Source organism: Lepisma saccharinum, chromosome 10 (genome assembly GCF_977018435.1).
Source record: "Lepisma saccharinum chromosome 10, izLepSacc3.1, whole genome shotgun sequence".
Taxonomy (NCBI): Eukaryota; Metazoa; Arthropoda; class Insecta; order Zygentoma; family Lepismatidae; genus Lepisma; species Lepisma saccharinum.
In genome coordinates this window covers 21,359,481-21,503,659 of record NC_139238.1, presented here as the reverse complement: position 1 = coordinate 21,503,659, position 144,179 = coordinate 21,359,481, and positions in this window count along the sequence as shown.

Below are 144,179 nucleotides of genomic sequence, written 5' to 3'. Positions count from 1 at the left end.
ATTTTCTCTCATCGTGGAATATATTTGACAGGGAAATCATGTATTCTTCAAGAGAAATATGTCACCAACGCACAATTGCCATTGTTTTCATTTGCTAAGCCCTACGACAACCGGATGCTGCGTACGTTTGATGACGTAAGCCCCTGTCAGTGTTTCAACCCCCCTTTTTTTACTATGCTTGCCTAACGTAACCAAACCTAACCTAACCTTATCGGAAATTTTTCGTGGGGCTATCCGTGAATGGTTCGTGGGGCTATCAGTCAGCTACCGTGCATAATGGTTCGTGGGGCTATCCGTGAATGGTTTGAGGGGCTATCGGTCAGCTACCCGTGCATAATGTATAATTTCCACCGGTGACGAACACGATAGTAGGGTATTCTTCGGTGAGGAAGGTTGAAACACTGCATACCCACAACGTGAGTCAAGATGTGCCCGCCATATTGTGTGTTCCGGAAGCGAAGAAAGGAATAATAAAAAAAAAGCACTCAGAATGTGAAAAATTGCGTTTGTTTTCGTGTAGAAAGCATAATGGCACCTTCAGCTATGTTCCGCAATACACAATTGATAAGTACGAACCATGCGAAACACAAAATATCCGATTTCAATGTGTCTCCGATCTATGAAACTGTTATCGATAAATGTATTACCAAAAATAGTATGGAACAAATGGTGACCATTCATGATTTCACATTCAATTATTTTGGAACTAAAGTTTTCGATCACTCCCCGAAAGCATTCCACGAGGAATAGCATTCATTTCATCTGTAATTATTTGCTTCAGCTCTCTCAAATTTTGTGGCATTGGGGTGTATACCTTACTCTTAAAAGTCAAATCGGGACTTCTAGGTGGCCAGTTAATGTCCCCTTTTCGACTGATGACCCTTTCTGGGAATAACTGATGAAACCATATGTTATTCTAACCATTGAAGCGAAATCTCTCATTGTTCTACAGAACTCTAATCGATGGGCAGGATCTTGTGGTTTTAATTATTGTGTAATAACAATTTTGTATGGGTGGAAACGCTTATCTTTGCGAATAATGCGATGAACTGTCGGCTTACGCAAATTTAAAGAGCTGCACGCAGTCTTACAATTGACGAGGACGGTCAACGTTTCTGTTCTATCTTGATGACCTTGAACGTCTCGGCCGTTTACTTGTCATAGGGCTTCCAGTGTTTTCAAACTTCCTCACCCAATATTTAATTACATTTGCGCTTGGGACGTCTCTCATTCCTGCCAGGTTATAATGATACCGGTACAAACGAAGCACAACAACATAACAATCATTATTTTTATAAAAAAGCACGTTGCTGCCCCGTAAAGCGCTCCATGGCAACTAAACATTAACAATGTTGCCAAGCGTTTGCGATCTATCTCATTTCTCCGTAATGTGCGAATTGCCCCAGAGCGCGGATTCAAAAACGAAAATATTTCTGAGACACCCTCTACAATGATTCGATAAGCCATACAGTTAGTTTTCCAAAACTTCCGCTGGATAGTTCGATTGTTTATTACATACGGACTCAACAATTTATTTATTAATTTTTATTTATTTTCATCTATAACAGACCTTTGGCTCCAATTACAATAGGCTTCCATAGATTACAAAAAATCCAAAAATTACAATTTCAACAACACAAAACAAAAAAAGGAGAAAGCAAAACTACACTAATAACACAGGCCTGCGAAATTGAAGTTGTTGAAAAATACAAGAGACGTGTTCGCTGAGTTTTATGTTATTGGGTGTGGTGGTTTCGAAAATGACCTCCATTTTTTTCCATCATGTCAGGATTTTTTGTACAATCGATATCAATATTTTTGCTAAAATCCTATGTGAAAAAGAATTTTCGCGAACAATTTTGCATGCACTATCTGGCAACAGTGGTTTTGATTCATTTAAATCTATGTAAAATCGATGCTTGGTGATGCAAATTGATTTATTAGCAATTGATTTTATTTTTTATAGGTTTAAATGGAAGAAAACCACTGTTGCCAGATCGCACGAGCCGCCTCTGGTCGAGAGAAAAACACAAAGTTCCCTTGCGTTTACACTTTTAACATCCCGTTATTGTGAAGTTTCTAGAAAAAAAGCACCAACGTATTATGTTCATTTGTGTTTATTAAGGTAACGTACATAAAATAGACGATTGACCACGAGGAGCAATATATGTGTACATGAACGTTTGACACAAATTGTAAACTGAACAAACAACAAAATCAAACACAAACAAAGTTTGTATTTACGTCCGTACCCTTTTGCCTTTGAAACTTCTTTTTGACGTTCTTCTTTTATGTGCAATCTCAGGCCTCTCTCGTGTTTACATCGAACAGTAGTCGGCCAGCATGTTCTTGTCCCATCGTCCTTGATATTTGCTCTCCATATCTTTAATATCTTGGTGGAACCTTTCACCCTGTTATTCGCTGACTGCTCCTAAATTTTCGGGGAAATAGTCCACATGTGAGTGAAGGAAATGTAGTTTGACACTCATGGAGCAACCCAACGCTTGAAATTTGTCCAGCATATTCATAACAATTGCTTTATAGTCAGGATCCTTGTAATTCCCCAGAAATTTACTGACCACATCTTTGAAGGCAACCCAAGCTTCTTTTTCCTTTGTTGTTATGCTAGTCTCAAAGTCTTTATCCTTCATGAGCTTGCAGATATCTGGACCAACAAAGATTCCATCTGTCAACTTGGCTGCGGATAAACCTGGAAACGTTTTGCACAGGTATTAGAAACAATCGCCATCTTTTGGAATAGCCTTGACAAATTGCTTCATTACACCTAATTTGATATGCAACGGGGGTAACAATACTTTTTTGGGTCAACTAAGCTGTTCCGAATCACATTCTTGGTGCCTGGTTCAAGATTTTGTCTTTTAGCCCATTCTTTCTTGACCCAATGTTGAGTCTTTGCACGGCTGTCCCACTCACAAATGAAACATGGGAACTTTGTATATCCACCTTGTTGACCAAGAAGCATGGATATACAACCTTAGTGACAATGAAGTTCGACCAGTCACAAATATAGGAGTGCGTTGTGAAAGAAGGAGAACACATGCATATGCTGAACATATTTTATTCAGCAGGCTACATGGAACAAAGGAAAACATAAATTTCCGCTGCAATGCAGCAATGTATGGTGTCCACACAAAATAAAACATTTTCGTCCATCTACACGTAAAATTGAAGTTCGATCACTGTTAGAGGGGATCCTGTTTACCATGGTGTGACGACGCCCCGTCGGCGAATAACTGTGGCAATGCGTCGGGGCATGCTGCGGACGAGTCGTTCAAGGTATTCCACATCGATGCGGTGCCATTCCTCCTGCAGGCAGGGGATAAGAGCAGCCACTGTCGTGGGTCCCCTCTGTTGCACACGTCGCTTAAGAACACGCCACACATTCTCAATGGGCGAGAGGTCGGGACTCGATGGTGGCCATGGCAGAGTTCGCACGTGATGGCGAGTCAACCATTCTCTTGTCAGCCGCGCTGTATGAGGCCTGGCATTGTCGTGTTGAAAGATGAGACGCCGCCTGTGGAACAGGTGCCTTCGCACTGTGGGAAGATGCCGCTCCAGTATGCGTGTATAGGCGTGTGCATTCACAATGCCCTCACAGACGTGTAGTGGGCCAACCCCAGATGCCGCCATGCATCCCCATACCATCACTGACACAGGTTTCTGTACCCGACGTGCATAACATTTTGCATCATTCTGTTCCTCCTTCCGACAAATGACTGTTTTCCGTATTTTCCCGTACACAACATTGAAAATGGATTCGTCCGTCCACAAAATCCTGTTCCACTGCCAAAATGTCCATCCCTGGTACATTCGTGCCCACCGTAGTAGATTGCCTTTGTTCAACATGGAAAGGAAGGGTTTACGTTTCGCCTTGTACACTCGGTAACCACATCGCTGTAGGTAACGGCGAATGGTTCTGGTTGACACTTCAATGTGAAAGCGTTCTCGAGTCCACAGTCGTAATTCGGCCACAGAAACATGATTGTTGGTCTGGATATGGCGCCTAAATATCCATAGGTCACGCACGCTCAGCAGGCGTTTTCGACCGGGGGCCTTACCTGTCTCTGTAGTACCCGTATTTTGGTGGTGTTTGATGATGCAGTGGACGGTTGACTTGGGTAAGTTCAGTTGGCGCCCGATTTCCCGTTCACTGAGTCCATCCCGTTGCAACTCCACCACTCTTCTCCTCATGGTGTTGTCAATAGGTTTGCCCCTGGCCATGGTGACGATGCACTGCGTTTCCTCGGTGCACAGCACGCGCTTATATACGGCGGACTCCCTTATCGTGTCCGTGACGTCATGCTTCCGTCGAATGCGCCACTATCTGTAATTTTCCGTATGGGTCTGGTGCCTGGTCGAAGTTCAATGTCACGCGTATAGTTCCCCGTTTTTGTTCTTTACGTAACCTTGGGTGCAACATGCTGGGATCACGATTCTTGCCTGCTCACACGCCTCCTCTTACACACATGCGTCACTTCTGCGGGTCACCCATTCCACCGCCTATGCCTCTGTGCATTTAATCACGTATTCCTTTCTGGTCGAACTTCATTGTCACCAAGGTTGTAACTTTCAAATCACCGCAAATGGTCCAACCGTGGTCGGCATATTTTATTTTGTTGAGGACGAGAGCCAGGTTTTCATAGCTTTCTTGTAAATCTACCGAGTGTGCAACTGGTACAGATGCATACTGGCTTCCGTGATGAAGAAGGACAGCTTTCAGGCTCCTTGTCGATGAATCTATAAACAGCCTCCATTGATCTTTATCGTAGGCGATATTAAATTTGCTCATCAATCCGGGAACATCAGAACAATAGACCAGGTTCTCCGCTTCCTCAAAGTACTGAACAAAGTCCTTTTCTCGATTCCTGTACCAATAAAACGTGGTTACTTTGGCCAATAAATGTTTTTCTTTCAATCTGGAGCCCAACGATTCAGCTGCCTCTTTCGAAAGGCCCAGATTTCTAGTCAGATCATTAAGTTCAACCTGATAGAAGGGCTGAGGTGAATCGCCTCCATAGGGCTTATATTCGGTATCGGAGCCTTGACCGTCTGGATGTTCCGAGTCTGAAGACTCTGAAGAGATGACTGGTAATTCAGTTGGAGGCAAAGGCACTGGCACATCAGGTCCATGAGGAACGGGGCATATGGCCGATAGAATGTTCTCAGGAAAAGAGATTAGCTTGTGATTTTTTCGGTTATACCCACGGACATGGCAGGCACAAAAGTAACAATCATCACAGTGGTTTCTCGACTCCCTCCATGTCATAGGAATTCCAAAGCGTAAAGCAGTTTTCTTTCCGTTGAGCCATAAGCGTAGATCATTGAGACACTGCACACACACTTTATGAGGAGCCCACGATTTGTCCTGGTCTCCGAGTTTCATTCCAAAATACGCAAGATAAAGTTTTCTTACATAGTTTGTAATGCTCCTCATGCGATGTTTAAGAACACTATATTCGCCGCATATGTAACAAAAGTCATCTGGCATATTTTCACAATGTCTCGAACTCGAAGCCATGGTTCACGAAACGCACAGAGGAAAGCACCAGTTACAATTGTTTTTGTGATGCAGTTTCCACTTGTCACTGTATCAGCGCACGCACGACACTACACATGAAAGACAAATTGAGACGAACTTACAAATTTCCACGTCTTTTATCTTACTACGAACACGGTAAGTACATGATCTGCTGGGTTAAAGAGCGATAAACTGAGTACCTCATGAGGACATCTGTTTTATATCGTTTCTGCTGCCTCCAGACAAGTCGCGAGAATTAAGTCTTACGAATAACACGTTCAGGATCAATCCAGATAAAGTTCGACACAACTGGAAGGTGACTGCCGATTACGCTGGCTTAGCAAGCGTTCCTGCGCAGTCGGCGAACCAAGATAATGATTTGCGCGATGCTATTGGTCGAAAGCGATTGCGACGGGGAGGGAGAGATGTCGACGGGGGGAGTCACAGAGGGGTATTGTTTCACCACCGTAGAATTTGAACTTTTTAAAATTTGAATTTAAAATTTTGGGTGCTTCAGCACTTAGGCTATTTTGCACCCTTCACATTATACGGGGGCCAGCCCCTTATCATTACAAATAACAACTCTAACGTTGCATAACTAAAATCTTAAAATATTCTGACTTCCGTTAAAAGCTGAGGCTGTAAACGGGCACTCAGCACACACAAGGACAAAAAACAGAACAACACACACAAAATTATACTGGCCATCGTGCCAGTCGCCAGAGCCTCGTTAGTCTGCAGTCCAGGGTGTACTACGTGGAAGTGAGGTTGACTTTTGGGCACCTACGTGGAAGGTACCCCTTACACATCCACCACGGTAGAATGATGGTCAGGCAGGGAGGAAAGATATTCCACGCCGAAACAACATATTTATAGTAAATGTTCATAGAAATCCACGTACAATTAAATTTTTCAAGAAAACGTGACGTGATAGACATTTTGCTTTATTTTTTTTTAACTCAGCACCACAAAATACATAAAGTTCACCTATCATTTCCCTTGTATTTCTTTCATCGCAGGCTTGTGAATTGCGTAAATAATACTAGCACAAATTTTATACAAAACATAAATCTAAAAATTGCATTTACAAAAGTACAACAAGATACATATCTATATGCAGACATTCATAACTATACACATTTATATACAAACACAAGGACATAATTATATTTACAACCATACCTATATACACAGAAACATAAATAATTCTTTATGAATGTGAATTGAAATCATTAAGGTCAGTGGCGAGTTAGAGGAAGAACAGTTTGGTTTCAGGAAAGGAAGAGGTACAAGGGATGCAATTGGTTTACTGAGGACCATTGGGGAAAGATATTTAGAGAAAGGAAAGGAGGTGTTTGTAGTATTTGTAGACCTGGAGAAAGCCTTTGATAGAGTGAATTGGGTTAAACTTTTAGAAATTCTGAAGAAATTTGGTGTAGATTGGAAAGAGAGAAGACTTCTAAGCAACTTATACATGAATCAACGAGTTAAAGTGAGAACAGGAGACGAAATGACAGAAGGCTGTGAAATTGGAAGAGGAGTACGACAAGGATGCTGCCTATCGCCTACTTTGTTTAATATCTATTTAGAAGATATAGTGAAAACTTGTTTCCAGGGCACAGGAGGTGTCAAATTGGGAGGAAGAAGAATAAACTGCATAAGATTTGCTGATGACATGGCATTATTCGCTGAGGATGAAATAACCATAAATAGTATGTTAGAAGAGTTAAACAGCAGCTGTGAGCAGTATGGAATGAAGATTAATGTAAAGAAGACAAAGGCAATGGTTATAGGACGGAAACCAAGGAATATTAATGTGAGAGCAAACAGTGAAAGAATCCAGCAAGTGGATAGCTTCAAGTACCTCGGATGCACTATAAGCAGTGACATGAGCTGCAACCAAGAAGTGAAAATGAGAATCGCAATAGCAAAAGAAGCTTTCAATAGAAGAAAAAATGTTTTTTGTGGACCCATGGACATAGGTCTAAGGAAGAGATTAGTGAAATGTTTTGTGTGGAGTGTAGCACTATATGGTGCAGAAACCTGGACGTTGAGAAGAAATGAAGAGAAACGACTCGAAGCTTTTGAAATGTGGACATGGCGAAAAATGGAGCGTGTAAAATGGACGGACAAGGTAAGAAACGAAGCCGTACTGAAAAGAGTTGGCGAAAAAAGATCTATGCTGGAGACCATCAAGAAGAGGAAAAGAAACTGGTTAGGACACTGTCTAAGAAGAAACTGCCTGCTAAGAGATGCCTTGGAGGGAATGGTTGAAGGAAGAAAAGTCCGTGGAAGAAAGAGATATCAGCTTATGGATGATATTAAATTAACTGGGTCGTATGCTATTACGAAGCGTAAGGCAGAGAACAGGGAAAGCTGGAGATTGCAGTGAAAAACCTGCCAATTAGGCAGAAAACAATGAATGAATGAAATTCAATGAAATGGTAATTGTTCCAAGACACTCCTATTGGATAGATCGATTGTTCATTTGATATTTGATACGTTCTCAACAATGAAACGTTAATTGTTCCAAGATAATCCTATTGGATATTTCCATAGTTGTCTCTTTGAGAAAGCTGAAGGAAGAAACATTTTAAGTTTCAATGGATATTAAATTGTTGATTCCTGTTGAGGGAGAATGGGTAAGCCATATCTGCTCCAAGAGACTTAACCTAATTCTAGATTTATCATCATATTTATGTTTAGAAATTCACACAGTATGATTTATTGACCCAAATCAACATAATACGCGTATAAGATGGAATTTGCTTGTTCTTTCCTTTTCAAATTATACTTTCCTACTTTTCGTAGAAAGAATCACGGATATCCAGTCGGTATGACGTCTGACTGCTGCACGAGAGACCTGGGTTCAATCTTCTGCGTGAGTTATTTCAAGTTTTAATCTTTCCTGCATAAAGCGGCTCTGAGTTTCACTCAGCCTCTAATAATATTACTGCAACCTTCCTTCTTTTCTTCACTTTTCGTTCATGAGGTAAATTAATAATTTGACGTTCTGATAACATATTCTATGCTACATTTTCCAAATTAGTTTTGCGCTTGAATATAATCACGCTTTCACAGTTCAAACTCTGTATATTTAATTGCAGTAACAATAACCAAACGCAAACAAACGGACAGAGCTTATGTGCTGCCATCTAAAATTAGTATTGTGGGACTTCTCTTCCTGGATATTGAAATATATTATGAAGAAGACAATATTTGACTCTTAGTTACATTTTTGTTTGAAGATCCTGCTGCTTTTCCTACTTCGTATTCTACAAGTCTCTTCCGTAACCTTGCACTCATTAATCTCTTTCATTATGAAACCATTATAATGTTGTTCTTCTTTAGTAGGTCCTTCATTGTTCCGTACAAGTCTCATTGTTTGAGTTCAAAAGCCCTTCCATAGCATTCCCTCTACTTTCTAAATTTCTTGTTTTCGTTGAAATTCATTGTCCTTGCTTCGTACATTCTGGTCTTTCCCCATTTTCATATTTATAATTTATATTGTTCATTAAGATAAGACAAACACAGTTGAAAACTTCTTAATTGATTTTCAGCAGCTCCTAAGATGCCTTTGCAAGGTTCTTTGTACTTGATACGGATAGAATGAAAAGAACTGAGAAGTAGAATTGGTAGACGGTGTCATTCAAGCATCGGTGGCGCCGCCACTAGGAGAGGTTGAAAGTGTATGCTGACTTCGAATCGTGGGCTATTTCACCATGTTCCTCGTTCACCTTTTGCGATTTTGAAGTGTTGTAACTCATTCTATCTTACTAATTCCCCACGAACAATCTTGTAGTTGTGATTGAAAATAACAGTGACACACGGCGGAAACTTCAAAAACTTTTCCACCATCCCCTGAAAAAAGTGGAAAGGGCAATGAGGTGTTCCGCTGTGATTGGAAGACAGAATTGTGTAAAACGTATAGAGAGATTTTTTTCTTACAAAACCGATATCACCCCATCCAGCAGGGATTTTGACTGATAGATTGAATTAGGTTATTTTACGTCACTTTTTTTTTCATTTTTGGCTAATTGTGACCGTGAGGATGAGTGATGTAAGATGCAATTGACGAACGGAGTCTCACAAAAAACGCCCATTCCCAGACTAAGATTCGAACCCAGGACACTTGGCATCGTAGGGTCCTGTGGTAACATGTCAGTGGATACATCCAAGAATACGGGACAAGTGACCTCCCTGGAAAGATTGTCACTTAACGCCGGGCATGTTAGTTAAATAAGGGACTGTCCTTTATAACGTTTTTCAAGCACTTTATGCAAAGATCTGCATATCACACGTGTTATGCCTTCGGCAAAACGCATACGCAACTTCGGATAAAGAAATAAAAAATTACTTACAGATTTTCTGATTTTAGGCCTCGGCCATCTTTTTTCTGGTGGTGTTGATGATACATTTTTCACCTCCTTCTTTATTGATATTTTTTCTTTCCAGAATCAAATACAGGCTGACATAATTTTTACAAAGTTTTATAATTACAAATTTGAATGTTTCTTTTGACAATATTGTCGGATTTTATCTTATTATTGAATAATTCGAAACAAAATAGATTTAAAAAAAATCGCTACCATGTTGAGTTATGGTTTGTTATGGTGAACAATAGATGGCTCTGGACTTGAGTATTTTTCTATCATTTTTCTTTATTGTTTCTGAATGTTTTACTGTGGAGAAATTTTGATCTTTTTTACAGAATTTAGAATTTTATTTTAAATGAGAAGATAACTACACGTAGGAAGATAACAAAGTCTAATTTCTAATTTCCGTAAAGAAAAATGTATGTAATTCCTTTATAAAAGTATAAGAAAGCTGATGTTTTCCTTGCCAAATGGCTCCCATGTCAAGATCATTTGCATGATATGCAATATGCTATTGAATTGGTAAGGAAAAATGCGAAAGGTCCTATCGAAGGAACGTGACAATTATAGAGAAAAACAACAGGTTCCAAGCAGTAAATTCATAGACCTTTACCCTTGTGCGAAATTAACATAATTTGATTGCTCAGTACGTAAAAGAAAGAAGGGAAATTACATCACAAGGACAGTACATGTTAAGGAGAGAATTTTCTATTGCTAGTTCTGAATCCACACGAGGTTCTATCCTGAAGTGGCACTTGTATATCGAATAAATTCTACTCAGCCTTGAGGGTTGCCAGTACAGAATAAATTTGATTGAGGAGCGAGACCAACGTCGCATGCATTCTTCGACGACGCGGCAACCCAATTATGGACTCCATGCTCCTATTCTTACCTCTTTCAGCCACTCGTCATTCGTGGCGCTCGTGTAGCGGAAATCGCTTTGCAGCCAGCCGCAGAAGGGGCCTCATCAGCATGCGGAAGCACGGGTAGGCTGGGCGGACAAAAGCGACCCACAATTTTCCACCGGAATTAGTTTTTTCCATCGACGGTGCTGCCATCGCGAGGAGGAAGAAAGAAATGGGAGGTAAATATCTGAAACCGCCGAGTTGAATGTCGTTCCGGAGCCAGAACGGAATTGGCTCTGAAAATGGGGGCGGGAGAGGCTATTGCCTTAAGTCTCAAAGGGCCCACGCGCTGGTATAAATAAATTCTATTTTAATTATAATTTTTCTACAGTTAAAAAGGACACATCCGCTTCTGAACGAGAAATTACCAACCTCTGTTTGATTGATTGATATGGAATTTTGTTGCAGTACTTTCAACAGCAAAACTAGCATTGGTGACAGTTTTCTTTGTGTAGGGAGAGTATTTCATTGACTGATTTGATTCGTTTTACTTCGCTTTCCTGCCACTTGGATAATCGGGAAGATGATGACGAGTGATGATGTGATAAAATTGATGAAGAGACACTTACAAACACAGGAACACAAGATTCCTGGGTTTCAGCGGGCTGTGCTAACCACTCCGCCTCGGAGGTCGGCGAAGCGAGTGATGATATACGAAGTCAGGGGTCCTAAATTCGACTCTTGGTTAAGTCTTGCGTTCGTCTTATTCATGGGTGGATTAAGAGGGAGGGCGGAGGCTCCAGAAATGTCTATTTCTACTGGTTATTTTACATTGCTTTTACAGCAAGAGTCAGAGAGAATTTTGGGAGGTCTTGGAAAATATTAATTTTTGGGAGTGCTTGTAGCTTTGCTAATTATATAGGGCAAAATTATGATTGTCGATTATTTGTTCATGCCACTGAATTGTCAGTACTTGAGTACATGTTTCCTGTGTGCACTGACAAAATTCTGAAGTTCCAGTGTTCGCTTGTCACTCCGATCTCAACGTTCCGTAAGGGAGATTTCACACCGAAGCTACAGGTGACGGGTCGCTTGAGGATTTCACCAATCTAACTCAAGGCTTGCAACACCTGTTATGCCGCTACGGTGTAAAACGTTGCTGTTAATTGGCTCGTTCCCAAGCGACATGTGTCGCCTGTTGCTTCGGTGTGAAATCCTGATAAGCAGTGCTGAATCCAGCCATATGAAACTTATAGTTAATACATGTAATGATGTTGTCATAGGCAACATACTAGTAACATTTTAAAATTTAAAAACAATATTTTTAAATATGCTCCTCACCTCTGATGCGTAGTAAAATTAAGTGAAATTTCGTTAAGACTGCAGAGGCAATTACCACCGTTCCACAACCGTTCTCAACTGAGTATATATAAAAAATTGACCATTGATGATAATGGAGTTGAATTTTAATTTTATTTTTTTTACTTCTCTCTACTTGGCTTTCCTAAGAATATTTCCTGTGAGAGTTGCTGTTAAGCTTAGATTTCTAACATCTCTTTTTTTTGCACATACTTTTACCTTCTGCACTCATATCCTCCTTAATAGTTCTTTATTTATTGTTTTTCTAAAACGATTAGCTTTTCAAAACTTGTAAAACCCTAGCAATATTCAGATATTTGTAGGCAGTGCCATCTGTAATTGTTCCAGATGCCCAAATAAAATGTGGTGTATTGAACACTTAGCATTATAATAGCCAAAAGAAAATTAACTTCCGTTCAAAAATCTCTAACTAATGAAATACCAGTTTATGATTACTTAACAAGGTGGTATTTATAGAGGGGAAGAGGGAATACCCCTCCTTTTGATTACTTGCATCCCCTTTTTTGGTTTCAAATTTTTATACCCCGTGGGATGGTGGGGTATGTGTGAAAAGTCCTCCTTAGAAATATTGGTGATTTAGATAATTTTATAGTCCTTTTCTTATGATAATACCACTTTAAGACTTGTACACTGTAAATATCTTTAATGTATCTTTATGTTGCTGTGAAGTGAACATTAAATCTCCGAACGGAATGATTGAACAATCACACACAATCTGGTATTTGAAATTGTACATATATTTTGAAAATTCACGCTAGATGGCTCTAAAGTGCAATGTACCCTAGCGAGACATGTTAGAATTATTGAAACGACTACAAAGAAAGATGTTAGTCCAAGTATGGGTTTCTGTCATCAGTAATGAAACAGTGCATTATTTAGTAAATTCATGCCTAAATTTGTTCAAGTATTGAAATTTCGGGGTTCTCCAAGTACAATATGTCATCTAATATGCATACAAAGAACAGGTTCACAAGAGAAAAATTCCTCGGTACCACAGGTTGGTACTTTAGTACAAAATAAACAGATTTAAGACTCTCAATTAGTTGGCAATGGAAGATATACAATATTGTATTCATAATACATATATTTCATTTATTGTTGTCTTAGAACATCTAGATTCTTTGATTACTAACTAAACTCCATTACTTTGAATAATATGCTATATAATTCTTCCTAATTCTTTGCGCCATTTTCAATGTAGTTCACACAAATCCCGGCGTGACATGGATGTTCTTTGTGAGTGACCCTTTATCAATTTCATCTTATCACTCATCACTCATGCATGCCATTGAGAAAGCGGTTCAGTTCGAGCGACACGCAATCGACAACGACACGGTTTGTTATTGAAGCGACACGTGTCTCTTCGGTCTGAAAGCTCTCTGTTACTTTATGAAGCTCTTCAAAGATATTTCAAATTATATTCCATTCTTTCTTTACAAATTGAATGCTTCTTAGTCTAGCCAGATTCACGATAAAAGTATCAATACATATACACACAACCGTACATTTAAATTTAGCTGTCTACTGTTGAAATTAATAAGCATTTCCGTCGAATAAAGATTTGAGAGGACAGTGGACTGGCAACACTGCAGTGGGTGAGAAATAGGAGGAGGAGGAGAAGGTGCATTGTTGGCTACAAGTTTTAATGAGCTGAGATCCTTGTTACGTCGGAAAATCTCCCTCCCTTCCACCTTTTCTAGGAGCAATTACGCCGGGCGACCCAATAACAAAGAAGGAAGGAGGGTTTCCTGCGTTTTAACACTGCAGACGGAGAAAAGGGAACAAACTTCACCGAGGTGTTGGGAGAAAACGTGAGAGAATGAACGACAAGCTGTGTGCGTGCGTGTAATGAAGGAGACCGAAGAAACGAGGAAGAGTGCCAGGAGGAACATGCATACACACACAAACACACAATTGTTTGCGAGATTTTAAAATCGGGGAACCTGGCACTTTTTTCCTCGGAGACCCTCTTCCCTTATGATATATGTAGTTTTCTGACACTCTGAGGATCCCATTAAATACGTTGGAATTTCGTATTCAGCTGGGTTTACACACTTCTCACAGATCATACACACTTTTTGCATTCGTGCTGCCACCTGGAAAGCTTTATGGGAACTAATTTACACGCTTTATGAAAATTTTCTACTATCTGGGGAACTTTCCAGATTTAACTCAAAATTATATGAGAACATGGTTACATAATTGTCTGTTCATTTTGAAAGATTTTTTTCTCCAGGGATCTAAAGGAAGTCCCCTCGTGTAAATGTGAGTATTCTAACGTAGTTTCTCGAAACAAGGAGAGCGAGAGCGAGAGAGAGAAAGAAAAATGTGGAAAGACTTCATGACAATGACACTCAAATGGCATTGCGTATTTTTTAAAAAATAATTCGAATTACGAAAAACAGGATTTAGACATAAAAAATATATTAATTTCAAAATAAACGAGACATCAGTCTCTCAACAGAGCTCAAAGCGATGGTTGTTGTTTGATTGATTGGTTTAATTTACTTCACACTTCTTCCAATTTTGGCTAATCGCGAAGACGAAATTCATGAAGGGACACTTAACGAGGAACAAACACGCCCAGGCCAGGATTCGAACCAATTGTCCCTGGCGTTGAAGCGCGCTGTGCTAACTACACCGCCACGAAAGCCGAATCAAAGCGATGAGCCAAACATACACATGTATGTGTCTCGTTTCCAGTCAAGAAAATTTGTTGATTTCTTATCTGTCCAACGTGTGGAAGGTTTAACACTTACACGAAATTCGACATAAATCTATTAAACTTGCGTAAAAACACATCTGCATTAAAGATACAAATAATGGCATAGTATTTAGTATTTTTTTAGAAAACGTCTAATATCAATGATATGTATATACCTGTGTGTGTGTGTGTGTGTGTGTCTGTGTGTGTGTGCGTGTGTGCGTGTGTGTGTGTGTGTGTGTGTGTGTGGGGGTGTGTGTGTGTGTGTGTGTGTGTGTCTATACAGGGTGTTTCAAAAATACGTTTACAAACTTTGAGGGTTGGTTCCTCAAAGCAAAACAAGAAAAAAAGTTCATATAAACATATGTCCAAAAATCCTTAGTTTCTCAGTTATTAATGAAAGTTTACGTTCAACGCATTTCAATGTACAATCCACCAACTTAAGTTTGTAACCAATAATAAAATTAATTTTGTTAGATAATCGAATGATGTTATCGATAGAAGTCTGCTGATGTACTCATTGTATCCTAGATGGCGATGTGTTGCCGAGGAGACTTGTTTACATTTGTATACATTCGTGGGTAATTTTGTGTTGCAGGTCAGGTGAACCATAGCAGGATATCCATATCGTGAGCAGGCAGATGTGATTTTTATGTACGGTCGCGCGAATGGTAATGGACGCGAGGCTGCGCGGTTGTATCAGATGGAGCTTCCAGACCGAAATCAGCCGAGTCATCCAACATTTGCTGCTGTTTTTCGTCGTGTTGCTGAGACAGGATTCGTAGCACCACAAGCTATGGATCGAAGAAGACCAAGAGTCGCTCGTACGACTGACCAGGAGGAACACATTTGACAGGTTGTTGCAGAAGATCCGGGCTTCAGCACACGACAAGTGACCCGAGTATGTGGTGCTTCTCCTACCACAGCATGGAGGATACTTCACGACCAGCGCTAAAACATTATAAAATTCATATTTATGAATAATCTGTTGTTTTGAAAAACACGCGGAATGGGAAAAATCGAAATTAAGAAAAACATCCAAATAATTGTTGAAAATGTGATCTCAACATTAGACCTCATGTCATAGCCCATATTTAGACCATCACTCTATTTTTCTTCTTCAATTTATTTTCGCTCTCTGTGGTACATATTTCACAAACAAATCATGGCATTATAAAAGCCCACATTTGTTTTATGTACCGCTAATATCATAAACTTTACAAAGCAGATGAGAATTCAGAAAACGTTGAGTTAAAACATACCTGCAAAAAGTTTTCGGAGGTCGCAATTCTATAACAGCGTCCAAGGCCGAAACTAACCACCACTTTCTCTTGCGAATTGGCGCCGCAAGCTTTGTCCTTGACAGATGACCAGTTCGCATAGCCTCTGCCAGGCTGCAGCACCCGGGAGCGCTGATAACTCCAAAACCCATATTTAAACCTTCGCCCATATTTAGACCCTTCTCCTCTACTAGCGCTGAAAACTGGATTTGATGTACTATGCGTTCCAGTTGGCTACATGATAACTGCACAAAGTTTGAAAATAAATGTGACTTGTGTTGGAAGGAGAATCTAAAACTTTAAACTAAAACAAGTTTGTTCTTATTGGCTACATGAGACCTGAAAATCAAATGATCATAAATGAAACTTGTGTTTAAGAAAAGAAATCTAAAACTTACAAATTAAAATAATTAAAATTTTACAGAAAATTGTGATCAGATATTTTATTTTGTCACAAAGGTATATTTTTGTGAAACAAATACCTTAAATATACTGTACTGATAACACTGGTCTACGTCCATTTTGCTGACTGGAGTCTGATGGTTGTTCTTTAGTAATTCGAGGGTGGTAAATCCAAAACCGAAATCCGTTTTTTTCTATCACGTCAGGTTTCGGAGGAAAATAGAAAATTATCTAATATTAGGGATGTATATTTAGAGCAATGAAACAACGTAGTCCGTAAAGAGGTCACAAGATGGCAGCACATGGAACATTATAGTGATTATTATTTAAATCAGTTATTCGAACATTGTTAACCTCAAAACAAAGGACAAATATTACTAACTTAGTAAGGAAAGCGTATAGTGCATATTTCGGGATTAAATTGGGTGACCAAGATAAATCCTGGGCACCTCATAAAGTATGCAGGACCTGTGTAGAAAAGAAGGAAAGAAATATGTTAGCGTCTGGAACAACCTTCATGTATCTGGACAGAGATAGGCATGTATTAAGATATTTTCAAAGGGACGAAGAATATGTGTATTGTACAGATGTGAAGGGACTAATTGAAGCTATGGGATGTACGTATAATGCAGAAGAATGGAGGCTTTTTATTGATAGCAAGAGGAGTTTGAAGTGTGTGTTGATACATAATGGCAATAAGTTAGCATCCATTCCTGTTGGCCACTCCGTACATTTGAAGGAAAGCTACGAAACAATGAAAGAACTGCTTCGAAAGAAAAAAAGTATGCAAATGACAGTTGGCTTGTGTGTGAAGATCTCAAGGTCATTTCAATGTTACTTGGTCAAGAAGCAGGTTTCACGAAATATCCATGCTTTTTGTATTTATGGGACAGTCGAGCAAGGAACGAACATCGGGTACGAAGACTGTGGCCTGCCAGGAAAAGCTTTGAAGTCGGGGCGAAAAACATCCAGAACAAGCCGCTTGTTGATCCTAAGGAAGTGTTACTTGCTCCACTGCACATTAAGTTGGAATTAATGAAGCAGTATGTAAAAGCTCTGGATAAGAATGGGGCTTGCTTTAAATACATTTGCTCAAAATGTCCTGCATTGACGCATGAGAAAGTAAAAGCAGGTATTTTGATGGTCCTCAGATAAGGATGCTAATGGAAGATGAAGAATTCTTACAAACAATTAACCACACAAAGTAAGATGTATGCTGTGCATTTTCTGATGTCAATACAAACTTTCTTGGAAACTTCAGGGCGCACAACTACGAGGTTCTAGTTGAAAATTTGTTGGTGACGTTTCAAAAGTTAGGAGTAAATATGAGTGTCAGGCTTCACTTCCTGCACAGCCGCTTAGATGTATTTCCGTCCAATCTTGGTGCCGTAAGTGAAGAACAGGGCGAACGCTTCCACCAAGACATAAAAGCCACGGAGCACCGATATCAGAGGAGATGGAATGAAAACATGATGGCCGACTATTGCTGGTGCTTGCAGCGTGACGTTCCTGAGGCCACGTACTCCAGAAAATCAAAGAAACGAATAATTTTGCCTAAGTAGGTATGCATGTTGAGCTATTCTGTGGTGTATGTTAAGTTTAGCATAAGTACAGGCATCAGGTGCTGACTGTATGTGCTCGTGAAAGAAATTGATCAATTTGCCGGAATTACCTAAACTTTTTGTTCATTAAGAACTCCCTATTGAGAAAATAGAAACGTATGTTTGTTAAACAACGTGACGTGATACTCTGATTGAACATCTGACTACGTCGCATTCTCTTTGCAAGTGCTGTTGGAATGTAGCCGGATATAATTTTCTGAAAATTTTGAAATGTGACTTGTCAAACAATGCAACTTAATACCTGTTATCAGCTCCGCCACCTTATGTATAGTCCTATAATTTCATTATGTGCAGATATCTATATGGAAAATTGTTGGAGTTTAGCCCAGTATTATAATATTGTGAAAATTTTCAAATGTGATTTGTGAAAAATTGTGACGTGATACACTTTTTCTGACTACATATTTGGAATCAGCGACCTCAAATTATATAGAATCAGTTATAATATGTAAGTCAGCAGAAAAAGAAATTTCATTATGTGCAGATATCTATATGAAAAATTGTTGGAGTTTAGCCCAGTATTATAATATTGTGAAAATTTTCAAATGTGATTTGTGAAAAATTGTGACGTGATACACATTTTCTGACTACATATTTGGAATCAGCGACCTCAAATTATATAGAATCAGTTAAAATATCTAAGTCAGCAGAAATCTTTTTTTCATATGTAGACCAGTGTAATATATTGTTTAATATTAATGTATTTTTCTATTCCTGCTCTCAGTTTTCTAAGGTCCATCTCCCGCGTATAGCATGGTCCATGTAATCTAGAGTGATATGCGTAAGTGATATGCGTAGATGGACCACTGGATATTTTTTCTTTATTTTTTTTTAAAAAAGATATGTGTCTGTTCCTTTCATATTTATAATATCACTTATCGTTAGCATGTGTCGTCAAAATATGATGATTATACGAGGGCTATGTTTTTTCAACCTCCGATAGGGCATGGAATCACAACCACAGTGAATAGCAAAATGGGCTTATTGACAAATGTTACGTACACGTATCATCTACTTTTCAAGTAATCACTAAGAAGATACAGACATTTGTCGTACCGATGCACCAGCTTTCCAATACCCTCTACATAAAAAGGTGCCGCCAGTCTGTTGAGCCAGCTCCTCATTGGTATGGAAGCGCCGTCCTCCCAACCACGTCTTCATCGCCGGAGAGAGATGGAAGTCACTCGGCGCCAGATCTGGGATGTAGGGAGGGTGAACAAACACTTTCCAGTGGAATCGTTGAAGAAGGACTTGGGTTTACGCAGCAACATGTTGTCGGGCATTGTCATGAAGCAAGACAATGTCTGAAGACAGCATGCCTCTCCGTTTGTGCTGGATGGCTCTGCGTAGTCTGCGCAATGTCTCACAGTATGCAGCCGCATTGATTTTGGTCGCCGGCTCCATAAAGTCAAACAGTAACACACCTCGCACTTGGCGGGAGAGTCGATTGTAGCAGACATCTTTACGCGCCCGTCGCTCAGCTTCAACTGAAGCGGTGGCGTTGACTGCAGTGTTGCCACAATATGAGGGCACAATTTCCCTTTCCAAGGGGAAAATTTCCCTTTTTGGACCAATTTTTCCCTTCACCTAATCAAATCATACAATAATAATAAGTATTATTAGTGGTAGTAGCAGTAGCTGTAATTATTATTATTATTATTGGTGGTGGAAGCAGTAGTAGTAGTATTTCCGTTTGTCCATGTGCTTGTGAATAAAAAAAATGTTAAATTTATCACATACATGTCACTTTCATCGCTTCCTGACCAGATGTCCCAGGTTTAGATCCTGGTCAGGAATCCATTTAATCGTTAATCTCCATCGTTACTATTATCCGAAGGTGCACAAAAGCGATGTACTTAACAGAAATATAAATAGATACAAGCTATATTCAAGGGAGGAGAAAAATCACCAGAAGAAATGAAAATGTGAATATGAAAGTGGAACTTAACATTAACTGTAATAATGTGGTCAGATGTCTTAAAATTTCACTGAAATTGTGGCATTTTTAATCGAAATTCCCTTTTCCCTTTCGGCTAAAATTTCGGTCCGAATTTCCCTGCAAAAGGGAAATTTCCCTTCATGTGGCAACACTGCTTGGCAGTGGTGGTGGTAGTGGAAGGGAGGACTCCAATCACGCTGCGTGACGTCCGGCTTCCTAGAGCTTCACGAGCCACCTGGCGGCGTCACCGGAGGTTGAAAAAGAAATAACCCTCGTAATTTCTCAGCAGTATTTCCGCAAATAACAAAATTATAGCGATTCTTAAAAGAGGGTGCGGTACATCTCTTTCGGACTTACCCCCCCCACACACACCCACACACCCACACACACGCGCACACACACACACACACACACACACACACACACACACACACACACACATATATATATATATATATATATATATATATATTGTGTGTGTGTGTGTGTGTGTGTGTGTGTGTGTGTGTCTATATATATATATATATATTGATAGAGTGAAAGAATAGGAGAGAGAGGGAGAGGAAAAATAGACGAGAGGGCGGAATTCTTGTTAGAAAGTTTTGGTTGTGCGCAAGGCAATTATCCAAGCCATGTTTCTGGAAGGATGCCTCTAGGTAATTGGCGAGAACCTTTCCTGGATGGAAACTTTTTCCCTTGCGAGTACTACGCAACATTTCTGAGAAGTATCTTTTTTTGAAGCTCTTCTCGAACGTATCGATCATTAGTGATATCGAGAGCTATCTTTTGCGCAGAAACTTACAAATTTAGCTATGAAGTTGACTGCCGGAGGGAAGAAAAAAAAACCTCCTGGATATTGGCTATTAAAATAACGCTAATTGCGACTTTCACCTTGAGATAGCATACCATTCAGCAGGAAACTTGCCCTCGCATTTATGGAGCACTGCATTGGTGATGAGGCCCTGAAGTGTCTGCTTCTACGTGTGTATGTAATCTTCAGGCTTATATGCTTACAGTACAGGGTGATTCTTATGGACCCGAACACCCATAAAAATGTGCTTGGTTTCCCACCTTGTGGAGCATCTCCTTGCTATGGTATGGGTGCATGGAAAGGGACGAACTGGAGAAACATCCAGAGAATTCAGATAAAACTTCATCGCTTCAATAAACCAGTTCAGCCTATTTATTGAAACATGAGAAGGTAGTGGCTTTGCAACTGGTTCTGTGTTAGATTCACAATGCTGACGGACCTCTATCGGAAAACAGACTAACTATCACCACACCACATATATGAAGAGGATAACATTCCTTTGAACCAGTAACGGCGATTAGGGGGCGGAGGGGCAGTTGCCCTCCCACTTTTCGCCTCTTTTGCCCCCGCACTATGCTAAACCTTAAGTAAACTGTCCTTGGCCCCTCAGTTTTGGTACCTTGCCTCCCCTAGAGTAGTGTCAAGCCAGGAACCGGTGTCCAATCACATCGCAGAACGTCTAATTGGCTGTTTGATCGCAAGTTCCTTCGTAGGTAAACGCGGCAACAGAGGGTCATTGCGAGAAAGGTGGGCGATACTGTGATTTCGCTGTACTAGGGACGTTCAATATATAAGTTTCCCTGTGCTATAAAATATTGTATAATGCAATGCCATTAAAAAGAAGCACATGGTTGACAAGCGCCATCCTTCGTCTACAAGGAACAACAATCGATTCGTTAACAGACGTGAAGGCGCATGCGCTCAAGAGCGAAAAGTAAATGCTTGTTCGGAAAATGCGGGCTCGCGTCATAAGGAGTTCAGAAGAATGGATGCTAAGGGCGTTCTGCTGATGGACTTTTTGGAGCGAGGAAGAACAATTAATGCTGACCGTTATTGTCAAACATTGGATAAACTGAAAAACGCAATTCGACATAAGCGAGTATGTCTCCAGTCAGCTGGTGTCATTCATCTTGACGATAACGCTCGCCCTCACTCAGCAGTGCAAACACAACACAAAATTGAAGAATTGGGGTGGGAACGGCTGCCCCACCCTCCATACAGGCCCGATTTAGCGCAGAGTGATTTCCATCTTTTTCCGGTGTTCAAGTCTGAATTGCAAGGTTACCGTTTCGAAACAGATGACGAAGTGAAGCGGAATGTGAGAATAGTGCTCATTAGCCAGAGCCCTGATTTTCTTGCAAATGGTATGGACAAATTGGTGCAACGGTGGGAAAAATGCCTGAATCTCTATGGGATTATGTGGAGAAGTGAGGAAGGATCCTCCTACACATGTATATATAGTTTTCTCTTGTATCTTAAAAATAAAATTTTTTACAGCATACGGAAACTTATATATTGAACGACCCACTGGAACCCAATGACCGCCACTGCTTTCAACCTACACCTTTTTACGCTTACGAATAATAAGTTCTCGGACTATAAATAGTATCCGATCATGTATTTTCGCCCACGGTGTATACAGAGTAAGTGAAAGAGAATGAAATAACTTTAAACAGTTGTTATGAAGTAACTTCTTACTATGATAAATTAAACAAGACATCAATATAAAAGAAAGAGTCCGGGAGTTATATTCCCACTTGGCGCGCTTATGCTGCTTTGCCGCTGCTCCGCCAGGATCGCTAGTGTGGCAAAATGGCGAGTGACTAGCAGAAGGCCTATTGCTTCTTGGAGTTAGCGAAGACTGATTCATCACAGTGGTTCAAAGATATTTCTGCAAGCTTTTCGGTAGCAACTCACAATCTCTGAACAACATCTACCGTTGGTACGTACAAACAATTCGAAGAGACTGGACCTGTGTGTAGTGAACTTCTTGCGAACGCTTTACTAATTCTGTTCACATAGACGCGGCCACCCATTACTCTTCCTTTTACAAACTTTAAATTACCTTATATATATTTCTTTACATATATCAGTGATGCCTCTGGGATGGTATTGTGATAACGTCGACCCTTGCAATAAAGGTGTTCCTTGGTCGATACCCTATGTAGGTACATTGCAAAGTGGTTCGGATCCCACTTTAAACTGTATGTTCAGTCTCGATTAGCTAATCTGTGCATAAAGTGGACTTTATGTTTGAATTTAAATTTTAAATAGGCTAATCGGGACTGAACCTACAACTTAAAGAAGGAATCTGAATCACTATGTGCCTACACCTGGTATCGAACCAGGGACCCTTTCATTACAAGGAGATGATGGTACCACCACGCCATCTGGGAGATCCTATTCTACATTTATGTACGTACGTTATTCGCATGTTTTGACTACTTAAAAATCTGAGACTTAATTATATTAATTTTAAAAAAATACTAATTGTAATTCTCATGTTAAAACACGGGAAGTTCTTTTTACTGTGTATCACGATGTATAAAGGACCTGTTTCCTCAAAGTTTAGATACAAAGACATACATATTAAGGTTCCCCATGCAGTCACAGGCAGAGGTGGGACAAGGCTCAAGTCGAGCAGAGCATATTAATTTGACGCCCACCGTGTATACCAGATTTCAGTTTACGACTATTCATGCTGATAGACCCTGAGAAGCTTCATTTCCTGTCCGCTAGAGGGGAGATGCACGGCATACGTATAAGCGTTTATTTGAATACTCACAGAATTACTGAGAGACACAGAACTTCAAAAATAAAATGCATATTTATTAGCTTCAAGCATGTGGGACGATTCGCTGAAAATGGCTTCCACAAAAGTAGATAAAACAGGGAATAATTAACAGTTCCGTAAATAGATTGTAGGATTCCTTACTTTTCAATGCAATTCTTGCTGTATACTCGCTGTATATGAAAAATATATTATTTTAGCCTTTGTTGTATAATTTCCTCTGAACTTTTTACAAGGAAAGGATTATATTGGGATCATACTGCTTTGAATGGCATTAACAGGAAGATTTATATACACTACTACTCAATATGCATAAAATATTAATCAGAAACTTACTTTTCTCCAACTATATGTAACATCATTTTTGTTATTCGATAAATATTCAATTATTCATCTATTTGACAATAATTTCATTGCTAGGTCACTTGTTTTTATGTAAATTATTCCGATCTTAACTTCAGGTAAGCTACGTAATGAATATGCGATGTTATATCTCTATTCTTATACAGTCTTTTTACCTATTCGTGTAATAATAATATAATATTGATTTATGTATTGTAATTAGTATTAATTTTATATAATATAATTAATTTAATTAAAGTATTATTATTATTATTATTATTACTATTAATATTATTCCTGAGACACTTGGTTCTGGACCCCTCCCCCCGAAACATATTTCTAGATACGTGCCTGGTGCCGAGATGTCCAAATGTCCATGGAAAAAGGCGCCAAGAGGATTGGCGAATTGGGAAAGAACAGGGAATGTCCCAACATTAAAGCGCCATTTTCTCGAAAAAGCGCTTTTGTGACATTCCTTCTTTTTCCCCTTACTTTTCAACTATAAAATTTTGTCCCCCCAAAAAAAATTCCCATGACGCAGGCGCGTCATGAATCCCCCCTATAGGCACCCCTGCGCATAATGCAGGAAATTAAAACTGTTCCTTCATTTGTTATAATATTCAATGCACTTAGTACAAGTTAACCGGATATTTAGATGCCTCGTTATATTAACTTCTTAGCGTCGTCGCCTTGTAATCTAGGGGTCCCGGGTTCGATACCCGGTGGAGGCACTTAGTGGTTCGGATCCCACTTTAAACTGAAGGCCCAGTTCCGATTAGCCTTATGGACTTAAAACACCAAATCAACCAACCAACATTAACTTCTATGTTACTCAATAATGCACATAAAAGGAAAAAGCCAAATGAAATCAGAGAAAGATGTAAATATGTTTTATGTGACCCAACAGGAAATTTTCCATAAAATGTGGTTTATGTAGTATGACAAATTTTAATTTGAAAGTACACATTTGTTTTGTTTGTGTATTATATTTTACCATCTTTTCACAAATGCAATATTTTTTTCTTAGGAAATGAGGGGATGCAGCCTCATTAAACTACAACTGAGCACGCCGTTGGTTTGAGGACACCATTAAGTGAGTACAAAATTTACTTCTACTTTCAGTTGTTTTTTGAAATATTAATTCTCTTAAAATGTTTGAGTACTGAACTGTTTTCATGAATGTAATGACTATAATGAATGCAATACCATTTTACTCCTTAAACTATTTCTAACAATAATGAATAGAAGAAAGTTGCCCAAATCGCACCAGTTTTCAAATAAATGGGCGCAGCTGAAAGACAAGTGACATGACGTAAGCTTTTGATGTAGCAGCTCGTAAAGGGAACTTTTACCTCTTTTCATATGTCTTTGGAAAATTTTATTCCAATTGGAAGTACCAGAAAAATATGAAATTCCAAACCCTTGCAAAGGGCGCGATTTAGGCAACTGGTCTCCTAGATAGCACAACAGTGTGCCCAAATTGCACCGCTATATAAAATATTGTCAAAGAACATGTTGCAAAGACTCAAAGACTGCAAAATGCAGTGGCAGGTTCTCCTTTGACAGTATGTTTATTTAGAGCCGCAATGTTTCCAAAAATATATCAATTTTGTTCGACGTCACGGCTGATATAATGAAAACAGGATCCATTTTCGGGTACCTTGGCCCTTGGCCTAAAACCCCAGCACAAAGGTTTCGGTGTGGTTACCATGGCAACGGGGCCCCCGGGCCACTCAAAAAGTGGCCTTTCGCGAGTGGATATTTTAAACGCGGCTGGGAATCTTTTCGAAAATGGCGGCTGTCGAAATGTGATCCTATACAAGTGCGAAAAGTCGAGTACGAACCGAATCGCTACAGGGTCCCAAAAAGTCCCAACAAAAACTTTTTTTTTACGTGGCCACCGGTGTCGAAAACATGGGTCGCTTTGGGAAAATGATGAACAGGTAAAAGTATTCTCGACATTAATTTTGAAGCTGGAAAAAATAAACACAACATCGGACTGTAGTTTATTTGCAGACATCACAAATGTAGAAATGCAATTCCTCGTTTGATTGATTGATTTGCTTTATTTTACTTAGCCTTTTGTGCCACTTTTCGCTAATTTGCGAAGATGGAAATGAGTGATGATGTGATGAAATTGATGAATGGACACTCGCAAACATCCATGCCCAGGCCGGGATTCGAACCCAGAACCCCTCGCGTCGTAGTTACTCGTTTGAGACGAATCGTGTACCCATTTCTTTCACTCGATGCATTGTACCATGTTTTTCTTCACGTAGGAAGTAATACCATGGTGTGTCTTTTTCAGCTTGGGTTTTATCTTTGTCGCAACAACATTTCAATTTCTTAGATATAATTGTAGGCGATTTTTATGTTCTGGAAGTTTACTTTTGGTAGGCTTGAGATCCTGAAATAGAGACGCAGATGCTGGTTGTTGTTTGAGTCCTCTCGTATGTGTCTTTGTGTGGCTCTAGGCCCGCGATGAGGTTGAAGGACCTGTCTCTCTACAAACGTGTTAGGTTTTAGCGAAATGCTAACTTCTTTTCTTCTGCATTCCCTCTAGTTTGTGCGTATAGGGACTGGATGCGAGCAGTACAGCTCTTTGAAGACCTCTCGCCCTCAATTGGTTTCGTTCTGTCCGGTCTTCACGTCGGCAAGGGCTTATTTCGGGTACTTTTCTAACCTTGAAGATTTTTCTGTCTCCATTCCAGACTTTGGGACTTTCACGGTGTGTTTTCAGGTGATTCTGGAGAAGGATAATTTCTCTAACAAGGGAGGTTATCGAAGTGTCCCCCTCCGATTTCCATGAAACTTGGCAGGTGTATAGAGGAGGCCAAAAAAAGAAATACGTATTTTTTTGTTTCGGCTAACAAACGGTTTTAGGGGGCAAACCCTCCCTCAAATGTCAAGATGAGGACAAATTGAAGTGCGGATCTGACCCCTGTGTCCCCCCACCCCGATTTCCATGAATCGTGGCAGGTGTATAGAGAGGCCCAAAGGAAGATAGACCTGTTTTTTTTTTTGTTTCGGCCAAAAAACTGTTTGAGGGGCCAAAACTCCCGTCTATTGATATGCCCATGCCTATCCGGGAACAACGGTGTCTATGAATTCGGCATCTCTCTACAATTGCACTGCGTTTGGTACCGACAATTCTACAGTTCTGTGCTGTGTGTGTTCCAATTATATTTGCGTGTTCTTCCTATGCCAGATTTACGTGGTTTCGGGGTCAGATCCCCACTTAAATTTCTCATCTTGACATTTGGGGGAGGGGGTCGCCCCCTAAAACAGTTTTTTTAGCCGAAACGAAAAACACGTATTTCTTCCTTTGAGCCCCTCTATACACCTGCCAAGTTTCATGGAAATCGGAGGGGGACACAGGGGTCAGATCCTCACTTCAATTTGTCCTCAACTTGACATTTGAGGCGGTTTTGCCCTCTAAAACAGTTTTTTTAGCCGAAACAAAAAAACACGTATTCCTATTTTTTTGGCCCCTCTATACACCTGCCAAGTTTCATGGAAATCGGAGGGGGACACTTAGATAACCTCCCTTGTAAGTGTGGTCATCGACAATCCTTTCATCTCGATTCTTCGGAATTCCATACTTTCTACAACATGCATTTAATCCGATTTTCCCCTCCTTGTATTCAATCAAAGTAGATGTCATGTTCTCAGAGTTCCATTCACCCTTTTCGCCTTTTATCCCATCTTTTCTTCTTCCATTGCACTTGACTCTAGAAAAAGAAGAGAAAACACAAATACAACTTGTGTGATTGGGCAAACGCGACGTGGTGCGATTTACGTGCACCTGCCATTGTGGAATAAACAATGTTCCCTGCCTTACTGCGTAAGCAAAGCACAATACGAATGTGGTTAAAATTAATCTGACAGAATTGACGCACGTGGCAAATAACTAAAGTTTAAAATAATATAACTCACTCGTCTCCTATGTCCTTATGAAAAGGTTAAAAGAATAGCATGAAGGACAGATGTTTTCTTCAAATGCCCATACAACGTCTTTCACTTCACCAACAAGTACGACAGACAGGCTGTGTTCTTGGGCATGTCTGAAGTTCCAAATACAGCCGCTAGATTATATCAATGTGCAGTAAATTTGTTTGTAGACCAGTGGTGCGAATTGGTAACCGTTATGATTTAGACAACTTTCTCCTAAATATTACTATATGTACTACATTAACTTCTGTCTGCACACCTTCCACTAATTGAATCAACAGTACCTGTGACAAAATATTATCTGGTGTACTACAGTTTACTCACAACATATACTTCTTATTTCTTTATCACGCAGCGAAGATATTGAATGTCATCAAATTACATTACCCTAGGATGACAAAAAATCACGGCCACAAGTTTTACTTATATAACAAATCAACAATTAGCGAAGACATTGCATGTGATGGCATTTGTTTTCAAAAATGAACATTTGTTTGTTTATATCCTCAGTGAAAGTTGTAACATTCTTTAAAATATAAGATCGCTACAAATTGTAACTACACTAAGTATAGCAGAAGGCCCATTAACATATTATCAGAGATCTTGTTGTGTCAATGATTAAAATATGTTTTGAAGTACTGCCAATAATGATATTTATTACATAAATGTTCATTATATTCTTGAACCTATTCTCATTAATTTTCATTACAATGCAATTACAAAGCATGGGCATTATCTAACAATGCACAACCAAGGTATAAGTATAATGAAAAAACATTTCAACTACTATTGTCTCTTTAAGCTAAGACTAATGTCAAAACCAACCAACCTAGTATGTGTGCACTCTGCAGCTGCTCAGGAAGGAAGAACTCCTTAACAGGAAGAGCCTTCTCTCCCCGAGGAGAGAACATCACGTGATCAAAAACAAAGGACAATCGAGTACACGATAGTACCAGATCCTTACTTTTTTATATTTGCTGTAACGAGCAGGTCACAAAGTTTGGTTTATAAGTATCCAAGAACTTATGAATCAACGTAATATATTGGTAATTGCTGGTGTCATAGTTTAGAAAAATGTCCTGGGTAGGACTCGAACTCCAACCTTCGTTAGCGAGGCCGTACATCAGGCGCTGAACTCATGTTAGCCAGGGTAGCTGGAGTTAGTCTCATCGATATCATCATTTAGTCTCATCTTCTCCATAGATGGAGCTGTATGCAAGCAATATCTAAAATAGGAAAACAGCCATGACAAATCTAGTTTCTAAATATTGTCTCTATTTCAGAAATGAATATTTATATTTACTTTATGTTGTCCTTCATCTTGTCCTTTGGATTGCTTTCTTCTTTCATTGTTCATTTTCCAGAACGCTACACACATGCAGTTTATTTAATGAGAAAAGAATATATAGCCTATTCGTGACATTTATATGTCCTAAATAATTAGTTGGAGATCGGTTTGTTCATTGAACTCTCCAGCCTAACTATTGCTTATTTTTGTGGGAGCAGGAAAAGGTTTATTATCCATTTGCCTTGACTCATCTCACACAACAGGTTAGTAGGTGCCCCGAGTTGATACTTTCCTGCAGATGAGGTCTTGCACGAAAAGGTTTATTATCCATAAGTCCTAATTCCTTAACAGTTGGTGTAACTCTTGAATTAGGTATTGAGTATTACGTATATACGATTTGCTTTTTGTGTAAACAATTTGTTTCTAGGAACAGAAACAGCAGCAGTTTTCGGAGAACATACATGGAACATACAAGCCTTTTTTAATTAAAATTGTTCACTTGTGCTAACGGATATGTTTTTTTCAGCTTTAGTTCGTAGAATTTTGTGTTTTCTCCAATAACCATTGAAAATGGCTATTTTCATCTCGCGTAAACCTCTGGTAAAATGTTTTAATGACGTTCCTACTACACGAAAATAAAAAAAAAAGTTTTCTCCGAATTACCATTGTTAATTGGCTAGTATGATGTGCAACCTCAACTAGAAAACAACTTCCACAGACAATGCACGTTCTTCTGAATTTAGAATTTACGAGGGCAGATCAAAAATAAGCTAACGACTATAATGTGTACACATGTACAAATATCGATACAATTTTACACCAGTACAGAGTAAGACCTTACTTGCTACTATGGCCAACAGAGATCGCCAGCTCTCTTGTCAATCATGTCACACCATAATCAAGACGGCTGTACTTGTGTATACACTGCATTTCTTCTTCTTCTTCTCTCTCCCCCCCTCAGTGTGAGAAAGAAAGGAACAAAGATTATATATAATGCGATACCAGCCGATATCATTGGTTTTTGACTCGCTAGAAGGGTGGCCAAAACCAATGTTTATTTATTTTCAAAGGTTCGATCACCTTTTCCAATTTACATTTGGCTTTGAAGAAAAATGAAAAATAAATATTTGTGCATTTGTTAATTGAACATGGACTCAAGTTCCGTGAACAGCATGTACGTGACAATGGGCCCGTTCCGAAAGTCGCACGAGTTTAACGCGTTAAACCAGTTATGGTAACTGGCTGTCCCATAAGTGTTTCCGTGCGTTTCGTGAGTTTCATTATGCTGTCCCAAAAGTCGCATTCCGTGCGTTTCGTGCAAGAACGATATTGACCAAGCGCACGGGCCAGGAGGCTGGTTCGTTCGGTGAGAATCGTTTGCTGCCTACAAACAACGCGCGTACTAATGGATTCAAACTCCACTAGTTCGGAAGATGTATTATAATTTTAACAGAGACCGATATGAAGCAACATGCACAAGATGAATATGCCTTGACCATAGGAGTTCCTTTGAAGTCTACCAGGCTTTGTCCCCACATATGCCATCTCGTGTAACAATAATCCCAATGAGGTCCCTGCAGCCAACGAGGCACCTGGTGTATTGTGTACATTTCTCTGTTTAGAGACCTCTCGCAGTCAATACAGTCATCGCCCTGTGAGTGGTGCCCGTGTCTCAGACATAGTACATAGCATATTCCTGGAAATTCAAAAACCTGGGCTATTCCCCCTTCTCCTTTCCAACTTTAGACTTTTGATGTCCCGACCTGCATGACTGGGTTTCAACAAGCGTGTTTCGGCACAGGGAACTTGGCAAGGGAATAATTTTATTTGAACGACAGTTGATGGCACTTACTTGCTGGAAAGTGTAGTGGTGGGTTTGGATTTATTTCCACGCCAAGAGATAGTACCAAGCATTTAATACTTTTTTAGAAATAATTTGACGAAAGTATACCGGGTGAGTCACCTAAAATTACCACCGGAAATATTTCGTGAACAACAATAACAATTGAAAAACTGCTTTCGCACATATAAAGATATGAGAGGGGCTCATGAAATGAGTGGACACAATTACGTTCAACTACGTAAGGAAATATGGTTTTCAACACAAACTTAGTATTTTTTAAATGGAGACCCCATTTTATTTTTAGCTCATTTGAAAGTACGGAGAAATTCATCAAGACTGGCGTTTGTTACATTGTAATACGTCAAACCGTTCTCAAGAATTGTAACGTGTAGTTGAGTGGGAAGGTTCATGCCTACTATGCCTTTCGGCGGAGCCGAGCGAAAATACCGTCGTGCATACAGCCTGCACGCTTGTGCTGCATTTTTTCTACACTTGCCATAGATAAGCATCATCTCGGCCTTTTCAGAGTTTGAAAATACTATTTTCTCAGCAACAGTTATGACGTGCGTACACTATCACAAACGTATGGTTAATCCGTGTACTTTGTTACTCCCTTCCTTCATTTGATAAAATTGATGAATCAATTAGAAAGAAAGGAAGAAAAATTTATAAGGTACAAAGTTTAAAAGTTGAAAATTTAAAGATTTGTCATGATCAAACGAGAATAGTTGATTGTTCCAATTTCCAGTGTACTAAAAATTATGACGTAAGTGAATGAACGCCAATTAAATATTAGAAAGATGTTAATGTACTAATCTTTATGTATGTAACTGATGGTGGAATGTATAAAATTTATACTTTTTAATATACTGTATTTGTTAACTCAGATAGATGTATCAGAACCTTTTAGATAATTGAGAACTAAAAGTGGTAAACGTTGTAAGTGCCAAAAGCGAAATTGCTGGGAAATCTCATCGTTCCGCACATCAGCCCCTCAACGTTCACACTAGTGACCTCTTTAAACGCCCCTTGAACTAATTTGAGGGCTACCAGCCACTTTTCACGTTTACCACATTATAAAGCATGGCACATTGCACAGTTTAACGTGGAAAACGGTGTTTGAATTATTTTGGCACTTACAGCGTTTACCAATTTTAGTCTTCAATTTGTCAAAGCTCACTTATGTACAAACTACACATTTTATTGTAACCCTCAGTTGTTCGAACTTAACAACTTTTCTAAGCACAACGCATAGTATGCAGAAGAGTAAAATATTTGTTACGATGCATGAATGGCGTCAAAAGGGAGATATGCATGTTACGACACACGACTCAACTTGTGAGAATGTTTGTTACAAGCGTCAACTTCACGTTACAGTTACTTGAGAACTATTTGACGTATTACAATGTAACAAACACCATTCTTAATGAATTTTTGCGTACTTTCAAATGAGATAAAAATAAAACGGGGTTTCCATTAAAAAAACTAAGTTTGTGTTGAAAATCGTACTTCCTTACGTAGTTGAACATATTGTGTCCACTAATTTCATGAGTCCTTCTCATACCTTTATATCTGCGAAAGCAGTTTTCCAATATTTATTGTTGTTTACGAAATATTTCCGGTGGTAATTTTAGGTGACTCAGCCGGTATATGTCAAAGAAAAGTCAAGTCGGAATATCACTATACTGAAATCAATCAGCTGATATATAAGTAAGAGACTGGCAAGTTATCACCCTCCCCTTACATTTCGTTTATTATTTATTATTCTCTTTGTTAAAGGACAAGAAAGAGACGAGGTAGGGTTTACATTACAGTTTTACTGTTAGTTTTTTAGACGTCGTGTCTGGGGCTGGTAAATCGCAAATTATTCTTGCGTGATTCCTTAGTTTAAAGAAGGTCGAAGAGGCATGATCTCATTTTCAACATTGGGGGGCACGAGCGCCTCGCTTTTAGCTTCTCATAATATTTTTTCTCATATTTGAAACATTTGATCGATTGTCACTGTCTGTAAAGTTGTGATGCATTGTTACAAGAGAGAGCATCGTTTGGTGGGTTAATTTATTCATCGCCCCTTGTCAAAAATACATATCTACAAAATGCAACAATACTAAACACACATACACATGCAATAACTAGCCTTTGTTATTTTAAATTCGAATTATACAAGTATCGGCATCGGCTTAAAGTGATATCGGCTCAGCCCTAATATATATATCTATATATATATATATATCTATATATATATCTATATATATCTATATATACATATCTATCTATCTATCTATCTATCTATATATATATATATATATATATATATATATATATATATATATATAGTGTCGCAAAACTCTTTGAACAACGCTTGGGTGCTGGTAGATATCATAAAAACAAGTAACTTTACCTTATAAAGTTTACCTCGAAAGCGCTTAGTTTCTGAGCTATTTCATCATATCGTCCTCATCTTCGCGATTAGCCAGACGTGGCAGAAAAGCGAATTAAAATAAACCAAATCAATCAATCAATTATGGAGATATTTTAGAAAGAGTAATCTTGAATTTCAGTCTGCCTATTATTTGTCTTGGTCAGTTTATAAATACTGTTGTTGATTTGGTGTTTTAAGTCCACTTTATGCACAGTAAGGCTAATCGGGACTGGACCTACAATTTAAAGTGGGATCCGAACCACTATGTACCTCCACCGGGTATCGAACCCGGGACCCCTTGATTGCAAGGCGACGACGCTACCACTGCGCCATCGAGGAGGCACTAGTTTATAAATACTGTCAATGCTTCTTACAACATCGCAAGTATCATTAATGTTTTGAATTTTGCTCAGGCAAGACTCCCAAGTTGTTCTTCTCAAGTCGTCTCTCTTAACGAGGAACGCAAATGGCAACCCTGACACGTGCCCCTGGTAGTTATGTCAGAGCAAGAGTTTGCTGTGTTGGGTTGCATACGTACAGGATAGATTTTAAGCGCTTATAGCTCGGGAACTAAGTGCTTTCGAGGTAAACTTTATAGGGGAAAGTTACTTGTTTTTATGATATCTACCACCATGTTTGATGGGATAGGAGTAGGGAATGAGGTCACCGTGAATGGTTAAATATTTCGACGCAGGTTGATAATTCACATTGGAATTGAAAATATTAAATTAAGGATTATAAGTTGGTTCACACGTAATTGCGTTCAAAATTGTAGCAAAAACGTTCAGGTGTTGTTTGTTTTTATTGCTAGGAGTCAATATCTGGACAGAACACTGACAGAAACTGACATAGCAGTAACGATACTCTACCAATGAACCATACAATACGAACTGCATTATGTTGTTGACCTCTTTCCGAACACAGTAGTGCCAACTCATGGGAAATTGGGCATTGTAATTCGGTGTTAAATGGTCATAGGAATTATTTGGCTTGTAAGTTATATCCAATCCATTGTAAATACATTTGGTGGTATTTCTCATAAGGACAGTCCTAGTGAAGAATGGATTTGGTATCATTTTTGTTCGTTGTGGCAGAACAGTAATTTTGCCGGCATTCAGAATGATATTTACACGCCAATTTTGTCAGCAGAAGACTACTAGTTGGGAAGTGTAAGGCATTTTATTAAAAAAATGACAATATCGAAATAGTCAATGCCGTGTTGTGACTTGTGTTAATACGTATTTAGTAAAATTGCCCATATCGCCCCAGGAGCCTGCTCAGGTTACCACTTGTCAGGCTAAAATGAGTTTTAGGCTTTGTTTTTTATTAAACAGGGTGGCTCAATAAGTCACTTAACACCCCCAGTACAAGGCCACTGCAGCGCGCAATATGGAAATGGTGATGACCAATCGTTATCAGGCCAAGGGGGAACCACATTGACGCCACCCACACGGTCGGCGGCCATCTTGATGTCCGCCATCTTGAATTCAACTTCAGAATTTTAAATGGGAAGGGGGTCGTGCGACATATCAAAATGGGCTAGAATTTCACGAGAAATGCAATGGTGAAGGTTTTTTAGACGTATCTTTAACCAGTAAAAAGTTATGACTGAATTCTTGTACCAATTTGCTCCTTTTCGAGGTGTTAGAAAAATGCCTTAAAATTTGTTTAGCGCATCGGTAATGCATCGAGATCAAAGTGACGTCTATGGAGAGAAGTTCGCATGCCATTGCACATTATTTTAATCGGATACATCCATGAAGAGCTGTGCATTATGAATGGTTGTCGCGAACAATTTACAGTGTGACGCTTCCATTGAATTAAAAGTCCTTCACAGTGACAAGGCTAATGTTTATGTTCATAAGGAAGTTTATAAACATAATATGTGACCCTTGTCATCTGATAACTAACTTTGGACAAAAACTGGTTCATAACGTTCCCATAAGTGTTCTGGTGTTCTTCCCTATTGAAAAAACTCTGTAAAAAGTACCTTCTTCCATAAGCAAGGATGAAAAAAAAACTGTTTATTTAACAAATCCAAGTAGCCCTAAGCATTTAAGGTTCCGTTGATGGAAAATTGACTAACCAATCGTGTTCCACACAGCACGCCACACCTTTAACTTACCAACACTAACCATTCAGCTTTGATCTGTCGAAAATGGGTTATCAGATAAAAATCATCGAATATTCTGTTTATGAACTTCCTTATGAACATAAACATTAGCCTTGTCACTGTGAAGGACTTTTAATTCAATGGAAGCGTCACACTGTAAATTGTTCGCGACAACCATTCATATTGCACAGCTCTTCTTGGATGTATCCGACTAAAATAATGTGCAATGGCATGCGAACGTCTCTCCATAGACGTCACTTTGATCTCGATGCATTACCGAAGCGCTAAACAAATTTTAAGGCATTTTTCTAACACCTCGAAAAGGAGCAAATTGGTACAAGAATTCAGTCATAACTTTTTACTGGTTAAAGATACGTCTAAAAAACCTTCACCATTGCATTTCTCGTGAAATTCTAGCCCATTTTGATATGTCGCACGACCCCCTTCCCATTTAAAATTCTGAAGTTGAATTCAAGATGGCGGACATCAAGATGGCCGCCGACCGTGTGGGTGGCGTCAATGTGGTTCCCCCTTGGCCTGATAACGATTGGTCATCACCATTTCCATATTGCGCGCTGCAGTGGCCTTGTACTGGGGGTGTTAAGTGACTTATTGAGCCACCCTGTATTACTCACTGATAAAGAGAGAGTTTAGCTTATGCTCACTTCCGTGTATCGTCCAAAGATCGTTCTTCATTTAGCTATATGTCAATCTTAGTGTTAATTGCGATTTTGCCTTAAGGTCAGCGGCGGCTCCTAACTTATCAAAGATGCGTGCTCCAGGTAAAGTCGGGACGCGCTAGCAACCGGCGTGGAACCACCCACTCTGGTAGCGACGCGCAGTTGCCGGATTGACCTACTTCAGGATTTTTGCGATTCCACAGAAACACGTGTAGGATTAAACATCTGGTTAAACAGTCAACAACGGACGGAACACTTCCATTGTTCTCATTCTCAGCAAAAACAACTGATTCTTTAATTAATACTTCTGTTCTTTCATTCATTTTTTATGTTTTTACATACAGGTAGATCGAAGCATTAATTACACATGTACCAAATGTATCATAAATGTTTAGGAAATCGAGCAATTGCTAAGCGTTTCGTTGTAATTTATTGAACTCTGTATTGCCAGAGCCTGTATTATCCTGTAGCTTCCCAAATTATCTCACTTCACACACCCACATGTGTCTCCCCGGTGGTAGGGTAAGCGTCGTCGCCTTGTAATCAAGCAGTGCTGGGTTCGATACCCTGTCGAGGCACATAGTGGTTCGGATCCCACTTCCAACTGTAGGTCCATTCCAGATTAGCCGTAGTGTGCATAAAGTGGACTTTAAAACACCAACTCAATCAATCAATTCACACACAATTGATTTGTTCTTGATAAATTCTTCTCTGTAATACAGTAACTCACTTCTGTGAAATTCTGTATAAAAGGTAAATTTTTGTAGGTTCCGCAAAATATAATTTTAAAAACGTGTTAACGAAACCAAGTTGTACGTAATTTGTTTATACGTTATTCGCCCTAATTTTCAAGAAATACATTTCATTTGTAATTTCTAAAGCTTCAACTATGTCACAGAAGTATAAATTCCATGTTGTTACAAAACAAAGGGCGAGTTTCGTATACAAAAACAATAGGCGGGCATAGCTGCGGTCGGTATTGAGTTGCGAAAAAGACAAGCGTCGCGGTGTGACAAAGAAGGCAAAGAGAGGCGGCATGAAATCAAAGGAGAACGATTTGCCACAGTTGTTCATAACACAAGACGCATTTTCTTTTGTAGGTAATTATTATACGATACAACACAAGTAAATATATGCCGGTAACTGATGCTTGCAATGTACCATAATAAAAACACAACAGCGGTTCTTTCAGTGAAGGTTTTCGGTTGCTGTGTAGAGCAGGAAGAGCAAATGTTTCATGCTTGCCAGAATGTAAAATTCATACGAGAAGTTAACGTTAACCTACAAGAAACTTCAGATTCAAACTTCTAGATTCGTTAAATTATAACTTCACGACGGAAATAACATATATTAGCATACTGATACGTACGTGCTTAATTTCGCGGGATGCTTATTTTTTTCCCGAGCTTGCCAACAGCTGATTAGCCTGTCCGTCTGTTTGTGCAAACGTGGCAACGTAGAAAACCCCCAGCCACATGGCAGCCAACGAGGAGACAGAATTTGGTCACGTTCTGCCGTTCTGCGTTCTGATTGCACGCCGCTTCTTATCGCGTCCCGACTGTAGATGTTGTTTCTTGCATTTACAATTACCCCCCCCCCCTTACACACACACACACACTCTTTGGAACCGCTAGCGTACGCATGGTTTTCTCCCGATGGGTCTGGAATTGTAAAGGTCTGTATCACATATCTGCTTTCTACGTACGGCCGGAATAAGCTATAAATTATTTTGCAATCACCAATTTAAACCTTCATTTTAAAAGCTATTCAAAGCCAAAAATGGAAATCAGAGATCATTTTAAGGGGTGTTTGTATTTAACCCTTTTTTGTTTCCGAGTTCTTTGCTGCTTTCATCTGAAACTCAAAATTTGGAGATGGGATGTAGCCCCCATCAATTTTCTAGCCCAAGCCTCGCGTACGCCACTGCTTGGAACAACACAGAGGACAACTGGTCCTTTACAATGACTGCTCCGTATGCCACGCGCATGACCATGAACCGCACGAAAAAAAAATCGTGTCTGATTCTGTAAAGCTATCCGCCAACTTTCTTCTTATACTGAGATGACAACACTTACCGTGCTGTGGATCTGTGTAGCACGCTAGCAGACAGATTTCGCGAGCTGATTGGCTCCGACCGTAGAACCGAGGGGCATTCGGCCAGATTCGACGCGCCGCGAGATGGTGAAAACATGCTATGAAGCCAATACGCTGGTCTAGTGAACGTCACTTCCGGCGCGTTGCCATAGCAACGGTATACCTGGCAATATACAACGCGCTGTCCGTACTTTCCCCATGCAGTTAGTATTGGAAACGGGCCGCAAGGGATACCTTTTGTTCTTAGTGACAGGGTTTTTCAACGAAAATGGTAATATGTATTGTAAAGATTAGATTCAGAAGAATACGTACATAAAATACAGGTTGCTTACAGGTGACAAGTTAAAGAAGAAATGGAAGAACAAAAGCAGGCACTTTCCATGAAAGTGACCGGCAACTTACGATTTCTTCGGTTTCCTTACACAGGCTTGTTGACGGGTAAATGAACGTAAGTCGATGGTTTTTTGCCTTTGGTCAGATAAGTCTTATTGCTATGCGTATGATTACAATCATTGTGCACATTAGGCATATTTCATGCCTTTGCACTAATGGGTATTCCAAAAACTACAATGCATTTTCTCGATGGGAAGAATACATATGTGTAGTACATAGTCATAGACGTTGAAAGAAATTCTTGTAGGGGTAGCCAAGCCATTGGCATATTTTAATAGTAGTAGTAGTAATATGGGGATTGTCTAAAGTGATTTCAGTCAGTATCCGAAACAGCAAACACAAATGAATAGGGACGAGTACTTCTACTACTAATATCAACAACAATAATAAATGCATATGAAGATAACAATGGTATATTATTATTATTATTGATTGGTTGATTTGGTGTTTTAAGTCCAGTTTATGCACAGGAAGGCTAATCGGTACTGGACCTACAGTTTAAATTGTAATCCGAACCACTATGTGCCTCCACCGTATTATAAGTATTATTATTGCATCCAAAGTAAATGTGTAAACTCAAGGTGTATCACGCCTGTTATTTCAGGAAATTAGATTCGCATTTACATCTTAAACGAATGTCACTTTCCAAAATATATTATGTTCTTGAATTTCCAGAAATTCTGAATAATCGTAAATAAGCGATTTCTAACCGAAAATATTTTACTCCCATTTATAGATTATGAGGAATTGAGATAAAAAAATCACGTTGAAACAATTACGTTATTTTATCACAGGAACACAACTGACAATGGCAAACTGACAGCAACACGAAAGAAATCCCTCCCCTAGAAGCTTATCTTCCAGCTTCTTGGAAATTCACCCCTTTTCGGAGTTATGCATATCGCTGTGTGCATTAAGGACTATTGAACGAAAGATTGAACATGTGATAAATGCAGTGGCGTAAATAACACCCCCGAAGTGGTTGGGGCGCACGAGCTTCGGGCGCAGTAAGAATGATAAACTAAGAAAGACCGATAGTTCACAAAAGGTTCACTTTCGGAGTTAAAATATATTTTCAACCGAACGTATTATATTTTATACCCCTAACTGCAAACAGAAAATGTTAATCACAAGTAGAAAGTGGATTACCAGATTAGAAAAACAAAACTTCATTAGCTGAATGGTTTACGACAGGCAAGAGAACACATTTTCACCCTACTTACAATTTTTACCAAACGGAAAAGAGAAGTTAAAAAAAAATCTTCCTCGACGAAATGATTTCCCCAGCTAAAATTCATCAAAAATTCCTTGAGAAGCACAATGTCAGGAGTGAGAGTGATCGAGCTCGAAAACTAGCAAACAAGAATTTGCTTCCATGAAAAAATGCAGAGGACTGCTAATGATCATTTGTCAATATCGTAATTTTTGTAATGACAGTCTGTTTTCATATATAATTATAATATATACTTTTTTACAGTTTCTCTGTTGTCTTAACCTTTCGTATCAGTTTTTACATTGATTCAAATTACATGTATGCATTTTCATGTTTTTATATACCTAATATATAACGAGTATGGGCGCACAACTGAAAGTAGCGCGGGGGGGGGGGGGGCGCAGAGCATGTTAGTTACGCTACTGGATAAATTCCTGGTGCCTGGAGCTTACTGACCGACCTGAAGGTGTTTTCAGCTTGGCAGCCCATTATCAATTACAACAAATAAATTGTTTTCATTCTAATATTTTTGCATAAAAGAACATGATAAAGAGATAAGTTGGAATAATAACAAGATAATGATGGACAGAGGAAACGGCACATGTTGTGTTCAACCCTTTTGTTCTCGTAATAAGCTCGCAACAAAGGAATAGAGCCTACATTGGTTATGTAAAATATTTAACCTGGTTCACGTAAATATAAAGAAAGGTAATAAACATCTTGCACATACACAAAGGTATTATTAAGAAAACCACTGCAAAAGTTTCGAAAAAGTGCTAGTCACAACACGTGCGACATCTAAGTATCGCTTTCCTTAACATCATATTCTTTCCTTCATGCTTGTTTACGCCCCTCCTTCGACGACACCTTCTTATCTTATACATCTGAAACTACGAAAGTGGTTCTCCTTACATGCTAACCCTCCCTTCTTCATTGTTTTCGGCTCATATTTCCAAAACCTCAGCAACGCTCTATGGCCAACGCCATGTTACCGACCTTAGCAACCAACGTAGCAACCAGTTGTTTAATGCCAATATGGCCGCACCCATGCGCGGGCCCAGCAGACGACTTGACCAGCGTATAGTACGGTATCCGTTGTAACTTAACAGCGTGCGGAAAATACATAGCGCGGTGCAAACTTTTGAGCCTCTTAATGTGAGAAGTTTCATTTCACTGCAGTGTTTTATTAAACTTATTCAATCTATAAAATGTGTCCCTTTCTTTCATTTCATTTTAGTAAATTGAGTAACGTGCTATAGCACGGTAGCACGTATTAAGCAGCCGCCACTGCTTAAGGTGGTCATATATCCCCGACTTTCCATAGTGATCCGACTTCTGCATGCAATGAACGCTATTTTAACTAATGCAAACATGTGTAAGAGACGCTATGCTACACCTACCCGGTTATAGCGTCACGGTAAACTTATGGGAGGTTGTCGATCATCCATTTTACAGTCCTGATCTGGTACCACCGCAAAGTTCCTGAAAATATCTGTTAACAATATGGACTCGGGTTTCCATAGTAAGTGTTTCACAAGGATTTGAGAAAATTCATTGATGCATTGGTGGAATATCTTATAAAATATGGAGAGATAATATTTGGTGAAGCCTTGTTGTAGATTCTACCGAAAATATCTGTCAACGAACGTACTCACCTATACTCTGTCGCGAGAATCTGTGGAGCAAGGCCACGCATAACGGCTGACGCGGGGAGAAAGCCAGTGGGGAAAGCCTGTTTGCGCGCTGCTGCAAACGGCTGGTAGCTGCAGCCGCGTTTTCCCCTCCATGCAGTCACTTCCCCTCTCATTGGCCGAGCCCTCTCTAGCCACTTCTTGCGCAGAGGGCTTGATTTCGTTCGTTTGCTCCTGAGATTCCCGAGACAAAGTATAATTTTAGTTAAGGAATCTATTATTCATCTACTGTAACATTGAAGTCCATGTAAGCAAATGCATATGTCTTGTGAGAAATCCAACAGGCTAATTCCTATATCTGCTTTTGCCCAGGAATTTTGCGCATAGTTATATAGTAGTGCGATAAAACCATACCCCTTAATTAAGCTACTATAATGAAGATGCGGATCCTTATTTTGTGAATCATTTTGACGAACTGAGTTAGGAATTAACTAATAGGAAAATAACTACAAGTCATGTGCTTCTGTTTACATGGCCTTCATTCTTACCGTAGACAAAGAATAGACACTCGTTAACTGTGGTAGCTTGTTATGCTAGATGAAGGCAAGAAGTGAAATCATGTGTCAAAGGACGTGTGCTGCTTTCAGCTGGACAGTAACCTACTTGGAGATCAGAGAGACATTTATTAGATCTAAGCGTCAAAGCTTCGTAAGTTAACTGCTCAGCTTGCGACACGTAAACTTCAAGAGTAGGCCTTCGGTAAATTCTTGTCATATTCAGGCCTTAATTTCAAACGGTTTTGCAGACTTTAGGAAGCTGGGTGAGGCGATTTACCGGAAATTAAGGGAAGACCCTTTGGTAATGAAAAATAAGGCGCTGGGTTGGTGCAAAGAAGAGGAAGATTGAAAAGGAATTGGGCGAAGAAGTGTAAAACGAGAAGAAAGAAGAAACTAGTTGGAAAGAGGCGGAGAGGAAGACACACAGAGAAATGGGCAGGGGAGGAGAAAAGATATCACGAATCATTACAGTGCAAGTTAAGGAAGAAAACATATTAATGTATTTATGCGCATGCGTGTAAATATTAAAAGAGGTAATGCTACATTTTAATATGCCCTGAAGGCAATATTCACAACCATGGCCATTTGTAGAGGTGATGTGGTCACTACCACGCTATGGCCGCCTTTACCTGGATAAACCCTAGAGCCGTTACATGCAGGGACACTGCTTGAACAATTCTCACTTGAAATCACCCATTCCAAGACTCGAACCTGGATCTCCCGCGTCACAGTTAGACATCCTAAGGAGTGACCCTTTCTGAAGACACCCAACTGTCAATCTCACTTCCAAGTACACACTGGACAAGGACGAATTTAGGGGGGGCAGGAGGTCCGGACCTCCCCCCCGAAAGACTTAGCAAGTGCTCAATTAAGTAATGAAAATATGTTTTTAATAGCATTTGTTGTGTAATCAATATTCATTTATTTCCTTTGAACTTGGAAGGCAAAAATTATTACATTGGGATCATACGACTTTGAAGGACACACCACTACCTATGATAATATGCATAAACTATAGTTTATTAATATTTATTTATTTATTTATTAATAGCTATTAATCAGGATTTTTACTTTTCTTCAACTGGATCTAACATCCTTTTTTGTTATTCAATAAATATTCAATTCTTTATCTATTTGCCATTAATATGCTCGCCAGAGCAGTTGTTTCAATACAAATTTGGTCGGTCGTACATAACTAAAGGGTGTTCCGTATAGGACGCCGAATTTGAATCGAGTGCTATTGTTTTGTTTCGAGGTTGGCAGACCTGTTCTTACCAATGTTGGTATCTGTTGTCATGCCAATTAATGTAGCCTCAATTGTTTTGACTCGTTTGTTGTGGTTACGATATGGGACAGTTTACGATTAAGCAACGTTTTCTCATTGTGAAGACATTTTACCAAAGTGGTGAAAGTGCAACGCAGACAGTCTGTGTTCTTATGGGGGGTTGTGAAATCACAGGTGTACGCCAACAAACCACGAACCCTTTTAAAACTGAAGGCGGAAATCATACCGGTGATTGGAGGCATCGGGACAGACATCTGCGAGAGGGTTATCAATAATTTTGTGGAGCGTATAAATGCATGCAGACTCAGCAGGGGTGGACATATGCCTGACATTGTCTTTCGTACGTAAATGGGAGATGTTACTGCTGACATATATGTTAAATATAACTATCTTCATGATATTTTCCCTATTTTTATTTAATTTTCTAATTCGGCATCCTATACGGAACACCCTATACAACTAACTACGTAATGAATACGTGCTGTTATATCTCTATTCTAATACCGTATTTTTACCTATTGGTGCAATCATATCAATACAATATTAATGAATTTACATACATTATCAATATTTTAGTTAGGGCGTCTGACTACCATGCGAGAGACACGCGTTTGATCCCGGGCGGAGAACTGTTATTCTTTCCACCTGTTCAAGCAGCCCCGGCGCCCACCCAGCGTCGTATAAAATGGGTACCTGGAGGAAACTTCTGGGAGGTAAAGGCGGCCAAGGGGCGTGGTGCTGATCACATCACCCCTATCTTTGGCCGAGATCAAGTAAGTGTGGTGTCCTGTACGACTTCATGGCGTGGCGCAATGCACAGGGGAGCACTTTATTTTAATTTTATTCATAACTTAATTTAATATACTTATAATTTAAGCATTATTATTATTATTATTATTATTATTATTGAGATTGTTGTTATTATTTCTAAGACATTCGATTGGACCCGTTACGAAATATATTTCTAGATACGTACCTGACCCTGGACTGCATTGTTTCAGACTAACGAGGCTCAGGCGACTGGACTCGAGGCCTCTGAGGCCTATGCTGTGTGCTGTCCATTTGCGTTTATCCCTTCATATATTTCATCTTATCACTATTCGTCTTCATCTTTGCAATTAGCCAAAAGTGGAAAAAACGTCAAGCAAAATAAATCATTCACTCATTCATTTTCAACTGCACCACATCAGCTCCTTAAGAATATAATAACGATATGGATTCTGAACACACGCACACAACTACTGAAAGTTTGATCTACAGTGTTCATTATAATACCAACAAATAAGTTTCACACAAGATTTGTTATCAGAAACAGAATGATAGGAATCAATGTCGTATCCAAGGGGGGAGTTGGTGGAGTCAACCCCATCTTGGCTCAGATATACTTTAAAAAATCCAAATGTAGGAAGAATGACGAAATATAGGACTGACAAGTAAAAATTATAAGATAACACTCTCCTTATGAAAATCCTAGCCTCAGATGAAAAGTAAGTCTGTCAAGTAACCAGTGTTGTAACGGGTTCAGTGAGTTACAGCAGAGATTTGACTTGACCCTGGATTTCTGAACAGTTGGATTACGTGCACAACCATTTGGTTGCTAAATGGAGCGTTCATTCTAAATTTGGTGTTCATGTTAATCACAGAGACACATAATGTAACTTCACACTGTATACGGGAACATCTTCCTCATCATTCAACACGTAACAAATCGGTCGTTGACTCCCGAATTTAGTATCGAACGAAGTTGATTGATGGTGTTGACAGGCCTAAAAAAATACTCGCATGCTACGTTGAACCCTTACAGATACATTTTTTCATCGTCAATTTCTCATAAAATATTGGCACATGATCTAGTAATTTTTCATTCAGAGTCGTACAACACTTCTTTACGCTTTGACATTGTAGGGCAGTTAGTACTGTGGAACTTCTAGACGCACGGCCATGAAAATTTGCGGCTGGGCAGAATTGCGCTGTTGCCACGTATGAGAAAAGGAAAGCGAGAGCGGGACAAAGGTCGCTGGTTCCCGCGCACTGTGTGACGTCAACCGGGCTGCGTTGCCTAGTTGCAGCGTCAGACCGACCTCTCTCCGGGGCATTTGTGTGTCATGCCTGACCTTTCGAGCAAATACTGTCAGTTTGTATCACATGGATTGCAAAGGCCAACTCCACAACGAGATCTTTAATTCTCTTAAACCCCGGAACACACGTGGCAACAGCGCGAACTTCTACCACCCGCCTAATTTCATAGCCCTGCGTTTAGTGCGCGTTGGACAGTTGGTTGTCAGTGATTGATTAAGTTTATTTTACTTCGCTGTTTGTGCTAATTTGCGAAGAAGGGGATGAGTGATGATATGATGAAATTAACACTCACAAACACCCAGGCCGGGATTCGAACCCAGGACCCCTAGCGTCGTAGCGCGATGTGCTAACCACTCCGCCACGGGGGCCGGCGGTTGTCAGTGAGTTTATTGACCTTACTATTTGTGATAGGGATTCGTTCAGCTTTGTCACCCAGTTTGCATAGTAGTGACTATTGATTGTAACACCTTTGTTATTTTATCATTATATCTTTCTTCCTTATTCTCGTCAACTCTCTATCTCGCTTTTTTATTTTTCGTCCTCCGTCTTTCGCTTCTTTATTATTCTCATCTCTCCACATTTTTGCTTCTTTGTTTCTCTTTTCCTTATTTTTTATTTCTTTTCTTTCCCTGTATCTCTCTCCTCTATTCGCCTAATATCTTTCTCTGTCCTCTATTCGCCTAATTTATTTCTCTCTCTCTCTCTTCTATATTTTCTCCGTCGCTGTTCTATATTCTCATCTCTCTCTTCTCATCACCTCTCTCTACATTTTTCGTCCTGTCTCTCTCTTGTCTAATACTTCTCATCTCTCAATTTTATTCCTGTCTCTCTCTTCTCTAATTCCCCTCATCTCTCTCTTCATTTCTCGTTCTGTCTCTTCATTTTTCGTCCTGTCTCTCTCTTCTCTAATTCTCCTCATTTCTCTCTTTCATTTTTCGTCCTGTCTCTCTCTTCTCTAATTCTCCTCATCTCACAATTTATCTTCTGTGTTTCTCTTTCTCAATCTTTCTTCCTGCAAACGATTCTTTCCTGTAATGACATCTAAATATGACGTCACATTAGCCAATTTAAGGACATAAGAATGCTGGGGAGCCTTTATGCCAGACGCCAGACACCAGATCTTCGTTAGCCTGCAAGCATCCAGGTCCAGTGTGTGGAAAACAGGGTGAATTTTGATTGCCTTTTCAGAAGACCAACCGATAAACTCTGTAACGAGATTATTCACCGTGTGTGTGTGTGTGTGTGTAGAGAGAGGGGGGAGAGTAGAGATAAGAAATAGGGCGAGAGTTATGGGATAGCTTATCACTACTTTTTTTCAATGGAGATGATTTGTTAAAGAGTGGGCTGCAGGCGAGCAATCGAAACTGACCAACGAATGAATCCGAACATGCACGAATATCTCGATCACCATATTTTATTGAAGTAGAAGAAATATGGTTTCATGGAGAATGGGTGCTGGATCAGAGAGACAGAAGCGAGGGAGACTATCTCGTCCACTCTTAAGAGCAATGGCACAAGAATATCGTCATGACAAACTGAAGATGCGTTATGAGGCAACGTTTTGAAAGAAAGACTAGAAAAAATGCAGGATGGAGAAGTAGAAAAAGATGATGGAGAATAAGAGAGAAAATGGAATCGTCGCTGAAGGACCTGAAGCTTTCAGCATCCCTTGGGAAATCATCAAACCGGGAGGAGGAAGGAACACAGGATAACCCCTTTTCTCAATTCTCCTGATGCCTTTCTGTTAGGAACATTCAACAATGGACCCCGTAACAAGAGTCCCAGGGAGAGCTAAAGGTGGGGGAGCGGAGGGGGGACGGATGGGAATTCAATCTCTCGCTTTCTATTTACATACTGTTGCACTCGCATTTACGTAAGCTGTTTCAAGTCTTAATATAAGGAAGGACGTTCCTTTCGAACGGAATGGAAGATATCTCCGTTGTTGGAGAAAGGTTAAGTATAAGATCGGGGGTTCAAGAAAGAATCGGCGGGGATATTTGTGAAAGGCAGACGATTCTAAAAATTATGGTTGGGAATATGTACGTAATTACTTTCTGTATTGGAGTTCTGATTTACAAGCTAGAAGGTTTATCTTGGTTAAAATCAGGCCCGCCGTCAGCCCCTCCCCCCTGGCACTGCCATCAGCCCCCCTTTACATTAAGGTAAACTATTTTGCATAATTTGTTTGCAGTGAAGAGTGAAAATGTAGACAACTCACAACTTTAAGGATAAATCCACAGAATATGAACAGTATCTATTACATTCGCTCATTTTCTTTATGAGCAGAAGTAGCTGCAAGTATTTAGAATATTCTCTAGACTTCAGAAAGTTCGTTCATTAGGGAGGTTCTTTATCTGTACCTTCACTATCACTGTTGCAATCTCCCGTTTAGACAGAAATCTGTGATTTTGATGTCATCATGCAAGTTCCCTCCGCATCTGCGTCAAAGGTCAACAACAGCTCCCAAGTTTTGGGAAGGAAGGGGAGTTTCATTGCTTCGGCCGGGGGTGGAATATACTGTAGGCACTGGGATTAAATATTGTGCGTTTTTTGTCTGTGATATACATATCTATCATCTAAAATAGTATGGGGTGTGTAAGGGATAATTTCAGTATCAGTCAATTAACACTTCAATAACGTTTTGAAAGATGTAGAAAATGTAGTATTTGTGTAGTATATGATATTTATAAATGAATGAGCGCCCCCCTACACATAATTTACTTCATTTAATATTTTTTTTAAAAATGGACTTGGTTTACAAAGACCCCTCTGATAATCCGTGAGCCCCCCTGGAGATCAATTCTAGCTACGGGCCTGGTTAAAATGCTGCAACGAGAGGTTTTCGCTCAAGCGCCCAATAGTTCCCGCGGATGGCGTTAGATAGCGTACGGTATTGAGAGTTCCTCTCTCGCCATGACGTCGCGAAAGAATTACGCTCCACCGGGCCAAACGAGCGACATATACTGGTATACAAGCCTGGTAATAAACAATAGCCTGCAATATCTGGGCCTCAAATATGGACCGTGAAACTGTGAAATTGAAACTTAAGTGAACCTACTCATCACCTGAATGTTAGAATATAGTTTAGTCTATCTTGCCAATACACAGGGTAATTGCCACTAGAGTATTCTAGTCAATAGCCTAGGGTCTGCAAGTCATGGGGGGCACACACAAATGAGATGCTGACTATTAAAATTCCTTAATACAAAGTATTGTGATAGCAAACTAAAACATGTCAATTCGTTTTACTTGCTCATTTCATGAAAGAAGGTAGAAAGGAAGATCTACCGTTTAAATACCTTCTCACGTCATAACCATATAACAGTGCTCGAATATAATCAATTGTTCCTCGAAGAAAGTAAAAATTTTGAATGCCAACAATTGAAAATCAAATGGAGGCATATTGACGGTTGAAATCAACATGATTATTTCTCAGTTCGCGGCCAGTTTGGCTACCGTAATATAGTGTCGGTTTCTTTTCCTTTGTTGCGTGTGCAGTATTATGGCGAGATGCACAGTAAAAGTGGCGCTTATAAATGAAAACGAAGTTCAATGAATAATTTTTAATTAGATATGTGTTTCTAATTCAGAGCAAGCAATTATTGGAAGTGTAGTAACATGATAACATAATAATAATTATAATAATGTTGCAAGAATCCATAAAAAGAAGCCCAAATTTTATTAAACCTCAATTGCTTACATGCCATTTTATCATTATTTCACATAAACCTCACCTAGGCTTATTGCTCGCTGAAGGATAAATTGTGGCTTATTCATTAACATAGTAATACAAATAATAGCCTAGCCGTTTCTGTGTCTATCAGTTGCCCAAAATTTTGTATTAAATTCAAATAACTATTTTGCAAGCTGTATGAAAATGTAATTGATATTACGAGGGTGGATCATTAAGTATCGCACAACAATTTTTTAAAAAAGAAGTTTAATAGGTAAGACAACATAAATTATACACATTGAAACCACATCTTTTAGCTACATTTCGACATAGGAGCCAAGTCTGTCAACACATTTTTCCCATCGTGGCATTAGTTTCAATATACCCTGTTCATAGAACTCCGTCAATTGGGAATACAACCATCTGCGCACAACCGATTGCACTTCTTCATCGGATTTGAAGCGTTGGCCACCTAGGAATTTCTTGATTGGGCCAAACAGACGGAGGTCTGAAATGTTGAACCGCCCTGACAAGGTTCTGAGATGGATCCGCCGGTCGTTGAGAATTTCCTGCTCAATTGCTGTAACATTCCGTTCCGTTGCAGCTGTTACTGGTCGCCCGGAAAGTGACGAGTCAACAAGGTTCACACGGCCTCCTTGAAAGAATGTGCACCACCTGGAGATGTTGCTACTGTCCAAACAGTCTTCCCAGAATTTCACTAGGGTTTTGTCCTTTCGCCCACAAAAGACGAATTACAGCTCTTTGCTTTTCACACGTTGACGACAATAACATGCGCGCCATCTTTGTTAAGTAGTTCACGCTTCTTCCGCAAGAGTTATACCTGACCGAACAAATGCCGTCTCTAGCGCGAACTTCAAACTATACATCTGTAAAATTTCAACGTCCCGGCCACAATAACATCGCGGAAAGAAATTGTTGTGCGATACTTTATGATCCACCCTCGTATTATGCATTTGTTGTGCCATCTATGATTTTAAAAATTAAACATGAAAGACCCAATTCATTGAATGTCAATGAATGACAAAATTAGGAAAGGGTTATCCTCGATTGTACAAAGCGCACGAACCATATTCACATCTCTCACACACAGAGTTGTTGAGTTTTCGTTGAAACACGTATACTGGTCCAGTGACAACCTCGCTCTGAAACATTTCTGGGTTTAAGTCCTGACTGAGGATGAGTATACCTTCATCACAACAAACAATGTATATCTGCAATAATTTATTTATTGATGTAAGCTATATCTGTCATTCATCTATGTTTCTTTCTCTATCTTTGTACCTTAATATTTGCTTTCATTTTCTCTCTCAGGTTGTCCTTTTTCTTTTCCTTTTATTCTCTTCCCTTTTCTCCCACTTTTATCTCTCTCTCTCTCTCTTCTTGTTCCAACTCTTTCTGAATTAGTCTGTCTTCTTCTTACTCTTTTTCTATTTCGCTTATTCTCTAGTTTTCTACATTTTTCTCCACTTTATACCTTTCGTAATTTTCCTTGTTTTCTATCCCTTTCTTCTCTCTCTTTCATTCTCTCGTTCTATCTATTTTTTCTCGCTCTCCTCTCCATCTTTTCTCTTCTTGTTTTGCTTTTCTGTTTATCGCTTTGTCTTTCATTCTCTTTGGTCTCTAGTTTTTTTGTGATCTTCTTTGTTCTGCTATTTATTTTTCTCCTTACGCCCTTTCTGTCTCTCTCTTTGTTGTTGAGGGTAAGAACACTCCTTACACCAAGCTTGAGCATCTTGCTTGTAGAGGGAGATTATTTCCATAATATCTTTGGCTGTTATGCATTTGAAGCTTCGGAACGAGTCACAACTCTCGAAGGAGCCAATCAACGAAGCGAGCCGCTGACGTCATCACAACCCAGAACCTATCGCTAAGCCCCCTGCTCAGGCTCTACACGCCCACTAGGCTTGCTAGACAGACTCGCGCAGTCCGCTGGAGATGTTCCGAAAGCAATTCGACTCTACTTCTAGGGGCCAGCGAGCGCTACCGTGCGTGCGGTCTTCCAGACTGCGCACTGCACGAACGCGATCGACGAAGCCTCCTGCTTCGCTTCCACTCCCTTCTGCTTGTCTTAAAAGCGCCCTGACGCAATTACAACGGATTTTCGTGAATTCTCCTTCATACAGTTCCGCTTAATTGTGAAATGGTTCTTTCCATTTTTTGTCCACGATGAGACATCCTTGTTCATTAGAAGATTGAAATATTTATTATTCCATGTCTGAGTTTATATTTTGAAGTCAACTTTATACACAGATAGCCTAGTCAGGACTGGCTTCACCGATTAAAGTGGAATCCAGCTGACCTTCGTGGCAAAGTGGTTAGCACAGTTCACTACAACGCCAGGGGTCTCCCCCTTCCACGTAGTATACCCTGAACTGTATTTTCCAGAGTACCGAGGCTTTGGGGCCTGGTCTCACAGCCATTGACTCTGTGGGGCTCGTCCCTTCATCTATCTTATCTCTTTACGATTCATTTTCAACTTTGCAATTAACCAAAAGTGGAACAAAAGAGAAATAAACTAAACTAAATAAATTAACGAAAGCCTAGGATCGCGGGTTCGAATTCATGACCACCCGAGCATGGATGTTCATCATATTTGCCCCTTCATCAATTTCATCATAATTATCATCACTCATGCTCATCGTCGCGATTAGCCAAAAGTGGAAGAAACGCGACGCTAAACAACATATGAAATCAGATCATTTAGTGGGATGCGAACCACTGTGTGCCTTCACCAGGTATCGAACCCGGGTCCCCTTGATTACACGGCCACGAAGTTACCACCGGGATGGTCGAATTACTATTCACTAACTAACTAACTAACTCTCCAGCCTTCTTAAACCCGAAGATTCATTGCTGCAGCAACACAGGCCTTCCATCTGTCCCTATCTTGAGCAAGATCTATATACTCTTTTCCATCCTTACCGATTTCTTTTAGGTCCATCTCAACGTTGTCCCTCCATCTTCGTCTGGCCTTCCTACAGGTCTCTTACCATCAGGTTTCCCAACAATAATCCTGTGAACTCCTCTTTCCTCTCCCATTCGTGCCACATGGCCTGCCCACCTAAGTTTTCTTGATTTAATTATTCTAATAATATCTGGACATGAATACAAATTATGTAGTTCTAAATTATGTAACCTTCTCCACTCACCTGTCTCCTCATCCCTTTTAGGTCCAAATATTTTCCTAAGGATCTTATTTTCAAATACTCTCAATATATGTTCCTCTTTCAATGAAAGGGACCAAGTTTCACACCCATATAATACTACAGGCAAAATTACTGTTTTGTATATATTTTAACTTTTAGTTTCTTAGATATTAAACGAGAAGACAAAAGTTTATGAAGAGAGAAGTAACATGCATTTCCTGAATTAAGCTTACTTTTTATTTCCTCATTAATATAATTTTCATTTGTTAATATTACTCCTAAGTATTTGAATTTGGAAACTGGTTCAAACGAGTTGTTATCAATAATTAGATTTTGATTATTACCTAACACTTGGTTTCGGCCTGTAAGCATATATTTAGTTTTCTCTTCGTAAACTTCCAAACCTATCTCTTTAGCAGTTTTGAAAAATATTTTAGCATTATACCTTAATTGTATTTATATCATCCCGTAAGTCTACATTTTCTGCATATGCCTACAACTGAGTCATTTAATTTTAGTCCTTCTTTAGTTTTTTTTCCTTCCTAACAGCATATTCTAAGGCAAAATGAAAGAGCAATGGAGATAATGGATCTCCTTGTTTTAACCCATCATGAATTGTAAATTTGTCAGACACATTAATACCAATTACTATTCAAGTACTACGATTCTGTATGTACTATGATCTCACACACCCCCTATACGCCTTCATGGCGTGGTGCTATGCACAGGGGAGCACTTTACCTTCACTTTACTATGATCTCACTCCTCAAGAATGGACCTTACCTTGAGATGTTCGCGACATCCAATAGATGGCGTTGATCTCTGTCACATACTCTCCCCCTTTCCCCAACGTCCCGCCGAATCCCTGAACGTTTCAATTGAGCCGTTCCCAGGACGTCTAGTCAGCTACCGAAATATCTTCCTGTGCTATTTTATTGATTTTCGTTCCTCTCAAATATTCCACCTGGGAGTAGCCTTTTCTACATATTTCCTGCTCTATTTTGCATTCCTTTGTCTCTTAAAAGCAACAGTTTTCCGTAAGAAAGGGAAGGGAAGTAATTCTGAGGCCCTTTTTTTCTATAGGAATCAATACCTCTCTTCAAATCTCTCCTCACGAGTCTCTTGTTTGCAACAAGGAAGTAGAATTGAAGCAAGTTGTTACAAATCTTGCGTTCCAATCTCGTGCATATATTTTCTACGGTATTGTTATACCGACTGGGAAAGCGTTCGCTTCCGATAGTTCACGAGACTGATGACAGATGTCAGTGTGATCGGCACGTATTCTACTTTTTGTATCACCTTGTTTTGTTTATTGCATTTATTACTTCAAACTTTCTATATTAAAGCGTGGTAAGTTACATGTTGGAAACAATTATATCTGTGGATTGATTTACAATCACAAGAGCGACATCTAGTAGAAATAAAAGTAAGTTTTACTTGACATAGGTGTAAACAACGCATTGTGCTGCTAGACGTGAAGTGTTGCGTTATGGACTAAGGATTTCATATTTTGTGTTAATCGAATAGAAAGAATATCCTGAAGAGGAGACAATTATAATGCTTTAGTGTAGTACATAATGTAAATTTAAACTTCCTGCAGTGAAGTTATTTGAAAGATTTGTTTTATACATTGAAAAAAGTTCAACAAGTGAAAAATACGGATTGGAATTTTTATTATGACTGCAGTTAAATTTTTTACATCTGCTATCCAGTTATTTTTCTCTGTATGTATTTGTTAAGTTTTCTCTCAAACTTGAAATCCTATTGTACAGTAAACCCTCGTTAACACAAACTCGCTTAAGACGAACACTCGGTTAACATGAACAAAATGTTGGTCCCGGCAGGGATGTATTTTATTTTATAGAAAGCTTTATCGATAACGCGAATTTCGATTATCACGAATTACGAACTGAGTTTTAGTCCGTTGCGTCATTAGACCCCATATAAAACGAACTTTCAAAGTTTTTCATAATATTTTTCTATTGTTCCTCTGTCGTTCATCTGCTAGGTATGTAAGAAATCGCTCAACAATCTCTAGGATCTTGTCAACAATCAACTTATACAGTATTGTAACCAACAGATTCAGATCAACAATGTGATCAAATGTGATTTTCTATAAACATAGCCAGTACAAGTATCATCAAGATTAAAACATGGGTGCAATTGCTCGACAATCGCAATCATCGCGTCAACAATGAGCTTATATGTATTTTACCAACAAATTCAGTTGTGTGTTCAGATGTGGTTTTCTATTCTTCAAAACGTAGCCAGTACCAAGGTACATAGAGATTAGGTAAAGCCATCCGAAGATTGCCGATCTTGGACGAACGCGTGACGTCATCGGAGAAGCAGTGAGCTCGGCTGAAGCATTTATATGGGAGATTCAGAGAGCGAAAGTATATTATTACTTTTAAGAGGGGGAAAATAATAATTGTCATCCTCCAAGATGGTATTGAGGCATCCTTTTAATGATTAGTAACATAATTGAAAACGCGCTACTTTTAAAAGTGGCAAAGTGCATGTGAAAAAATGTATTTTGAAAATCCATATTCCTGAAACTTTCTGACCGATGCCCTACAAAGAAAGTTCCGTGTTCTCCTTTAGAATTTCGTCATTTTACAAATCGTAATATAATTTTAACAAAGACGTTGCATGCTAAAGAAGAATTAAAGAGTTTTAAAAAATAATTGATTAATAAAGTTAGTTTTTTTTCTTCGCTTATCTGTCACATATGGCTAATCGCAAATATGAGGATGCGTGATGATATGATGAAATTGAAGAAAGGAAAGTAGACCCATGCCTGGGTGCCCTTGGCATCGTAAAGCGTTGTGCTAACCACTTCGCCACGGAGGTCAGCATTACAAGGAAATAAACAGAAAATGGCATCTATGTTTTAATATGCGAGGAGGTTATTGAAGTAACAAATAATTATTGCAAGACGTGATGAAAATTATTAATATATCTGAAATATCGAGAGTTGACCTTGCAGTCTCTAAATGTACTTTTAGAGTTACGCAAAACCTTTACTCAAAATTGGTAGTGTAAATTTGTAAGCTATGAAAATTTAAAACTTATTCCTGTTCGAAAAAATGAACTGCCAAGTTAAATTAATATTTCGTAGAAATACATATATATTTTTCTTTCATGAGGCCGAGAGAGTATTTGGAGGGGACGGTAACTTGGGAAGGCTATAGCCCCGGATCTCGATCTGCAAAGGGGCTTTCAGTGGGAAAACATTGCTATGAAATAGTCGAGATGAAGGGGAGAAATGATTTTTTTTAAATGGCTCAAGAATAAAAAGATATAAGTGAACATTTGACAAACTTACAACTGAAATCGTACGTGTGGGGGGGGGGGGGGCTACGTGAGGTAACACAGTGGAATATGATTCACAATACTAAAATTAAAAAAAAAATATTTGGGAACAATAGAAATCAAACAATATAAATCAAAATATGTTGTAGCTAGTGACGGCGCAATAGTAAAGATGGAGGGGTAAATTATATTTTCCCGGGGCAATCATGTTTATTATTCCGTTACATACGACACAAAAATGCATATTTTGACTAAAAGAACATTCATTCATTTATTTATTTTTGTCATTTTACTGGGGGCAGATAAGAGAGAGAGAGAGAAATTGTCGAACGAGATTAGGGGGGCGTTCCTGCCCCCCCCCCCCGTAGTGTGGTCACTGCCTATAGCTATGCTGGTAAAGAATGCACCAATTAATTCGTTATTAAATAAGACAGATACTTTTAAAACTTTTAATCAAATTATTTGTGAACTATGATTTAAATTTAGAGAGAGCACATACCTGTTTAATTTAATTTGGATGAGTTAACTTCTGAAGCGTGGCATTTCCGAGCCTTCTTCCGGTGTAACTGCACTGCCCTTTGAGCCCTAGCTGCTGCGTTCAGGTGGCGGAACGAGCAGAATACTAATTAAAACAAATATGTGACAAATATACTGTATATAAGAAAAACAACGTGTTGAAGCTATTGACGGCACCAAAGAGAAGACAGAAGAGAAACGTGGAGAGTGCAGTGATATTTTACGGGAAGCAGCAGGCACGTATCCAGGAATTGCTTTCGGGGAAGGCGGGGCTGAACACCATGTTTTAAAGGGGTATCACAATTGTATGTTTAAGGCCAGTTGTGGCAATTGGGTTACAAAATGTGGGGGGACAAGCATTAAGAGGCCATAGTGTGATAGTGTGGAGGCAAAAGAATCGGGAGCAACTATCTCCTAAATCGTCGCCACTGTTTAAGGCTGTCATTTTAATCAGAACGTGAAATCGGAATATTTTCTACCACTCAACTCCTCTTTTTCCATGCATTAACATTGTGTGCCGGAACCATCTCAGTATGTGTGCTTGTCCATTCTTCTCATCAGGCATCAAAACATCTATGTACCAGAAGTGTTTTTACAAAGGTGTTACACATGCACCGAATGCACAATCCACTCGACAACGTGAGATTCAAACGGTGTGATGGGAACTGGACGCAGACAGTTCACGAATATTTCTCTCTCATTCGAGCCTGAACACCACTAATGTGTCTTGTCCTCCCATGTTTGCAGCTCTTATAAAAGCCGAAACCCACCAAATTGTTCATATTCAGGTCAAAGTACTCGCAAGTGTTCAAAATTGTCTGTTGAGTGTCTGTCGAACCCACAAAAGTATTTTTTTATGCCATGAAATTCTCGGACTACATACACAAGATTTGGTCCTGCCACAACCAAATCATCAAATTGAAGCCGCGTATTAATATCCTCATTATATTCTAGAACGTTCCGCAGATAAAACGATTCGTAAATATTGCCAGTAGTTCGACTCATTCTCTATTTCAAGAACGTTCCCTCTCGCGCTTTCCAGAGATTAAAAAATTACAATGAATCCGAATCGCCCTACCTGTGGCGCTAAATTTGTTGTGCAGCTTCCAAATGCTGACAAATCTCTACATAGTGTTAAGTTCGCTACGACAACACCGAAAGCGTAAGAAAAGTTTACGTGCAATTTTATCAACAACAGGGTTATAGAACATTCTCCGTCTTGCCTTGATACGTATTTCACTCCTAACATTATCGTCACATTATTCAAGAAGAAGTCAAAAACCTAATTTTATCAGTGTAAACTGAAAAATTTCCTTGTGGGAGCGGGGGGGCTCGAGCCACCTGATCCCTACCTTGGGTACGCGCTATTAACAATAACAGGCTTATAGAACATTCTCCGTCTTGCCTAGATAATTATCTCTCTCAAAGTATCACCATATTATTCAAGAAGCCAAAAACCTAATTTTATCGAGCGTAAACTGAAAATTTTCTGAAGGGGGGCTTGAGCCCTCTGATTCCCACCTTGGATACGAGGTGTTACCAATAACAGGGTTATAGAATATTCTCCGTCTTGCCTCGAAAATTATTTATCTCCTTAAATTAACGTCACATTATTTTATTTGACACCACAAGAAACAAAAAATCTCATTTTATCTAGTGTAAACCGAAAACTTTCGGTGGGGGTGCTCGAGCCCCCTAAGCCCCCCTTGGATACGTGCCTGGGAAGCAGTCACGTTTATTACATCCTTACATTTACATACAATATAAAAAAGTTCTGCTTTTAGATCTCGGACAATGACTTTTTCACAAAAATGGCAATTCCGTATTTTTTATATCAATCAAGCTGTGATTTCTTCCGTTAGTTTTCTGATAATAGTTTTCAAACCTTTCCATAGCCTTTAGGCATGATTTCAGTTGACAAGAACAAAATAATCTTATTTCAAAACATACAGCAAAAATAAATCCAACGCGCTTAAGTTTAAACTCCCTTACATTGGAAGCCTGGAGAGAACAAAACAGAGGTTCCTTCGTAACACGATTTCTTGGAAACTATTTTACACATTTGAATCAACTTTGTGATAAATTGATTAGAAAGGATGAATCTTAACAGTAAAAGTTGTAACTTTTCCCCTGCTACTATATTTTAGAAGATATTCGTTGTCAAATATCTCAATATTTGCATAAGGAACCAGCCTTTTCCGTGCCGAGCGTTTCGATGATGACGTAATGCATCCACGGACAACTGCGCATACGATCTGCGCCGCCGAACGAGCACCCCCTGAGCCAGTACGAGTAACATCAAGTTGCAAGCAGTAAGATGGGAGCCTGGCCAAGAGGAAGCAGACAGGTATAGATCTGCAAACAAAACTGGAATCCTAGAGGAAGTAGACCGTGCTGCATTGAACAAAACGACAATTGCTGAGCAGTATGGAATTTCCAAATCTACATTATCTACAATACTTAAATACGTAATACGTATTGTAAATGGTTAATGGTTAATGTGTAGAAATAACTGTATTGCAACAATAAAATTTGAGTCCCCGGTTAGCACGAATATTTTTTCTAACACGAACTCTTAATTTTTCAGTCCCTTGGGATTCGTGTCAACGAGGGTTTACTGTATTTCATGGTTGCAGGTTGGCAGAGTGCTTATCACAGGGCACTACGTTGCCAGAGGTTGGGATTCGAAACCCGGCCTGGGTATGTGTCGCTTCATCAATTTCATCATATCATCACTCATCCTCAACTTCTTCATGAGCTAAAAGTGGCAGAAAAGCGAACTATAAGATACCAAATCAATTAGCCACGGCTGCAGATCTGCATGCAGTAAGTTAGGCAACGTTCACACAGACGTAAACACAATGATCAAGGAAAATATTAAGGCTTCTGAGTGTGTCTATCTTTAAAATGTAATCTTTGTAAGAATAATAATGAACTTGTTTGTGTAATGTATACGGTATTTTCACTATCGAGACAATTCCATACTTATATTCTTTCATGTATTATTAATCAACATCAAATCACAATAATAACTATTTAATGGGCAAAATTGTCTTCACTATCATAGCGATTTAATTTTCAGATTAATAATAAAGTGACATGCAAAATAATCAGATCTTGCAGCGAAATTCCAACTTTATACCATTGAAAGCAGACACCCGCCACAGCGGTTCTTATCAGAGTTAGAACCAGCAGAAAACGCAGCTCTATGCGCGAGTGCCAGACTAAAGTTGCTATAATGTAGTCGTGTGCAAGTGTAGTTTCGAGAAATCAGTTTTTTGTCTTTGCAAAGATGGCAGGACTTTGACCAATATCGGGTCATATAAATTGAAGGAATATTATATGGAGGAAGATCACCGATGGTCATTAAGGGGGTGAAGTTAAAATAAAAGTTTGAGTTTTTTGTTTCAAGCCTACTTTATACACAGATTGGCTAATCCGGACTGGATCTACAATTTAAAATTAGAAACCACTAGTGTTGGGCGATGAAAAAAAATCGTCCAGGCGATATCAACTAGATGATATATCGATACTTTAGCGGTATATATCGTGTTGGCGACATATCGTCACGATATTTTAGCGTTATATATCGTGTTGGCCATATATCGTCACTATATTTTAGCGATATGTATCGTGTTTACGATATATTGTCACGATATGTTATCGAAATATATCGTGTTGGCGATATATCATCACGATATTTTAGCGATTAATATCCTGTTGGCGACATATCGTCACGATATTTGTCGATATATGTCGTGTTGGCGATATATCGTCACGATATTTTATCGATATACAGGGTGACTGGTAATTAGATGTATTCCCTGAAAGGGGTTAAAGTAGAGACAATTTGCAATAAATTTGACCATATGATACCCCGTCCGAAAATTAGTAGTTTTCGAGATAATCGAGTTTCAATTGTTTCTTTAAAAAATGACAATTTTCCACATAAAAACATGAATTGAGAAAAAACTGCTCATTGTATGGAACTTATTTCAGCGTTTTCTGATAGCTAACGAATAAGTGGTTCGTTGAAAAAAAAAGTTTTTCCCAAATAACAATCACATGTAAGTAACGGGTGGGTCTAAACTTACAAGTGATGATAAAAAAATGCACTCTTAGTTTACTTGGCAACGTATTAATAACAAAAATGGTATGACACGAACCGTACAAATTACTTATATTACTTCCTTGGGTCATCTGCTATCCAACAAGGTACAAATGTTGCTAACATTCACATTTGTGTACAAGAAATAATACTTCATTCATCTTCATGTGAATGGAATCAATGAGCAATACAATTAAAGAACATTACACGTCTTGCTCAAAGTATTCACCTCCGTTACGAATGCAGGCACGCAGGTTTTTACGGACATTTGGTCTACTCGTGATGTGATGGTGTCCTTGATGTGTTGACCAGCTGTTAAGATCCTCTCCCTGAGCATGGAAAAATGGCGATGACCAACCGTTATCAGGCCAAGGGGGAACCACATTGACGTCACCCGCATGGTCGGCAGCCATCTTGATGTCCGCCATCTTGAATTCAACTTCAGAAATTTACAAGGGAAGGGAGCCGTGCGACATATCAAAATGGGCTAGAATTTCACCAGGAAAACAACTGTGACATTTGTTTTCACCTAACTTTAATTGTTGCAGAGTTAACAATACCACAAAGTTATGGCTCAATAAGTCACTTAACACCCCCAGTACAAGGCCACTGCGGCATGGAACGTGAAAATGGCGATGACCAATCGTTATCAGGCCAAGGGGGAACCACATTGACGTCACCGCATGGTCGGCAGCCATCTTGATGTCCGCCATCTTGAATTCAACTTCAGAAATTTAAATGGGAAGGGGGTCGTGCGACATATCAAAATGGGCTAGAATTTCACCAGGAAAACAGAGTGTAGGATTTTGTAATAGTTTCCATCCTACTCTATAGGCAACCAAATATACCTTAGTGAATGAAGTGAAGTCTAACATCCAGGCGGGAGTAAAATGTAGCAATTCCAACTAAGTGCAACAAGTTTGAGTTGCTGTTTTAAGTCCACTTTATGCACAGATAGGGTAATCGTGACTGAGCCTGCAGTTGATACAATAAAGTGGAATCCGAACCACTATGTGCCTCCACCGGGTATCGAACCCAGGCACAAGACGAGGACGTTATCACCATGCCATGAGATAGGCTCTCCGTGTATCATGTATCCGAAGAATTTGTCCTAGAGCCTGTTTTTTACCCACAAAGATAGAGAATATATTTATAACGAGAATAATATAAATTATAAATCAGATATTTAAAATTAGATAGAATGAAAACCACAAGTGATAATGACATATATTTTTATTTTGAAGAGCAAACAATGGCATTATGTTTTGAACAATATGTCGTTCACATGTCCTCCTCTGCTTCGGTGGGTGGAATGGATTCTGAATGTCCAATTTCCAGCACGTCTGTACACATATTGAGCTGTATACCTCAATGGTTCGTTCGATGTTCCGTTTCAGGTCACGAACTGTGCGTGGCTTAGTCTCATAGACCCTAGATTTGACATAACCCCATAGATTTAATCCGGGGGGTTAGGTCACATGATCTTGGTGGCCAGTTCCCATCACCCTTTCTGGACAGAACTCGTCCTGGGAACTTTTCCTGCAATAATTCCATTGTTTGGCGATCTGTGTGGAAAGTTACACCGTGCTGTTGGAAAAACACATTGTTGGTGTCAAGATTTGCCAGTTTAGGCCACAGAAACTGCACCACCATATTCCTGTATCGCTCCCCATTGACAGTCACGTGATTTCCATGTTGGTCCTCAAAGAAATAAGGCCCGATCACGCCATTGGCTCAAAAACCACACCACACAGTCACTTTCTCAGGATGAAGTGGTACGTCCAGAATCTCTTGCGGATTTTCATCTGCCCAAATCCTACAGTTTTGTTTGTTCTGTCGGTCGATTGTGTTGACCATAAATTCCTCTCAATGCACGAAATGTCTGTCGAACTGAACACGAATTTTTATAATACATTCGAATAATTTCCATGAGTTGTAGCATTGTGTATCTCTCCATGATAACTTGTCACAGACTACTGCACACAGATGTCACAGTTCAATCTCGTCATTCCAGTGCCACAACACTGTTTCTGACGTTCAAATTGGTAGACCCTTTACATACCTTTTGATTGATTTTGTTGAGATTTTTGGAAGATGTTAAAATGCTCCGAAGCAGGGGCACAAACTTAAGATAAATTTTTGTGGGGGGGCAAGATCAGCATAAACAATACTTTATGTATCTAAATATACATAAAATGTGTCCGTAAATTTGGGGGGGTATAAAGTGCCTTGCCCCCCCAAAGTCGGCGCCTGTGCTTTACAGTCCTTTTTCCTCTCTGTTAGTATCTTTAAGTACTGGCTCTATTGATGGATTGATTGATTTTACGTCGCTTTCTGTCACATTAGCTAATCGCAAAGGTAAGCTTTTATGGCGAACGAACACTCACAAATAACACCTATGCCGGGATACTAATGCGGGAACCTTGGCGTTGTAGAGCGCTGTGTTCACCACTCTGTCACTGAGATGGTCTATAGAGTGTCTCAACCTTAAAAGTCAGTATGGAAGTAAATGGAGTACTTCCCTCTCTCTCTAATACATGAGTTTTGCCAATAGCTCTGTCCTTCTCTATCACCGCTGCGTCGCCAGATGTTACAAAATTTACAAAATGTAAAGGTCATAAATTTCAAACAGTGAAATCATTATCCTGTAGAGTTCTTTATGCTCTATTTAATAACGGCATTATATAACCTGTCATAAATTCATGTGATCTTAAATTTCCATAATGATGCAATTTTATAAAACGCTTACTTTTCCTTTAGTAAATATTTCAAAAGCCATAAATATGAAACCGCTTGAACAACTTCACCAGTTTTTTTTTCTATGGGATCTATGGTGTTTGTAGATATGATATTCTTCGCCAGAGTGAATTAATTTGCTTACGAGGAGAGTTTTATATATATACATATATACATTTTGTATAAATCATCAGACCGTAACACGAAAACGTTGGTTAGCGAGAAACTTTTCGGTTTGTCGCGATACACGTGCAGACCAAGAAAAGTGTTGACAATTGTTTGAAGTTATTTTTAGAATGCATTGGTACTCCACAGCACCGTTATTTATTCCGCAATCGTAGTTTGTTTACGCGGGCTGTCTCACGTATCAAATTCATTGCGCGCCACCGAGGTTACAATTTAGTTGCAGGCATGTGCCCTGGTTCGTAGGAAGTGCAGTGTTCTTTATTTTCCGGAAAAAAATATATCTTAATGTTTTTTTTTATTTATTTAATTCTGTTTATGTAAAGGATAAAACATTCAACGAAAGAAGTAACAATAGTTTCGTGTATTACACATATAATGCAAATGTAAAATAGTAAATAGTTCCGTCGAAATATAAACAGTTACATGCAAATCTTGAGGTAAGTATATTTTTTTTTCTTTCAAAATGCATCAAATACATAGATTTTGAAGATTTCCTATACGATATTAAGGACGTAAATTTGTCACAATCATTAGCGATTAATAGCGACTCAATGCTCCTCCGTTTGTTGATCTGGCAACGCCGCACTCCGTTAACCCATACTGACTTTTAATGTTGAGACGCTCTATAGTACTAACTCTACCATGTTATTTTCCTAATGGATACTTATCCGAATCTGACAGAAAAGATAGTTTTCAATCAACTGAATTACACTCTCAACACAGACAGACACTCCACAACTGACCACTCTTATTATTCATCATATGGTCGATATTATATAACACGATCGTCTACATGAAGATAAGATCACAACACAAACCTTATCTTCATCAATTTCTTCCTCATTTATCACATTCCTTCTTTACGTGTGGGTTGATTTCCTACCCATCGGATTCAATTATTGGAGTTCTTTCCCCCTCTCTCCCCTCTGAACAGTTCCTGTTACGCTTTCATAAGCCAAAGGGCATTCGGTGTCAGAAACACGATTCGCCTGGCAAATAAAATCTGTTTGCGTGCAGGGGGAAGATGGAAATCGAAGAATAACTTCACGCATTCGTGACTGATAATGTTAGCGAGCACTTCATGTTAATGCTTGTCTACATTATCATTAGCTTGTTGTTCGCTGACTGACAGCCTAGTTGCACGATTCAGAGAGAATGGAATGCTAGGAAATCGACTAAATCTTGTATGTTTTGGGTCATGTTCCTGGTATTGCTGCAACAACGTATAACTAAGTACGCTTTCAGTCCGAAGCGACACGCGACACAGGGATTTCACACCGAAGCGACAGGCGACACGTGTCACTCGGGAACGAGCCAATCAACAGCAACGTTTCTCATCGTAGCGGCATGACACGTCACTCGAAGCCTGCGTTCGATTGGTGGAATCCTCAAGCGACACGTGTCTCTTCCAAAACCAACCTTCACAAATAAATGCAACTTTTCGAACTGAAGCGACAATTGGACGCGGTAATTTTCTCAATGCTGTATTGAGGAATAGTCCACGTCCGAGCTACACGTGAAGCTAGTCGGGTCGCTTCGGTTCGAATTCATGGTCCTAGTGGCAAAGTTTGGAACTAGCGGTGTTCGGGACTATTCGAATAAAAACTTGTGGACATTATGCACACAAATATACCTATATAGTGATAATACGTTCCCTGAAATAAAATCACAAACCAGGACGTTCTATTTTAATAACTCTGTACTTTCTGAAAACGAAAGTTTTGAGGATATTTTTAGCAAAATAACCCAACAGATTTATTGCTCTGAGCAATTTTTGTTAGCAGAGGCTAATAAATAAATGACCAGCCCATATATGTTTTGTCGCCTGCAGATATTAATCACACATTTATTATAAAAGTTATTGAAACGTAGAAATTTAAAAGTTACTTCAATTCTATCTACTAGAAGCGCATTAAAGTCGGGGCTTTTTCGTGGCGCAGATATTTCCGCAGTTGGTTTTGCAAGGAGTAACTACACGTGTTAACAGTTAATCAACACTTTATTAGTGTCCAACGCGACCGACCGCGACGCGATGTACACGACAACCTTATTGGAGAGCATTCTCCACAGACTACTCACTGCAGAGCAGATACAAATTGATAAGTCAATTTGACCATGTTGGGAAATTGCGTCTTTTATATAACGTTCAACAATTCTGCCATTTAAAAATCCGTTTCAGAACTTCACAAATTCTCTAAAGAGTTTCATGTTGTCAATTTTTCGCCAATCGAATATGTCAATCGCAGGCACAATTCATCGGTCGATGGGTATCGATTTTGGCTTGCTGGATGTGTCAATAAAAGTACTCTACTGAGTGAACCAACACATCAAGAACTCTCTGGAACTTGAGATTAAGTTTCATAATTCTGTCATTCTCATATATCATGTGTGAGTATGGAGGGAAGACGTGTATGTATGGGGCATGAAAGAAACTACGTTTTTTCAACACTACTGGGTGAATCAGAAATATAGCTACACGTTTGAAGTAAATGTAGTGTGTTACTGTGCATTTCAGAGGGAAATGGTGAATGGTGTATTGAACTTGAACTTTCATTTCATGTAAGTGTGACGCGCCTGAGCTTACGTCATTAGCCAAGATTGCGCTGAACATGAAGCAGCAAATTACAGTTGCATACCAGAATGATCGTGAGGGCAGTGTGCACAGAAGTGGACTTAAACTAAACAACAATTTGATGTAAGCAGTCGTATTCTCCACTTTCCCACAGTTAACGGCAAGAATGTTAGGTTAAAATCACGTCTCGCTAGTCTCATGATCATTCTGGTATGCAACCGTAACTTGCTTCTGCATGTTCAACGCCATCTTGGCTAATGACGTAAGCTCGGGCGCGTGACACTCATATGAAATGAACAATAAACTTTGAAGTTTAATATACCATTCACCATTTCCCTCCACATTGCACAGTAACACTCTACATTCACTTCAAAAGTGTAGATATATTTCTGAATCTCCCTGTATTATGCTTGCTTTTCCTTGTACAGTACATAGCACATTTACTGTAGTTAACCGCTAAAATGGGGATAAATAATGATGAAGTAAAATAAGTCTACTACAAACATTTAGAATAGTCTCTTCTGTGACCTTGCTGTTATTGAACTGTCCTTCATATACAAGGATTGCAGGTTCGAGTCCCTTGTCTGCATTTATCCTTAATCAATTCCATAGGCATCGAAACAATAACAAATGAAACATCATTATTTAAGCCTCTTTCGAGCACAGAATACGTAAAGCAATTAAATAGTCTCGCATTCGCCAAAAGAATCCGCACATTACCTTAAGTAGACTTTAAAAGCATTTATTAGCAACATATTCCTGTATGAAAATAATAATACAAGTTTTGGAGACATAGAAAAACAATGTATATAGGTGGGTTTCATGTGATGTCAGTTTGTGCTGTGAGACGACTCTTTTCAATACAAAATTAAACAACAAAACAACACAGAATCGCTTACCGTGACACACCTGTCACTCTAATTAAACCATTACCTGAATTATAAAACGGTCAGGATAAGTGCCTACAGTCGGAGCTACTAAGAATAAACCTAGGAGGATTTGTTTTCAAGCACCTGAAATGATGTGACACAGTACGACGGTGATTCAGAATATACGCATATATTAAAACACAGATAAATAAACAGTACATCATGCCCTCTTTCACTCTATCGTTCATTCATACACACATTCCATGGCATATTGGGACCATATTACAATTACAAATGTTAAATTAATTAATACTTTGACGATACTCATGTGATTTCTTGGCTACATTGCCTTTTACAATTTACTGTTTAGGGTTTTAAGTGTAATGCGATTAATTGTTCTTTGTACGAACCCTTTTATCGTTTCTGGAGTTACAAATATATTTCAATTAAGTATTGTTTGGCTGTTAACTTATACTTTGTTCTATAACGTTGATTTTGTTCGCCGGAATAAGAATGTCTAGTTACGCCATAGCACTGAGTTAAGTTATGTAATGATTTGATTTACGCAGATTCGCGGTAGATTGGTGTCATCTCTCTCACACACACATGGTTGTTCTTACCTTCGCTGCATTCCCTCTGACCTGGGTATGGTGAAAGTGGTCCTACAGTTTTAGAAGGTGTCCACACTCCGGTGTTGTACTTCGCGGTTATTCTGGTCGGCGAAAGTGGATCACTCGGCAGTTCCATCGGCATCACACGTTCACTTCGTTGGCACGTCCATGACGGTACTCGTACACTGTCGGCTTCATACGAAAACTAGCGCAGTTGTAGGTCAGTCCTTCGCTGTCACTCGTACGTAGAGATACATGGCTTAGGCGTTGAGACGAACATACGTAATGAGCCATTCGCGGTTTCACATGGACACACATGGATATTAAATGTTATTAACTTTGGTATTGACTGTTATGCACTTCGGTATTAACTTTGCTATTAATTGTTATTAACTTCTACTAACTTAGGGCGTTGTTACGGACGATTGACACAGGTGGACGTGTCTGGTGTTATTCTCACATAACCACAGGTATGTTTATAGATGCGTTGACGGCGAGGGGAAACGACCCCCTGGGTCTACTTTGCTCTACTCCATGGCTTTAAACAATCACTCGTTTTATAAGACAAGTTCAGACCACCGGGTCTGATCGCGATTCGGAGCTAGGTCGCGCGTAGCTCACACTCCGGTGTCGATTCTTGGCAAAACTGTCTTCTGGCTCTCCCAAAACATCTCTTTTATGCTAGATTTGAACGTGGTGATGCTCTAGCCTCTGTGATTAGGTGTCTATTTATTGTTTTTGGTGCTTTGACCGTTGTCCTCCTATCCTGGTCTGCGCTAATGCCGTTCTTTGACCTCTGCTAGCAGCCACTCGTGCAGAGATTAGGTTAACTCATTTCACTCATCCTCATTACGGAAATTGTTGGATTGGATTGATTTGGTGCTTTAAGTACACTGTATGCACGTTAAGGCTAATCGGGACTGGACCTACAATTTAAAGTTGGATCCGAACCACTTGTGCCTCCACCGGGTATCGAACCCGGGACCCCTTGATTACAAGGCGACGACGCTACCACTGCGCCATCGGGGAGGCCATTACGGAAATTGTGTTTGTCAACACCTGGATTGGTCGGCGAGGTGCTGTGGAGTGGCCACGTCGTTTCTCGGATCTCACTCGCCTAGTGTTCTACCTGTGGGGACATGTCAAGGCCATTCTGTATTCAGTGAAAATTCAGGATGTGGAACGTCTTAAGAAACGAACCATTGACGCATGAGCCAGCATTACCGCAGACACTTTAAGCAGGAATTTCCACGAATGGAAATCGAAGCTGGCTTTAACAGTATATCGGGGTGGTCATCACATTGAGCATATCATTTAATCGTGAGTGGTCTTGGGTTCATGACTAGCCGTGTTTGGGGTGACAACAACTTCGTCACGGTTGATACTAGAACACCAATAAGCGTACCATCAGTAGCGCAACCACGGGGAGGGGGGCATTGCCCTCCCAACTTGAAAAAATCAATTCTAGGGAGGGCAAGGGGGCAAATATTGACCGCAAAGAGCACCTGCAGGGGGGACACAGAGGGGCAATTTCGCCCTCCTCGATTCAAAATTTTATGCAAATAATAATACGTTTCGTGAAATTTTCTTGCTCGCTTCGCTAACATTTTCTCCATTTCTTACAGTCTCATCAATTTCAGAGCCGTAGCTAGGAAGCAGGAGTCGGACCTGTACACCGAACGATCTAAATGAAAAAAAAATGAAAAAAATAGAACGCCATAGCGCCCCGTCAAGTTATTTGCGCCCCATTAAATCAATATTGCTTTAGGTTAGCATAACTTCGATCTGAAAATTTTCTTGCTCGATTCGCTCGCAATGTCGTTCTTTTCTAGAATGCATTGTAAATTACTAGAGAGAAAAGTAAGACCAAATGTGTACTTCAGATTGTTGTTGCTAAGCAGTTTTGTTTGAAATGTGTGAAAAATCGTTTGGAGGAAAACGAACACACACATGTGAGAGACAATTTATATCATTTTTGCAGTTGGTTTGTTATGAGGTGGATGAATTGATTATGTAATGTATGTAAATAACATATATGTATTAATGAAACACTGAATACGTGCTCAATTTTGAGTTAACATGTTTCATATGTATTTTATTATTTTATGTCGCTGCATATGTGTAAAACATATGTTTTACATGAAAGTTACACATGTCATATGTACAAAATGAATTATATTCTTCATTTTTGTCTTTCAAAAATACAGTTTGTGTGTTTTTCCCATTATTAGCTAATGTGAAATTGAACGTGTTGAAAAAATACTAGAAAAATGCCAATAGAAATAAAAATATAATAAAAATAATAATATAAATAATGCCATTATTATTATTATTCCTATTATTATTATTATTATTATTATTATTATTATTATTATTATTGGCATGTTTATCCTCCTGGTACTTGCCCCCCCCCCAGACAAAAAATCGTGTTTGCACCTCTGCATACCATTGAACTCGTGAGAAAATGTCCTTGTCAATTTAGGTGTCACAAGCTAGGGTTTCATTTAAAATTGCGAAATTGAATTAAACGTGGTGGGTTTCAAGATGGCGGCCATCATCGTCATATGCCCTATAACATTTCCCCCCCACTATTACAAACCTACAGTATTAGTTGTGCAGAACAGTGTGTCGTTCAACTTGTATTCCGGTGTCTCAATAATTTTGGACCACACTATATATGTACGAGGTAAGTCAGTAAGTAGGTCACAAACGTATATTTTAAAAATACTAAGTGAGATACTTACTTGTAAACCGTTTTTATTTCGCAACGATATCTCCACCAACATTGATACACTTATCCCATCGATCGCTTTATCAGGCCCTCAAAACCTGCTGTATAAAAGTCTTTGGGCTGCTGTCCCAGCCACAGTCGCACCTCACGTTCAACATCTTCATCATCCGTGAAGTGTGCGCACTGTCCCAGCCACAGTGCGCACACTTTTCGGAAATTCAAACGATTGTGCTGTAGGCTAAACCATGAGAACGCCCTATTGCTGTCCATCGTCACTTGCCTGTCAGCTCGAATCATCTCCTCCAACCCGGAAACCATACCATCTCCAGCTACACTCCTCGAGCAAGGTCGCTGCCATCTTTAAACTGAGCTGCCCATGGGTGTGTAGGACGTTTAAACTGAACAACATTTAAAGAAAACTAGGAAATTTTAATGGGGCAATGTCCTAATGGGACAACTTATTGACTATGAACAGAAATTTTGCCAGATACATTCAGTTGCTACAAACGACACTAGAGGGCAGATGTTACTCTACTACTGATAATCTATCTTACAGATGCAGAGATTTCTCTATAGATTCGTAAAATGAGTAACATTAATTGAAATATATCGTTACTTATGTATTGAGACCAACATAAACTGTTAAATGACTAGGCGGACAGTGGAAGGACATTAAAGGAACAAGTTTTGCATAGAAATAATTCAAAATTGAAACGTGATTAGAGTGTGACATGATAAAGGTACAGTATGATTGTATATGTGTAAGGTCAATAGAATATTAAAAGTGCTGGAGATTCTTTTTAGTTCCTTGTACTATCCAGGCTATCCCTCATTCTCATTCAGCGCATTGGATCGCCAGGTGCATGGGCTTGTGTAGTTTTGAGGCTTCCCGGAGAATGTGATCATAGGATTAACTTATCATGATCACTAGGGCTCGGATAATTATGCATATTGCATATGGAAATGTATATTTAAGGATTTTTAACTAAAAATGCATATTTCATATGCAGGTGCATATTTGTATGAAAATAAGTTGATGTGCATATTTTTGTACCCACAACCAACGCCGAGCATATACTGTATTTATTTTTCTTCTCCTCGTTTCTCTTTTCTTTACCTTTTATCTGTCTTTCTTCTTTCAACAACTTCAAACAAGTTACAACTTCAAACAAGCATCAAAATTATGGAAGACGTTAAAGAGGCCCTCGCCCAGGTTGAAGATCCTGTGTATGTACAGAAATTGGATGCAGTATTGAAAAAGAACAGTGGGTATGCAACAATGGTGAAAGTTTGCAAAATTCTGCATACAAATGGACAACGTGTGGATGATATGGAACTTGATGTGTCTGACTTTGTTGCCCTAAAATACAGTCCACTTGTACCTTGCGAAGTGGAACGTGTGATTTGCTGAATATAAGACTATTCTACCTGAAAACAGAAGGAGTTTCAAATTCGAAAATTTGAGACATCATGTTGTTATCAAATGCAATCATGATCTTGGTCTTTAATGTATTGTGCTTCATTTAACGCAGAATCATATTAATTTTAAAAAATCTGTGTAAGGAATGAGCATTCAGAATAATGCATATTCATTGCCAATCATGCAATCTTTCATAGTTTGTAATATACAGCATTTATAAATTAAACTGGTTTTTAAAGTGTATATTTAAGTACATATTTTACACTTTTTAGTGCATATTTTGCGTTTTTAGTGCATACTTATCCGAGCCCTAAAGTAGTGCAATCAACCCGGTTCAAAGCCCGAAAATGGGGCTCGGTGGGGCTCGGTGGGGCTCGCCAAACCTCAAAAACTCACTTTCTCTCCACGTTCCGCGCCTCATTTATTGCGCTGACGATGTTTCACAGCGTAGAAAACAGCACCAAAACATCAAAAACTCACTTTGATTATTTGGAGCTCACCAAAACCTCAAAAACTTATTTTTATTAATTAAGGTTCACCAAACCTCAAAAACTCTCATTTTCTCTCTACGTTCAGCGCCTCATTTATTGCGCTGACACAACGTGATGAGTAAATAATGCAGTCTCTTATTCTTGAAGGATGAATGCACCTTATCGTAATTTTCCAAGCCCCGGTCAAATGTTTGTATATCGTGACCTTTGTAAACCTCTCTCTCGGGAACGATGTCCCACACACACACGCGCGCGCGTGCCTCTCATTACTTCCGTATTGTGATGAATCCGCAAACAGATTTTTTTTGCTAAGTCATGAATTTGAGGGTTCTATGACAACCTATATTAATTCTCGTAAGAGAACAGAAAACACAAAAAAAAACCAAAAAAAAAACAATACTGTGGTCACTACAACAAATAGTCTTCTTCAACCCCTATCTAACAAACCAAAAAAATCATCATCCTAACTAGAACCATGTAACTAACATTGTGATGACTCATATTAAGCACCCCTTAATTGTATTACTTATAAGGGTATACTATTGCACAACGTTTTTGCAACAAGTTATTACGTAACATTGTGATGACTCATATCTAATGCTCTTCGTTGTATTAACTATAAGGGAGTAAACTATTACACAACATGTTGCAACAAGTTATGACGTAATGTGATGAGTCATATCTAACGTGGCGTCTTATGATTGGTTAATTATTACAGGTGTTTTCAATACGGTCCGCGCTTTTATTATATAAGACGGCATACACTACAGATCAGTCAGTCTCGTGAGAGCAGCCGAAGAGTACGGACGTTCTGTTGCAGCACTCCTCGTTTTTGTAAAAAAAAATAGGTATTTAACTTTCTTTGAAGCTACATACCATCTATTATTTCAAGTTCAAAGGTGTTTCACGTGGTTTTTCATAGTAATTTCGACCAGATTGAATTTTGACGTGATCGTGCATTTTCTATTTCACCTCAAGAAATTCTATATAAATAATATACCTGAAAATTGTATTGCTATATACTTGACTTTTTGATTTCTGTGATTTTCGAAAAAGCAATGGCATCCACTACCAGTTTCAATCAAAATCAACGACTTTCTAAACGTTGCAACGTTGTGAGAAACGTTGCAACGTTTAGAAAGTCGTTGATCTTGTTTCTGTATTTTCCGTCGTTGGGTTTCCTCGTCATGTCGATCGTCGCGAATCCGAAATCGTCACTGTTCCAGCAAGAAGAGCAGCGTTCCTAAAATTGATTGATCAACAGGCCGTTGAGTTTAGATAACATGGAAGGTAGAAATTCATGATCTGCCGTGCGGTGTACAGTCTCCATTGTTTGCTTTCGGAAACCAAAGTGATTCATTGTCCTTGCTAGTTCTTTATTGTGTATGTGAGATAGTTAAAGTTTTTTTTATTTTAGTTATAGTTATTTAAGTTCATTTTTTTTTCAATTGCATTGCCCACAATTTTTACTAATTTCTAAACGATAGTGTCCCCAAGGCAACGTGTGGATTCCACAAGACAAAATACATCTTTTATCGTCATGCGGATCTAATGCTACTTTCCTAACTTTGTTTGTTGTAATCACGTGGTCTACACTTTGGATTCTTTGTTCTATACTTAGTATCGTCGATTGTGAGTAAAGGCAATCGATGTAATCGTGGAAGGTGAGTTTGTTCTCCACCGTATTCTTGCCCACACCTTTTGCTTTCTTCGTGACGCTACTCTCTGTTCTCATGGCATACATCTTTGAACGCAAACCCGCGAACTCGACAATAACATCACCGTTACATTCATCTTTCAGTTTACCTAGGACTTTTTTGTTACGAGATGGAATTCCAAATCTGTTGGGTTGAGGATACGCAGAAGTATCGAAATACTCAAGCATGGAAGGATTTTTTATGTCTTCGTATAGGTTAGGTGTTCGTATGCTGTAAATGAAGCTGTCGGTGTCCGTGTACAAAAGTGATATTTTATCATTGTAGAAGGGTTTCATCACGTCGTAATGAAATTCGAACATGTAAAGTTTCGACAAGTCGAGAACCGTTGCGCCAACGTAAATTGGTTTTCTGAATTTCATCAATTTTATATCTAGATTGAAAAGTGCCAAATTCTCGTTGTAAATTTTTCTCGACTTGAATCTAGGATCGACCACCCACTTCCGACATTTATTCTTATCGGAAATTAATTTCACGTCTACGTGCTTTCTAACATTCTCCATGGTCTTTCCGTACACCGCGTTGTTCATTAATTTAAAGAAGTCCTTGTCTAAATCGGAAGTGGCAGCTGTTCTATGTTGTGTGTTAGTTTCTATGTAAGGTCTTAACCACGTGGAATGTTTGAACTTTAGTATTCTTCTAACATTTACTATCTGAACACCCTTCCCAATCAAAAACCGGAGATTCTTGTAGTGGACGACGTATCTCTGTTTAGGGTCCAATGTTAACAAAAGCTTGTCTTGAACCGAGTCGGGTGGACATTTGATTTCGGGAGTAGGAGGCAAATCCGAAAACGTGTCGTGCAGGTGGTCGGAGAATTGGAGATCTACCTCTGCGAAGAAACCACACTCGCTATCGTCGAAATGAATAATGTCTATCGAAGTGGGATCTAACCATTCGAATCCTCCGTAAGGAAGTTTCTGAACCATGGCATGTCCGTAGAGATTATTAACGTCGGCGTAGAAGATGTAATTCGATGCTCGATTTGAATCGTAATCTTCTTTCATGTGTACGTTATTAGCTTTTGCATGTCTCTGTACGCATTGCACCATTCCACCTCGTATCCCTCTTTCGATGAAAAGTAACATGTCAACGTCCGATATCAGTTCCAGCTTGACCTTTGTCTGGAATAACATTGCCGACCACGCTAATCCCGGTAGGCTGTAGAAATACGCTGGATCTAATTTATAAATATTCGTTGCCGTTTTCCTGAACGCTTGAAAAACATCCGCGAGTATCGTCACGTCTAATTTTAAGTATGCGTCGTGGTAGTCTCCGAGTGTCCTACATTCAAATTTCTCCCACATGAGTTGCGCGTGTTGGTATTCTTCGTCCGTGATTCCTTTCTCTCTGAGTCTGCTGTAAAATTCTCTTGGAGGTGGAAGAGCGTCGTCGTTAAATTTAGAACCATCACTAACGTATTCGTAAGGATAAACCCCTTTACGTCTAACGAGTTCTATGTCTACGTTGGGAAAACTAGCTCTAGTTATTTTAAATTGATCGTCGGTGAGTTTGTTCGCTAAAGCATCCAGACTTGCAGAGAGAAATCTATACGAATCCAGGAAGCGCATCTCGATGGTATTTTTCGTTCCCGGAATCGACACTTGCTTGCTGAGACTAATGTAGCGTTCTTCATTCTCGGCCAAGACACCTATACGTTTCGGATCGTAGCCAAGATGTCTCACCAGGTGGTGAAAATCATATCCGCTTCCGTTGTGAAAGAATATGGGGATGAATTTAGGTTTCTGGATTTTAAGATTGCACGTGTTGCAAATTCCACCTATGTAGTTTCCGCTGAAATGATCGTGGTGGAATATTTTTTTGTTCTCATCAGTGAAACTTTGATCACATACCGGACACACCTCAGTGGAATTGTAATTTTGAAGTTCATTTTCAGTTAAAGGTGCCACCGGTTTTGATGTAAGCAGTACGCTACCAATTACCTCAACCTCCTCCACCATTTTTTCCAGGAAGTGTTCGATTACATTTGGCCCGCGGTATATATATGCTTCATTTATTTTATCACGTCGCACAACAACATAGCCGAAACTGTTTGGTTGATGAAGCTGGTACGGCGTTGTGGAGGAAATTTCAGGATCCGGTTCGCAGTACGAGAGTGGTTTGAGGAACGCCTCGAAATCTGCGACGATGATTGCGGGATGTTCTAACAATGCCTTGTGCATTTTGAATTCTTCGACTTCGTTCGTTTCGGGCATCAACATTCTAGCCGGTCTGTTGTCACCGCAATATATTTTATGTTCGACAAGTTTATCGATAGCAATTTGACGACTATGAAGATTTTGATGATCATGTCGGTCACGATCGTCGAACGTGGTTAGGCATCTCGGGCAAACTTCGATGTTGTTTCCATGCTTGGTAGTTTGACTTCTGACCAAACGTGATAGAGAATGAATAAGACAGTAATGGTGAACACTGTCGTTTGAAATTAGAAGAAGATTAATCACACGAGCATCGTCATCGTCGATATCGCTTATCCTGACGGGATGCACGAGATATTTATCTGACGTGAAGGAATATACATTAATAGCGATGCGTTTTCCGGCACGATTTTCGAACTTTGTTATATCCGACAATGTCACCGGGTATTCGATGCCAGACATTACACTTTCAAAGTCGGTCTCGTATTGCTTGTAATTAGAAACCCGTTCTGGATTATTTGACCAATGAATCGGGTGAAGTGCAGCCAACACACACCAGAGGAAACACTTGTTATCGCTGTTCTGTATATTTAACACAGCCCTCTTGTGTTGAATGTTCGGTGGAAGAGGAACGTAGCTGGAAGCGCGAAGAGGCGAGAATCGGTTCACGTAAACGGTTAACGTGTGAGGACTTCCACACAGAGACCATCCCGACCCTTTAGCCTCGAAATCGTCATGTTTCTTAACCAGCTCGTTGGTAACTTTATAATAGAAGTTGTCTAAATTTTCGACGTCAGCAAAATAAAGTGTCTGGTTTTTTGTACAATGATAAAAAATACTCGTTGTGCCATCGACTTTCTCGTATTCGGAAAACAGAACAACGTATACTTTTATAGAGTTGTTTTCAAGTTTATCTTTCAAAATATTTAGTACAGATGTTTTCGTTTCGTCCAAGAAACTTAGAATGTCACGGCCTGGTTCTGACTTAATTGAAAAATCCTGGAGTTGGTCGTTGAAAGCAGATCTAATTGGTTTGCGTTCATTGGATAATTTACTTAGTTTGGAAGTGGAAGCTTCCGTTTCTGAATTATCGATTTTCCTTTTCGATGCTTGTCCGGTCGATGGTTTGCAAATTTTGAGGTGTTTACTTAAATTTGTAATACTGATCATTTTTCCGCATCGAGCACAAGGCTTAGAAGGTAACGAACAATTAATTCTCGAACCTGTTTCGCTACATCTTGCCCTGTGTACCGATAAATTGTTCCTTGAGATTAGCTTTCCACAAGTAACACATCCAGTTTTATCATTTCTACGATTGAAACTGGTAGTGGATGCCATTGCTTTTTCGAAAATCACAGAAATCAAAAAGTCAAGTATATAGCAATACAATTTTCAGGTATATTATTTATATAGAATTTCTTGAGGTGAAATAGAAAATGCACGATCACGTCAAAATTCAATCTGGTCGAAATTACTATGAAAAACCACGTGAAACACCTTTGAACTTGAAATAATAGATGGTATGTAGCTTCAAAGAAAGTTAAATACCTATTTTTTTTTTACAAAAACGAGGAGTGCTGCAACAGAACGTCCGTACTCTTCGGCTGCTCTCACGAGACTGACTGATCTGTAGTGTATGCCGTCTTATATAATAAAAGCGCGGACCGTATTGAAAACACCTGTAATAATTAACCAATCATAAGACGCCACGTTAGATATGACTCATCACATTACGTCATAACTTGTTGCAACATGTTGTGTAATAGTTTACTCCCTTATAGTTAATACAACGAAGAGCATTAGATATGAGTCATCACAATGTTACGTAATAACTTGTTGCAAAAACGTTGTGCAATAGTATACCCTTATAAGTAATACAATTAAGGGGTGCTTAATATGAGTCATCACAATGTTAGTTACATGGTTCTAGTTAGGATGATGATTTTTTTGGTTTGTTAGATAGGGGTTGAAGAAGACTATTTGTTGTAGTGACCACAGTATTGTTTTTTTTTTGGTTTTTTTTTGTGTTTTCTGTTCTCTTACGAGAATTAATATAGGTTGTCATAGAACCCTCAAATTCATGACTTAGCAAAAAAAATCTGTTTGCGGATTCATCACAATACGGAAGTAATGAGAGGCACGCGCGCGCGTGTGTGTGTGGGACATCGTTCCCGAGAGAGAGGTTTACAAAGGTCACGATATACAAACATTTGACCGGGGCTTGGAAAATTACGATAAGGTGCATTCATCCTTCAAGAATAAGAGACTGCATTATTTACTCATCACGTTGTGTCAGCGCAATAAATGAGGCGCTGAACGTAGAGAGAAAATGAGAGTTTTTGAGGTTTGGTGAACCTTAATTAATAAAAATAAGTTTTTGAGGTTTTGGTGAGCTCCAAATAATCAAAGTGAGTTTTTGATGTTTTGGTGCTGTTTTCTACGCTGTGAAACATCGTCAGCGCAATAAATGAGGCGCGGAACGTGGAGAGAAAGTGAGTTTTTGAGGTTTGGCGAGCCCCACCGAGCCCCACCGAGCCCCATTTTCGGGCTTTGAACCGGGTTGATTGCACTACTCCCTAATGATCACCTTTAAATTAAGTGGTACGCAGATCTCTTTTGCTTGACTTAGATTACTAATAAAGGGTGTCCCGAAAAGAACGCCGAATTTAATAACTTGAACACATTTTTTTTTATTCATGAAACTGCACATATTTGTACATCATTACAAAGGGTACATGTTGTCAGTTTAGTATGAAAAACAATATCTGCCATATGTGCTCCACCACTTTCTCTGCATGTAATTACTCAGTCGATTAAATTACTGAGTGATGACCCTTACACAGACTTGCTACTCGATTTGGCCGATGACATGTACAATTTCCTCCTTGACTTCTGGTAGGGTTCGGGGAATGTTTTTATAAACCTCCGATTAAAAAAAAAAACAACCAAAGGAAGAAGTCGCAGGGTGTTAGGTCACATGACCTCGCTGGCCAGTTCTGGTCGCCGTTGACCGAGCAGCAAGGCAATCGTCTCGTGGTAGGTATGGCAGGTAGCGCCATCCTGCTGGAATCACAAGTGTTGAATAAATATCCACACCATTCAAATAAGGCCGTAACTATATATAACAGGGGTTTCCAACTGGCGGCCCCGTTTCCTTTTTCTGCGGCCCGCGAAGCCAGTTTGCAAAATACATTAATTTTATTTATTTTTATTAAAATACGTTCTTTTTTTACTGAAGGAACGGATGCTCTGTGAAGAAAGACAATATCACAGGTAGAATTGATTTTACAGTCAATAATGATAATCAGAAGAATCTAAAATGACGTCACTTTCTCTTCACACCATGCATTCCATCCCTTCGCTATGTGGAATGAACTTGCCTGCTTCCGCGACGGCTTCACTCTTTGTGTTCAGAAAAAAACTGCAGAGAGGCGCTATAGAGATCTGTTTTACTACGCACGAAGTACGAAGAGATTTCCAGTCTTCCAACTCGGATTGTACTGTGACTGATTGTTAAAGTTTGTGCAAATATCGAAATGAGCAATATCTCCAAAAAATGTAAGATTGAAAATTAAAATAGCTTCTCTCCAACTTGAATTGTGTGATTTGCAAGGCGATGTGTTCCTTCAAACTAGCTTAGAAAAGGGGCCAGAGTTTTTCAAATACCTTTCAGAGGAACGCTTTCCAAACCGTTGTAGTTCTGGGCAAAGAATAACATCGATGTTCGGCAGCACATTCGCGTGTGAAAGTGTTTTTTGTTCAATGAAGTTCATCAAGAACCGCTACAGAAGCCGCCTGGCAGATTCTTCACTGCTTCACCTTCTGAGACTTTCAAATACACAAATTGAAGTGGACATTCCAACTTTAATAAAAGAAGCAGATCGACCTCAATTTTCACATTGAACACTTACTATTAAGGATTCTTATTTGTATGGTGTGTCTTTAATTACTTTCAATTCATCAATAAGTATTGGGTTTTTGTGAAATAAATTGTAATTATACAATTTTGATTTGTAATGTCATTGTTTTATTGCCTAGCTTTAGAAATTTAGGTCATGCGAAAGTACTACATTTTCAGTTCAGTACTTACAATTTTTGTAATTTTTAATTCCCCCCCCCCCCAAAAAAAAAAATATGCCGCCCGCCTATCAACTGCTGGATATAATTTTGGCCCTCGGACCTTTTGAAGTTGGAAACCACTGATATATAAGAACAGTGCGGGCAGCCCAACAACAAGACAACGGCGCAATTCAAATCCAGCGTTCTTGTTGGGACACCCTTTACATCTGCCATAGTTTTTTTTTCCAGCAGAGAAGTTATTGAGTTATTAATTTATCCATATGTAACTAAAATCCATGGTGCAACAACCTGTAAAGGCCAGGGCTTGCCAGAGTGACCTTATCATTGGGTGAGGCGTGGTCAGCGCATCGAGTCCCATCGCCGCTGTTTTCTTGCTTTCGAGAGCGGAGCCTGCTACTTCTTTTCTCACGAAGCTGGGTTAACGCAGAATGTTTTTGGTTCCCACCAGGAATCGAACCCGGGACCGTTCGCACCAAAGGCGAGATAATAGCCATTTGGTTACGGAGGAGTTTAATTTCTGATTGATTTGCTTTATTTTACTTTGCCTATTGTACGAAGACGGGGATGAGTGATGACATGATGAAATTGATGAATGGTTACTTACAAACATCCATGTCCGGGCCAGGATTCGAATCCGGGACCCCTGGCATCGTAGCGTGTGCTAACCACTCCGCCACGGGGGCCGGAAGTTTGATTTATGAATATCACACACACTCGATAAGGGCGGTTGATGTCATACCCTCGTTTGATTCACGTTTTATTACACGGAAGAAGGCGGAATAGGGGAATATTGGTAAATTCTACTAAAAAGAGAAGAGCAATTTTAATCCGCAATTATGAAATTCGTGGGTACTCGTCTGCTTTGGCTTATTTCATAAGGTTTCTTACCGTTTTCTAACAAATGCTTCCGCATACTATATAATTTGAACAATATCATTAAACCAAATACACAGTCCAAATTTGAGACGGTGAGTGGTATCGTAATATTTGCAAAAAAATTACGATAAATAAGGATTGATGTGTGTCTTTTTATACAGTAAAACCTCGATAATCCGGACTAATGCGAGAGATAAGTTGACCGGTTTAACGAAATTCCGGATTACCTGAAATAACCTAAAAGAACAGTAGAAAGTGCATTAAAACTCCGTTTAAAGCAACAAAACACGTTGGTTATGCTGTATTTAAATGGCATAGGCCTACAGTGCAGTACAAAGTCTGCGGGAAACAGGATTTCATCAGTGGTTGACTGCCTTTTCTTTGGGAAGTTCTCTTGTTGACTTCTAGCCACTTTTAAAACCTTGCATTCTGCTTTTTTTTTTTGGCCTGTCCGGATTAAGCGAAGTCCGGCTTATCGGGGTCCGGATTAACGAAGTTTTACTGTATATGTACGCGACTGGTAACGTGTGTAGACTCGAGACCATTTCGTCGGTAAATTTTGACACCACAGATGACGATAAATGTACACAACCCTTAGAATTATTAGTGCATTTATTTATTTTCCAAGCAGATTGTGTCTCTTATCTGTTTGGAGTGTTTAAAGGGGGTTTTGCGCTAGTTATTGCGCCTATCGTGATGATGCTTAACATAATATAGCCTATTTTCTGTGTGTGAGCTACATAATTTAAATTGTTTTCTGCATGTGAGCTGAATTTTTCTATTTTTCTTGCATTCGAAACAATTTGCCGTGTGTTTTGGACAGTTTTCTAATCATCTGAAAAAGATCTGTAATTCCGGTGGCATTGTTTACGTTTCTGACAGTGAAAAAGTAATTATACTCAATTTATTTCTCGATATTTTTATACCAAGAATTTATTTTGAAAGGGCGTAATTCCTATTAGCTAAATAACATTGAAGAGCTCATGATTGGGATAAATTAATAACGTGAATGACAGCAGTTCTAGGTACAATTCAGTAGACTGGTGTGGCGCGCAACAAGAGATGCATTTAAATTTTAAAAATGTACAAGAATGTCCTCCTCATTGAATGAAGAAAATAGCATGCCACACTCAGACAAAAATTTCAAAAGTTTTTGAAGAAATCATATATCGAATGTTTGTCCGACAGATAGATATGTCTAGAGAAAATACCCTTGTTTCGTGTAAAAAAAAATATGTACTCTAACTGAAAATATGTAATATACAGGGTGTCCGAAAAGTCTTGATACAAGGTGGTGCAAAAGTCATCACTTGATTTTCTTAGCCTATAGCTTGGGTTTTAAATTAAACAAATTAGTGTTTTTGTGTTCAACTTTTATTGATACTTGTAAGTTTCATGTCCTCAATTTTTAAAAGATAACATCCAATAAATGACCAGCATTCGAATTGATGCAAATTTGGGCTATTTTTATTGCGTTTTCCATGGTTTTTGAAATCTGCTGGGAAATGTTTTCAATTTCATGCTGAATATTGTACTTTAGTTGCTTTAACGTCACTGGTTTATTCACATAAACCAATGACTACAAATATCCCCAAAGGAAAAAATCTGGAGCTTTAAATCGGGTGACCTGGCAGGCCATGGCAAATCACCAAGACTGGATATTACTCTGCACCGAAAAGTGTCACTCAAAATTGCCACAATTTTTCCACGTTCATGTGGGGTATGCTTATTCATTTTCGCACACAATAAATTTCGTGAGTATCTTCTATTTAACTGACCAAACACTACTAATATAAACAACAAGATGTCAAAATAAAGGTCAGTTCAAATAGGATGATGACCTTTGCGCCACCATTTATAAACATTCAGGCAATTAAGCAGGGTTCTCAAACGCCCAGCAATTTTAAATAAATTAAATTCCGGTCCAGGAGAGAAAATCAGCAAGCGTAAATGGGTTCTGGACCGTAAAGAACCTTTGTATCTGTAAAGTATTTCAATTCGGTCCTGGAAGCTTTTTTCCGAATCAATTTAAATAAGATTCAAGAACGGTATGGAAATGAAACAATACGCAACTTGGACCGTATATTGAGTCCGAGATCCGAGCTATTTCACTATGTCACGTGGTCCTAGGCTATGAATAGAAATACGTTTAGAAGAAATGAGATTGCCAACTCATAAGAAATCAGGTTTCCAACTCATAAGAAATCAGGTTTCTAACTCTTAAGAAATCAGGTTGCCAACTCATAATATATCAGGTTGCCAACTCATAGCAAATCAGGTTGCCAACTCATAAGAAATCAGGTTTCTAATTCATAGGAAATCAGGTTTCTAATTCATAGGAAATCAGTTTGCCAACTCATAAGAAATCAGGTTGCCAACTCATAGCAAATCAGTTTGCCAACTCATAAGAAATCAGTTTGCCAACTCATAAGAAATTAGGTTTCTAATTCATAGGAAATCAGGTTTCTAATTCATAGGAAATCAGTTTGCCAACTCATAAGAAATCAGGTTTCTAATTCATAGGATATCAGTTTGCCAACTCATAAGAAATCAGGTTTCTAATTCATAGGATATCAGTTTGCCAACTCATAAGAAATCAGGTTGCCAACTAATAGCAAATCAGGTTTCCAACTCATAAGAAATCAGTTTGCCAACTCATAAGAAATCAGGTTTCTAATTCATAGGAAATCAGGTTTCTAATTCATAGGAAATCAGTTTGCCAACTCATAAGAAATCAGGTTGCCAACTCATAGCAAATCAGTTTGCCAACTCATAAGAAATCAGTTTGCCAACTCATAAGAAATTAGGTTTCTAATTCATAGGAAATCAGGTTTCTAATTCATAGGAAATCAGTTTGCCAACTCATAAGAAATCAGGTTTCTAATTCATAGGATATCAGTTTGCCAACTCATAAGAAATCAGTTTGCCAACTCATAAGAAATCAGTTTGCCAACTCATAAGAAATTAGGTTTCTAATTCATAGGAAATCAGGTTTCTAATTCATAGGAAATCAGTTTGCCAACTCATAAGAAATCAGGTTTCTAATTCATAGGATATCAGTTTGCCAACTCATAAGAAATCAGGTTTCTAATTCATAGGATATCAGTTTGCCAACTCATAAGAAATCAGGTTTCTAATTCATAGGATATCAGTTTGCCAACTCATAAGAAATCAGGTTGCCAACTAATAGCAAATCAGGTTTCCAACTCATAAGAAATCAGTTTGCCAACTCATAAGAAATCAGGTTTCTAATTCATAGGAAATCAGGTTTCTAATTCATAGGAAATCAGTTTGCCAACTCATAAGAAATCAGGTTGCCAACTCATAGCAAGTCAGTTTGCCAACTCATAAGAAATCAGTTTGCCAACTCATAAGAAATTAGGTTTCTAATTCATAGGAAATCAGGTTTCTAATTCATAGGAAATCAGTTTGCCAACTCATAAGAAATCAGGTTTCTAATTCATAGGATATCAGTTTGCCAACTCATAAGAAATCAGGTTTTCAACACATAAGAAATCAGGTTTCCAACTCATAAGAAATCAGGTTGCCAACTCATAAGAAATCAGGTTTCGAACTCATAAGAAATCAGGTTGCCAACTCCACAAACACCACCATCATCTAAGTGATATGAATAATTTTATTAACATATTTCTGATCCATTTTTCTCCTGTATTTTATTCTCTAGACTTCCGGCTTCGCAGATAGCGTAGCTAGAGTAGAATGTACGCTCGTGGGAATTTTTATCTCTGGAAAAAGTGCTCTATATCATTCTTGCTGCCATGGCGACCAGGACTTTCTAGCTAAAAGCAACCTTCTCGTCATCTTACAGCTTCCCATTTTCTCCAGAAGGGAGCACATCGACCTTTCCCCCCCTTTGACCAAGGACCCGTCCACCTTTCAATTTTCCTCTCTTTCGTCCCCAAGATTCCCCGGAAAGCAGTGTTGCCGACCATGATGTAATTTTGCTAACTCTAGTAGCAATTGAAGCATGTTGGCACCATGTTGGACACTGAATATTATATGGCGTTTACTCTCTCTCAGTGTTGTTACTATTTTAGGTGTGACGTAACTTGGACGTCATCTTTAGAGGCAATTTCAAAGTGCCTGTGCGCTAGTCAGTGCAAGGATTCTTCTAAGAATGCTTTCTGACTAATAGGATAATAGTCACGATTCTAGGCACACTGACCAAGTGCCTCAAATGTAATATTAATGCAGCTTACTCTTAATTATAAAACATATTATTATCATTAATATTAATAGTAATAATAAATGGTATCGTTATTAATAGTAGGTCATCTAAGGGATAAAGCTCCGTTCACAATGCACTGTACCATGAAGGTACAATTTTTGGAGGTGATGTGATCAGCACCACGCTCCGGTCTCCTTTGCCTCCTTGGGTTACCCCAAGGTATCCATTTATTTGAGGCTGGGCGGACCCCAGAGTCGCTTTATGCAGGAACAAGATCGGAACTTTAGATTACCTGCCCAGGGAATCGAACCCGTGCCTCCTGCGTGGCAGTCAGGCACCATACCGACTTTTTATTTGAAGAAAAAATCAACCAATCAGTCATGGATACATTTCAGACATGACTGCTTTAGCGCAAAACTTTCAACAATAATATTACAAGAGTTTGCATGTAAAGAATTTCGCAAAGTGTAGGGTACACTATAAATTTCCTGTTTAATTTGGACTTTGAAATGTTCATGCAAGTTCATGTTTTTATACTTGCAGACAAACCATACATTGTGTCCTATGAGCCACTGTACACTGTGCAACCGGAATAAACAACCGCCGCTCCATTATTATTAAATAGGTATAATTATAATTATTGGGAACTCGCAGTGGTTCATTCGGTAAGGCGTGTGCCTGCCACGCGGAGGACCCGGGTTCGTTTCCCGGAGTGGATGAGTTCGGGCGGGAATTTATCAAGCAATGTGCTTGCATGAAGAGGCTCTGGATTTCACGCAGCCTCTAAAACCTGGTGGCAAACCTGGGAGGTAAAATCGGCAGGAGCGTGGTGCTGATCAGATCATCTCTACAAATGTCCGACATTGTGATCCGTACCTGCACACCCATCCTCCTAAGCCTTCGCTGCATGTTGCAATGCGCGTCTTTTGTCTTCACTACTACCAAATTGCTGCTACTAGTATTACTACAACAACCACAACTAGTACCATTAATTATTATTTTTTATTATAAAAGTAATTTTCTGGTTTTCGATCACAGCTTGATTTCACATCATGAATTTATATTGCGCTTTTTGTGTTCTGGAGGTTGGCAACCCTGCCTTAAAGTAGACCGAGCTTGAGAAGTCCAAGTGGACAGCCAATCAGTAAGAAGCTGTCCCATCGTCTTTTCCGTCTTCTTTTCTTCCTTCCTCCTTCTCGGGAACACTTCATTTCCAGAATTCCCCTGCGTGCGCGTTTTGTTTTCCTCTCTCTTCCCTCCCCCCCTCTCTCTCGTATTCAAACGCTGCCTCCACCCACCTGACATTTCTCAATATGATGAAATGGACGAAGGCACTTATATTCCATGTCCCCTCGTTCCCCTGTGGCGGATCGTTTATTACAAGGACCATTTCGACCGTTTTCCAATCTAAAGAATACACCAAGGGACTGCCTGGTTGTGAAGAGTCGATATTACTTCTGTCAAATAACTGTGCACATGCAAATATTGTTCTTATACTTATACGTTTTTCATTTCTATCATTAGCATAGGTGCAAAAGTCTTCGAAATTCTTTAGCGGGACACAGCAAATGCTCAATTTAGTAATGAATTATTATTACTTTCTTTATTTAACTCAGAATTACATTTGGTATTCTGCTATAATTCGGAACAGTCTACAAAAATTAGTCATTATTGCAATACATGGAATACAGTGCCCTCTTTTGGTTATTGTGCCACACAAACGTGGCCCGTGTAGCGAATGGAAGCATACCGCTTGCCGGCGGAATCCGATATACGTACGGTGCTATCTTCAATCGATTATAACTACTAATAAATGCACTTTTGTTAAAAAAATATTCTGATTAAAAGTTTCATACATTTTTCGTACATTCTGCAATAAAAATAAGGGAGTTCCGATATGAAAAAAAAAAAAATTGGTATCGGTTTCACTGACAGTAACGCCACCTATGCCCTAAAATAATGTTTATACTATTTTAGAATTAATAACAGAGGATCTATCAAAGACGATTTGATTTGACGTTTTTGTATTTGAAGCTGGAATGTCAGCTTTCAGTGCGTGTGAGCGCGTGCAGGCATTCTGTTGTTTTTAGTTCCGTCACAGCCCGCCAGGTGGTGGGGCATTAGTTGACAAATTTGCAGAGGTGAGCTATTCTTCTTTCAAGAAACATGAGAAGTGTTGAAAATCCACCCAGATCTCCCGAATTAACAGGTGTTAAAGCGATTGTTTGTTGTGTTAGGTTGCATACATACAGGATAGATTTTAAGCGCTTATACCGCAGAAACTAAGCGCTTTTGAGGTAAAGTTTATGAGGAAAAGTTACTTGTTTTTATGATATCTACGCAACTGTTGTTGAAGATAGTTTAGAACACGCTGTATAAATGTGTGTGTGTGTGTGTGTGAAAGTTGAACTTTGAATCGCTCAAAGTCCAAAGCCTTTCTGCGTCACTGGTAAAGAGTGATTGGTGTACACGTGTACTTATGAGGGAGGGAACTCGAGAGAGAAGAAATTGAGTTTTAATGTATTTATTATGAGCTGCAACTCACTCCGGTACTGAAGCATCTTTTAACGACATTTGAATTCAGAAGATTCCGCATGCCATTCTACGTTCTTATCCCACTTCTTGTTCTTCAGTCCCTGCCTCTTAAGCGTAATCTTCTCTGAAGCTGCATCTTCAGAGAGGAGATCCCGAAATTTCAATAACAAATGACGAAACGGGGGTGAGAATTAGGGGTGTGTGTTGACATTTGGAGCGTTAACACCAAGCGAGAAAGAGATTGGCTAACAGAGAAGGAGAAATTTCCACGACGTAAATGAAATTTCTGTGCTCCAAGATTAGTCCATCGTAGGGCGGGTCATAAATATGAAGTTGCCAGCACAAAGCTGCGTCCGTTCACCGAAATTCCGACGTCCCCTTTCCTCTGCATCTTTTTTGTGGTCCATAATTCTCTCCATAAACCGCACCATATCGAGTTTCCATCCTGTTCCACCGTCGTCCCCCTCGATGCTTTGTTGTTTTTCTAAAATCCACTTGCGCCTCGAGTCTCTGACGAATACGTTTTCCGCCTGGCCTGAATTGCTTCAACCTTGAGAAGCATTTCAACTCTCCGTGCCCTTTTGAACATATTTTTAAGGGGGGATTAGTGGTTTTGCCTGCCCCCATTTTTGTACTTCTGAAGCTCGTTTCGCAACGATCGAAAGGCAATTAACTTCAGTTGCGGGGGGCGTTTCTTCTCGCCGTGGGAAATGATACTCAATCAGTGTTCTACAAAAAAGAAGAAAGGAGCTCGATATTTCCTGGATGGGAAACCCGATACTTTTAATGACTAAAAGGAAAACCTATAATAATCTGACCACGAGGATTGTGACGGCTGTGAATTAAATTATCAAGAATTCTCCTCTTTTTTGTCACAAAATCAGAACGGGACAATGAAGACCTTATATTTTTCTCCCTTTTTTACAGACAGAACGGGACAGTAAAAGACTGAAAAATTATCTTCATTAATTTCTTACACAATCAGAACAGGAAAAGGAAAAATTGAAAACTTCTCTCCTTTTTTTTTTACAAAAGCAAAACGGGACAATAAAAACTGAAACATTATATGCCTTTGTTTTAGAAAATCAGAATCAGGATAAGAAAAAATGCAAACTTCTCTCCTTTTTTTACAAAATCAACACGAGACAATAAGAAACTGATAAATGTTCTTCCTTATTTTTTACACAATCAGAACAGGACAAGAAGAAACTTAAATTTATTTCTTTTAATCAGAACGGGTAAATGAAATGCTGAAAAATTATCTTCATTATTTTTCAAAATCAAGAACAGGAAAAGATAAACTGAGAACTTCTCTCCTTTTTGTTTACAAAATCAAAACCGGACAATAAAAAACCTGCCTTTATTTTTCAAAATCATGAACATGACGAGAGAAAACTGAAAACTTCTCACCATTTTCTTTTTTTACAAAATCAGAACGGGACAATGAAAAACTAATTTTTATCTTTATTATTAAATAAACCATATTACTTTATTGTTTGTTACGAAGCACAGGGAGTAGTATGAAAGTATATAATATAAGGACAAAAATTGTACAAATGAAGAGGTTATTTGATTAAACAGCCCGATTTGCCTACACTTAAAACTATGCCAAGATGCCCTTATTCCCCATTTCTTCAAGTGTGATATGCTCTCAATCCCAAGAATCTTGAATCCTAGTGTAGAAAAGAAGAACCCTCAATAGACAGATTTGCCCACACTTAAAACTATGTCAAGATGCCCATATGCCCCAATCGGCCATGTGTGTACATATTTAAATCTAAAGAATTTTGAATTCTAGTGTAGAAAAGAAGAACCCCCCATGTGTGTAAAAGCTACATCTCTCAGTTTGTTGTCCATAAACTTGTCAAAAATATGCCCCTCTTGATATTGTTTTGACTATACTTAAAACTAGGGCAAAAATGCTTATATTCTCATCCTCTACAACTTACAGATCAATACAATAGGACAAGGGCAGGCAAGCAAATTGGTTTCATGTTTTTTCTAATCTTTGATCAGTTTCATGTCCCGGCCAGCAATAAATTATGCACGCCTGGGAGATTTTATATGCTTGCATACATGAGATAATATCTACACTGTGCCCTTTCAGGGAAAATTCCCCATACATGCCATTATGTCATTGACTCCAAGGGAAATTCTTAGTAAAAAGAACATTGGCCTCTTGCATGTTGTCATATATGCCTGAATTGGATTCAGGTTTTGCCTTGTTCTGATAATATATACCCGAGTGAGACTTACAGAATATTCATTGCACAATTCAAAGTCCAACTTTGAATTGTATTTAGCTGATATAGAGCTCATAACTCCTGGGTTCTGATGCTCAATAGAATATGGACATAGTCCCATGGCTTATTGCCTTGTAAACAAGAGCTCTGGGTTTGAGTCCTGGTAAAATGTGAGGCCTCCCCTGATGGCAAAGTGTTAATATTGTTGCCTTGTAAACAAGAGCTCTGGGTTTGAGTCCTGGTAAAATGTGAGGCCTCCCCTGATTGCAAAGTGTTAATATTGTTGCCTTGTTAACAAGAGCTCTGGGTTTGAGTCCTGGTAAAATATGAGGCCTCCCCTGATTGCAAAGTGTTAATATTGTTGCCTTGTAAACAAGAGCTCTGGGTTTGAGTCCTGGTAAAATGTGTAAGATTGAAATACATGTGGCAAAATAATATCTCCACACGTGAGATTTTGAGAATATTCACTGCTAGTTGATATACAACTGATAGCTCCCAGATCTGAAACCTGGTAAAGTGTGTTATACAACAGCATAATAGAACAAAATTATTTTATATTGGGGATCACCAGAGCCTAGTTTCTGCTGTTGTCTGGGTATAAAAGCACCAGCTCAGCCACTAACTGCTGTTATAATTGTTTTGGCATATTGTCCATAGTTCTGTTTTTTGGACCAAGAAATTTTATATAAATAAACAATAAAAATGCCAAATCAAAAATATTGCAATCAATGCAATAAAAATATATCTAGTTCTAATTGGGCTAGGCACCGGTTTAATTGTGACCGTAAGAAATGCAGAAAGGCCACAAAAATGTGTCCAAGATGCCATAAAATATTAAGCAAGGCATATTACAAAAGGCATAAGTGTACTTGTTATGTACAGTCATCAATATTGCCCTCACAACCATCTACATCTGGTCTGAAAAGGAAGCATGAAGCACCTGTTAATGCTAGAGCAGCAAAGCAGCCACGCTATGCACCACCTATCCATAGCAGTTTTGCTGGCCAATTAAGGGATCACTGTTTTAAATCAGAGCCAAAATGTGACATTAAGAATTTTTTGAACAGTATAAATTCTAAATGCACAAAATGGCTCTTATAAGCTGTCCCTCAAATTGTTTACACAATATAAGAAGCCAAATGGCACAACATTTACACAGCCCCACATAACAGAAACTGTACCTGTATATTCAAATGCAAATTCAGACAAAATAATAAGCAGTTTGATAGAGCAATTGAATATTAAACACTCTGAATTTGCTGGAAAAGAGTCAGGATGGAGCCTATGCGGATCTCCACACAAGTTATATGTTAATATTTCTGAATTCAGCCCATTACAAGGATCTACATATCTGCCATTACCTGCCAATATTAAAAACAAAAGAGCCGTGGTTAACATAAAAAATAATGATGAGAAATGTTTTCTGTGGTGTATTTTAGCTGCTTTGTATCCAATTTTAGATCATCCTGAGAGAATAACTTATTATAAACAATATGAACACAATTTTGATGAAGCAATGGAGGGCTTAGAATATCCAATGTCAGTTCAGAATATTGATAAATTTGAAAAAAAGGCCAGGGATATCAATGGTAAACAATTATCTATTAATGTTTTTATTTGTTCTACTGGCCGTGGCAATTGCTTGATAGCACCTCTCAGAATCAGTACACTTGATGATGATTCTGCTGTTCCGATTGATCTGCTCCTAATTGAAGGGGATGATACATATCATTACACTCTGATACATAATCTTGAAGCTTTAGTCAGAAAACAATTAGACAAATCTAAGACAATATTCAAGTTGTGCAGAAGATGTTTGACTGTATTTGATGGTAAAAAATAATAAATGGGGTTTGTAAAGTGAATACAGAAATTGCTAAAAACAAGTTAATTGAGCATCTGAAATACTGTGGCAATCATAAACCTGTTCATATGCTTATGCCTAATCCAAGTGAAAATGCCAAATTCAAAAAATTTGAAGCCTTGTTGGAACACCCAGCATATATAGTCAGTGATTTTGAATCAAACCTCAAACCCCTTGCATTCTGCAGCCCAGATCCTGATGAATCTTCAAGTACATCATACCAGCTACATGAACCTTCTAGTTTTTATTATGTGATTGTACAGGATGGTGTTGTTAGTAAAGAATATTTATACATGGGAGCAGATGCCATCAAAGAATTTGCACATAGAATAGAAAATGAGTGCCATGACATAGCATCTAATGTCTTATTAAAATCAAAACCCATGTTGCCTTTAACAGAGGAACAGATTGAAGATTTCAACAATGCAGAAAAATGCCCGGTATGTGATTCTGAATTTTCAGATATAAATATCAAGGTGAAACACCATTCTCATACAGATGGTAAATTCAAAATGGCTCTGTGTAATAGCTGTAATATTAAGATCCAGAGACCAAAATTTGTCCCTATATTTTGCCATGGTGCATCCAATTATGATTTCCATCATCTGATCAGGTACGAGGGGTTTAACAAGCAGAATTTAAATATTTTAGCAGAAAATAATGAAAAATATATTGCTATTAGCAAAATAATTAAAGTTAATGGTGTTTCTATTCACTTAAGATTTATTGATTCCTACAGAATTCTGTCTGCTAGCCTGGCTACACTGGCCACTCAATTATCTGATGATCAATTCAAAATCACATGTGCTTTGTTTCCAAATCAGGACCTGAAATTAATTAGGCGGAAGGGTGTATATCCATATGACTATGTTACAGATTTTTCTAAATTTGATGAGTGTTCTCTGCCACCACAACAAGAGTTTTACAGCAAAATCAGAGCATCTGGAATCACTGATGATGATTATCACCATGCCCAGTTGATGTGGAACAATTTAAAATGCCAGACATTTGGTGATTATCACAAGGCTCATTTAAAACTTGATGTCACTCTCTTAGCTGATATACTGCAGGCATTCAGAAAATTTTCCATGAAAAATTATAAGCTGGATCCAATGTATTTCTACAGTGCTCCGGGCCTAGCATGGTCTGCAATGTTTTTAAACACTAAAATGCAATTGGATCTGATCCAGGATCAAGACATGTATCTGTTTATGGAACAATGTATAAGAGGGGGCATGGTGCAATGTTCTCAGAGATATGCCAGAGCAAATAACAAGTATATTCCCGATTATGATCCAGCACTGCCATCAAATTATATACTGTATGTAGATGCCAATAGCCTCTATGGTTATGCTATGATGGATAAATTGCCATATGCAGGGCTTGAGTGGGTTGAAGATTTCAATATTGAAGATCTTAAGGATTTTGATGACAGTAACTATGGCATGTTCTTAGAGGTTGATCTGACAATTCCTGATAATTTACACAACACATTTTCTGATCTGCCCCCAATTCCTGAGGTTGAGTGCTCACCTGGCTCTAAACAGAAGAAATTGATGATGACTCTAGAGCCAAAACAGGATTATGTCATATATTACAAAAACCTCCAGTTCCTGATGAAACATGGTGTTCAAGTGACCAAAATTGGCAAAGTTTTGAGGTTCAGGCACTCAAGATGGTTGAAATCATATATTGATACAAACACAGAGCTTCGAACATCTGCAATGAGTCAATTTGATAAAACTTTGTTTAAATTGATGGTCAATTCTGTGTTTGGCAAAACAATAGAAAACGTATTGATGTTAAAATAATTACTGACCCCAGCCGGAGCAAAAAATTGACTGCAAAGCCTAATTTCAACTACAGAAGAATTTATGATGAAAATATGGCACTTTTTAATATGAAAAAAACAAAGATTAAGTTTGATAAGCCTATTTATGTAGGGGCTGTAATATTGGAATTGGCCAAATTACACATGCTGGAGCTCTATTATAATGCGTTGAAGCCCTTTTATGGTGATTGTGTAAAACTGATGTACATGGACACAGATAGTTTTATTCTTGATATTCAAACAGAAGATGTTTATAAAGCTATGTCACAGCCTGCATTGCTTGAATATTTTGATACCAGTGAACATACAAAGATTCAACCCCACAACAAAAAGATGCCTGGCAAGTTAAAAGATGAGACACTTGGTGATGTTATTGTGGCATTTGCTGGGTTAAGGGCCAAGATGTAAAGCTTTGAAACATGTAGTGGTGCTGTTGCAAAAAAAGCCAAGGGCACTGGCAGAGTAATTGTTGACAAAGAACTTGAATTTGAAGATTACAAAAATTGCCTCAAATCATGTAGCACAATCAGAACATCAGAAAATTGAATTCAGAGTGTGGATCACTTGTTGACTACAAATATTGTAAGAAAAGTGGCTCTGGACCCACATGATGATAAGAGATGCATTTTGTCATGTGGCATACATACTCTACCATGGGGTCATTGTGATTTGAAAAATGGCAATCAATGCCCAATTACAGAGCATGATTTGAAATAAATAAACATGCCTATGAACTTATTTGGGTTCAAAAAACAGGCTATTATGGACCTGCCAACACCACAACCCTCTTCTGATATAATATCTAAACTAAGTGCTTTGTTAATTATTCATCTGAACAGCATACTTACAGATGTTGATGATGAAACAGGTAAAACATTGTACATATTTAACAATAATTTAAATCATTACCAATTACCTGTAGGTGGTCAATTACAATTTATTACAACCCCCGAGGGTAATGTCAAGATTTCAATAGGGAGAAATATTTATAGAATTAAGCACTCAAACATGATTTCTGGCACTGTTTATACTATTTCTGCTGGTGACTGCTTATATATTGAGGTCCCGGGATCCTATGACAAGTTTATACCTTTTTCTTATAGAATTAAGAATTAGATATTCAATAATAAATAACCACTAAATCAAAATGCCTAATGATATATTTGGCCATACAAGACATGAAGATCACAGTGATGAGATTCTGATGCTTGATGTCAGAGTCAAGAAATTAAGAAGTGATTTACAAGTTTTACAAACCACACTCAATGCCAGTCTTCAACTAGAAATTACAAATTTACAATCACAATGTATGGACCCTCTTCTTAAAATTGACTCAGAACTCAAATTATTGCTTCAGAAATATATTGATTTGGCCACATTGGATAATTTTCAAAGTTTAGAAGAAGCTGTAGCAGCTCTTCAAGCTAAATTTAAGACCCAGGCCACCAACTCTGAGCAATTGAAACAACAATTGGAAGAGCAGATTAATAATATACAGACACAACTCCAAACAATTGTCAAAAGCATAAAATCACAAGAAGATTTTGATCTAGTGATTTCCACTCTAAAGGAACAGATTCAATCACTGGAGATACCTAATCTGGACCCTCTGAACAATGCCATAGCCGAGGTTAAAGAAAAAATTGAGACACTTGAAAATTTTATGAACAACTTGCCATCTTCTGATGCTTTGAGTGCAATAACTCGGAGTGTTGCCAATATTAAGCTGCAACTTGAAACATATGAAGATTTTGGAAAAATTCAAAGTACCATAACCCATCTTGAGGGTACAATAGCAGCAGTGCAAAGTGATTTGACAAATGTACAAGTATCTCTAGAATCCCGCTTGCCTGGTATTGTAGACACCCTTGCCAGTGTCCAGCAACAGATCACAAAACTTGAAAACCTCAACACAGAATCTGAGCTATCTCATTTTCATCACTTGATCAATGATATCCAAACAAAGCTTGAAATTTTACAACAATCAACACCTACTCAGGCAGATATAGCCCTGCTTCAAGATGATATGATTGGTGTGGCTGATGCTTCTGAATTAAATGATGTAAAATTGGCACTTGAATCTTTGCAGAATACTGTATCAAATCTGCCTACATCACAGGAACTTAAAAATATAAAGAGAGCAGTGAATCGCATATTGAAATCAGAAGATATCAAGAATATCCAAACAGAGATCAAACAACTTACTCAGACAGTGACCACTCTACCAACTAATCAACATATTAATGAACTGCATGCCCTGTTTGAGGATATCAGAAGACAAGTCCATGATCTTACTGCTCAAAATTCTAAATTGGCAGTTGTTGAAAATTTACAGCAAATTGTAGCTAATATCAAGCAACAGCTAGGGACCATGGAATCCAATCAAGCAAATGCTTTGTCTGTTTTTGCCACCCAGCTACAAGAAATTGTGCAACAATACAAGAAACTTGTTGTGGACATAAAGATCAAGCCAGGCCATGATGATGTTGTTAGGACTATCAATGAGCACCTTGAATCTGTAATAAGCAGATTGCTTACAGCAGAAAAAGAAATAACTGGCATAATCGAGAATCCTAAACATACAGTAATTCTTGAATTGTACAGCATCCCCAACAAAGAATATGATTCACCATTTACACCAGGCGGCAAAATATATATGCTGTCCCCTGCACAATTTTATTACCAATTTTTTGTTGGGGGCACACTTAGACCAATCAAGATCAAATATTGGCTACAACCACAGGCACACCACTACCCTACCTTATCAATAACAAATGCTGACAACAAACCAAAAACCACCAGTGTAGAGTTAGAGGATTTTACAGATCCCAATACATTAGAAACATCTTATGCTGAAGATGATGGCTCTCTGGAATTTTATATACAAATAGGAGACAAACTGTATTTAGAAAATCCTGTAGTATCAGCTGCTGAACACCACATAGTTGCAATATTCTTGTTTACATATTATGTCTAGACAAATTATTGTTGATGAATTACACAGACAAGCCAGACATAATTATAAGAGACTGCCAGTAGTCACAAAAGGCATAAATGATTTATGGCAGTGCCACTTGGTGGAAATGGCAAGTGGACAGCTGAAAAACTTAGACAAAATCAACAAGGGCTACAAGTATCTACTCACTGTCATAGATACATTTTCAAAATTTGCCTGGGCTGTGCCACTCAAATCCAAGACTGGAAAATGTGTTACAGAAGCCTTCAGGACAATCATCAATCAGAGTGGAAGATCACCGCGCTATCTGCAAACAGATAATGGCAAAGAATTCTATAATTCTGTGTCCCAACAATTTATTAAAAGCCAGTCAATACAACATTACTCGAGTTACAGTGATCTCAAGGCCTCTATTGTTGAGAGTTTCAACAAAACCCTAAAAAATCATATGTATAAACAATTCACCCTTCAAGGTAATTATAAATGGCTCAGTATCCTACCAGAACTTCTACATAAATATAACAACTCTGTCCATTCCACAATCAACATGAAACCCTCTGAGGTAACTTCATCTGATGAGCAAAAATTGATCAGAACTGTTTATTATCCTAGATACCAGCCAACAACAAGAAAAGCCAAATACAAGGTGGGTGATCAAGTAAGAATCAGCAAATATAAGCACTTATTCAAAAGAGGCTTTACAAGAAACTGGAGCACTGAATTATTTACAGTGATTCAAGTTAAACCTGGGACCCTTAACACATATATAATAAAAGATCACCGAGGAGAAATTCTCAAAGGCAGATTCTATGAAGAAGAACTCAGCAAAACTAAGCAGCGTGACACATATCTCATAGAAAAAAATCATCCGCAGAAAAGGCAACAAGTTACTTATCAAATGGCTAGGACTCCCAGAACACAGCTGGATCGATGCAGACAAAGTGATACTATGAACACCTGGGATGTTATAAAAAGGCTGCCAGAACCTGAACAGCAGATTAAGAGAAATGGCAAGTTGCTGCCTGATAATATTAGATGTCTTATTGTTGGGCCATCGGCTTGTGGTAAAACTACACTAATGATTGATTTTTTTTTATTGGCACCCAACTGGTTAGACTGGAAAAACAGGCACTTGTATGTTTTCTCTAAGAGCTTGGAACAATTAAAATATCAGCAGCTGGTGAAGCTATATGATGGATTGGATATTGCCACTTTTGAATCAGATGTTAAGCCACTCCATGAATGTCTCGATAATTCTGTTGTTGTGTTTGATGACATTATACTGGATAATCAAAACAAGGTTAGAAATTTCTTTACACAGGGCCGACACAAAAACATTGATTGCTTCTACCTGACACAGACTTTTTCTAAAATACCGAAGCAGCTGATCCGAGACAACAGCAATTTTATATGTGTGTTTCATCAAGATCATACCAACCTCAAACACATACATGATGAATATGTAAGTGGGGACTTGAGCTACAATAATTTTTCCAAGTTTTGCAGTAGGTGCTGGAACCAGGACAGCTATGGGTTTGTCACAATTGATATGACAAGAAAACCCAATAGTGGCAAATACAGAAATAAAATCAACAATTTTCTAGACATTGAAACATATATAAATAACCATGAAAAGGCCAATCATTGATGATCTTAAATTAAGAGATTATCTTGTGAAAAGATTTAAGGGATGGAAATCAGAGAACCGAGGAATCTATGAACAACACAAGCAAACAGAACAGCTTATTATTGATGCTATTAGTGAATTAGGTAAAAATATCAAAACTGTTACAGAGCAAAATCAAAATTTGATCACAGAGCTTGTACCTGTAGCTGCTAGGAACATATTAGATTATCCCATCACCCCACTTTCTAGTATTCATACACCTAGTCCTGTTGCTCCTCGAAGAATTGAAGCTACTCAGGATCCTATTGAATTGGGTCTTCTTGCTCAAAAATATTTAAGCACACCTAAAGACAACAAAGATGAGGTCTTTGGCCTATATGCTGACACAGAGCGTGATGGTACCATCATACATAGAATTGGCAATTTCAGAGTAACATTTATGGGAGATGATCTCATTGTATATTCAGAATCTCATCTTGGAGAAAAAGGTGGTTTTGTTAAATATCCTGGCACACCTGGATTGTGGGAACTGATGACTAGGAAAAGGCCTGGCAGCTATACAGATCAAGACTATGAGCACTACAAGAAAATATTAATAAAATCAGATGCTCTATACCAGAACAATGATCCCACACAAAAAAGAGACAAGTCTAGCAGTGGAGCAAAATACAACAACTTAATCAAGCCCATATGGTCACAGATCAAGACTGGCAGTGGAATCAAACAATACAACACCCTGCCTAAAGAATTTGTGTGGGTTGATGATGTCAGGAAACTTGTAGATAGGTTGCTGGTGATAGCTGGGGAGGAAAATGCTGGCAACCACAATTTTTACAATGAAAAGGTTGGAATTATGGACATGATAAGCACAAAATTGTCTAATTTTATAGTGAATGACACTAAGGGCATTGGATATCTTATAAAAATTATTAATACTCTACCACCTAAATTTTGGAATGTCTCTGAGGGTCGGGGATTGGTTAATGACATCATAAACAAGCTGCCATTTGAACTACACATTCCAGGCTATCAGTATTGTGGTCTAGGCACAAAATTGGACCATAGATTAAACAGAGGTGATCCTGGTGTTAATCCCCTAGATGCTGCTTGTAGAGACCATGACATAGCATACAACACACATTCTGATCTTGACAAGAGACATGTTGCAGACAAGAAATTAGAAGAGGCTGCATTTGGTAGATTTGTAAGCAAAGATGCTTCTTTAAGTGAAAAAATAGCAGCATTGGGGACCACCATAGCTATGAACACCAAACAAAAACTGGGGTGGGGGTTGTGAATATGTATATAATAAACCTAGGATGAAGGCCAAGTGTGTTATGTATCAGATACCTTATGCAGGTCTTAAATCTCTTAAAACTATTGATAGTCTTTTAACCAAAAAGCAGCGCAAGAAAAAAAATTCTTGTCTTGCCAAGGGCCATGGTATGAAATTGTTGCTTAGTACCCCCCAATTAAAAAAATTACAGCAATCTAGAAAAAAAATCACATGTGGGTGGATTTATATTTACTATCCCGGCCATCTTAGCAGCACTTGGGGCTGTTGGGAGCTTGGCTGGGGGATCAGCTGCCATAGCAAAAACAGTAATAGATGCCAAGAAAAATAAGGCAGAATTAGATGAAATAAAGCGCCATAACCTGGCCATGGAGAAACAAGGCAAAGGTGTTAAGAGAGCCGTGAATAAGTTTAAAAAAACAAGAGCCGCTTACAAACCAAGATATTGAAGCTTTAATCAAGCCACTGGGCATCAAACATTTTAGAGGTGTGTACATGTCTGATTCTTTGCCAGAGCAACCACTCAACAAAGAGTGTGGCATAGTTAATTTGGATAAGTACAAAAATCAGGGCACTCACTGGATTTGTTATCTTAAATATTTAAAAAATGAGGCATTTGTGTTTGATTCATTTGGAGGTGTTCCACCTGAAAATTTAGTAAAATATCTAAAATCAACTAATCTTTATTAGAATAATGCCCGTGTTCAAAATTTCAAAGATGTTAATTGTGGACATCTGTGTTTATCTGTTCTTAGATATCTGTCTCAAATAAATAAACCATCAATTGAAGATTTTCAAAATGCCCTGTGGTATTTAAAACATCATGGGGGTATTAAATCTCACCAGCCAAAATTCAATATTGAAACTTAGATTACATGATGATATAGTGTATCCCAAAACAATAGCTCTCAGAGCATTTTATGGCATGTACTTGATCCCTAATATTACACACCACAACAACACAATTGCAGTAGGGGATCAAAAAATTGTCATCACTCCAGGGCAGTATAATCTGTCCACTTTAAATGCTCAGTTACCCAGAGGTATAGTATTAACTCAAAATTCTGTCACTCACAGAGTAGAGATTGTATCTGCTACAGAAACAGTGGATCTGGGTACTATAGGAGAGCTGTTAGGCTTTGAGAACAACACAAAACTTGAACCGGCCATTAAACACACTGCTATTAATATACCTAAATTCTTAGCCATAGAAACTCTGAATATTGACTGTAATGTGGCCGAGGGTATGATCACCAAATCAAATGGCATAGGCACTCACAAACAAACTGGCATCATTGCAACATTCAAACCTAACTCTGAATTTATGGAGCCCATCATCTACACTCCATCACCAACATTATATTTTCCTGTGTGCCATAAGAGAATAGATTACATTGAGTTGATGGTCACTAATGAAAAAGAAGAATTAGTTGATTTTGCTGGAGCCACAACTGCTATCATAGAGATTAATATTTAAATAAAAATACATACAAAAAAAATGGAAAACATTGAGAGTTATGAGCTACAATCATTCCCTCCAAACAGGAGGACATTTGCAAATTTAAATCAACCCAACACAGAGATTGAGGTTGATCTTGATGTAGGGGATGGCTTTATACACCCCCACAGAGCAGATCTATACATCAAATTTGATGTTGTAAAGCTCGATGGTACAGATTATCCGGCAAATTCAAATATAAGATTGGTAGACAATTTTGTGCCACATCTGTTCTCTGAAATTGAGATCAGAAAATATGGTGTTGTTATAAACAGAGTGGATTACCCCGGCATTACCTCCACAGCTTTGGCCACACTAAAATTATCCAAAACCGAGGCTTCTTACTACAAAATAGGTGGATTTGAGGCTGGTGATAAAATATTATCCAAAAGCCACACAGTGCTGTTTCCCATGCGCCTGTTGCCAGGATTCTTCTCAGATTACAAAGATATTATGTGGAAGGGTGGTTTAAGAATCACATTTAGAAGAGTTGCCAATGATAATAATGCTTTGATGAGGTACAGTTCATTAAACTCTACAGGGGAAGCTCTGCCTAATACCCTACCTGATGAAGGCAAATGCATTATTCAGACTATGGAGCTAAGAATTCCAGTTGTTGAATATGAAGCCAGTTATGCTCTTAAATACAAAGCTGATATCCTAAAAAATCCACAGATTCCTTTACAATTTTATACATATCAATGCGTCCAGAAGCCTGCCACTGGTACCTATTATGAGTTTGATGCTACAAATTCATTCTCCAGTATACAATATGACATGCCAGATTTTGTGGTGGTATTGTTTCAGACTGGAAGACACAATAATCAGGAAAAAAAATCAAGTAAATTTGATAACTGCAACATCAAGAACATATATCTTAAAAATGGCAGAAATGAGGTATTTCCTAGAGAAAATTATAATTTAGACATGTCCAAGGATGATTTCCTCAAATTATATGAAGCATTTACAGCATACAAAAGGGTCACTACTGGCAATACTGACATGTATTACACACCAGATGAATTCAAAGCACAGAGACCCATGTTTGTCATGAACACTTCAAAAAGAAAACAAGTTGTGGTTAATGACAGGACAAACATTAAAATTATCTGTGAATTCCACGATACACTCCCTGATGACACCATATGTAGTGTTATTCTTATAGGTGAAAAATCATATGTTTATGATGTAAGAAATGAGAGAGTCACAGAGCAATTCTAGAAGGCCTCTGCATATTACATTGTCTTAGTACTAGATATGCAAGTTGAGCCTGGTGTCCAATTAAAATATTGAGCTTATTCCAGGTAACAAGTATTTAAGCATATATTACATTGTATTATTGTGTAAGCCCGACCCTGTGGCCGAGTGGTTAGCACATCGCGCTGCGACGCCAAGGGTCCCGGGTTCGAATCCCGGTCGGGCTTGGTTGTTTGTGAATGTCCATTCATCAATTTCATCATTTCATCACACATCCCCATCTTCGCAAATTAGCCTAGAGGCACAAAACGCGAAGTAAAATAAATTAATCAATCAATCAATCAACATTATTGTGTAAGCAAAAGCTCTTATAAGCATTTTTGCCCTAGTTTTAAGTATAGTCAAAACAATATCAAGAGGGGCATATTTTTGACAAGTTTATGGACAACAAACTGAGAGATGTAGCTTTTACACACATGGGGGGTTCTTCTTTTCTACACTAGAATTCAAAATTCTTTAGATTTAAATATGTACACACATGGCCGATTGGGGCATATGGGCATCTTGACATAGTTTTAAGTGTGGGCAAATCTGTCTATTGAGGGTTCTTCTTTTCTACACTAGGATTCAAGATTCTTGGGATTGAGAGCATATCACACTTGAAGAAATGGGGAATAAGGGCATCTTGGCATAGTTTTAAGTGTAGGCAAATCGGGCTGTTTAATCAAATAACCTTTTCATTTGTACAATTTTTGTCCTTATATTATATACTTTCATACTACTACAGGGTGAGTAAAAAGTCAGGTTACATAGTAATTTATAGTATTTTCACTGTGTGCATTAGGTTGGAGTGAAATTTTTTTCTTGAATTTCGAAATGCCTGTAGTCAGAAAAGTTGCATTTTGGTATCAGATAGTCAAATAAAAAAATCAGCTCTCTAGGTCAATTTCTTCTGGTGCCCCAAGGCATATTTTCACTTATTTTAGCGTATTGAAGATACATGGAGAATTCCGGATGTGATTAAATTATATCTTCATATCCGCCTTTAAAAGCAAAATGAGAAAAACTCAGGAACCTCATGTTTCAGAAATTAGTGAAATTGTTTCTCACCAAGTGGTAGGAATTTTGATGAAAGGTTCATTGCCATCAGTGTCACATCAGCAAGTTGTTGCAAAAGTGAAAAAACTTCACGAACACTATCGAAATCTCTTAAAGCCCTTTAAGCGTAGACAAAATGAAGAAAACTAAAAATTGCATTGTATTGCTCACATGCTAACTCTACATTATTTGATACATCGTGTTGCAAGTGTAAAGACTTTTCAACCTGTGTTTGTTCTAGAGAGAAGAAAGTACCTATTCAAGAAAGAGAATTTCTTTTGGATCAAGGAACAACGAGAAAAATGTTCATTGGAAAAACTGATTTAAAAAAATCGAAAGAATTGCAGAAGAAGCAAGCAAGAAAAGCTATGGAAGAAGCAAGACTTCAGAAACATTTGTCAAGCTGCTACTATTTAGTAGTCCTCAATCAAGTCCATCAAGTGAACTGGGTGAAGAAGGTTGAGATACTGACAGCGATACGAGTAAAGTACTTAAAACCAAATGCCCTCCACTTCAGCGAATTTCTCATTAACCTCAAACGAAACTCCAATAAATGTTGCTTCTTCTTGTCAGCTTGTTGGGAATGTTGACTTTGAAGACTTAAGGTATCTCTATAATTGGTGTATTAGTGTACCAAATGGACACTGCAGTGATGAATTAGCGAATCGCAAACCAGGCCCATTAAACCATTCTAGGTGGCTAACAACAGCTGCAAGACTGCTAAGGTTGTATGTATCGACTGATAAACCCTCAAAAAATTTGACAACTCTTGTGACCTTTGTGGTGATGGTATATACTCCAGTGCAAAGAGATGGATTTATCTTTTCAACTATCAAGTCAAGAGCATTGATGAAAACTTTTCACACTAAGAAAGAATATAAGTTGTAAAAGTAATTAGTAATAGGATATTGGGCTATATGAATATGTAAAAGTTTAACATTGTTACATATTTTGGGTACTAATGGGTACTTGGGTAGTTTACTTTATATATTTCGGTAGCACAACTTTATGGTTGCATTCAAATATCTATTTCTTGCACTTGTTTACTTAGGAAACAGGGTATTCTGTGTTTCAGTTCAGGAAAATAAATAAAAAGTTATAATTTTCGGTGAGTAAATGCTGATTTTCAATATGAAATCTTCAGTGACCCTGGGGCACCACTAAAAATCAATTCTTTTTTCTGAAATAGTTAGGTTTAATTAACTGTATAATAACACAGCTTTTCCCACTACAGCCATCTTCAGTTTTTGAAAAAAAAAAATTGCCCTATATTTTCACTCCACCTTAGTGTGCATCTGTGTGCATCAATGCATTTGTGCACGCGACGTATCCAGTTTTCCAGAACCTTTTGCAGAACGTCCGGCACAATCATGTCTGCACATTGCACAATGCGTTTCTTCAGATGCTGGATGTTCTGGACCTTAACTTTGTAGACGAGCGCCTTTAAATGTCAGGTCTGGAGACCGCGGTGACCACTCAGGAAAATCACCATTACGCTTTCGTCTTTTGCCAGCATCTTCCTTCATTCACAGTCAGACACTTCCTATGTACGTCCATTTTATGCACAGTGAGGCTAATTTGGACTGTACCTACAGTTTAAAGTGCCTCCACCGGTTATCGAACCCGGGACCCCTTAATTACAAGGCCCGAAACCTGAGTTTTGATTCACCCTGTATATTGTTATATCGAATTAGGGTTTTATTGCAGAAACTGTCTAATCGACTTAATTTGGACGTTTGCTGCGTAGCCACGCTCATTGTGAAATATTAGTGTGTCTAATGTTGGTAGAAGGGCCTCCCGGATGGAGCAGCGGTAGCGTCGTCGCCTTGTATTCAAGGGGTCCGGGTTCGATACCTGATGGAGGCACATAGTGGTTATTTTGCATAAAGTGGACTTAAAACACAAAATCAATTAATGAATCAATCTAATGCTGTAGCACTATAGGTTTTACTTTTTTAGTTTAGTTCAGAAGCCAATTAAATGCGTTGTTATACCCTTCCTGTAGTTTTCGTGGTATTGATTCAGTAGAATGACAGCATTTTGTTCCTACGCGTCAGCAAAAATTCGATGCGACTGGTGTTATGTTACATCCGGTGTAGCGGGGTACGAGCGATTTTATTGTTGAGTCAGCAGAACGTGTCTGATCACGTTGAAGGCATCGGAAGCGGTGGGGGAGGGGGGTCAATGGATTTGTCACGTTGTTTCTTGATGTATGCTAACCTAACACGTGCGTATGTTTGTGTGTGTGTGGAGGAAATGCGCGCGCAACCATTGCGTATGATGCAAACACATGAAGAAATGATTTAAAGATGGCGCCGAAGGTGCTTTACCTCGAAAGCTTAGCGGCTAAGGTTATTGCTCTGTAAAACAAGAGGCGTCGAGGGTTCGATTCCTGGTAGAGTCAATATTGATTGATTGATAGATTGAGTTAGTTTTTCTAAGTCCGTTTTATGCACGGCAAAACTAATCAGGATTGGAGCTACAGTTGAAAAGTGGTGATTCGGACCACTATGTGCCTCCACCGAGTATCGAACCTGGGACCCCCTTGATTACAAGGCGACGATGTCAATATTGAATGATCTCGATTAGCCTGTGTGTAAATAAAGGCAACAAAATGGTTGAGTTCGAAAATCGAGTTGGGTTAGTGGTTAATGTTGTCACCTGGCAATGAAGAGGTCGCGGGTTCGATTCTCTAGGTAGTTAAATTAGGCCAATTGTTTAGTCCCGCCATTATAGGTCCCCGATTAGTCCATCTGTGCATAAATAGTGTTTGAATAAAATCAATATGGCGGCCTTGGGTTAGTGGTTAATGTTGTCGCCTGGTAATGAAGAGGTCGCGGGTTCGATTCTCTAGGTAGTTAAATGAGGCCAATTATTTTGTCCCGCCATTATAGGTCCCGATTAGTCCATCTGTGCATAAATAGTATTTGAATAAAATCAAAATGGCGGCCGCGTTTTGTGTTTAGCGGCCGCGTTTTGTGTTTAGCGGCGGCGGCGGCGGCGACCGGGGCGCGGCGCGGGGCGGAGCGGCGCGGGGCGGGGCGGGCCGGGGCGGGGCGGGGGGTGTTTTTTTTCCGCGAGATGTTTCAACCAAGTGGTTGAGGGTTCGATTCCCAATGTTGGTGAAAATTGGATATTCAATTGTATTTGTTTAAAAGTTCCGATTAGCTTTTTTGTGCACAAAGAGAAAATGAACTAATTGGAAATAGGATGTTTATGCTGTAATGAAAAGGTCCCCGGGTTCGATTCACAATGTCAAATTGGCTGATAATGATGTTGTTTTTAAAATAAAATAAAAAAGAAGTGTGTTGAGTCCCCATTAGTATTTATGCAGGAACAGATATTAAAAATCAAAACAAAATGGCTGTGACTGGTGTTTAGTATTCGAAAGGTTCCAGGTTCGAGTTCTTAGTTATTTTTTTTTTATTTTTATTATTTTTTTTTTTTTAGTTTACAGAATTAGTCCCCATTTATTGCGTTTTGGCGAACACGTCCTCCCCCTTTGTGGCATTTGGACATGTTGGAGATATACATAGAAATTGTTGTCAAAGTGGCTAATAATGTTTTCTGTTTAAATAAAAAAGAAGTGTGTTATCAGTCCCGATTAGCACGAACAGATATTCAAAAAGCAAAACAAAATAGCTGATATTGTTGTTTAGTATTCAAAAGGTTTTGGGTTCCAATGCTGGCAAATTTGCAGAATAACATTGATTTGTTTAAAAAGTGAGTTACTATTCCCGATTATTTTTGATACACAAATAGAAAATGGGGTGATTTTGGAGTTTTGCTACCAAGGGGCTAATGTTGGCGTTTTTTTAACGCAGTCCCGATTAACCGTAATGCATAAAGCTGTTTCAACGAATATCGAACCTGGAACCTTTTGATTACAATGCAAAGACTTTACCACTAATGTATGCTATGTTTTAAAACCAAAAATAAATAATAGTATCGAATCTTTTAAAAAATGCGTTACCAGTCTCGATTAGCTATTATGCACAAACAGATGTGTTTTGAAACCAAAGGGGGGTCGAGGGTTCGATTACAACTGGGTATGTGTGTTGAGGAAACTAAAGGTCAACAGGCATGGAAAGTTTTTATTCGCCATCTCAAAATAAGTTTTTGGGCTTGGTACAGGTAGCTTTTTGTAGAAAGCCCCACAACGACATCAACGTGGCTACCATCTGTGGGGGCCTCTTTTTTTTTTAAGTTGGAGAGGGGCACAAAGCCGTTTGTACCATACAACGTTGCACCGAAGAACCAACTTGTCAACTAGTCACTCACTCCATCATTAAAGTGCACAACATAATATCAGATTTGCACTGATAATAAGCAAAAAATTATAGCGGCTGCATAATTATATTTCAATGACAGCAAATGGTTTCAAATGAATGGTTTTCACTTTTATTTTTTACTAAGTAACAGATTTGGTAATGAAAAGCTTTAACATTTGCATATAATATGAGATTTGTTTTGGTATCCAGTTTGTATGTTGACCAAATCACAGATATACTATTACTAAGGATAGCATTAACTTAATCTAATAAAAATATATTCCACTGCATTACAAAATTAACTCATTCTGTTTTCTGTTGTTTGAATCCATATGGTAAAGTCTCGAAATTTGATGCACATCTTTTTCTTTTGGTATATACCACCTGAAAAACCCTTATTTCCGGTTTACTAACAACGGAATGTGTTTTTGTGCGTACGATTTTGTTCGAGTTGAGTAAAGTTAAAGAGGAGGTGTTGTTGAGAATAGCATTGGTGAGTGATTCGAAATTGATTGTGCTGCTGTTTTTATGGTTTAGACATATGCCTTTCACCTTGCAAACAGTAGTAACATTAGTATTGTCTGGATTTACTACCTCAAATGCATAACGTTTCGGCCCACTGGATGAAAATGCTCTGATATAAGCATTTTTCCCATAGAGTTCTAGTTCATTTGTTAACTCCCCTAGATAGTCTCCAACAGGCAGATCAACATCACCTGGCCTTTGAATATAAATAACACTATCGGTATCATAGTACAATACATTTTCGCCTAATGTATCCAAATATTCATAAAGCTCTAATCGTACATGTGTTGTAGTGTATGCTGCAATAACTACATTTACAGTCGATAATGGAAGTGCAGATTCTTCGAGATATTGCCAGTGAACAATCAACATATCTTCATTTATAGGTATAACTTGATGTACTTCAACATTGGGATTTTCTAGTTTATCGAAAAAATCCTTAGGATTGTTGATAATACTAACTTGACCAGGGTTTTCTCTCTGTCCAAATTTACCCCAAAATGAATTCAGCATAAGTTTTGCTAAGCTTCGTAATCCAGGATTAGCACATATTCTGTTTTCATCCAACAACACACCCTCCTTTTCAAAATAGTCAGCTATGTATTTTTTTTTGGATTCTTCATCAATACACCACAATGGCCAGCCGCTTGCTTCAACTTTTGCTTTGAGAAATGTATTGATGTACTCTGCAAAAACACCACCTGATTTTTTTGCAGGATCATATTGTTCAACATTATATTCCCATACCTCATGTAATTCTAAAATTTTGTATTCCTTTTGAACTGCCTTCTGAACTTCATCCACAACCCAGGTTCCAGTTATAGCTCTTTCCCTAGCAGTATGGTTACATTCCGCCTGGTTTATTTCATCGGCACAAGTTCCACATAGAGGGAAAGTTAATTTTGAATTGGTTCGATATGGTAACACAGGATGGTACAGATCTCTCGGTGGAAGTATTGTTGCTTTGACAAGTCCTTCAAAAGAATAAATATCGGGGCATTCTTCCCCCACATAAATTTTCACCGGATGGCCAACTGGAAACTTTTTAACTTTGCAACAATAAGGGTACAGGCTACATACATCCTTATATTGAATTGTTTCATTTTCTTTCACAGTGTAATGTAGTTTAGTAGCATTAGTTCTACCACCATAAAACGCCTCCCGGGGAATTATGGGGGCTTTAATTGATAACGGATGTTTTTCAACATAATGTTTCATGGTTTTGTTATTTCTCAACTGCTGGTGAAATTCGCACCCCCACATCTCATGGACAATGTAGTTAAGTGCTTTTAATCTGGTAATTTTATTTTCTGTTCTTTCATACCGAAAAGATAAAGTATCATATGGGTCATCATGAAGAGGTTCTGTACGTGAAGTAGGGAAACATTTGACACAACCATGTGTTCTGCATCCTTGATATTCAAATACATGCTCTTGCCCCTTTTGATCTTTAAAATATCCATCTACTTTCAAATTTCCTCCAACTTTTACTTCTGGTCCTCTGGCTGCATGTTGGATTTCAATTTTATGTTTTTTTTCCTCCCATACCAACCATTGAATAGCCTCTATAGACTGAATATCACACCATCTGTATCCGTTTTTAGGAATAATTCCTATATGTTCTGCTTTCAAAAATCTTTTACGGAATACTTTATTACAAGCTGAAGCGATGGTGATGGCTTCCAATAATGGGTTCACTGTTGTTTCTTTTTCAAAAGTGGTCATGAATTTCAAACAGGCAGCACGTAGTACATTAACATCTTCTACACAGTATTTTCTCAACTCCTTCTGCATATCGAAAACTACCCCTGTTTTCTGTTGTTCACTATGCCATTCCAAAAAACTGGTTCTCTGATTCTCCATCATAGAATCAACAGCGTAAAATTCAGTACCAGGGATACATCCGACATATTCTTTATTTTTCAAAGTATTAAAAAAATGAGGAAAATACCCTTTGGACATTGGGAGATCAAATGCTTTCGGTAATTTGTTGAGCGCCATTGGAATAAAGTTGAGAGAATCTATGAAATGGATATTGTGCATCTTCAAAGATAATATTTTGGCTCCATTCATGATCACAGACGGTGTCCATTTCATTTTTTCGATCATAGTTTGCAGTACAAAGTGCGAATCATACCCTCTACTATTGTGTGCAATACACACAATATTGTTAATTTTGATGCGGTGAGCTGAAACAAATTGCAGAAAATCGTAAACAGGTTCTGTACTATCAAAAATGTGCTGTCTTTTTCCGCATACACTGCACCATTGAGACATATCTTTGTTCTCAATGCAATTATAGCATACATTTTGGCACACCAAAAGATTTGGAATATGCAGAAATTTGTTTTCAGTGCCTTCTAGTTTTGTGTCCTGCCTCGATTCAATATCGTAGAAAACAAGCATTGCTTTTTTTGATATAAGAGAAGATATTTGTTTGCCATAAATTTTTTGGATGTGACATAGATGTTCAGATAGTACCATATTTTTACAGCTGACACAGAATTTCTCTCCACATATATGACGATTTCTGTTTGTACGGATAGCATACGCTTTCAGGCATTTTTCACAACATTTTACTGTCTGACAAAGAGAGTTTTTTCTATTGTAACATGTTTTATGATTATTGTAACATTTTTGACCATAGAAAAATCTGTTACAATCAGTGCACTTTATTTTGGTTTCTTAAACAGTACATTTGGGCTTTTTTTTGGCATTGTGAACAAACAGCTGTACAGGATCCTAGATGTCTAGAAACATGATCATATTTTTTATGGCAAGTTTCACAATAGAAATTAGCGGAGAATGCAGCTGTAAGAGATGTTATAACATTAAAATGGTTGTTTATGTACACCAAATTTAAAGTTTCGCGCCTAGGTAATAAAGGACCTTCATATATCACATCACTCCCGGAAAATCCATTATATACGGTAATCTTGAAATCAGATAAATAGTCCTGAAATTTTTGAATTTCGGTAGTTCCTCCACCACCATTCAAATTTTCCCCAGCTTCTCTGCACAGTTTATCCACTTCTTCTTCCATAACACATTTATGTTGTCTAACATATTGATAACGTTTTTTAGGTTCATTTTTGTAAACATTAATACCTCTTGCCACAACCAACGCATAAGCCAAACACCTGCTATCGGAATTTTTAATAGTTATAATTCCTTTTTTTAGTTTACAGAATTGTTCCCCGTTCATTGCATTTTGGCGAACACGTCCTCCCCCTCGTGGCATTTGGACATGATGGAGATATACATAGAAATTGTTGTCAGAAAAAAATGTTGTATTGCTCTGCAATACTTTTTCCAATGCTGCCCACAATATCTCCATATTTACCGCCTGTGCTTCCCGAAAAGATAACCAAAAAGGGCGATCAGGGTGATCTTCATTTCTGATAGTAATACCAACTTGGTCATGCTCGGCCACATCACGTAGAACATATTGGACCAGTTCTTGCAATCCCTCCTGAACCCATATCACCGGATTCTCATTGTGTGGTGCCCCCCGCAACCGAGCACGCACCATTCGTCCTTCCATATTGAATCTTTGGTAACGCCTTTTTGTCTCTTCTATAACTTCAACATGATGTAACACTGCATCATCGCCACCACCTACCTGTCTGCACACTTCCGCTTCCTGAAAACAATCCCTAAGCACCATTTGGTATAACGCTGGCGAAATATGATTTGTACATTGCTCCAATTCTCTAGTGTCTAAAACAGATTCTAAATGGAAAATATCTCCACATTTTTCATCGATTGTTCCAATACACCCAAATATCTCTGTATCCTGGTTGTTATAGTTGTTAGGAAACATTTCAACATGTTGGTTGGTCTCACTAGAAATAGAGACAGAGGGTCTGGGTTGATTGCTGTTAATAACAGTAGAGGTAGAGGGGGTAGATTGGTTGAGGTCATGAACAGTACTGTGAACAGTAGGAGAGACATTTTGTTTGTGCTTATTATGCTCTTGTGAATAATCACCCCCCGTTGATTTATTAGCATTATTTTCCCCCAATTCATTGGCAATAGCAACAAATATATCTTGAGTATCATTGTTTACAGATTTGTCTATGTTGTCAATCGATATATTTGCTCCATCTGTACCCAAGGCCAAATCCAGATCACTGAGCATGCCCTGAGTGGATATATAGCTACTCTGACTATATTCACCAATTTGATTTCTGATTGTATTCAAAACCTCTTGGGTGCTTATTTCAATACCCCTCTCAAAATTAGCAGTGCCTGCATTTTCCATTGAGGTGGAGGGGGTAGATTGGATGTAGTCACTATAACTACCATAACTATGAACAGTAGTAGAAACATTTTGTTTGTGCTTATTATGCTCTTGTGAATAATCAACCCCAGTTGTTTTATTAGCATTATTTTCCCCAATTGATTGGCAATAGCAACAAAAATATCCTGAGTATCAATGTTTACAGATTTGTCTATGTTGTCAATCGATTTATTTGCTCCATCTGTACCCAAGGTCAAATCCAGATCACTGAGCATACCCTGAGTGGATATACAGCTACTCTGACTATATTCACCAATTTCATTTCTGATTGTATTCAAAACCTCTTGGGTGCTTATTTCAATACCCCTCTCAAAATTAGCAGTGCCTGCATTTTCCATTGAGGTGGAGGGGGTAGATTGGATGTAGTCACTATAACTACCATAACTATGAACAGTAGAAGAGACATTTTGTTTGTGCTTATTATGCTTTTGTGAATAATCAACCCCAGTTGATTTATTAGCAATGTCTTCCCCCAATTGATTGGCAACAGCAACAAAAATATCCTGAGTATCAATGTTTACGGTTTTGTCTATGTTGTCAATCGAATTATTTCCCCCAGTTGTACCCAAGGCCAAATCCAAATCATTGAGCACACCTTGGGTGGATATACAGCTACTTTGACTAAATTCTCCGATTTCATTTCTGATTTTATTCAACACCTCTTGGGTGCTTATTTCAATAACCTTCTCAAAATTAGTAGTACTTCCAGTATCCATTTTTCGAAGATATCTGAAAATTATAAAGTTCAAAATTACCTAACAACTTGTCAACTAGTCACTCACTCCATCATTAATCTATATAAAAACTGTGTTTGTAAAATTGTCTAAAGCCCCGATTACCCCATCTATGCATAAAACGGGCTTCTAAACAATTTCTCTGTTTGCGCACTGCGGCTGATTGGAACTAGTGCCAGTTTTTAAAAACTAATTTAAATACATACATATGACACCGCTTCAAACTGTAGACCCATTCCCGATTACCCCATCTGTGCATAAAGCGACCTTCTAAACAATTTTTTTTCTGCATACAGCGGCTGATTGGAACTGGTGACAATTTAAAAAAAATATATAGATACATATAGCTCTGCTTCAAACTGTGGGGTCCAGTCCCGATTACCCCTTTTTGTGCATAAAACGGTCTACTAAACAGTTCATCTTTTTGCGCACAATAGCTGATTGGACTGGCCTTCTAAACAATTTCTTTTTTTACGCACAGCTGCTGATTGGGACTGGTGACACAGTTTTTAAAAACAAATGTAAATAGATACATATGACTCCGCTTCAAACTATATGTAGAGTCCCGATTACCCCATCTATGCATAAAACGGGGTTTCCAAACAATTTCTATTTTTCCGCACAACGGCTGATTGGGATTGGTAACAGTTTTAAAAGAGTGATTTTATATACACACATATGGTACCGATTCAAACTGTAGGTCCAAACCCGATTACCCCATCTATGCATAAAGCGGCATTCTAAACAATTTCTCTGTTTGCGCACTGCGGTTGATTGGAACTGGTGACACAGTTTTAAAAACTAATTTAAATAGATACATATCACTCCGCTTCAAACTGTAGATCCAGTCCCGATTACCCCATCTATGCATAAAACGGGCTTCTAAACAATTTCTCTGTTTGCGCACTGCGGCTGATTGGAACTAGTGCCAGTTTTTAAAAACTAATTTAAATACATACATATAACACCGCTTCAAACTGTAGATCCAGTCCCAATTACCCCATCTGTGCATAAAGCGGCCTTCTAAACATTTTTTCTTTGCGCACTGCAACTGATTGGGACTGGTGACACAGTTTTAAAAACTAATTTAAATAGATAGATATCACTCCGCTTCAAACTGTAGATCCAGCCCCGATTACCCCCATCTGTGCATAAAGCGGCCATCTAAACAATTTCTCTTTTTGCGCACTGCGGCTGATTGGGACTGGTAACAGTTTTAAAAGAGTGATTTTATATAGTTACATATAGTACCGCTTCAAACTGTAGGTCCAGGCCCGATTACCCCATCTATGCATAAAGCGGCATTCTAAACAATTTCTCTGTTTGCGCACTGCGGTTGATTGGAACTGGTGACACAGTTTTAAAAACTAATTTAAATAGATACATATCACTCCGCTTCAAACTGTAGATCCAGTCCCGATTACCCCATCTATGCATAAAACGGGCTTCTAAACAATTTCTCTGTTTGCGCACTGCGGCTGATTGGAACTAGTGCCAGTTTTTAAAAACTAATTTAAATACATACATATAACACCGCTTCAAACTGTAGATCCAGTCCCAATTACCCCATCTGTGCATAAAGCGGCCTTCTAAACATTTTTTCTTTGCGCACTGCAACTGATTGGGACTGGTGACACAGTTTTAAAAACTAATTTAAATAGATAGATATCACTCCGCTTCAAACTGTAGATCCAGCCCCGATTACCCCCATCTGTGCATAAAGCGGCCATCTAAACAATTTCTCTTTTTGCGCACTGCGGCTGATTGGGACTGGTAACAGTTTTAAAAGAGTGATTTTATATAGTTACATATAGTACCGCTTCAAACTGTAGGTCCAGGCCCGATTACCCCATCTATGCATAAAGCGGCATTCTAAACAATTTCTCTGTTTGCGCACTGCGGTTGATTGGAACTGGTGACACAGTTTTAAAAACTAATTTAAATAGATACATATCACTCCGCTTCAAACTGTAGATCCAGTCCCGATTACCCCATCTATGCATAAAACGGGCTTCTAAACAATTTCTCTGTTTGCGCACTGCGGCTGATTGGAACTAGTGCCAGTTTTTAAAAACTAATTTAAATACATACATATAACACCGCTTCAAACTGTAGATCCAGTCCCAATTACCCCATCTGTGCATAAAGCGGCCTTCTAAACATTTTTTCTTTGCGCACTGCAACTGATTGGGACTGGTGACACAGTTTTAAAAACTAATTTAAATAGATAGATATCACTCCGCTTCAAACTGTAGATCCAGCCCCGATTACCCCCATCTGTGCATAAAGCGGCCATCTAAACAATTTCTCTTTTTGCGCACTGCGGCTGATTGGGACTGGTAACAGTTTTAAAAGAGTGATTTTATATAGTTACATATAGTACCGCTTCAAACTGTAGGTCCAGGCCCGATTACCCCATCTATGCATAAAGCGGCATTCTAAACAATTTCTCTGTTTGCGCACTGCGGTTGATTGGAACTGGTGACACAGTTTTAAAAACTAATTTAAATAGATACATATCACTCCGCTTCAAACTGTAGATCCAGTCCCGATTACCCCATCTATGCATAAAACGGGCTTCTAAACAATTTCTCTGTTTGCGCACTGCGGCTGATTGGAACTAGTGCCAGTTTTTAAAAACTAATTTAAATAGATAGATATCACTCCGCTTCAAACTGTAGATCCAGCCCCGATTACCCCCATCTGTGCATAAAGCGGCCATCTAAACAATTTCTCTTTTTGCGCACTGCGGCTGATTGGGACTGGTAACAGTTTTAAAAGAGTGATTTTATATAGTTACATATAGTACCGCTTCAAACTGTAGGTCCAGGCCCGATTACCCCATCTATGCATAAAGCGGCATTCTAAACAATTTCTCTGTTTGCGCACTGCGGTTGATTGGAACTGGTGACACAGTTTTAAAAACTAATTTAAATAGATACATATCACTCCGCTTCAAACTGTAGATCCAGTCCCGATTACCCCATCTATGCATAAAACGGGCTTCTAAACAATTTCTCTGTTTGCGCACTGCGGCTGATTGGAACTAGTGCCAGTTTTTAAAAACTAATTTAAATAGATAGATATCACTCCGCTTCAAACTGTAGATCCAGCCCCGATTACCCCCATCTGTGCATAAAGCGGCCATCTAAACAATTTCTCTTTTTGCGCACTGCGGCTGATTGGGACTGGTAACAGTTTTAAAAGAGTGATTTTATATAGTTACATATAGTACCGCTTCAAACTGTAGGTCCAGGCCCGATTACCCCATCTATGCATAAAGCGGCATTCTAAACAATTTCTCTGTTTGCGCACTGCGGTTGATTGGAACTGGTGACACAGTTTTAAAAACTAATTTAAATAGATACATATCACTCCGCTTCAAACTGTAGATCCAGTCCCGATTACCCCATCTATGCATAAAACGGGCTTCTAAACAATTTCTCTGTTTGCGCACTGCGGCTGATTGGAACTAGTGCCAGTTTTTAAAAACTAATTTAAATAGATAGATATCACTCCGCTTCAAACTGTAGATCCAGCCCCGATTACCCCCATCTGTGCATAAAGCGGCCATCTAAACAATTTCTCTTTTTGCGCACTGCGGCTGATTGGGACTGGTAACAGTTTTAAAAGAGTGATTTTATATAGTTACATATAGTACCGCTTCAAACTGTAGGTCCAGGCCCGATTACCCCATCTATGCATAAAGCGGCATTCTAAACAATTTCTCTGTTTGCGCACTGCGGTTGATTGGAACTGGTGACACAGTTTTAAAAACTAATTTAAATAGATACATATCACTCCGCTTCAAACTGTAGATCCAGTCCCGATTACCCCATCTATGCATAAAACGGGCTTCTAAACAATTTCTCTGTTTGCGCACTGCGGCTGATTGGAACTAGTGCCAGTTTTTAAAAACTAATTTAAATAGATAGATATCACTCCGCTTCAAACTGTAGATCCAGCCCCGATTACCCCCATCTGTGCATAAAGCGGCCATCTAAACAATTTCTCTTTTTGCGCACTGCGGCTGATTGGGACTGGTAACAGTTTTAAAAGAGTGATTTTATATAGTTACATATAGTACCGCTTCAAACTGTAGATCCAGTCCCGATTACCCCCATCTGTGCATAAAGCAGCCTTCTAAACAATTTTTTTTTTTTTTGCGCACTGCGACTGATCGGGACTGGTGACACAGTTTTAAAAACTAATTTAAATAGATAGATATCACTCCGCTTCAAACTGTAGATCCAGCCCCGATTAGCCCCATCTGTGCATAAAGCGGCCATCTAAACAATTTCTTTTTTTTTGCGCACTGCGGCTGATTGGGACTGGTAACAGTTTTAAAAGAGTGATTTTATATAGTTACATATAGTACCGCTTCAAACTGTAGGTCCAGGCCCGATTACCCCATCTATGCATAAAGCGGCATTCTAAACAATTTCTCTGTTTGCGCACTGCGGTTGATTGGAACTGGTGACACAGTTTTAAAAACTAATTTAAATAGATACATATCACTCCGCTTCAAACTGTAGATCCAGTCCCGATTACCCCATCTATGCATAAAACGGGCTTCTAAACAATTTCTCTGTTTGCGCACTGCGGCTGATTGGAACTAGTGCCAGTTTTTAAAAACTAATTTAAATACATACATATAACACCGCTTCAAACTGTAGATCCAGTCCCAATTACCCCATCTGTGCATAAAGCGGCCTTCTAAACATTTTTTCTTTGCGCACTGCAACTGATTGGGACTGGTGACACAGTTTTAAAAACTAATTTAAATAGATAGATATCACTCCGCTTCAAACTGTAGATCCAGCCCCGATTACCCCCATCTGTGCATAAAGCGGCCATCTAAACAATTTCTCTTTTTGCGCACTGCGGCTGATTGGGACTGGTAACAGTTTTAAAAGAGTGATTTTATATAGTTACATATAGTACCGCTTCAAACTGTAGGTCCAGGCCCGATTACCCCATCTATGCATAAAGCGGCATTCTAAACAATTTCTCTGTTTGCGCACTGCGGTTGATTGGAACTGGTGACACAGTTTTAAAAACTAATTTAAATAGATACATATCACTCCGCTTCAAACTGTAGATCCAGTCCCGATTACCCCATCTATGCATAAAACGGGCTTCTAAACAATTTCTCTGTTTGCGCACTGCGGCTGATTGGAACTAGTGCCAGTTTTTAAAAACTAATTTAAATACATACATATAACACCGCTTCAAACTGTAGATCCAGTCCCAATTACCCCATCTGTGCATAAAGCGGCCTTCTAAACATTTTTTCTTTGCGCACTGCAACTGATTGGGACTGGTGACACAGTTTTAAAAACTAATTTAAATAGATAGATATCACTCCGCTTCAAACTGTAGATCCAGCCCCGATTACCCCCATCTGTGCATAAAGCGGCCATCTAAACAATTTCTCTTTTTGCGCACTGCGGCTGATTGGGACTGGTAACAGTTTTAAAAGAGTGATTTTATATAGTTACATATAGTACCGCTTCAAACTGTAGGTCCAGGCCCGATTACCCCATCTATGCATAAAGCGGCATTCTAAACAATTTCTCTGTTTGCGCACTGCGGTTGATTGGAACTGGTGACACAGTTTTAAAAACTAATTTAAATAGATACATATCACTCCGCTTCAAACTGTAGATCCAGTCCCGATTACCCCATCTATGCATAAAACGGGCTTCTAAACAATTTCTCTGTTTGCGCACTGCGGCTGATTGGAACTAGTGCCAGTTTTTAAAAACTAATTTAAATAGATAGATATCACTCCGCTTCAAACTGTAGATCCAGCCCCGATTACCCCCATCTGTGCATAAAGCGGCCATCTAAACAATTTCTCTTTTTGCGCACTGCGGCTGATTGGGATTAGTGACACAGTTTTAAAATCTAATTTAAATACATACATAAGGCTCCGCTTCAAACTGTAGGTCCAGTCCCGATTACCCCATCTGTGCATAAAGCGGGCATCTAAACAATTTCGCTGTTTGCGCACAGCGGTTGATTGGTGCTGGTGACACAGTTTTTAAAAACAAATTTATATAGATACATATAACCCCGCTTTGATTCGAACCCTAGAATTTTTTATTGCAGTGTTAATTTTATTCCATTTCAATTTGGTTCACGTCTTATCGTTGGTGAATTCTACTGTTGGTTGAGCTACATTGGTCAAACTACACACCAGACACACACGCACTAGAGATTAAAATTAGTAACCATCAGAGAAGTAGGGTAAGCAGTTTGAAATAACAGTTAACTAGAAAAACAAACTTATATCACGCACTTACCTCCAGTTGCATTGTGGGGTTGCAGCAGAAATAAAAAAGTATAGCAGCGAAACAATCGGCTTAACTTTTTCTCACTACAGAGCACAGCAAACTGAGTTTTTGAAACTATTTTTGAACTTAAAAATACTGAATAATCACTTTCTGCTGGATGGGGGGCAAAAGTTGGACTTTACTACCTGTGACTCGGGGAATTCTTAAATGCGCCTTTTCTAACAAATGAACTAGAACTCTATGGGAAAAATGCTTATATCAGAGCATTTTCATCCAGTGGGCCGAAACGTTATGCATTTGAGGTAGTAAATCCAGACAATACTAATGTTACTACTGTTTGCAAGGTGAAAGGCATATGTCTAAACCATAAAAACAGCAGCACAATCAATTTCGAATCACTCACCAATGCTATTCTCAACAACACCTCCTCTTTAACTTTACTCAACTCGAACAAAATCGTACGCACAAAAACACATTCCGTTGTTAGTAAGCCGGAAATAAGGGTTTTTCAGGTGGTATATACCAAAAGAAAAAGATGTGCATCAAATTTCGAGACTTTACCATATGGATTCAAACAACAGAAAACAGAATGAGTTAATTTTGTAATGCAGTGGAATATATTTTTATTAGATTAAGTTAATGCTATCCTTAGTAATAGTATATCTGTGATTTGGTCAACATACAAACTGGATACCAAAACAAATCTCATATTATATGCAAATGTTAAAGCTTTTCATTACCAAATCTGTTACTTAGTAAAAAATAAAAGTGAAAACCATTCATTTGAAACCATTTGCTGTCATTGAAATATAATTATGCAGCCGCTATAATGTTTTGCTTATTATCAGTGCAAATCTGATATTATGTTGTGCACTTTAATGATGGAGTGAGTGACTAGTTGACAAGTTGGTTCTTCGGTGCAACGTTGTATGGTACAAACGGCTTTGTGCCCCTCTCCAACTTAAAAAAAAAAGAGGCCCCCACAGATGGTAGCCACGTTGATGTCGTTGTGGGGCTTTCTACAAAAAGCTACCTGTACCAAGCCCAAAAACTTATTTTGAGATGGCGAATTAAAACTTTCCATGCCTGTTGACCTTTAGTTTCCTCAACACACATACCCAGTTGTAATCGAACCCTCGACCCCCCTTTGGTTTCAAAACACATCTGTTTGTGCATAATAGCTAATCGAGACTGGTAACGCATTTTTTTAAAAATTCGATACTATTATTTATTTTTGGTTTTAAAACATAGCATACATTAGTGGTAAAGTCTTTGCATTGTAATCAAAAGGTTCCAGGTTCGATATTCGTTGAAACAGCTTTATGCATTACGGTTAATCGGGACTGCGTTAAAAAAACGCCAACATTAGCCCCTTGGTAGCAAAACTCCAAAATCACCCCATTTTCTATTTGTGTATCAAAAATAATCGGGAATAGTAACTCACTTTTTAAACAAATCAATGTTATTCTGCAAATTTGCCAGCATTGGAACCCAAAACCTTTTGAATACTAAACAACAATATCAGCTATTTTGTTTTGCTTTTTGAATATCTGTTCGTGCTAATCGGGACTGATAACACACTTCTTTTTTATTTAAACAGAAAACATTATTAGCCACTTTGACAACAATTTCTATGTATATCTCCAACATGTCCAAATGCCACAAAGGGGGAGGACGTGTTCGCCAAAACGCAATAAATGGGGACGAATTCTGTAAACTAAAAAAAAAAAAAAAAAAAAAAAAAAATATAACTAGGAACTCGAACCTGGAACCTTTCGAATACTAAACACCAGTCACAGCCATTTTGTTTTGATTTTTAATATCTGTTCCTGCATAAATACTAATGGGGACTCAACACACTTCTTTTTTATTTTATTTTAAAAACAACATCATTATCAGCCAATTTGACATTGTGAATCGAACCCGGGGACCTTTTCATTACAGCATAAACATCCTATTTCCAATTAGTTCATTTTCTCTTTGTGCACAAAAAAGCTAATCGGAACTTTTAAACAAATACAATTGAATATCCAATTTTCACCAACATTGGGAATCGAACCCTCAACCACTTGGTTGAAACATCTCGCGGAAAAAAAAACACCCCCCGCGCCGCGCCGCCCCGCTCCGCGTCGCGCCCCGGTCGCCGCCGCCGCCGCCGCTAAACACAAAACGCGGCCGCCATTTTGATTTTATTCAAATACTATTTATGCACAGATGGACTAATCGGGACCTATAATGGCGGGACAAAATAATTGGCCTCATTTAACTACCTAGAGAATCGAACCCGCGACCTCTTCATTACCAGGCGACAACATTAACCACTAACCCAAGGCCGCCATATTGATTTTATTCAAACACTATTTATGCACAGATGGACTAATCGGGGACCTATAATGGCGGGACTAAACAATTGGCCTAATTTAACTACCTAGAGAATCGAACCCGCGACCTCTTCATTGCCAGGTGACAACATTAACCACTAACCCAACTCGATTTTCGAACTCAACCATTTTGTTGCCTTTATTTACACACAGGCTAATCGAGATCATTCAATATTGACATCGTCGCCTTGTAATCAAGGGGGTCCCAGGTTCGATACTCGGTGGAGGCACATAGTGGTCCGAATCACCACTTTTCAACTGTAGCTCCAATCCTGATTAGTTTTGCCGTGCATAAAACGGACTTAGAAAAACTAACTCAATCTATCAATCAATCAATATTGACTCTACCAGGAATCGAACCCTCGACGCCTCTTGTTTTACAGAGCAATAACCTTAGCCGCTAAGCTTTCGAGGTAAAGCACCTTCGGCGCCATCTTTAAATCATTTCTTCATGTGTTTGCATCATACGCAATGGTTGCGCGCGCATTTCCTCCACACACACACAAACATACGCACGTGTTAGGTTAGCATACATCAAGAAACAACGTGACAAATCCATTGACCCCCTCCCCCACCGCTTCCGATGCCTTCAACGTGATCAGACACGTTCTGCTGACTCAACAATAAAATCGCTCGTACCCCGCTACACCGGATGTAACATAACACCAGTCGCATCGAATTTTTGCTGACGCGTAGGAACAAAATGCTGTCATTCTACTGATACGTATATGATAATTGATTGTTTGGTTTGCTTTATTTTACCTCGCCTTTTGTGCCACTTTTGGCTAATTTGCGAAGTTGGGGATGAGTGATGACATGATGAAGTTCATGATTTTACATCCACAAACATCCATGCCCAGGCCAGGATTCGAATCCGGGATCACCTGGCGTCGTAGCGCGATGTGCTAACCACTCCGCCACGAGGTGTATGATAAGTCAACCACACAATTGTAAATCGAAGAAACGAATGAATTTACTCTCAGTGCGACAGGGGCGCCATTGTTTGGCAGGTATAGTCGTAACCGATGCCTACTGTCGCTGCAACCGATTCTGCAATAATGCCTTTATTGGGTAAAATTCAATATTTTTATACTACCGGGTGTCCAGAATTAAAACTCAGAGCCCTCCGTAGCCTGTTTGAGGCATCGTAGAACTCTGAAATTTGGTGATTCCACTATGCAGACCATGGGGAAGAGGATGGCGATAAAAAATAGTTCAATTATCCGCCACCAAGTTGAAATGTGACCGGGTTCGCATTTCATCATATCATAACTCATCCTCATCTTCGCAAATTAGCCAAAAGTGGCAGATAAGGCGAAGCAAAATAAAAAAATCAATAAATTAATCCACTTAAATTTCCATGGCATAATGTTGATATTTTACATTTATTGAAATGGTCACATGAAACTTGTTGGTAGATTATCATACAATATACATTGTATGATAATTATGACCCTCTTAAAAGCTTTTCGAAATATTTCTGTGTACACGTTCCTGCCTTCTAATGTGATGCGCCGAATTTAAAAAAAGCATTAAGTTGGTAAATATTATAAAAAAAATATGTTGGTAATATTTCCTCGAAAGTATAGTAAAATTTATAGCCAGATGGCAACCTTGTTTTTTTAGAAAGGAAAAAAAAAACATCATTTTGGCTAAGGTCCAGCCACTAATTGCAATACATGGCTATCCATTTCGTGTCCCGGCTGTCTAGCCGGAGAGGGTAAGGAATGGTGTTTAACAGAGAACGGTCGTGGGGTCAGGTCGGTTGAATAATGACGTTAGCCTGCGTTCTACTTCCCTAAAAAGATGTTCCCGGATGCTCTAGCGGGAACCTGGAGGAGGGGAGATGAGTTATCGGGTCTAAGATCTCCTCCGCTTGCGATTTTGGGATAATCACACGATAAATTGCCCTAACATCCATGCTGATGCAGAGATTTACGAAGAACGGGTTAAATTAATGGCGAAAAGATACTCGGAAGATAGTCACAAAGAGAAATTTGTGCTCACTCAATGTGAAGAGGTTTTTAATTGGATTGAAATTGAATTGAGTAACGTTTCTGCAGCTATGTTTCTGAGTGACGTATCTAGGGAGGTCATAGGGAGGGGAAATGTCCTACGTCAAAGAATATATTGTATTTATCACTGCTGGCCCCGTGGTTCCGTAGTTGCCTTGTAATCAAGGAGTTTCGGGTTCGATTCGAGGTGGGGGTACATTGTGTGGATCTCGCTCTTCGCACCCAAGTTGAAGTTCACTCGTGTTCTGACGTAATGCCGGTATTTATTTATTAATTACTACCTTCAGCAGATGTATATCATCCAATGGCAGAAGGCGTACATAATAGTAATATTAATGGATAGTAATTACAAAATTACAATACAACTACAATAGATACATATGCAATCCAGTCATAAATTTTATTCATTACACAAGTATAGACATACAGGACAGTTTATAATTAAATGAAAGAAAAATAATAATAATCATATAATCTTGAGTATAATACAGTTATTGTGTATTAACAATCACATATTCGTACTTTCAGAATTGATTCTAATATTTTCTTGTAAGTCAAGAGTGGCATTAAAAACTATATGGAATGATTATATATCATAATTTCCTTGTACATATCACAAATTCTATTAATCTGGCAGCTCTTAATTTTTTTTATTTCGGGGATGAAAATATTTCTACAACGTAAATTATTCTTCCTTATACTAAACTGAAGTTGTCCAAGAAATGGACTATCTAATATGCCGTTTACATTTTTGTACAGGAACAATAGATCTAACAATTTTTGCCTATTACTAAGATTCCTGAAGTAGGTTTTGGTAGGGGGTTGTCATTTGTAGTGGTTTTTCATTATACTTTTATATATGGTTTTAATGCAGTGAATATCTCTAAAGTTCTTCGTACTTCTTATAGCAATGCCCAAGTTGTTAGGTTAGGCTCGTTTGGTTTAGTTCCATTAGCAGGAGATCTAAACCTAACAACCGCAGTGACGTCAGAACACGAGTGGACTTCAACTTTGGTGCGATGATTGAGACCCACATTTGTACAGTGTCAGATTTTACGTGGCGAATTAAATTATTTCCCTTATCTTAGCTCTAACAGATAGTAGGGTGGAATTAGCTAAATTTTGCTCCGACCCGGAATTAAATACTACAGAATAGATTTTTTTATAGGAATGATCCCCAATGTTAGTATAACTGAAATTCATGATGGAAGCTTGTCGGAATCATTCTACATACAAGGCTTGGTCAATAATATTCTGCACTCTTGCTGTAATTTTCTATAGGTTGGCCACACTGCTTTCCGCGCGGGCATGTCAATTGAGTGTGCATTTGTCATTGATTTAGTGTATTTTTGAGCTTCACAATTATTTTTTTTTTGTTTTTGTTTTCCTGTAGTGTTTACAGGGTAAAAATGGCCGCGCTACCCACCATTTATACCAAGGAATCAGTAGTCTTTGTTTTGTGGTCTGAAGGCGTATCAGGGACCGAAATCTACCGAAGACTTGCATCACAATGTAGAGGACTAATGTGCAGATGACTTGCCACTTACTTCATCGATAGTCACTCGTGGGTCAGAATTATGACACGGACTTGATGAATGTTGTCGTCAGTAGTGGATGTGAATGGCCATTCTGCTGCTCCTTCATGTTCAACACTTGTCCGGCCGTTTTTGAACTTCGCAATCAATTCGAACACACTTTGTCGTGTTTAGCACTTCCCCAGGTCTTCGGCGGATTTCGGCTCCTGGCAATCTCATCTCTGCCTTCTGAAATACTATTGTCTACTTATTATTAACCTTCTCTACGTGTTAAATCACACATCTTGTGGTGCTGACGTTTTGTTCTCTTTCGACTTTTTTTGTTCAATTTCGACTTTTTGTTCTCTTTCGACTCTTTGTTCTCTTATTAGCACGAAGCTCGATTGTGGATGCGTTGTAAATTCCTCTGCTCGTCCTTCTCAACTTCGCATCCTAAACTCTGTTTATCGTGCTGGTATTCGTCTGCGTTCCGGTGTATTTGGTACCTGCCCAATCGTCTACTTGTTTATGGTATCTACCTTTGGGGATACGTTAAGGTATGGTGTATGTTGTGAAAATTCGTGATCTTCGTTATCTGGAACAACGTATCATGGCTGCCTTTGAGCAAATTTCACCAGATACCTTGCTCGGTGTCCACAGACATTGGAACAAGCGTCTGCATACGTGCATTGCCTAACATGTGGAGCACATTCTGTAACAGGTAAACATCACTTTCAGTTGCCAATAACTTTTCACCAAATGAAGTTACATGAAATCTGATTTCAGATTTGACATCCTGACAAGATTCTAGACTATGGTCATGTATCACATAACCCACCTATCATTTTAAATAAAAAAGTTGAATTCAAGATGGCGGAACCAAGATGGTGGCCGTCCCCGTGACATACTCCAAAAGGTGTCCCCCTAGGCCTATTTGGTATCGCCCATATCAAAGTCCATGAAAATACATCACTGCGGATTTTACAAGGGGTGGTAAGGGACTTCTGATACACCCTGTATTTTTTCACTTTAATACCGAGTGGCTCACAATTCAGCTCATTCAAACAGCCACAATCACGCTACGTCTCTCAGTTGTTAGGAGTATACCATGTTCTTAACAATTCCCCACAAACCAAGAACTAATGGCACCGCCAACCTATCAGTGATCACCAAATATCACTATCAGCGAACTCTTTCGATCATTGTTTCCTCATTCCGTCATTAGTTCCATGGGTAATGTGACTTACGTGCCACCCTGTACTTCTACAATTCGAATTTTACGCTCTGTTATACCTTCATACATTGAAATGTAACACATTTCAACTACTGATACAATATGTGGGTACGTAATAATCTTCTGATAAGGTTTTGTGGTAAAATGTATTCTACATATTATTCATGACAGCCTGTTTAGTCACTCTTATTGTTCCTAAAATCTATTTTTTCTTCCAAAGCGTACGAGTTTGGCATTCTGCCACGGCCAGCTCTATTAAGGCCGGAATCCTGAAAATTGGCAACGCTGTCTTGCCGGCATAAAAATCAAGCTACAAAGCATGGGCGCGAATAGCAAAATTGATGTTGACTTTTAAAGAAACAAGGGAATCTGTGTAAAATGTTTTTCTCTTTCCAAATCTGGACAGAAGATTGACATTACGATGTAAGTGGAAAACATGCATTAACAATAGAAATGGAAATTTATCGTTAAATAAATGGAAATAAACAGAAAACACAAGGCCAACTTTACATATCATATGCAGCATGGAACTTTCCAATAATGTGTACAGTAGTTTGACGCTATTTTATTAGCTAGAATGTCGGAATGACATTAGAAACTCTTTAGAAACTAAATATTTAAGTGATGGAAGATCTAATACACTGGCTTTACAGTTTTAAAAGTGAGACGTAAAAGTAGTTCTGGATGCGATAAACCAGCATGGGAGAGTATTACAGAGTGTAAAATGTATCTTGAACATAATATTTCTAGCGTCTTCATTTTAGCAGTCTATGACATAGAGTGCAGTCCTCAAAATGGGATCACTTTCAAATGAAATACACATAAAATCGAAAGTAGTCATTTTTTTTCGACACGAAACAAAATGCATCCGACAGGTACATCTTTGCTACATATATTCCCGAAACGCTGTTTTTTACATTTGCATATTAATAAAGTTACATATTGAAAACATAAGGAACTACAAAATATTTTTTTGTAAAAATGTCCTGCAAACCAGATCATAGGGCAGTCAGTAGCTGAAATATAACTGCAGTGACAAACATATTTGTCCAAAATTTCACTAACACCTTTCACTACACAATACACTTTTCCCTACACAACACACTTCCCACAAATGAATGTATTTTTACCTTGTGCTCCAACATATTGTTCATGGTACCCCGCTGAGCACTACATGCAAGAAATCCAATAAAATTGTACGTAATTTAAATCCACTCTTGTCGTTACCTTGACTTTCCTCTAACGATTCGTCATCAGAACTGGTGGAGTTATCAGTTGAAGAAATGCCGTCTCTCTTTTTCTAAAATGTGATGTTCTGTCGTCGTTTAGATTTTAGCAGAACTTCTAGACTTTTAGATGCTGCTGCAAGATCTCGTAATTCTATCACATTATTGGGCGATGTGACATGGGTGTCTTTCTTCTGTTGTTGTTTTCTCTTTCGTGCTGGTGTTGGGGCTTTTTTGGTGAGTTTAGGATGTTTAGCTATATATATATATATATATATATATATATATATATATATATATATATATATATATATGTACTATTTTGTGGTGATCCGATTTGCACTACATTTTATGATCCGATTTAAAGAATTAGTATACGAACTGCAAAGTACCGCCTACACGAGCAACAGCAACAATGACCATGAAAAAGTCAATGGCATCGTATTTGTGCAGTATTCCTCCAATTTATAACACACAGACATCAACACCTATTACAAGAATGCTTACCTTATGAGCTTAACCAAGAACTGAAGAAATATTTCACAGCAGTCAACACACACAATGGCTCACGCCAACGGTATGTTTCGAATCGCTTTGTCACAAGGAATTCAGAGTGAACACTGTACCCGTCCGGTACTATCTGAACGAGGCATGGGGTCACTCAGTGAGAATAGTAATGTACATCACCACGCCATATGTTCAGCGCTGGAGACAGTAAACCTTAGGCCGATTTGGTTTGCAGGCCAATCCGATTTTGAGGACTCCACTCTATCTTGTCAAGATTTTATTCAACAGACAATGCATTGTAATTACGATGTGCTTATGAGCATATATTTGTTTTTTGTGCATATATAGCTATGTACGTACAAGGCTAAAATAATGCCTTCCACGAAATTAATTAACTTAAAGTAAATATTTCCAAACAAGAGGTATTTCTGATATTTGTGGATATATACTCCCTGAGAGAAAGTGGATAATTTTGCATGGTTTAGGAATTAGTTTTATATTTCCATTGTTTTTCTCTTGCGGAGCCTACAATGAAGGAATGAGTGTTGTGTTCTATTTTTCGTTAGGTTAGGCCTGTTAAGTTTTATGCTCTTAGAGGTTATACGACTTGTTTTTGTTTTTTTTGGGTGTTGTAGTTTCGCCTTTGTACTTAATACGAGTAACATTAAAGCTTAGCGTGTGGTGCCTCATGCACACAACTTTTCTCAGCGTGGAATTTGCGTTTTGCGTAAACATGTTGTAAATTAGTCTCCCTCTATGTCATGGTTATAGCTTTTCGCCTTCGCTGATTTATTTTGCACATAACTAAAAATCATAATGACATAATGATTGGATATTTATTAGATTTGATGATTCACCACATGTGAAAAGTACTCACTGCTCCCTGAAAAGCTGGTATACGGCTCAAAAACTTTAATGTATATTTTTAACAACTTAATAATATAATGCTTTACTTATGAAAAATAACGTTGAATAAACTAACGAATGAAGTGATTACGGGATGAATAGGCTGCAGAAAATTTTACTTTTTACGTTTGGACGTTCATTCTCTAATATTTTTTCCGAATAAAATCGGCCGGATGACGTCACGGTTTACAGGGTTGCCAAATTGAAGGCTCCGGCCTCCCTCGGATTAAAGATAGCCGTGATTCTGCCCATTAGTTACCCTGAAGTAGACGAACAAGACCCAAAAAGATCATTTCTATAGTAATTAATTCCAGGTTCGAACCTAATTGCACAATTTCTAATGGCGACAGTGAAAAGTCACTATTCATTAAAACAATTTAAAGCCTTAACAAAAATATTAATGATACTTTCTTAACGAACCTTAACGACAGTAGTGCAGGTGCACCGGTTCACAGACCGAAAGTGAGGCTCGGTGAGGCTCGCCTTAATGGACTTGTCTTGTAAGGCAATGAGCCTCATTTTCTGGCAGTGTTGCCAGCTGCTTACTCGAAAAAATCACCAAGAGTTTTTTTGGGTCTAACGTAGCCTAAAGCAAGGAGCTGGCAATCTTGCTTGAGGCTCGCCTTAATAGATTTTTTTTGTAAGGCATAAGCCTTATTTTCTCGCAGTGTTGCTAATATTTTACTCGAAAAAAAATCACCAAGGTTTTTTTTTGGGGGGTAAACCTAGCCTAAAACAAGGAGCTGGCAATCTTGCTTGAGGCTTGGCTTACAGTGCATAAAGCAATTTTTGCCAACCTACTGGTACTTTTACCATGGCTTTTTACAAAAAAAAAGGAGAGGGAAGAGAGAGGGAAGAGTTAAACAACCGACAGCTGCCAACACCCACTCTAACCTAACCTACTCTAACCTAACCTACTCTAACCTAACCTAACCTAACCTAACCTAACCTAACCTAACCTACTCTAACCTAACCTAACCTAACCTAACCTACTCTAACCTAACCTAACCTAACCTAACCTAACCTAACCTAACCTAAAGCAAGGAGCTGGCAATCTTGCTTGAGGCTTGGTTTACAGTGCATAAAGCAATTTTTGCCAACCTACTAGTACTTTTGCCATGATTTTTTACAAAAAAAAAGAGAGAGGAGAGAGAGAGAGGGAAGAGTTAAACAACCGACAGCTGCCAACACCCACCCTAACCTAACCTAACCTAACCTAACCTAACCTAACCTAACCCACCCTAACCTAACCTAACCTAAAGCAAGGAGCTGGCAATCTTGCTTGAGGCTTGTCTTACAGTGCATAAAGCAAGGAGCTGACAATCTTGCTTGAGGCTTGGTTTACAGTGCATAAAGCAATTTGCCAAACTACTGGTATTTTTGCCATGGCTTTTTACAAAAAAAAAGAGAGGGAAGAGAGAGAGAGAAGAGTTAAACAACCGACAGTTTACCTACAGTTTTTTTGTCTAACCTAACCTAAAGCAAGAAGCTGGCAACTTTGCTTGAGGCTTGCGTTACAGTGCATAAAGCAATTTTTGCCAACCTACATATACTAAACAAGAAGATAGGTTAGGTTAGGTTAGGTTAGGTTAGGTTAGGTTAGGTTAGGTTAGGCAACAAATATATATACTGCCGTAAAAGAAAGAGATGGATGGGTGGATGGTAATATAGTATGTGTGTGCGTGTGTGCGTATAATATGTAGCATTATTAACTAGAGTGTGTTGGCAATTTACTTGCAACTAAAAAAAATAGAGATGCCAACTTTGCTGTAAGATGAAGAGAGAGAGAGAGAGATTTATGGCCGGCAACAGTGGTGAGCGATGTCCTCCCTCTTCTGTGCAATATGACATTATGATGTTACCGTAGTTTTTGACGAGGATTACGAGTTAACTAAAAAACCTGCAACTAGAGAGAGTTGCCAGCACACACACGCTGTTGTAAGAAAGAGATGGATGACTGGGAGGGGGGCAGCATTTCTGGCTATTCAGCAGGTCTGGCAACTGTTGAGAAATAGTGACGTCAGTTAACAGCATTGGTAGCAGTGATGCGATGCGATGCATTAACTTGTGAATTTTCGAACTCGTAAAATGATGTGGCTGAAATATAGGGGGAAGAATGGCTATTCACAGTGGCGGATGTACTTCCTGTTTTTTTCAAAAGCTAACAATAATGATGGAATTTCATGCTGACGCATTTATTTCGTTCAAAAATTCGCGTTCAGCACAGATGATGCTATGTAATTTTCACATCAGCTCAGCCAACTGTTGAGAAATAATGACGTCAGGTAACAGCATTGGTGGGACGTGATGAATTTACGAAAATAGGAAAAATGACAGTGCTAAAAATTGAAGTATAGAACTATTTTCTAGAGCATACACATGATGCTTAGGTTACAACAGCTGTTAACATCAGGTCTGGCAACTGTTGAGAAATTGTGACGTCAGTTAACAGCATTGGTAGCAGTGATGCGATGCGATGTATTAACTTGTGAATTTTCGAACTCGTAAAATGATGTGGCAGAAATGTAGAGGGAGAGAATGTTCTAGACTGGATTTCTACTAGTCCACGTTGTTAACCTACATATTACTCCTCGACTAATAAACTAGAAGCTCGAGGGGCATCAGGTCTTATTTTTATTGTGAGCTGCAAGAAGAACGATTGAAATTAACTAACGTGAGTAAATTTGTTTGTTAGCTTGCATGAGTTGGCTTTGTGTTATATAAATAGGGTAGTGTTGCTTCTGTGAGTTGATTCTGTAATAACCAAACAAATGTAAAGGAATTGTAGATAAAAAGTAAAACTCTCTACAAAAACCAAACAATTCTTAAGCATATTGTGGAAGGAATATATATACTCGCAAAGCAAGAAAAAAAAAGAGAGATAGAGTATACGAGTTTTAAGTGTGTTGCAAGTATTTTTTTTTCTTGCTTTTTATATATATATTTATTACATATTACTATATACACCAAGCATATGCAAAATAGCAATATGCGGGGGTGTAAGAGGACGACTTTCTGGTAAGATGTCCAACAGTTAACCTCACTTCCACGTAGTACACCCAGGACTGTAGAGTAACGAGGCTCTGGCGTCTGGCAGACCAGTATAATTTTGCGTGTGTTAGCCTGTTGTTTTTTTTTTGTGCCTTTGATATTTAGTGGAGGTACATAGTGTTTCGAATTTTATTATTATTTAGTTTTATACACAGAAAAGATATTAAACATAAAATTAAATAAAATAATATCTAATTATGTTTTTTTATCACAACAAGCATTCACAAAAAAATAACAATAATGTGGTTTAAAGTTTTTTAACGTAATTGCTACGTAAACAAAATGGCCGACTTGCAATGAGTGTGTCAAAGTTTTTTTAAGCCTAATTGCTACGTAAACAAAATGGCCGACTTGCAATGACTGTGTCAAATATGAATAGATTGAGAGATGGAAAGAGAAGTTAAATATGCTTAAATAAAGTGCTCCTCTGTGCATAGCACCATACCATAAAAGCATATAGGAAAACTGCCATGTTTAATGCATGAAACTTAAATATACATATAAAATTAAAATATTTGGTGCTGACCACATCACACATTGCTGATTTTGCATTGTACTTTCCTATATTCACATATGCGTAGTAAAACTAATAGGGACTAGGCTTTTAGTTTTTTAAAATAGGATCTGTACCACTATGTACTTTTATCAGGTTCGAACCTAGGACCTCTTGATTACAAGGCAACAACACAACCACCGCACTTTCGAACCCTAATGAATATGTAGGAAAAAACAACGGTATATACATAATCCAAAATTGCGTGGTTCTAGGCCCCATAGGAACCGAGAAAATCAATGTCTTGGGAAAACGTCTTAAGATATTTGTCTTAATCTTTAAGAAAGTCGACTTCCGATCTGTCAAGATGTTACTTCCGGTCTGTCAAGAAAATTTTCTTAAGACAAAAATCTTAAGACGTTTTCCAAGACATTGATTTTCTCGGCTCCTAATTGAGCTAGGATGATGATTTTAGGTTTGTTGGATAGGATTCGACGAAAACTATTCGACTAGCAAATAAAATCGATTCCACCCCCTCAAGTTTTGGAAATACAGACAATTTTTTTTATTTTTTGAGAAACTTGATTTGCCGGCTTAGTTTTTACCCTATTTCGAAAATTTTAATGATATTTGATAAAAAATTGAATGTACTCTACAACCTATTGGAAACATAATGATTAGTGCTTACTGTTTTCGAGTTATTTTAAATTTAAATTTCAAGATGTAATTTCTAAGTTGTTTTGTAACTCGTAAACTATGGGTCGTAGAAAACCCATTCTTGTTTTATCTGCTATTGCCCGACAAATACTATAAACACAAATAATGTTTATTGTTTGATTTAAAAAAATCGAAAATAACTTTGTTTTCTGAAAATAAAAATGTGTGTATGGAAAAAAAATACGATTATATCAGCCGAAATAATACAATATATATAAACAAGTATATTTTCATAGTTTCATACCTCTACTAGATTGGTGGAAAAATATACTAATGGGCAATAAAATCTGAAGAAGATTCGTGTCTAGCAAAAAAAATAAACTAAATAGAATTACACATGCATACAATATTTATTGTGCTTTTTTTTTATCTACATATTTTTCTTATATCTTTTTTTTATTTTTTTTACAGGGTTTATTAAAGCACACATTTGAGGAAAACAAAATTTTTCTCGTAAGGCATTTTTTCGTAAACACTCTACCACCAACAGATCGCATATAAATAAACATACCCCCCAAAAAAATGCGCTCCATGAAAAGTTGTCCTGTGTGCAAAATAAGCATATCAAGCAGAAATTTTGCAAGACATTGTCGTACCTGCGTGCCGGGCAAGCATTTGGCTGCCACCGAACTGTGTTCCGGATGCAATAAACGCTTCACAATTGCGTATGTCAAGAAGCATAAGCTTAATTGTCTAAGCGAAAATACATCTGGGGCCCAGCCTTCGACCTCCACCAAAAGGAAGGCAGAAGCAGCCTCCATCAATGCACCATCCGCCAAACGTGTCAAGCCTGTGGCGAAAGCGAACCGGACTGCTTTCGAGCGGTTGTTAGAGGACTTTGTCATCACTTCGGAGGGCTTATGCGACGTGCGTAGCTTTTTAGAGGAGAAGCGAGCAGAGATAATTTCCATCCTCGGTGATGCGCTTGCAACGCACTCCACCAAATTCTACGCATCGCTACGTTGCCAGTACAAGAAGCCGTCCGATGAAATTTACAGCTTCTGCCACAACACCAAGGCGAAGACGCTGCATCTGGCGGATGTCGACAACCTCGAGGTCATCTACAACCAGTTTGCCGATGAGCTGGTGGCAAAACAAGAAGAACATGAAAATGAGGGCTCGGGGGGTTCGCTGTGTGGCGGGCCTCACGAACTGTGCGTCAAACTTTGCAAGTTCGTGCCTCTCTCCGCCTCCAGCTACGTCCCCTTACCACCTTCCATCGCGGCAAAGAAGGCCGTTCTGAACATTCAGAACAGTGACGCCAAGTGCTTCGTATGGTGTGTGCTTGCAGCTTTGCACCCTGTCCACTGGAAAAACCAACCAAAACGCGTTAACCACTACCTACCCTACGAGTCAGAGCTGGAAGTTGCTATGGCTGGGATCGACTATCCCGTAGAGGTCCGGGACATTCAAAAGTTCGAGGCTCGTATGCGGTTGGCTATCAACGTTTATGGCCTCACTGACAAAAATGTGGTGTACCCTATCCGGGTGAGCGACGTAGACGACGATGATGCTCGGGAAATTCATCTTCTGCTCATCAAGGACGAGACCCATCACCATTACACCCTCATTCGCTCCCTCTCTAGACTTGTTTCGAGCCAACGGAGCAGTGATAGTCACCACGTCGAGGTGTGTCGCAGGTGCTTGTCAACTTTTGATAATCAAGAACAGCAGGATTACCAGCGCATCAGAGGTCCCAACATCGCTGCAGAGAAGCTCGCTCGCCACAAGTTCTACTGTAGTAACAACGAGCCGGGTGTGGCAGTCTTGCCCAAACCTGGCACCGTGGAGCGTTTCCGCATGCACGGTGCCATGGTGGAGCACCCCGCTATCATCATCGCGGATTTCGAGGCCTTCCTCAAACCCCTGTCCACTTGCGATCCCGATCCCGAAGTTTCCTCCACCACCCCTTACCAACTCCACGAGGCATCCAGTTTCGCATACGTTGTGGTGCGACGTGACCAGCACATCGCCCCCGAGCCCTACGTGTATCGCGGTCCCGACGCAGCCAAACACTTCCTCGAGAGGATGGTTGTCGAGGCCATCGAGATAGGGAAGGTACTGTTGGCCCCCAAGTCTATGCTCTCACTGTCCCCCGACGATCGACGTAGACACGACGAGGCCATCGCTTGCCCTGTCTGCGTCAAGAAGTACACCGCCAACAACCGTAAAGTCCAACACCACGATCACTTTAACGGTAGGTATGTTGGTCCATGGTGCAACGGATGCAACCTCATGGCCCGGGACCCGCGATTTATCCCTGTGTTTTTTCACAATGGCTCGGGATACGACTTCCACCACCTCGTCAAGCATCTTGGGTACGACAACATGCGAATCAACGTCCTGGCGCAGAACGAGGAGCGTTACATTAGCTTGAGCAAGTGGGTGCGAATTTCAGGATCACACTCTACCGTCGAGCTTCGCTTCCTCGACTCCCTGAGGTTCCTCCCGGCCAGCCTCGATGCTCTCGCAGGGAAGCTTAGCGACGAGCAAATGTTCATTACCTCAGCAAACTTTCCGAACTTGGACGCCGGCCTCTTCAAGCGTAAGGGGGTCTATCCCTACGAATACATCACAGACCCTTCCAAGTTCGCGGAGACGTCGCTACCTCCCCAGGCGAAGTTCTACAGTCAGCTACGAGGCTCGAACATCACCGACGAAGAATATCACCATGCCCAGTCCATGTGGCGCGAGCTGGGCTGTCGAACTCTCGGGGACTACCACGACGCCTACCTCAGACTTGATGTGACGCTCCTCGCCGACGTGTTCCAGACGTTCCGTGCGACCGCAATGAAGATCTACCAGCTGGACCCCGCCTACTTCTATAGTCTCCCCGGACTGGCGTGGTCAGCCATGTTTCTGGTGACGAAGATCGAGCTGGAGCTTCTTTCCGATTATGACATGGTGCTGTTTGTGGAACGCGGCATCCGGGGTGGCATGGTCCAGGTGTCGCAACGGTACGCGCGCGCCAACAACCATTACATGGCTACTGGCTACGACCCCTTACAACCGTCCAGCTACATCATGCACACGGACGTGAATAACTTGTACGGACACTCCATGATGCAGCCACTCTCCTTTAGAGGGTTCGAGTGGACCGACCCCTCCAACTTCAACATCGAAAGCTTCGACGATTCAGAACATGGGTTCTTCGCCGAGGTTGATCTGCAATTCTCCGAGAAGCTGCAGGATTTGTTCAACGATCTCTCCCCTGCACCCGAGTTCAAGTGTCCACCCAATTCCAACCAGAAGAAGCTCATCATGGATTTCGAGCCCAAGAAGAATTACGTCCTACACTACCAGAATCTCCGGTGGTTGATGCAGCAAGGGGTCACGGTCCACGCAGTTCACCGCATCCTCAAGTTCGAGCATTCTCCGTGGTTGCGACCATATATTGAAGTTAACACCAAACACCGCACCGCAGCCACGTCCGAGCTTGATAAGGATTTCTTCAAGCTTATGAACAATGCGGTGTTCGGGAAAACCATGGAGAATGTACGGAATCGAGTAGATGTGAGGCTAATATCAAACAAAGCACAATGTTGCAGGCTCGTAGCAAACCCGTTATTCAAATCGGGGACCATTTATAACGAACAGCTTGCTCTGGTGCATATGAGGAAGAGCGAGGTGAAGCTCAACAAGCCAATTTATGTTGGCGCCTCAGTATTAGACCTGAGCAAGCTGCACATGTTTCAAATATATTATGGGATACTACGCCAGCACTATAAAGACAATATTAGCCTACTCTACACGGACACGGACAGTTTAATATATCAGGTTCGCACAGCCGACGCGTACAAGGATATGGCCACGGTTCCATCTTTGGTTGACCACTTCGACACCTCAAACTATCCCCAGCCGAACCGATTCGGCATCCGGGCTCGCAACAAGATGGTGCCTGGCAAATCCAAAGACGAGAAGAAAGGTGATTTAGGTCTCGAGGTTGCAGGTCCTTGTGCCAAGACCTATGCCATCAAAGCCGAGGGCAGCGTTACCAAGAAGGCCAAGGGTGTCGGCAGACAGGTGGTTCGGGAGGATCTCACATTCGAGGACTTCTTCGATTGCCTCAAGACCAGGTCGCCGGTTCTAAGAGCAGAACAGCGCATCCAGAGCGTCGACCATGTGTTGACCACAAACAAAGTTAGAAAAATTGCGCTAAATCCTGATGACAATAAGAAGTGCATCCTCGAGTGTGGTATTCACGTATTGACGTGGGGGTACTATCGCTTAGCAGAAAGCAAAACCTGCAACATATGTCCATCTTCAACAGAAAATTCATAAAAACAAAACAAAACAAAAAAAAACTCTTTGACTGTTATTACAAAAAACTTTGACCGTATTCTTAAATAACCAGCATGCCTATGAATTTGTTCGGTTTCAAAAAAGAGATCATTATGGAAACCATACCAGATCATGAAGTCTTACCTTCCGTGTTACCTAAACTCAACGGTCTGTTGATCATTCACCTCAACAGCATTTGGACGAAACTGAGTGACGATGTGGGCAAGATGTTTTATGTTTTTAATAACAATTTACATTTCTACGAAATTCCGATCGACGGGAAACTTCAAATTACCGTGAATCCGGTGAACGCAGGCGAAATCAAAATTTCTACCGGCAAGAACATTTTTCGAATCAAGCACGACAAGATGCTTTCTAACATTACGTACGATGTGTCTGCAGGAGATTATCTTTACATGGAACTTCTCGGAGATTACGACAAACTCATTCCTCTCTTCGTAGAATTACGAATCGTCTATCCTATTATAAATAACCGTTAACCAAAAATGCCTAACGACATTTTCGGCAACACCAAGCGTGTAGACCACGCAGAAGAGATTCTCATGTTGGACATTCGAGTTAAGAAGTTGAGGACCGATTTGATCGCTTTGCAGGAAACCTTAAACAAAAGTTTAGAGTCGGAAATCGCCACGCTCCAAACGCAATGTCTCGACCCCATTCTGAAAATCGATTCCGAACTGAAGACGCTGATAAAAAATTATGTCGACGTACCTTCTTACGACAGCGTTCAAAATATACAGTTGAGCGTGGATTCGCTTCAAAATGATTTGGCCAAATTACAGCAATTTCAATCGAAAAATGAAGATTTGGAAAAATTGAAACTCGAAATCGAAGAACGAACTTCCGCAATAGAAAAGAATTTCTACGAACTTCAAACCGTGGTGAACGATATAGACGCAGAACGCTTGCATGTCGTCGTTTCCAAATTACAAGAAGAATTCACCAGCACGTTGGAAGAAATTAAATCCAAGTTACAGACTTTGGAAGATACCATGACGAACCTACCATCGTCGGACGAACTGCAGGTCATCGGTAAAAGCGTCGCGAACATAAAAATTCAATTGGAGGCGTATCGAGATTTCGAACACATTCAAACCACCATCGCTACGCTTCAGGCGTCTCTGGAATTGATCAACGAAGAAATTAAAAATATTCACGCTGAAGCGAGAGCGTTGACGAGCATTCAAGACACGTTGAGCACGGTTCAGCAGAAGATCGAATATTTAGAAAATTTGAACGTCGAAACGAATCTCGCTCATTTTCATCACGTACTCGACAACATACAGGGTGACTTGGAATCGTTACGGACGAGCGTGCCTTCGAGCGAAGATTTGGAAAAATTGAAAACGGCGGTGACGGCACTATCCGATTCGAGCGACATCAAAAGTTCGTTGAGCGAACTCGAGAGTAAAGTGGCTAATCTCCCCACCTCCAAAGAATTACACGCTTTGAAAAGGAACATATCTCGAATGCTGAAACGACTAGAAACGGAAACGGCGAACGTGGAACAGATTCGAGACGAAATTAGTTCGCTGGTGTCGACGCTGCCCACTTCGCAGAGCGTCGCCGACCTTCACACGCAGTTTACAGAGATGCGAAGCATCGTGAACGATCTTACCGAGAAGAGCTCGAAATTGAATCAAGTCGAGAACCTTCAGAACATCGTCGTCAACGTCAGAGATCAAGTCGGAGTGCTGGAATCCACGCAGGAATCGACGCTGGCCTCTTTCGGTGCCAAGTTGCAAGAACTCAACGAAAACTACAAGCAGTTGAACGTGGAAGTGAAAATCAAACCGTCGTTTTCTGCCGTAACGGATACCATAGTCGAGCATCTGCTGCCCATCGAAAATAAACTCGGACAAGTTCACAGTAATCTGCTCGGCGTCGACACTAAATTCGCCAAATTGTTCACCTTGCAAGCCATCGAAATCAACAGCGTACCCAATCAACAGAGAATCTCCACGTTCGTCGAAGGTAACAAACTGTACATGTTGCATCCTTATCATCCGTACTACAAGTTTCTCCTCGATGGCACGATTCAGATAAACGAATTTTCGTACTGGTCTCACGGCAGAAAAGCTAGCGTTCCCACCATGACCTTGATATCGAATCGTGGTGTCCAGAAAGCGGGAAACATTCCTCTGGCACGTTGGAACGAAACGCGCAACATATATGAAATACACGAAGACGAAGATCTTACCGTTTTCGACGTGAGTGCCGGCGATAAGCTGATCATTCAAAACACGAGCGAAGTGCCGCCCTCTTTGAATCCCATCACGCTTGTGCTTCTCTTGAAACGTAATCTCTAAACAAAAAAGTCTAGGCAAGCCATCGTCGAAGAATTGCATAAACCTGCACGCCGTAACTACGAACGTTTGGCTGTGGTAACCAAGGGCATCGACGACCTCTGGCAAAGCGACCTCGTGGAGATGAGTAGCGGCAATTTGAAAAACATACATAAATGGAACAAGGGCAACAAGTACCTTCTCACCGTCATAGACACGTTTTCGAAATTCGCATGGGCTCTGCCTTTGAAAGCCAAAACGGGAACGTGCGTCACGGAAGCATTCAAGACAATTTTTCGCGAAAGCGGCGGCAGACGACCACGGTTTCTGCAAACAGACAAGGGTAAAGAATTTTACAACGCCGTATTCCAAAAGTTTATTCAAAAACACAAGATTCGACATTATTCGACTTTCAGTCACATCAAAGCCAGCATCGTGGAAAGATTCAATCGAACCTTGAAAACACACATGTGGAAACGATTCACGCTTCGGGGAAATTACAAATGTGTCGACATCCTGCCGGAACTCGTCGACACCTATAATCACACGGTACACAGAACGATAGGCATGAAGCAAGCCGACGTTACGAAATCCGACGAGCAGCGTTTAATTTCTACAGTTTACTGTCCAAAGTACACACCCACGACAAAAAAAGCTAAATACAAAATTGGAGACCGGGTGAGGATCAGCAAATTCAAACGCACCTTCGAGAAGGGATTCACAAAAAATTGGAGCACGGAACTTTTTACGGTGGTTCGAGTTCTACCCGGAAACCGACACACGTATATAATAAAAGATAGTAGCGGCGAGATTTTGAAAGGAAGATTTTACGAAGAGGAACTCTCTAAAACAAAACACCCCGACACGTACCTCATCGAGAAAATATTGCGTAGGAAAGGTGACAAACTGTTTGTCAAATGGCTGGGACTTCCGGAAAAAAGTTGGATCGACGCGAACGAAGTGATCTTGTGAGTACGTGGAACGTGGTGAAGCGTCTACCGGATCCGGAAAGTCAAACGAAGAAAAAGAACGGCAAGTTGCTTCCCGACAGCATCCGCTGTCTGATCGTAGGTCCTTCGGGGTGTGGGAAAACGACACTGCTCGTGGACAATTTTCTCCTCGCACCGAATTGGTTAGATTGGAAGAACAGGCACCTGTACGTGTTCTCGAAAAGTTTGGAGCAATCCAAATACCAGCAACTGATGAAACTGTACGATGGTCTGGACATTGCAACGTTCGCCTCGGAAATAAAACCACTCGACGATTGTCGTGAAAATTCAGTTGTTGTGTTCGACGACGCCATCCTGGAAAATCAAAATGAAATTCGCAACTTTTTCACGCAAGGTCGTCACAAAGGAATGGATTGCTTTTACCTAGCTCAAACGTTTTCCAAAATTCCAAAACAGTTAGTGCGCGACAACGCCAATTTCATATGTTTGTTTCGTCAAGATCACACCAACCTCAAGCATGCGTACGATGACTACGTAGGCGGAGACATGAACTACAATCAATTTTCGGAACGCTGCTGCTCTACTTGCTGGAACGGTGACGATTTCGGATTCGCGACGATCGACATGACGAGGAAACCCAACGACGGAAAATACAGAAACAAAATCAACGATTTTCTAAACGTTGCAACGTTGTGAGAAACGACGTGTATAAATAACGTTATGACGAAACGAAAAATCGAAGACGAAAATCTCAAGCTTCGCGATTACCTCGCGAAACGCTTCAAAGGTTGGAAATCCGAGAATCGCGGATTCTACGAAGAGAAGAAACGTCAGGATCAACCTGTGATCGATGCCATCAGCAGTCTAGGTAAAGAAATTAAAAGTGTCACGGAACAAAATAAAAATTTGATCAACGAACTCGTACCGCTCGCAGCTAAAAGTTACGCCGTACCCACACCTATTTCGAGCATTCCTTCGACACCGTTCGAACTGAAGGATGCACCGGCGCGACGTCGAGCCATAGGCAGCACGTCTTCGGATAAAATCGAGTTGGGACCTTTGGCACGAGACTACCTGAGCACGGGGAAATTCGACAAGGATGAAGTGTTCGGATTGTATCCCAGCATGGAAACCAACGAAGGCGGCGGTGTGGTGTGGAAGATTGGGAAATCGAAGGTGACCTTCGAAGGCAACGACATTAAAGTCAATTTAGGCGACAAGGATAGTTGGAACAGGTATCCGGGTACGGTGGGACTGTGGGAACTTGTTGCCAAAAAGCAGCCGAAAGATTACACCGATGAAGATTACCAAAGTTACAAGGAAATTCTGATCATGACGGATGCCTTGTACCAGAACAACGACGCCTCGCAGAATAGGGTGAAATCGAGCAGCGGCGAGAAGTACAGGAATCTCATCAAACCGATTTGGAACCAGGTGAAAACAGGCAGCGGCGTCAAACGCTACAACACGCTACCCAAAGAATTCGTTTGGGTGGACGATGTTAGGAAACTCGTGGACCGATTGTTGGTGATAGCCGGCGAAGAGAATGCAGGCAACCGTAATTTCTACAACGAGAAGGTTGGCATCGTGGACATGATCAGCACGAAACTTTCCAACTTCATCGTGAACGACGACAAGGGCATAGGTTACCTGATCAAAATCATCAACACGCTGCCTCCGAAATTCTGGAACGTGGCCGAAGGAAAGGGACTCGTGAACGACATCATCAACAAGTTACCTTTCGAGATGCATCTACCTGGCTACCAGTACTGCGGACCGGGTACCAAACTCGAGAAAAGATTGGAGAGAGGAGACAAGGGTGTGAATCCGTTGGACGCGGCATGCAAAGATCACGACATCGCCTACAACACCACGCAGACGGATCTGGACGCACGTCACGAAGCAGACAGAAAGTTGGAGCACGCAGCTTTCGAAAGGTTCGTGAGCAGAGACGCATCGCTGGGTGAACGGGTCGCCGCACTGGGTACCACCATCGCCATGAACACGAAACAAAAATTAGGGTGGGGTATATAAATAACATACCGTAAAAAAACTACACAAGAAAAAATCTCAGAATATATATATAAATAACATACCGTGAAAATAACACATAGAGCGTCAACATGAAGCCCAAGGGTGTCGTGTACCAGATACCATACTCCAATCTTAAAAATCTAGGTGCCCTCGATGGGTTACTCACCAAGAAACAACGCGAGAAGAAACGTTCTTGCTTGTCGAAAGGACACGGAATGAAATTGCTGCTCAGCACACCTCAATTGAAAAGATTGCAGCGTTCGCGGAAACAGCAAAAGGTTGGAGGTTTCATATTCAGCATCCCGGCCATCCTGGCAGCATTGGGGGCCGTTGGAAGTTTGGCCGGCGGAAGTGCCGCCATCGCGAAAACCGTCATCGACTCGAAGAAGAACAAGGCCGAGTTGGAAGAACAGAAACGTCACAACCTGGCCATGGAGAAAAAAGGAGGCAAGGGGGTGATGAGAAAGTTTAAAAAAAAGAAACAGAAGCACTCACCAACCGAGATATTGAATCTCTGATCGAACCGTTACAAATCAAACACTTCAGAGGAGTTTTCATGTCCGACTCGTTACCTTCAAGCGTTAAAAGAAGAGAATGCGGAGTAGTCAACTTGGACAATCAAAAAAATCCAGGCACGCATTGGATATGTTACCACAAAAATGATGATAAAGCATTCGTTTTCGATTCTTTCGGAGGTGTTCCACCTACAAATTTAATTCATTATCTGAAAACGAACAAAACCTCTATATACTACAACGACGAACGCATTCAAAATTTCGGAGACGTGAACTGCGGCCATCTCTGCCTCTCCGTGCTCGCGTTTCTCTCTAAAATAAATAACCCTACGATCGAGGATTTCCAGAAAGCATTGTGGAACCTCAAACAGCATCACTAGGATGGGCGTGTTCCATCTCACGAGCGAATCTTCAATCTTGAAACTCACGCTGCACGACGACATCGTCTATCCTAAATCCGTGGCTCTGCGTGCATTCTACAGCATGTACCTCATACCTAACGTCACGCAGCACAACAACAAAATTAGCGTCGGAAGCGAACACATCGTCGTCACGCCAGGACAATACAATCTTTCCACTTTGCAAGCTCAGTTACCCAAAGGCACGTACCTTTCTCAAAATTCGGTCACGCACAGAGTGGAAATCCTATCCGCGACGGAGACCGTGGACCTGGGCACCATGGGAGAACTTTTAGGTTTCGAGAACGACACCAAACTCGAAGCTGGCATCAAGCACATAGCAACCAACATTCCTAAATTCTTGGCCATAGAGACTCTGAAC